Consider the following 132590-nt stretch of genomic DNA (forward strand, 5'->3'; position numbering starts at 1 on the left):
AACTAAGAGCTCCGCACATCATGTTGAGTTTTTTTGAGATTCAGTCAAGCATTCGTAATGACTTGCTGATATCTGTACAGGAAATGTCAACAAAGAGATCTATTGAAACTGATTGAACAGATGTTATACCAGCTGGTCTGTCAATCAAATCCATTCAGCTCATACAATTGCAACATTTAAAAGGCATCTGGATGTGTATACAAATAGAAAGCGTTTGGAGGGATATGGGCTAAATGCTGGCCAATGGGACTAGATTACTTAGGACATCTGGTTGGCATGGATGAATTAGATCGGAGGATCTGCTTCCGTGCTATACATCTCTATGACTCTATGACATTTTCTTGACCATCACTGACAACTGCAGCCAGTTTTATTTAACATTTTGGAGGGCAAAGGATTTGAAAGACTTCATCTCATGAAAGCTAAGCATATCTTATCTGCTCTTCATTTATATCTGTTCTGTCATTTTGTGACTCTCTCACTACAGCTTAATGCTTTTAAAACAGTCAAAATTGTATCCTTTGGAACTCAGCACTAATTTGTATGTCACCGTTTAGTTTGAGGGTTTCTGTTGGAAATGGGGGTGTGACTTCTCCATCCAACACCTGCCTGAATGGAGATCGATAGAGTCAGGCTAACTCTGTAAATAGCTCACCCCAGAGGTCATGCACTTCAGCCTGAAGTAGAGTTTGTTGAAGCAAAATGACTGGCATTAAGCATGTGGTATGCCCTATGATAAGATGAAGGGATGCAGCTACAGCAGATGGTGAGATTTTGGTATGAATGTAGATGGCTTGTTCAAAGTTATCAACTTGTGCCATGCCACTTCACCTGCACAATATTGGCTACATCACCTTAATCAAAGTAGAATACTAGACATTTGACAGCACATGAGAACATTCAGTTTATTGTGCCCGGTTAACTGCTACTACTCAGGGAGTGGGTAAAATGTGGAGAACACAGCAGACATTTAAAGCAAATAGTAGTATTGATGCTTTTAAGAGGAAGCTTACTCGATACTTGAGGGAGAAATGAATGGAAGGATTTGTTGAAATAAAGATGGAGGAGGCTCAGAGGGAGTATAAATCCCCACATAAAGCTGTTCCTGTGCTGTTACATTGCCTGAGTCACCATTCTGAGAAACTGATGCACATAATTCCCAAGTCCTTTAAATTGCTCCTTTTCCAAGTTTTATCCACTCCTGTTTGAAATTGATTCTACTTCCACCATTGTGTTGGGTAGCAACATGAGTAAACAATACCTTCTTAATGTCCTGGGCTGGTTTACAGAAAACCCTGTTTATGTGTTAATAACCTATGTAATCCTAATCTTTACCTTTGATCTCTTGGTGATAATCTTACATTTAGGCTCATTTACCATCAATTACTCAACAAGCAAAGCATTAAGTAGTTCAACGTGTGCTCTATATTTTTTTTTCTAAGATACCTTTTTTTTATTCATGGTTTCATTCCCTTCCCATGTTTTCATTCCTTACTTTTACATGATGGCAGCTTTGAGAAGGTCCCTTGCAAAGTGAAATTGATGGGGGCCTTTTCTTGCAGAATTGAGATGATGAAGATAATGTGAGAGACCAATAATGAAGTTTCACCAATCTCTGATGTATTCTGCTGTCATCTGCTACTATTCCAGGAGGAACCACACTTGGACACATGAGTAGAATTACTCCCTTGGCTTTCTGAGTAGCCAGTTACTAGGTTGTGCCAAATGCTGCACTGTAGCTGGCATACAACATCTGAACCCAAAAATGATTGCAGGAGGAAATTGGATAGGCACTTGCAAACCTAGGAGAATAAGGGCCAGCTGAGCTTTACAGAGACGGATTGGCCAAATGGGCTCCTTCTATGCCACTATGACTTTATGAGTCTACAGATTGGGATTATTCCAACAAAACTGAAGCTTATGGCCCACTGGGTTTTTCAGAATCATCTCAGGAGATAGCTGCCATGTCTGGAGGTCTGCAATGTGCACACGTATCAGTGAAGGAATAATTGAAATGCTTGCATTGTCTACCTTAAACATCCTCTTTCTGAATGTAAGAGATCATTTGGACAGGACTGTAGCTGATTTCCAAACTATCAAACAAGATAACCATGTATAGATTGTCAGGGAAGGCAGCAGCATAGCAGTAATATCACTAGTAATCCAGAACCCCAGGCTAACTGTAGCAGATGGTGAGATTTGAATTCAATTAACAATATTCTGGAATAATAGCTAATGGTGACCACTTTCAACAGTTGTCTTAATAACATACATTTGATTCACTAATATCCTTGAAGGAAGGAATTCTGTCATCCTTGTCTGGTCTAAATGTGACTCCACATTATTGTGGTTGAGTCTCAATTACCCGCAGGAAATTAGGGACGGGCAATCAATGTTGGTATAGCCTGTGACACCCACATGCCATGGATGCATTAAAAAAGTGAGCATTTATGCCCTTTATGTAAACTCCCTTATTAGAAAAGCTCTTCACTGAACAGATTCATCAGGTGCTACCTGGCTGAAGTGTTGTCATGTACTAGAGTGACCATAATTCATGCAGCTGTCATGCTGCCCTCATTGGACAACACACTTAGGTGCTTGCATTGATTGAAGGAGGAGAAGCATTTACTCAATGGACCTACACTGAAGTAGGGAGGAAGCTCATTGCAGCAAAACAGCATCTCAACCTGGGACCCTCATCATCTGACTGTGGTGTGAGACGCATCAGCTATAAGTGTCCAACTTCAAGAGGAACGTTTTCATTGTTGTTAGGTCGTACAGAACTTGGGTACAGCTGAGAAAGCTGTGTACTATCGAAGACTTTTTTGTCTAAAAACAATCAGGCCAATTCACAAGAAATACCCAAAGGGAGCTGCCATGGAAAATGAACCAATGATTAATGATTGACAGTTAACTGCAATGAGAAAGTGAGGACTGCAGATGCTGGAGATCAGAACTGAAAAATGTGTTGCTGGAAAAGCGCAGCAGATCAGGCAGCATCCAAGGAGCAGGAGAATCGACGTTTCGGCCATAAGCCCTTCTTCAGGAATGAGGAGGGTGTGCCAAGCAGGCTAAGATAAAAGGTAGGGAGGAGGGACTTGGGGGAGGGGCGTTGGGAATGTGATAGGTGGAAGGAGGTTAAGGTGAGGGTGATAGGCCGGAGAGGGGGTGGGGGCGGAGAGGTCAGGAAGAAGATTGCAGGTCAAGAAGGCAGTGCTGAGTCTGAGGGTTGGGACTGAAATAAGGTGGGGGGAGGGGAAATGAGGAAGCTGGAGAAATCTGCATTCATCCCTTGTGGTTGGAGGGTTCCTAGGCGGAAGATGACGCGCTCTTCCTCCAGGTGTCATGTTGCCATGGTCTGGCGATGGAGGAGGCCAAGGACCTGCATGTCTTTGGCGGATTGGGAGAGGGAGTTAAAGTGTTCAGCCACAGGGTGGTTGGGTTGGTTGGTGGGGGTGTCCCAGAGGTGTTCTCTGAAACGTTCGGCCTACTTGCGGAACGTTTCAGAGAACACCTCTGATCCCCAGCATCTGCAGTCCTCACTTTCTCCTACTCACACAGAATTCCCAGCCTGCAGCTACAGGATTTATATGGCTTATTCAGATGCATTTCTGGTGAATGGTAAACGCCAGGATGTTGATACACCCAATGAAGTATTTCAGAAGAGTTGTCACTCTTATGCCAATTTGCAACAGCAAGATTCCACAAATAATAAGAAATGTCTGGAGGGAGATAGACCAAGCACAGGCAGGTGGGTTCAGTTTAGTTTGGTATTATGGTCAACATGGACTGGTTGGACTGAAGGGTCTGTTTCTGTGTTGTATAGCTCTATGATAATGCCTAGATCATTTACTTTGTCTGATGTTGGTCGAATGTTAAATATTGGCAAGCCTAGGCTTTCTTTGTAATAATGCCAAGGGATCGTTTATGTTTGACTGAGAGAGCAAACAGCACTTCAGCTGAATTTCTCACCTGAAAGATGGCACATCTGACAGTGCAACACTCCCTCGGTACTGCACTGAAGTGCCAGGCTAGATTCTGCGCTCAAGCCACTGGAGTAGAGCATGAATGCACAATCCTCTGACTCAGCGTGCTACCAACTAAGCCACAACTGACACGTGAGCTATGGTTACACGCCTGTCGAACTGGCTTGTTAATGGAATGCAGAATCAGAATTCAGCGTTCTGCTTTATTGTACAATGATTACAGGAAGACTGGTTGCCATACAAACCTCTTCACACTTCAATGTCAAAAATAATCCAACATTGTACTGCAGCCAAATTACTAATTACCAATTATAAACCCTTTCAGTTTAATCAACTGAGTGATGAGTAAATATTTATTTAGTGTGTGCAGCCAGTCACTGATGATATAACACCAGTGAAGTAACATCACTTTTGGCATAATTATCAACTGTCAAGGACAGGAAGGCTCCTGTTTCTGCTCAGCTCACCTTTTTCTTAAGTTTAGGGGAGAGATGAATGTTTCATTGTGGTGATAACTTTCCTTTCGGGTGAGAAATGTCATTGCAGGAACTGGAATACCTTCAACTAACTGTGACGCAAGGCTGTGTACAGCTGGATAGTGATCTTCCAATTCCGCACATTAAAGACAAATATCATTTCTAAATTGAGGTGGAAGGTCAAGTTCCTTTTGATCAGCCCCACCAATGCACTGTGATACAGCCTCAGAACAGACATAACATTCTGCAGTCAACAGCTCCACCATTCATTCTAACATGGCTTCTGTGGAGAAGCACCTGACAGAGAAATGTATTTTTATTTCATTTTATTTTAATTTTCAGCAGTCGGGCATCACTGATAAATTCAACACCCATGAGTCATTTACAACAATAATGGATATTCACTTTGCACCTTTATTGGAGCAAACTGGATTAAGGAGCTTAACTGGAATGATACAAACGGATATTTGATTCTGCACCATTTAAGGAGAAACTGAAGCAGTAATAAAAAATTTGTGTCAAATTGGTAGGTTTTAAGCAGTGTAAAGGAGAATGCGAAGTGAATCATACATTAAACTAATTTGTATGATATTTTATATTTTCTGCCTCCCTCCCTTTTTAAATAAATTCCGTGTGGGCGGCACGGTGGCACAGTGGTTAGCAATTCCCACCTCATTTTTTTCAATGCAGTGGAACCTTTTCCATATCCATAGAATTTTGGAATATTATAACCAATGAATCCACTTTCTTTGCTGCCACTTCTTATAAGACACTAGGATGGAAGTTCGTAGGCACTGGCGACTTGGATGCCTTGACTACATAGGGATGTTAACACTCATATGAGTATTACTTGAAGGCATTTCTGGACCTGGAGACAAATTAGATCAGCAGGCATATGGTTGAATTGTATCATTCTGACTTTTTATGAAGAAGGCTGTGATGGTCCATTTGTTTAAAGGTTTGAATATCGTGCTTGGCCACTCCAGGTAACAGGTAAAAGCATACCATATTAGTATGGGACTAATGTCACATATGGGCCTATGTTGATAAGGATAGCAGGATACTGCCCTAGTTGTTTTAGCATTAAGGTTCAAATATGTGCATGCCTCAAATATCCAGAAGCAGGAATTCTTTATTCCACTGTCTGCAGGTCATTACAAATGTGAAGGGAAATTAAAGTTAAACGAGGAATTATTTACTGCATTTACATGAAGTAAAGCCTATAGTTTGAATTTTAGATTACTTACAATGTGGAAACAGGCCCTTCGGCCCAACAAGTCCACACCGACCCTCAGAAGAGCAACCCACCCAGACCCATTCCCCTACATTTACCCCTTCACCTAACACTACGGGCGATTTAGCGTGGCCAATTCACCTAACCTGCACATTTTTGGACTGTGGGAGGAAACTGCAGCACCTGGAGGAAACCCCACGCAGACACGGGGAGAATGTGCAAACTCCACACAGGCAGTTGCCTGAGGTGGGAATTGCTAACCACTGTGCCACCATGCCGCCCACACGGAATTGAGCTGAGGAATCCTTTGTCTCTCTGCTCCTTCTTCCCATGAAACCTCTTTCCACCAAAGACAGCTCTTTTTCCAGAGATAGTCCATTCAACAGTGCCAGCGGCCTGCCTTCCCCATCGCCACCTGATGCTGGAGTTTCTGTTGCATTAGGTTTTGTAACAATTCCACAGTGTCGAGGTCAGTTTTAGCAATACCAAAATTTGCAGAGCAGATATTTGTCCTGTCATTCTAAACTGGATTTGAAACCTAGGTCTAAATATATGCAGCACTATTCATGCCTTAATGAAGTACTTTGAAGTGTGGTCATTGTAATACGGCAAACGTAGCAAGAACCCAAAAATACCAATTAAATAAGTGACAAATAATCTAACTCAGAGGATGTTGATTGAGAGCTTAAAATTAAAGAAGCTCCCTTCTTTGAAATTGTGCTGAGGAATTCTTGCATTGAAATGAGAGAGCCCTATTTCAATAGATAGAGCCACAATGTGGGGTTAGAACTCCTTCAGTGCCACATTCGGGTGTCAGTCTAGCCATACTCTCTGATTTGTAGGGCAGCCAGCTAAATAACAGATGGCACATGGGCATTACTTCAATCCAACGTGAGCAAGTGTGAGATAATTCACAATAGCTGTTTTTGAAGCCGTTGAACCTTGCCATCTGGCAACTGGCCATTGTGTTTGCCTACAAATCAACAGCAAGTACACCTTTGGCCTGGCACCTATTCAAGAAGAAAATTGTTCAAAATTCTGAATGCAAAGCAGCAGGGGTGGTGCAGCGAGGATTGTGAAATACATCATTAGTTCACTCTCCACACAAGGAAGATAGGTGTTTTTGGGAGATGGATGGGGCGGGGAAGGTGGGCAAATACTGTATGATGAAAATTGACTCCCTCAATCCTGTGGCATAGGAGCTCAAGGAGTCACAATTCGGTGCTGTGATGTCTCTCTAAAATATTCTCTGTATCATAGTGCAGTATCCTTGCAAAAAAAACTTCCCTTTTTTTTTAGGTTTGCATGACTCTAAATGCAAATAAGCAGGCAACCATTGATCTCAGAAAAGCTATTGGTCTTTCTGCCTAAGGTTATCCCTGAATTTGCCTTAAAGGCACTTATCACCCTCATTAATGTCATAGATCGGAATAACTGCTATTTGATTATAAAAAGGTCGTGTTGGGAACACCTGAGAATGTGAAAGGAGCCCAGGGCATTCGTCCAGAAAAGAGACAATTCTGATTCACTCAAAACAACTCAGTTTGTCAAAATAACTGCCCATTAAGAACATGCAAATTGCTCCATTTTGCTGCAAAATTGAAGTATTTTTCCACAGTCCACAGTAGATATTGTCACTCAGTACAACCTGATCTTAATTAGCCCAGTTTTGCTAAAAATCCGAACTATGTCTTATTTTGCAATGACTAGAAAATGGTTAATAAGAAACTAAGCTTGTCTGCAGAGGAAAGCAACAATATATAAATAACAGATAATTTTATTGAATGATGTTGATTAAGTGTTAAATATTAATCTGACCAATGCACTGACTAAGGTGCAGTATAAATAATCTTTAAATATTTGTAAGACAGAGGTAGATAGATTCATGATAACCAAGCGAATGAAAGGTTATCAGGGATATGCAGGAATGGGGCAGTGGAGGTTAAAACCAGATCAGCCATGATCTTATTGAATGATGGAACATGCTCGAAGGGCTAAGTGGCTTACTCTTGTCTTGTTCATATAGGCTAAGATATAGAGTAACCTTTTCTCATTGTGCGAGGGGAAATTTTGTAGAAATATGGCATGACTACAAGGGAAGGTTAATATTTTGAATCCCATGCCAGCTGAATGTGACCACTTTCTGTCTTTGCCAAAAAACATTGGGTCAAGTTTAGCTTTCACCTGTTAACCTTATATGTTCCTGTCTTCTGGTTTGTTAAAGTATTTGTTGGAATATGCTCATTGCCTCCCTCTTGTGTTCCACAGCCAGCACAAAACTAAAAGTTAATAATGTCCTTCCACGACGCTATTCAGGCAATATGTCATGTATCTGCAACTTCCTTTGATACACATATGACAGTGCAGTAAACAATGCTTATTTGAATTTTAGTAAAGCCTTTGACAAGGTTCCGCACGGTGGACTAATTAGTAAATTTAGATCACATGGGATTCAGAATGAGCTCGCCAATTGGCTTAATGGCAAGAGACAGAGACTAACAGTGGAGGATTGCTTTACAGACTGGAGGCCTGTGGCCAGCAGTGCTCCAAAGGGATTGGTCCTGGGTCAGCTTTTGTCTTTAATTCATATAAATGATTTGCATGTGAATATAGAAGACATGGTTAGTAAGTTTGAGGACGACACCAAAATTGGTGGCATAGTAGATAGTGAAGAAGGTTTTCTTGATCAAATGGGTCAATGGGCTGAAAAATGGTCGATGGTATTCAACCTGGGTAAATGTGAGGTATTGCATTTTGGTAAAACAAACAAGGATAGGATCTTGGGTAGTGTTGTAGAACAGAGGGAACAATGGGTGGATTCTTTGAAATTTGCATCACATATAGACATGGTGGTTAAAAAGGCATTTGGCACACTTGCCTTCATTGCTCAGTCCTTTGAGTATAGGAGTAGGGGAGTCAGGTTGAGGTTGTACAGGATATTGGTGAGGCCTCTTGTGGAATACTCTGTCAAGTTCTGGTCGCCCAGTTATACAAATGTCATTATCAAGCTGGAGAAAATTCAGAAGAGAAGGTTTGAGTTATAAAGAAAGGCTGGATAGGCTGGGACTTTTTTCACTGGAGTGCAGGAGGTTGAGGGATGGCCTTTTAGAGATTTAGAGAGTTAACGGTAGTCATCTTTTCCCTAGGGTGGGGGAATTTCAAGATTTGGGGGCACATTTTTAAGGTCAGAGGAGAGAGATCTTAAAAAGTCATGACAGGCAAATTTTTACACAGGAGGTGGTTCGCATGTGGAATGAACTTCCTGAGGAAGTGGTGGATGTGGGTCCAATTACAACATTTAAAAGACATTTGAATAGATACATGAATAAAAAATGTTTGAAGGGATATTGGCCAGGAGCAGGCAGGTAGGAGTAGTTCAGTTTGGGATTATGTTCGGTATGGACTGGTTGGACCAAAGTGTCTGTTACCATGCTGTATGACTCTATAACATACATACAGACGGACAAGTTAGGAGCAAGAGTAGGGCCCTTGATCTTGCTCTGCCCTTCGATAAGATCATGGCAATGCTGCTAATGATGTAAATATAAATAACAAACCAGATAGTAATATAAGCTCATTTGCCATCCTCCTTGTTACCTTTTTCCCCAAGATCAACATGTCATTGCACATCCTTCCACCACTGAATGGCACTACCTGCCTGCCACTCTCAAATACTACTCCCTTTATTTAAACATGTCTAGGCCCTGAACTGAATACACTGTAAATTCCTCATGTTTTTATTTAATTGTCCTTGAGATTCCTAACTCCAATGCACCTCCAATGCACCATTTGCTGCCTCATATTTTTAATCACTTCAGTCCTTGCAGCAATAGTGATCCCATAAGGGTAGCACCCAGAAATGAACAATGAGGCAATGGCAGTGCATATTCAAGTCAGGATGTTTTATGCAATTTGGAGGGGAGGTTTGAAGGTGAAAGCCCCACAAAGTTGCTGCTCTGTCCTTCTTGATGGTAAAGGCAACAGGCCAGGCAAATGGGTACAGTCATAGTAATCCGAATGTGTGTACATCCTGCAAAAGTACACAGTGCAAAGTAAAGGCAGAGATCTGAGCAGATGATCTAGCCTAATAATCCCATGCAGTTAATGAGGGAGTTACTAAAGTCATACTGTTGGGAATGCAATCTTCCATCTGCCCTTTCAGATGGATGCAAAATATTCCACAACAGGAACAATACTGTCAGAGGCAGTCCAGAGAAGTTTCACTAAGTTGATCCCAGGCATGGAAGGATTCTCTTCTGAGGAGAGGTTGAGTAGGTTAGAGTAGGCCTATTAAAGGTTAGAAGAATGAGAGACTACATTGAAACATTTAAGATTCTTTGGAGGCTTGACAGTTGTTATGGACCAGACCAGAACCTCTCTAAAATATATTAAGAAGGTAGTCTAGACCTTAAGTTTTTCTTATTTTAAAGTTAAATGTGAGACTGTGTTCCAGATGTAATTCGATTGGCCAAACTACTCGATGTTAAGCAGAACACAATTTATTCAAACACTATAGTTAAAATGTAACAAAAGAAAGAGGAACTTGTAATAACTTGAATCTACTGGAAAACTTAACTGTAAGTACATTATTTTACTTCTATACAGTAACTGATCCAATATAGCAACATCCCATAAACACATCCTTGGCAAAAGACAAATTCAGAAAACAGATTGTCATACATGCTGTTTTCCAATTCAAGAGGAAAGAACATCAAAAGACAATTCTGAGAGAAACCTCAGATATAGTGTAGCAGCCAGTAGAGATTCACAGCCTTCCAACCCTGCTGAGACCTCAGCAACAACTGCCAAAAGCTAACTAAAAATCCGTGAGAGTTCCACCACACCCACTCAGGCTGCTTCTATTGTTCCAACTTTAAAAAACATACAAGGCCTCACAAGTTGTTCATCTCTCATTGACTGCTCGTCACCTTGTCAATTTTTCTCTAAAAGAAACCAAGACAAAACACACAGTATCATCACACAGTATAAATGCAAAGAGTTTGTTTTCCCTTGCTGGAGAGTCCAGGGCAAGAGGCCAACATCTCAAAGTAAGGAGTCACTCATTTAAAACAGAGATGAGAAAGATGTTTTTCTCTCAGAGGGTGGTGAATCTGTGGAATTCTTTACTGCAGAAAGATATCAAGGCTGGACCCATTAAATATATTCAAGACTGATATAGAAAGATTTATAATAACTGAGGGTTAACATAACTCTCAAGGGTTATGAGGCTAAGGCAGGAAACTGGAGTTGAGGATTAATGGATCAACCATGATCTCATGGAATGGCTGAGTTGACTCAATGAGCCAACTGGCCTACATCTGCTCCTACACCTTATGATATTGCAGTTTTATAACACATTCTGAAGAAATACAGGGCAGTTCTCCCTAATGTCCTAGCTGATTCAGCCAATGATATTCCTCCTCTGCTAAAACAGATAATTAGATTAGATTCCCTACAGCACAGAAACAGGCCCTTCAGACCAAGTTCACACCGACCCTCCGAAGAGTAACTCACCTCAACCCATTTTCCCTCTAATGCACTTAACACTATGGGCAATTGAGCATGACCAATTCACCTGACTTGCACATCTTTGGACTGTGGGAGGAAACTGGAGCACCCAGAGGAAACCCACGCAGACACAGGGAGAATGTGCAAACTCCACACAGACAGTCGCCCGAGGGTGGAATTGAACCCAGGTCACTGGCACTGTGAGGCAACAGTGCTAACCACTGAACCACCGTGCCGCCCCAATAATCTGCTCACAAACCTCATTGTTGAATGTGGGAGCTTGCTGTGTGCTAATTAGCTGCTGCATTTAAGACATTAAAAGAATGGTGATATTTAAAAATTTTACGAAGGCTGTGAAACATTTTGAGGTAATCAGAAAGTGCAACTCACCACCAGGAGTGGGTGAAGCAAACAATATAGACAGAGTTAAAAGGAAACTGGACAGCCGTAGGAGGGAGAATGGAATGAAGAGGTTATGGCAGGGCGATGAAACATGGGAAGGGGCCAGATATAAGAATAAGCACTTGCATGGACTGGTTGGGCTCAATGATCTATTTCTCTTCATAATGAACAAAGCTGGACTCAAGAAAGGAATTTTAAAAACCCCTGCTCGAGTTTTAGTTTTTGGGTATTGCTCAACAGATGAGGATTAACCCCTTGTGTTTGCTTCTTCCAGCATTGGGAGACCGTGCTTTTAGCAGTCTGGGCCCCAAGGCCTGTAAGTCCCTCCTAAAACTTCTCCATCTCTCCCTTCTCATTTAAGAATCTCTTTAGCTTTTGGTCATGTGACCTGATACCACCTTCTGTGGCTTGGTCCAGATTGGAGTTGGTGTTACCCATACCATTGCCAACATAAATTGGGTGCAATGTGGGCCAGTCTGTCTTGAAACGAAGCAAATTTGAGTACGCTCTAGATAAAGTTCAAATTGCAGCAAGCCTGAATCACTGATGAAGTTAAACAGCTTACTGTAAAGAAAGCTAATGCCTACATTTCTATAATGTCTCTGATTTCACAGAATTACAAGGGAGAACTGCCTGCTCCGCTTCAGGCCATAAAACATAACAGCAGAAATAGGCTATTTGGCTCATCAACTCCATTCTATCATTCCCAGCGCACGGTTGGTCTGATAATCCTCATTTCCACTTTCCTGACTTTCAATTCCCTGAATGATTAGGGTCAGTGACTGTGGGAAAAGGAAAGAAAAATATTTTGGATATCAAACTGAGATTTTAAAAAACTTTAATCTGGCCTGGAATTCATTTCCAGCTTAACAGGAGTGATATAATAAATACTTTTGATTCCTTTTTTGAGTCCAGCTTTGCTAATTTCTAAAGATTCTGCTTTCCCTCTGAATGGACAAAGCAAACAGGGGAACTTGATCCAAACATCCATACTCTGCTACTGCGTATAATGACCAGGTCCATTGGTCTGTCCATGAAGTATTTCTGGAGATAGAGACTATTAAAGACATGGTACTTAGGTATACCACGAAAGATTCACTTTTGGATTGTAACTGATTGCTTACGGGAATGAGTGAATCAGTGAATTAGTTAATTGCGTCTTTCCCCTATTGTTGCCTTTCCCATCCATTGTCTCTCTCTCTCTCTCCTGCCTCTCTACCTCCTCATTACTCTCGCTCCCCCACCTCCCTCTCTTCCCCACTCTCCCTCTCCTGTGTCTATTCCTCCTCTGCCACACCGGCCCCTCTCATTACCCATTTCCTGCCTCTAACCCACCTTGCCAATCTCTACCATCTGCCCTCCCCATCTCCTGTCACTCTCTCCCTCCTGCCTCTCCCCTCCCATCACTTTCCTTCCCCGTCACTCTCCCTCTCCCACCTTTACCCCTCCCCATCACTCTTCCTTCCTGCCTCTCCCCTCCCGCTTCTCCCCCTCCCCATCACTATCCCTCTGCTGCCCTCTCCACCGTCACGCTTCTTCCTCATTGCTCCCCCTCTCTCTCGTCACTCTCTCTCCCTCCCTGTCACTCTCACTTTCCGGCCTCTCTTCCTCCTCTGTCACTCTCTTTCCCTGTCACTCTCCCTCTCTGTCACTCTTCCTCCCCTGTCACTCCCTCTATCTCCCTCCCCATCACTCTTCCTCTCCCTCCCAGCCTCTGTCCCATCACTCTCTCTCTCTCCTTCCCCTGCCTCTCTCTATTCCCGGTCATTCTCTCTACCCTCCCACCTATCCTCTTCCCCATCACTCTCCCTCTCCTTCCCAGTCTCTCTTTGTTCTCTATCACTGTCCCTCCCCTGCCTCTTTTTGTCTCCTTCTCTCTCCCTCACCCATCACTCTCCCTCTTCCTCACCCATCACTCTCCCTCTCCCTCCCAGTCTCTCTCTGTTCTCTGTCACTGTCCCTTCCCACCTCTTTCTGTCCCCTTCGCTTTCCCTCACCCATCACTTCTCCCTCTCCCTCCCACCTCTCTGACCCCTGTCACTCTCCCTCCCCCGTCACTCTTCCCCCCTCCCCACCTCTCTGACCCGTCACTCTCCCTCCCCCGTCACTTTCCCCGCTCCCCACCTCTCTGACCCCTGTCACTCTCCCTCCCCTGTCACTCTTCCCCCCTCCCCACCTCTCTGACCCCTGTCACTCTCCCTCCCCCTGTCACTCTTCCCCCTCCCCACCTCTCTGACCCCTGTCACTCTCCCTCCCCGTCACTCTTCCCCCCCTCCCCACCTCTCTGACCCCTGTCACTCTCCCTCCCCCTGTCACTCTTCCCCCCTCCCCCCTCTCTGACCCCTGTGACTCTCCCTCCCCATCACTCTTCCCCCTCCCCACCTCTCTGACCCCTGTCACTCTCCCTCCCCCTGTCACTCTTCCCCCTCCCCACCTCTCTGACCCCTGTCACTTTCCCTCCCCTTGTCACTCTTCTCCCCTCCCCACCTCTCTGACCCCTGTCACTCTCCCTCCCCCTGTCACTCTTCCCCTCTCCCCACCTCTCTGACCCCTGTCACTTTCCCTCCCCCTGTCACTCTTCCCCCCCCACCTCTCTGACCCCTGTCACTCTCCCTCCCCCTGTCACTCTTCCCCCCTCCCCACCTCTCTGACCCCTGTCACTCTCCCTCCCCCTGTCACTCTTCCCCCCTCCCCACCTCTCTGACCCATGTCACTCTCCCTCCCCCTGTCACTCTTCCCCCCCTCCCCACCTCTCTGACCCCTGTCACTCTCCCTCCCCCATCACTCTTCCCCCCTCCCCACCTCTCTGACCCATGTCACTCTCCCTCCCCCTGTCACTCTTCCCCCTCCCCACCTCTCTGACCCCTGTCACTCTCCCTCCCCCTGTCACTCTTCCCCCCTCCCCACCTCTCTGACCCCTGTCAGTGTCCCTCTCCTGTTCTTTCCTCTGATGTGGATTAAGCGCTGAAACCCTCTCAGGACACTGAGCGAGAGTTGCTGAGTCTCGCAGCACCCCCTATCGCGGAGAGCCGGCCCGCTCGCTGCCCTGCCCAGAATCTGCTATAAATATTTGGCAGCTGCAAACTCAGGTCAGTCTGTGGGAACTGCTGCTTCTGATACAGTTGTCAACGAGCGAGAAGGAAGCCACAGCGCAAACCCGAACCCCCCAACGAAAGGGGGGGGGAGGTGAAATAAACGTGCTCGCAGCTTGGTGTCAATTCCTGACGGCAGACTTTTTTCACAACGATAACTCCCAGGTGGTTGGCTATGAGGACAGCGAGCTGCAAGACTTTGCGCTGTTACACCAAATAGGTAACTCTTCATATTTGTTCAGCTTTTAGCTACAGAAATGTAATTGTCTCCGGGGTACGGTAGGTGAATAATTATTTGGGAAGTTTTTGATTACATAAGAATGCCTGAGACAATAAATGTCCGTGCTGGTGTTGTCTAGTATCTACACTACTGTCAATAGGTTGTGTTAAAGTTGGATCTCGAACTATTTGAACAACGCCTGCGTTTGAAACAAAAAATTAAAACGATTCGCTCTCCATCTATTTCAGGCCGTGAGTTAACTTGCCAACGAATAGCAACTCACTGAGTTGTGTAATTGTGTTTTGCTTTGACTGGAGGTTGGGATAGAATCGGTTCCATTAAAAAAAAACTCTCAGAAAGGATATTTCAAAAGGCAGGGTCCAATGCAAACACTTGGGGTAAGGGTTGGGGGGTGGGTTGGGACCAATTCCTTATTAAGTCTAGAAAGGGGAATTTCTTAAAAAGGGCGAGGGTGTCAAACAAAATCATGGAATCCCTATAATGCAAAAAGTAGCGACTCGGCCCAGCGGATCGACACCGACCCTCCGAAAATCATCCCACCCAAACCCATAACCCCTCATGGATGTTTCATTGCCATGAGCAATCTGCACATCCCTGGACACTATCGGGCAAAGTAGTACTGTATGTCCAATACACACATCCCTGGACACTACAGGGCAAAATAGTACTGTATATCCAATACACCGAACATGCACATCCCTGGACACTATCGGGCAAAGTAGTACTGTATGTCCAATACACCGACATCCCTGGACACTACAGGGCAAAATAGTACTGTATATCCAATACACCTAACATACACATCCCTGGACACTATCGGGCAAAGTAGTACTGTATGTCCAATACACCGACATCCCTGGACACTACAGGGCAAAATAGTACTGTATATCCAATACACCGAACATGCACATCCCTGGACACTATCGCGCAAAGTAGTACTGTATATCCAATACACCTAATATGCACATCCCTGGACACTACAGGGCAAAATAGCATGTCCAGTACACCTCACATGCACGTCCCTGAACAGTACAGGACAATTCAGCATGGCTAATCTACCTAACCTGCACATCTTTGATGCAGGGACTTTGGCGAGAATGAGACTGGACTTTGTAAAGAACACAGTTTGGGCTGGCCGCGCTGTTGACAGTGTCTCTTTCTGCCTTTCTTCAGCCCCGGTGGACAGGCTGAAACTGACCGGGGGGTCCCCCGACGAAGTGGACACGATCCGAGCCGGCGGCAGTGGCGGGGAGTAAAGCCGGCGGGAAGGCGAAGAGCCCGGGGGAGCCGAGGGGAGACTGATCGATAAGTTGCGGGAGCCGGCTCCTGGAGAGATCCACCCACGTGTGGGGAGAAAGTCCAGATCCAACCCAGAGAGAGAGAGAGAGAAGGGGGGAGGAGGTGGTGGTAGTGGCGGGTTGTAAGGTAAAAGAGAGAGAAGAGGAATTTGCATCAAGCTTGCAGCCATGCAATAAAAGTGAGCGCGGAAATTGCACCGTCCGCAACAGAAATACCAACCAGATGGCTTGGCTCTGCAACCAGTGGGGCAACGCGTCTGTGAACGGCTCCGGGGTCGGCCCGGACAACGCCAGCTCTCCGTGCGACCCCCCGGCCCCTCCGCCGCCGCTGCTGGTGGTGAGGAACGCGCTGGTGGCGCGCGTGGAGGTGGCCGTTCTGTCCGTCATCCTGGTGCTGGCGCTGAGCGGCAACCTGGGCGTGCTGCTGGCGATCCGCTCCAGCCGCCGCAAGACCTCCTCGCGCATGTTCTACCTGGTCAAGCACCTGAGCATCGCCGACCTGGTGGTGGCCGTCTTCCAGGTGCTGCCCCAGCTCATCTGGGAGGTCACCTTCCGCTTCCAGGCGCCCGACTTCCTCTGCCGGGCGGTCAAGTACCTGCAGGTGGTCGGCATGTTCGCCTCCACCTACCTGCTCATCGTCATGTCCATTGACCGCTGCCTGACCATCTGCCAGCCGCTCAAGTCCCTGCAGCAGCGCTCCAACAGGCCCTACGTGGTCTGCTCCTGGGTGGTCAGCCTCCTCTTCAGCATCCCCCAAGTCTTCATCTTCTCCCTCAAGCAAGTGGTGCCAGGTGCCTATGACTGCTGGGGGGACTTCGCCCAGCCCTGGGGAGCCCGGGCGTATGTCACCTGGATCACCCTGGCCGTCTACGTGCTGCCCGTCATCGTGCTCGCCGTCTGCTACTCGCTCATCAGCCTCAAGATCTGGCGCAACGTCAAGTTGAAGACCCAGCGGGAAGCCCGCGCCTCCTCGTCCGCCGCCGGCAGCCTCATGCTGTCCCGGGTCAGCAGCGTCAAGATCATCTCCCGCGCCAAGATCCGCACCGTCAAGATGACCTTCGTCATCGTCCTGGCCTACATGGTCTGCTGGACGCCGTTCTTCGTCGTGCAGATGTGGAAGGTGTGGGACGAGCACGCCCCCGAAGAGAGTAAGTCTCTCCCTCCTCCTCCCCCCCTCCCCAACCCACGCGGGGCCAATCATCATGACCATCATCCAATTCAATCCCCCCACCCCCTTTCTCACTTTCATCATCCAGCTCAATCCCCCTGTTCCCACTTTCATCATCCAGCTCAATCCCCCCGTTCCCACTTTCATCATCCAGCTCATTCCCATCTGTTCCCACTTTCATCATCCAGCTCAATCCCCCCATTCCCACTTTCATCATCCAGCTCAATCCCCCGTTTCCACTTTAATCATCCAGCTCAATCCCCCCATTCCCACTTTCATCATCCAGTTTATTCCCACCTGTTCCCACTTTCATCATCCAGCTCAATCCCCCCATTCCCACTTTCATCATCCAGTTTATTCCCACCTGTTCGCACTTTCATCATCCAGCTCAATCCCCCCATTCCCACTTTCATCATCCAGCTTATTCCCACCTGTTCCCACTTTCATCATCCAGCTCAATCCCCCCATTCCCACTTTCATCATCCAGTTTATTCCCACCTGTTCCCATTTTCATCATCCAGCTCATTCCCACCTGTTCCCACTTTTATCATCCAGCTCAATCCCCCCGTTCCCACTTTCATCATCCAGCTCATTCCCACCTGTTCCCACTTTCATCACCCAGCTCAATCCCCCCCCCGTTCCCACTTTCATCATCCAGCTCATTCCCACCTGTTCCCACTTTCATCATCCAGCTCAATCCCCCCATTCCCACTTTCATCATCCAGCTCAATCCCCCCCGTTCCCACTTTCATCATCCAGCTCATTCCCACCTGTTCCCACTTTCATCATCCAGCTCAATCCCCCCCCCCCCGTTCCCACTTTCATCATCCAGCTCATTCCCACCGTTCCCACTTTCATCATCCAGCTCAATCCCCCCATTCCCACTTTCATCATCCAGCTCAATCCCCCGTTCCCACTTTCATCATCCAGCTGAATCTCCCCATTCCCACTTTCATCATCCAGTTTATTCCCACCTGTTCCCACTTTCATCATCCAGCTCAATCCCCCCGTTCCCACTTTAATCATCCAGCTCAATCTCCCCATTCCCACTTTCATCATCCAGTTTATTCCCACCTGTTCCCACTTTCATCATCCAGCTCAATCCCCCCCGTTCCCACTTTCATCATTCAATTCAATCCAGACCTCCCCATTCCCACTTTGACCCCATGCCCCATCTCCTTCTACCTCTTTAGCCTTTATATATATTTCCTTCTTGAATACTCCCAATGCTTTGACTTGTACAGCAGAGAATTCCACATGCTCACCACTCTCTGGGTGAAGACATTTCCCTTCATCACAGTTCTAAATGGTCTACCCGTATCCTTAAGCTGTGACCCCTGGCTCTGGGCTCCCCGGTTAACTGGAACATCCTTCTTGCATTTCCCCTGTCTAGTACTGTTTTTAAAATTTTATACATTGTTATAAGATACTTCCTCATTCTTCTAAATTCCGGTTAATACTGTGCTAACTGATCCAATGTTTCTTCATACGTCTGTGATGCCGTGCTAGGAATCAGTCTGTTACTTTTTTGTTGCATTCTTTCCATAGCTGTAACATCCTTTCTCAGATAAGGAAACTGAATATAATACTCTTGGCGTGGTCTCACCAAGGCCCTGTACAATTACAGGAAGACATCCCTGTTCCTGTACTTGAATCTTGCAGAGCGTTTCAGAGAACACCTCTGGGACACCCGGACCAACCAACCCAACCACCCTGTAGCTCAACATTTCAATTCCCCCTCCCACTCTACCAAGGATATGCAGGTCTTTGGACTCCTCCATCGTCAGACCACAGCGAAACGACGGTTGGAGGAAGAACGCCTCATCTTCCGGCTAGGAACCCTCCAACCACAAGGGATGAACTCGGATTTCACCAGTTTCCTCATTTCCCCTCCCCCCAGCCTGTCTCAGTCAAATCCATCAAATTCAGCACCGCCTTCCTAACCTGCAATCTTCTTCCCGACCTCTCCGCCCTCACCCCAGTCTGACCTATCACCCTCACCTTGACCTCTTTCCACCTATCACATTTCCGACGCCCCTCCCCCAAGTCCCTCCTCCCTAACTTTTATCTTAGCCTGCTGGACCAACTTTCCTCATTCCTGAAGAAGGGCTAATGCCCGAAACGTCGATTCTCCTGTTCCCTAGATGCTGCCTGACCTGCTGCGCTTTTCCAGCAACACATTTCCATCTCTGATCTCCAGCATCTGCAGACCTCACTTTCTCCTCCTGTACTTGAATCCTCTTGCAATGAAGGCCATTTGCTTTCTTTACCACCTGCATGCGTAATTTCAGTGATTGGTGGACCCAGGTCTCATTGCACCTCCCCTTTCCTAATCATTCAGGTAAAAATCTGCCTTCCTGTTTTTCCCACCAATTTGCATAATCTCACATTTATCAGCATTATACTTCATTAGCTATGCATTTTCCCATTCACTCGGTTTGTCCAAATCACACTGAAACATCTCTGCATCCGTCTTTCAGCTCACTGTCCCACCCAGCTTTGTGTCGTCTGTTAACTTGGAGATACAACACTTAGTTCATTCACTTAAATCATGAATATATGTTGTGAATTGCTATGGTCCAAGCACTGATCCCAGCTATTTAGCTGTTAACAGCTTCACTTTCACTTGGTTATTTAGTAGAATGGGTATCTGAAATTATGCTAAATTTCAGAGAGGTGAGCAGGTGTAGAAGGTGAATGAGGGAGTGGTGACTGGCAACATTAAATTAATTATTTTATATTGTTATACTAAATACTTATGTTGATCATCACAATTGCAAGTATTATTAGATTGACAGGTTTATAACAATTGTATTAAGTGTCACATTAATATTGTTCCATTAATTATTCTGACATATATGTATTAGTCATATTGACTGTTATTTGATTGTATTACTTTCAGAGCCTAATATTGATTAAGTAACTGTAAATTGGCATGGGAAGAAGCAGATGAAGAAGAACAATGTGTGGGACAGAAAAGAGTGGAATGGGGAAAACAGAGGGAATCATGCTATTAGCACGAGCCTGACCTGAGCAAAGCACGGACCAGTGAAAGGGCTATAACGTTGATTACTGGGACTTTAAACTAGTTAATGAGTTCATCCGGTTGGAGAGGGAGGGGGGAGGATTTCAGATGGAGTACAGTAGATATACATTATAATAGTTCCAAAACAGTTGAAGGAAACAGCATACCGAAATTTGGGCTTTAGGTACTACAAATAGAGAGAACATTAAAAGATATAAAGTTATTAATGAAGGAGACAGAAGTAAAATGAATGAAACTTAAGAATCAAGGGACAGGTTATGGTATGTGACCCAAATAAACATTCTTTATTCAATAATATAAAGCAAAGAATTGCAGAGCCGGGAGATCTGAAACAAACACAGATAATGCTGGATAAACTCAGCAGATCTGGCAGCATCTGTAGAGAGAGAAATAGTTAATGTTTCAGGCCAGGTGATCCTGCTTCAGAAGCATTCTTTATACACAAACAGAGAACAAATTGAATAAACTGCATTTGTTCATTTCAAGTTCAGTTTGGAGGGTATGACACTGTAGCCAATATTGAGTCACGGCTGCAAAATTGTCAAGTCTGGAAACAAAATTTACCCGTTTAAAGAGGCTACAAGAATGACAGGAAAATTCATAAAATGGAGGAGCTGTAGTTCTAGTGGTTAAGGAGAAAATGACTTCAATTTTATGAAAGAACATAACAAAAGGTAATCACACAATGTAGACTTTATGGATCAAATTTAAAATTAGAAAAAAACATTTAAGACTCTTGCTGGAGTGGGATAATAACCTGGTAATAACTGTGAAGTGGTAAATTGTACTAATGTAATGATTAGACAAGGAGGAAAGGCAATATAAGGTCATAGGATACAGGGACAGAAGCAGACCATTCAGCCTATCAGGTCTGCACTGCCAGTCAATGACATCATGGCTGATCTGATAATCCTCAACTCCACTTTCCTATCCTTTCCCCTCAGCGCTTGATTCCCTTACTGATTACAAATCTATCTGTCTTGTATATATTTAATGACCCAGCCTCAAAAACTCTCTGTGGGAAAGAATTAGACAGCTTCACTACCCTCTGAGAGAAAAGAATTCATCCTCATCTGTTTTAAATCTTGTGCTGAGATGATGCCCTCTGGTCCTAGACTCTCCCGCAAGGGAAAACAGCGTTTCTGCATCCGCCTTTTCAAATCGCCTAAGAATCACATATGTTTCAATAAGATCGACTCTCATTCTTCTAAATGTCAATGAGTACAAGCCCAACCTACTGTTATTTGGTTGTATTACTTTCATAGCCTAATATTGGTTAAGTAACCGTAAATTGCCATAGGAATAAGCGGATGAAGAAAAACAATAAGACAGTCCATAAAACAGTCCCTCCAGACCCGGGCGGTATGATTAGGTTCAGAGATGTAGGCGATTTGGTCATTGCATTGACTTTTTTAAAAAAGGTCTTCCCTATTGGGGGTTGGCTTCTGGACAGGGAACAGAATTCAGAAGGAAAATGTGGAAACTGGTATTTGAGCTAAACTATAGACCTACAATAAAACCCTTGTGAAACTCCGAAAATCTCTTGCTGCCTAATTGAACACATGGAGATCGGTCAATTATTTAGAGAGCAGTTCATTGCAAGTGCAGCTGTCCTTTTGAGTTGATTTTGGCCAAAGCTCCAAGCAAGCCTTTGTTCCTCTCTGCAGTGGCCATAACATGGGCATCTTGGATCTGCTCCTTCAGAAGACCCACCTGTGCCCATCGTTTCCCCAGTAGAGGGCATCTTGAAATAGGAATAATGGGTGATTTTAACTTTCAGGTAGTTGGGAATAAGTTGGATGATAATGAATTGTTTGAATGAGTATAGTGTGATAGTCTTCTGCTACAGTATGCCCTGGGACTGACATGGAGGCTGAACATATTTTGATTTCATAATAAATAATGACTAATAGGTCAGATTTAGACAATAGCCTGTGTGTGAGCAATGTGCTAATGTAATCACAATGTGATCAAGTTCAATATAATGTTTAAAAAGGAGGAAATGCCAATGACAGATACTAGATTTAGCTAAAGCTGACTACAAAGGCATTAGACAGAGATAGTAAAATGCACAAATCTGCTAATGGGTAAAATAACAAAAGGTCATTAGGAGGTGTTCAAAAGATGACTTACTGAGACACAAAATCAGTTTATACCTCTAAGGGACAAGAACCACCATGTGCCAAAAGAAAAGAAACGCAATGGATGACCAAGTGGATGTGATAAATGCAAACTTAATGAATAGAGCTTTTAAATGTTGAGAAGCTGGAAACAATTAAGATTGTAAGTGAGTTGCAGCCTTGGTATATAGGTCATTGAATTGTCATGAACAGGTACAGAAAATAGTCAAAAAGAGCACTGAAAGAGGAAGTATAAGTCATGTTTTCTACATAATCTTGATTAGGCCACACCAGGAGTACTTTCAACAGCATTGTGATCCACAATTTAGAAAGGATATTTTGATCCTGGTGGGAATGCAAACAGATTTAACAGAATGATACCTGAACTCCAATGGTTAGATTAGGAAGAGAGGTTACACAAATCAGTGTTACATTATTTGGAGATGCCGGTGTTGGACTGGGGTGTACAAAGGTAAAAATCACACAACACCAGGTTATAGTCCAACAGGTTTAATTGGAAGCACACTAGCTTTCGGAGCGACTATCACCTGATGAAGAGCGTCGCTCCGAAAGCTAGTGTGCTTCCAATTAAACCTGTTGGACTATAACCTGGTGTTGTGTGATTTTTAACAGTGTTACATTGCCTGACTTTTGGAAGGTTAAGGAGTGATTTGGTTGATGGCTCAAGATATTAAGGGGAAATGACAGAGCAGACAGAGAGGAATTATTTTCTCTGGCTGGGATGATCAAAGCTAGGGTTCTAGTCTACAAATTAGAGCCCGACATTTCAGGAATAAAATTACAAGTCACCTTTACCCTAAAGGGTGGTAGAAATTTGGAACTCTCTTCCACAAATCAAAACTGATGTTAACCAAGTTGTCAGTTTTAATTCTGGGATTGGTAGATATTTTTTAAGCAAAGGTATGAAGGAATATTTAGCAAAGATTGGGCTATCCCAGACTAACAATGATCTCAAGGTTACACACCAATAATGGCCTCATTGCCTGGTGAGACAGGCTGGAGAGACTAAATGCTCTCCTCCTGTTCCTCCATTTTAGATCATTATCAGTCCCTTTCATTATCAAAGTTAGTCATTGCTTGTGCACATAGTGTCACCTACTTTGTATTCTAACATATCTGTGGAGCCTAATTGTGGACCTGCATGACTTTCCTCAGTGTGGGCAAGATTGAATTGTCTAATTTTGTTTGGACTGCTTAATCTTTCCAAGGTCCCTTTTGTTCTTAGCTGCTGCTATTCTTTGATGCTTGAAGGGAATAATGTCACTACTTGAGATCACTCCCCAGGGAATTCTTTCTTGTGCATTTTTCTCCTAATGGTTGACATGTCCCATTCCCTGAGTTTCACCCTCAAGAGGTCTTTGAGTCTTAAACCTGACCACATCACAGATGCATTCCCGTCCACGTTCAAGTTGTGAACACACAAGTGCCTTAGCGATCTAGTCATCAGCCTGTCTTGACAGAAATCATGGCAGCCCAGCCCATTTAATCATGGGAGAGGCTACCCGTCAGATTCCCGACAGAGTGAAAATCTCGAGAATGAGGCCATGCTAAATTGCCCACAGGGTTGTGTAGGTTAGGTGCATTAGTCATGGGAAATGTAGAGTAATAAGGTAGGGGAATGGATCTGGGTGAGATACACTTCGGAGGGTCATTGTGGACTAGTTGGGCCAAATGGCCTGTTTCTACCCTGTATGAAAAAAAAGATTAGCAGTGGGAATTGCCAGTGGAAGAAACACACCTGTTTGCAGCGGAATATCAAATATGACTATAAGAAATAGGGACAGGAGTTGGCCATTCAGCCCTTCATGCCTGCTCCACCACTCAGGTAGGATCATAGCTGATCCCACACTCTTTGGGTTGACTTTCCCGTGTTTTCCCCATAACCCTTGATTCCCTACTGATCAAGATTCTGTCTCAACCTTAAATATACACGAGAACTCTGCAAACACAGCTTTCTGTGGTAAGGTGTTTCAAAGACTCTCAACTCTCTAAAAGAAGAATTTCCTCCTCACCTCAGTCTTAAATTGGTGCATCTTAATTCTAAGTTTATACCTTATATTCTCCCATGAGAGGAAATATCCTTTCAGCATTTACCCTGTCAAGTTATACAGTCATACAGCATATGAAACAACTCGTCCACGCTGACCATGTTCCCAAACTAAACTAGTCTCATTTGTCTGTGTTTGGTCCATATCACTCCAAACCTTTCCTACTCATGAACTTAGTGAAATATCTTTTAAATATTGCAACTATACCTGCATCCACCACTTCCCCTGGCAGTTCATTCCACATACAAGGAGAAAGTGAGGACTGCAGATGCTGAAGATCAGAGCTGAAAATGTGTTGCTGGAAAAGCGCAACAGGTCAGGCAGCATCCAAGGAGCAGGAGAAGGGCTCATGCCCGAAACGTTGATTCTCCTGCTCCTTGGATGCTGCCTGACCTGCTGCGCTTTTCCAGCAACACATTCCACACACAAACCAATCTCTGTGTAAAAAAAGGATGCCCCTCATGTCCTTTATAAAACTATCTTCTCCCTCCTTAAAAATATGCACCCACTTTTGAACTCCCCACCCTAGGGAAAAGACCCTTGACCTTCACCTTATCTATGCCCCTCATGATTTTATAAACCTCTGTAAGGTCACCCCTCAACCTCCTCTGCCCCAGGAGAAAAAGTCCCAGCCTATCCTTATAACTCAAACCCTCCATTCCCAGGAACAGCCTGGTAAATCTTCTCTGAACTCTCTCCTTTTAATAATACCCTCCATATAGCAAGGCAACCAGAACTCAACACAGTTCTCCTGAAGATACCTTACCAATGTCCTGTACAACCCAACCATGATGTCCCAACTCCGATACTCAAAGGTCTGAGCAATGAAGGTAAAGGTGCTAAACACCACCCTGTGTACCTCTGATGCTAATTTCACAGAATTAAGCACCCGAATCCCTCAGGTCTCTCTGTTCTACAACACTACAAAGTCACTATAGTGTAGCTTTTCAATATTTTCCATTACTGTTTTTTAGAAAATGTATTTTAAAGAAGAACAATTGTGATAGGAGATTCAGTGGTTAGAGGAACAGACAGGAGATTCTGTGGTCGCAATTGAGACTCCCAGATGGTTGTTGCCTCCTGGGTGCCAGGGTCTGAGATGTCTTGGTCAAGTCTACAGGATACTTAAGGGGGAGGGGGAGCAGCCAGAAGTTGTGGTACACATAACACAGCTAGGAAAAGAGATGAGGAACTGAAAAGTAAATATAGGGAGTTAGATTGGAAGCTAAAAGGTAGGACGAGCAGAATAGTAATCTCAGGATTGCTATGGTGCCACGGGCTAGTGAGGCTAGAAACAGAGAGTGAATGCAGCTGAACACATGGCTGTAGAGCTGGTGTAGGAGGGAGGGCTTCAGATATATGGATCATTGGGATACTTTCTGGTGAAGGTGGGAGCTGTACAAGGAGGATGGGTTGTACCTGAACTGGAGGGTTATCAATTTATCCTGGGTGGGAGGTTTGCTAGAGCTCTTCGGTTGCATTTAAACTAGTTTGGCAGGGGGAGGGAAACCGCAGATACAGATCAGAGGATGGGGTAGCTGGTGAACAGGCAGATACAGCTTGCAGAGAGTCTGTGAGGAAGGACAGACAGTTGATAGGGCAAAGTTACAGTCAGTGTGGTGGGTTGAAGTGTGTCTATTTTAACGCAAGAAGTATAAGGAATAAGGGTGATGAACTTAGAACATGGATCAGTACTTGGAGCTATGATGTTGTGGCTGTTATGGAGACTAGAATATCACAGGGGCAGGAATAGTTGTTGGATGTTCTGGGATTTAGATGCTTCAAAAGGAATAGGGAGGGAGGTAAAAGAGGTGGGGGAGTGGCATTGCTAATCAGGGATAGTATAACAACTGCAGAAAGGGAGGCCGTCAAGGAGGGTTTGTCTACAGAATCAGAATGGGTGGAAATCAGAAACAGGAAAGGAGCAGTCACTTTATTGAGAATTTTCTATAGACCCACCCCTCCAATAGCAACAGAGACATGGAAGAGCAGATTGGGAGGCAGATTTTGGATATGTGCAGAAGTAACAATCATGGGTGAATTCAACTTTCCTAATATTGATTGGAACCTCCTAAGTGCAAAACATTTGGATGGAGCAGATTTTGTCAGGTGTGTCTAGGATAGGTTCCTGACTCAACATGTAGATAGGGGATGGAAAGGTGTTGCTGGAAAAGCGCAGCAGGTCAGGCAGCATCTAGGGAACAGGAGAATCGACGTTTCGGGCATTAGCCCTTCTTCAGGAATGAGGAAAGTTGGTCCAGCAGGCTAAGATAAAAGATAGGGAGGAGGGACTTGGGAGAGGGGCGTCAGAAATGTGATAGGTGGAAAGAGGTCAAGGTGAGGGTGATAGGTCAGACTGAGGTGGGGGCGGAGAGGTCGGGAAGAAGATTGCAGGTTAGGAAGGCGGTGCTGAATTTGATGGATTTGACTGAGACAGGCTGGGGGGAGGGGAAATGAGGAAACTGGTGAAATCCGAGTTCATCCCTTGTGGTTGGAGGGTTCCTAGCCGGAAGATGAGGCGTTCTTCCTCCAACCGTCGTTTCGCTGTGGTTCAACCACAAGGGATGAACTCGGATTTCACCAGTTTCCTCATTTCCCCTCCCCCCAGCCTGTCTCAGTCAAATCCATCAAATTCAGCACCGCCTTCCTAACCTGCAATCTTCTTCCCGACCTCTCCGCCCCCACCCCAGTCTGACCTATCACCCTCACCTTGACCTCTTTCCACCTATCACATTTCCGACGCCCCTCTCCCAAGTCCCTCCTCCCTATCTTTTATCTTAGCCTGCTGGACCAACTTTCCTCATTCCTGAAGAAGGGCTAATGCCCGAAACGTCGATTCTCCTGTTCCCTAGATGCTGCCTGACCTGCTGCGTTTTTCCAGCAACACATTTCCATCTCTGATCTCCAGCATCTGCAGACCTCACTTTCTCCATGTAGATAGGGGAGGCCATATTGGATTTGGTGCTTGGCAATGAACCAGGTCAGGTGTCAGATCTCTCGGTGGGAGAACATTTCAGTGATAGTGAGCACACCTCCCTGAGCTTTATTTTAGGAGGGATAGGAGCAGACGGTATAGAAAAGTATTTAATTGGGGGAGGGGAATTACAATGCAATGAGGCAGGAACTGTGGAGCATATATTCTCAGGGAAATGCACGACAGAAATATGGAGCTTGTTTAGGGAGCATTTGCTGGATAGGTTTGTCCCACTGAGGTAAGGAAGGGATGCTAGGGTGAAGGAACCTTGGATGACAAGAGATGTGGAACATCTAGTCAAGAGGAAGAAGGAAGCTTACTTAAGGTTGAGGAAGCAAGGATCAGACAGGGCTTTAGAAGGTTACAAGGTAGCCAGAAAGGAACTGAACAATGGACTGAAGAGAGCTAGAAGGGGGCATGAAAAAGAATAAACCCAGAATTAAGAAAAACCCAGGATCAAGGCGTTCTACATTTATGTGAGGAACAAGAGGATGGCAAGAGTGAGGAGAGAGCTGATCAGGGATAGTGGAGGGAACTTGTGCTGGAGTCGTACGAGGTACTGGAGGTCCTTAATGAATACTTTGCTTCAGTATTCACTAGTGAGAGGGACCTTGTCATTTGTGAGGACAGTGTGAAACAGGCTGATATGCTCAAACAGGTTGATGTTAAGAAGGAGGATATATTGAAAATTTTGAAAAACATGAGGATAGATAAATCCCCTGGGCCAGTGGGTATACCTTAGGTTACTACGGGAAGTGAGGGAAGAGATTGGTGTGCCTTTGGCAATTATCTTTGCGTCTTCACTGTCCATTGGAGTAGTGCCAGATGATTGGAGGGTGGCAAGTGTAATTCCCTTGTTCAAGAAAAGGAATAAGGATAACCCTGGGAATTACAGACCAGTTAGTCTTATATCGGCGGTGGGGAAATTATTGGAGAGGATTCTGATAGACAGGATTTTTGATTATTTGGAAAAGCATAGCTTGATTAGAGATAGTCAGCATGGCTTTGTGAGGGGCAGGTCATGCCTCACAAACCTTATTGAATTCTTTGAGGATGTGACAAAACACATTGATGAAGGTACAGCAGTGGATGTGGTGTATATAGATTTTAGCAAGGTGCTTGATATGGTTCCCCATGGTAGGCTCATTCAGAAAGTAAGGAGGCAATGGGATACTGGGAAACCTGTCTGACTGGATACAAAATTGGTGAGCCCATAGAAGACAAAGGGTGGTAGTAGATGGAAAGTATTCAGCCTGGAGCTCGGTGACCAGTGGCATTCCACAAGGTTCTGTTCTGGGACCTCTGCTGTTTGTGATTTTTATAAATGACTTTGATGAGAAAATGAAAGGGTGGATTAGTAAATTTGCCAATGACACAAAGGTTGGTAGGTTTGTGGATAGTATGGAGGGCTGTTGTAGTTTGCAACAGGACATTGACAAGATGCAGAACTGGTAACCTAGAAAATTCTGAAGTGATTAATTATGGAAGATTGAATTTGAATACAGAATATAGGGTTAAAGACAGGATTCTTGGCAGTGTTGAGGAACAGAGGGATATTGGGGTCCACGTCCACAGATCCCTCAAAGTTCCACCCAAATTGATAGGGTTGTTAAGAAGGCATATGGTGTGTTGGTTTTCATTTACAGGAGGATTGAATTTAAGAGCCATGAGATTATGCTGCAGCTCTATAAAGCCCTGGTTAGACCACATTTGGAATATTGTGTTCAGTTTCGATCACCTCATTATAGGAAGTATGTGGAAGCTTTAGAGAGGGTGCAGAGGAGATTTACCAGGATGCTGCCTGGACTGGAGGACATGTCTTATGAAGAAAGGTTGAAGGAGCTAGGGCTTTTCTCATTGGAGCGAAGAAGGATGAGAGGTGACTTAATAGAGGTGTATAAGATGATGAGAGGCATAGATAGAGTGGATAGATAGACACAAGGAGGCGTAATTTGAAGGTGATTGGAGGAAGGTTTAGGGGAGATGTCAGAGGTATGTTCTTTACACAGAAAGTGATGGGTGCATGGAATGCACTGCCAATAGTGATAGTAGAGGCAGAGACGTTCGGGACATTTAAGCAACTCTTGAATAGGCACGTGGATGATAGTACAATGAAGGGTATGATCTTCATGTATGATCTTAGAGTAGGCTAAAAGGTTAACACAACATTGAGGACTGAAGGGCCTGTACTGTGCTTTACTGTTCTATGTTCTAATCCACTGAAACATTAACTTTGATTAACACAGATGCTGGAATATTGCTGATTATCTCCAGCACTTTTCTTTATTTTCCAAATTTCCAGCATCCACAGTATTTTCCTTTTGCATGAACATCAAGAATGTGATGCATCTTGATTTGTCCTGGAAAAGAAAATCTCAGAAATGTGAACAAGACAATTAATTTAAGGCTGACTCTCATTCACAGCCGAATATTTTCATTCAAGTAAACTGAAGGGATGCAAATGTTCTATTGGAAGATCACAAAATAAGGTTTTGATTGCTTGTCTTGCCTCCGGTTAAACCACTGTCAAAGGGTGAGTGTTTCCGTCTGTGTGGTTGAGGTACCTGCCAAATTTTAAAATAATTCTTGCATCATTTGTGCCCAACCTTTAAATGTCATAGTGGAACGTGGATATTGCAGAAAAATAGAGACCTGTTCCACAAGGTTAAATAGGTTGGGACTCTACTGAGTGGAATATAGAAGAATGAGAGGTGATCTCACTGAAACATAGAGGATTCTTAAGGAGTTTGACAGGGCAAATGCTGAGAAGATATTTCAGATCAAAGGGCATAGACTCAGAATTAAGGAATGCCAATTTAAGGCAGAGATGAGGAGATTTGCGCCAATCAGAGATTTGTGAGTTTTTTTTTTAATTTCTTGCCACAGAGACCTGTGGGGACAGAGTCCTTGGTTATATTCCTGCAGGAAGGAATGTGAAGAGACTCATTCAGACAAATGTGCAGTGACAAGCCAAAAGTAATATTCAGGGTAAAGAGAAGTTTGGGGAAAAGGGCATTGCTACAGAAGGCAAACATCGCATTAAAATTGGTTTCACAAACACAATGAGATGTAATTTGGCAAACCGTGGAAAACCATATATAAAACGTTTGCTCTGCGACAGGGAGCTGGTCATTGTGACAGACCCTGGAAACATATTCTTAATACTTTCATGTGGGATTGTTTTGAGTTAATTAAATAAGACTGCAATTGTTCCCAGTTTTGTGATCAACGTTCCTGCAATTGTCCCTCCAAGAATAAGACCCCACCAAGAATAACACCACAGGTTTTCCTGTCGAACTAAAAGGTAAAACAACTGAATGATAGTTTTGGTAAAACCCATTAGCAACACCATTGACTGTGAAGTAATAGTATCCGAAATGATTTGTGTATTCAACTATTCACAAGGGGAAATATGAGCTTTCTGCAACAAAACCAACCCAAGTGTCATTAAACACTTCACTATAATTGAGAGCTTAAGCAAGTAAATCTATAATGATAAATAATATTTATCCCAGAGTGTTGAGGCAGACAAAGGAGGGATTTGTGAAGTGTTAATAATCATTAAGAGACAGCTGTTGGACGTTAGCTGATGCCATTAGATCAGAAACAAAGCACTGTGGTGTTCTAAAGGAGTGATACAGGCTTTGAATATTTGTTGTAAGATTTATATCAGAGCTCCAGAGAAGTAAGTACTGGATGTGTTGACTCATGACTCAGTTTTAAATCACTGCAGTGTCTCATTCACATGGATAATGTGGATTCAGAATCTCAATGCACAGTGCCTCAGTGCTCAGCACTGCTGCCTCACAGCTTGATTCCATGCTTCCACCCGTGCTTGATTCCATCCTTGGGTGACTGTCTGTGTGGCGTTTGCACATTCTCCCTGTGTATATGTGGGTTCCCTCCGGGTGCTCCAGTTTCCTCCCACAGTCCAAAAATGTTGAGGTTAGGTGAATTGGCCAAGCTAAATTGCCCAGTATTCAGGAATGTATAGGTCAGGTGCATTAGTCAAGATGAATGCGACTGGGTGGTATACTCTTCAGAGATTCGGTGTGGACCTGTTAGGCCAAAGGGCCTGTTTCCACACTGTAAGGATTCTGTGACTTATGCAAATGATGCAAAACTCAGAAAGCTGGTGGAATCGGCAGATGCAAGTCAGAACCTATGCAGGTGGACAGAATGGTGGCAGATGAAATTTAAGGTGGACAAGGATAAACTGCTTTACATAAGAAAGGAAAGGCATTCAGCCTGTATGAATGGTGTTGAAAAACTAAGGATGATGCCTTAGAGAGATCTTGTATTCTTAGTTGACTTGACACTAAACATGTCCAAATAATGCTGAGCAGCAATTGATATGGATTAACAAGCTCAGAAAATGACTTCTCTGAGACTGGCAGCCATTTTGAAGGTGCTCTGGATATTGCTGATTCCAACAAATTCCTCTTCTGTACCCATGTTTTCAGGTGGGAATTCAGTGGGAAAGAGGAACGTCCGCAAGACTGGGAGCAAAAGTCTTTTCCTTGGGGTCGGGGAGTCCAGAACTAGAGGGCATAGGTTTAGGGTGAGAGGGGAAAGATATAAAAGAGACCTAAGGGGCAACTTTTTCACGCAGAGAGTGGTACGTGTATGGAATGAGCAGCCCGAGGATGTGATGGAGGCTGGTATAATTGCAACATGGAGGCCAAGTAACTGAGCCCGAGATAGTAAGGGGATTGCGTTACACTGAAAAGGCAAGGGAATGGAAACATCGGCCATGATCGAATATCAATGGGCTGAATGGCCTAATTCTGCCCCTAGCTCTTATGGTCTGATGATTGTTGTGAAATCTTCAAACAATACTCCTACTATTTTAATATCTCTCTGCTTAAAAACTACTCTGGGTAAGATGCTACAGTGGCTACAGTGGCTGGAACCATGCCCAGGGAACTGCATGGGTGACTAAATGGAGCCACTTCCATCCGATGCAGACAGTGCACACACATCTTGCAGCCAGCTGATTTTCACAATGGCTGCATTTGCTGTTTATTTGCTTCATGCATCAGCTGGGGTCCAAGCAAGTGAAAGCCAAGCCACTTACTAAAGCTGGTCCACACCACTGAGAGGGGGAGGTGAATTCTGGCTGAAGCTGATGCCACAAGGTGCAGGGTAAAGGGTAAAGAGTGATGAGAAAATATTCTTAATTGCACCACCTGAGGTTAGTGCAGGAGTTGGCCAGGAGGGGAGATAACCACTTTCCTCTGGGGTCAGGGGGCTCTTCAGACAAGCTCTAAGGGCATGGTTGGCCATTGTATAATGTAGTCCTTAACCCCTGGATGCAGTGCCAGAATGGTCAATGAATACACAGTCAAATCCCTTTACACAGTCAAATCCCACTCATTACTTCCCTGCTCTGCCCACGATCTTTATCGATCATTACTCACATCAATTCTTTTACCTCACCTCATGGTCATAGCACTGCGGCAGGTTCTCAGACCCATGTCCGACAGCTTGTACACACTGCAAGCTCTTCAATTGACAGCCACACCGCCCCACACATTGGCACCACACTCACTGATACACTTCCCTCTCCCTTGAATGACAGGGTGGTGCACAACCACAAGCAGCAGCAATGAACAGGCAGCAGTTCTGCATGCCCCTCACCTTCAATGAGGAGACAATGTTCATCATCATTGGAGCAGACATGACAGATACTGTGGCCAACAGCAAGGCAGCAGCAACATCAATGATGACAGCTCCCTCATAACTAATTCACCTTCTCACAACCTTCTTTCCTTTCACCCATGTTCTTTGCTGATTTACGAACTGCTGATAATGTACATCCCACTATTTCTGCCCTTTCCTTCAACACCACTCAAATCTTGGGCATTCCTCCTTTCTGATACCCAAGAGCTACCACCTGGCCAGGCACTGATTGGAAAAACAGGAATATGATGCCTGTGACCAGCAGTGTTCTACAGGGATCGGTGCTGGGTCCACTTTTGTTTCTCATTTATATCAGTGATTTAAATAGGAATATAGAAGACATGGTTAGTAAGTTTGCAGATGAGACCAAAATTGGTGGGATAGGGAACAGTGAAAAAGTTATCTAAGAATACAAAGAGATCTTGAACAGTTGGATCAATGGGCTGAGGAGTGACAGATGGAGTTAATTTGGATAAATGCAAGGTATTGCATTTTAATAAAACAAACAAAGGCAGGATTTATCCAATGAAATGTAGGGCCTTGGTTAGAGCTGTAGAACAGACAGACCTGGGGGTTCAAGTGCATAATTCTTTGAAGTTTGCATTAAATGTAGACAGGGTGATTAGAAAGGTGTTTAGCATGCTTGCCTTCATTGGTCAGACCCTTGCATCAGGAGTTGGGATGTCATGTTGAGATTGTACAGGGTTGTACAGTTGGTGAAGGCTACTCTGGAGTACTGTGTCCAATTTTGGTCACCTTGTTACAGGAAGGATATTATCAATTTAGAGAAGGTTCCGAAAAGATTTACGACAATATTGCTGGGAATGGAAGTTTTGTGTTGTAAGGAGAGGTTGGATATGGTGGGACCTTTTTCAAAGTTTCCACGCTGTATGATTCCTGGACTTTCTTCCGCAAGCCTCATTCACATGCTGACATTGGATAGCATAGAAGTGGATCTCCATGTTGTTAGAATCTCAGCTGATGTTAATACTGAACAAGTCAGATCCGAAATGATACCTTATGTATCAGATTCTAATCTTTATTTTGTGAGCTGTTATACCCAGAACAGCATTTTGCCTTCCAAAACTTAAAGCTGCCCTGTGCTCAGCCCCAGCTTTGGGCATCCCTGATAACTCATGTTATGTATTTCTAAATGGACTGCTATGACAATCGTTATGATAGACTCTAAAGTTTTCAATAACAGATATTAAGCCAACTAGCCTATTGCTATCTTTTTGTTTTGTCTCCTTCCCTTTTTAAATAAAGGTGTTGCATTGGAAGTTTATCAATTCTCTGGGACTCTTCCAGAAGCTAAGAATTCCTGGAAGTTTACTACCAGTGCATCCACTATCTCTCTAACTAATTCCTTCATATCCTATGATGTGACCCATTGGCCCAGGGACATATATCAATCTTCAGCTCCATTAGATTCCCTAACACCAATCTTGGTGCCCATAAGGAATTGGAGGCAATGAATGATTTCAAAAGAAAATTGAATGGGCATTTGAAGGAAAAAAAGATAATGGTGCAATTGGAATAGGGCAGGGGATAGAACTTAATTGGGTTCCTATATGAAGAACTGACAAGAACCTGGTAGGTCAAATGATCTTCTCCTGTGCCATAATAACTCAAGAGCCTACCCAGCAGTAGAAACAGCACCTCAGTGCAAGAATTGAATTGAATTGAATTTGTCGTCACGTGTACTGAGGCACAGTGAAAAGCTTTGTCTTGCGAGCAATACATGCAGATCACAGAGTTAAGTAGCATAGCTAATTAAATAATAGGTAAACAATAGGTAAACAACAGCACAAGCAAAAACAGGCAAATGAGATTGTGAATCCATTCAGTATTTTAACAACAGTAGAGTAGAAACTGTTGTGAAAGCTGCTGGTGTATGTGTGTTCAGGCTTCTGTACCTTCTCCCCGATGGTAGAGGTTGTAGAAAAACATTGCCAAGTTGGGATGGATCTTTGAGAATGCTGGCGGCTTTTCCTTGACAGCGGGCCTAGTAGATGAATTCTATAGATAGGACATTGGTCTTTGTGATTGACCGGGCCGAGTTCACCACTCTCTGTAACCGCCTCCAATCTTGAATGGTACAATTGCCATACCAGGGAGTGATTCATCCAGACAGAATGCTCTCAATGGCGCACCTATAAAAGATGAGCCCCATGTTTAGGTAACCAAACTGGTTTGGCAGGGGTTTCAAAAAGCTGCATAATCCAGATGATCCACATTATATACACAACAGTTCTTGTGAACAATTTCCCTGGAAAACAGCCATAACATACCGTTCTGAAATTCTACCATCAAATTATTTATCATTACAGCCTAATGCTAAAATGACTTTGTTTCATTTTCTTTAACTCCATAATGAAATAATATGTTGATGCACAGTTTGATTTCCTTCATTAATTGCATTGACATTTTCAGATTTTTTATTTTTGTTATATCTATGCACAGTGTGGAAAGAGCTGCCAGAGGAAGTGGTGGAGGCTGGTGAAATTACAACATTTAAAAGGCATATCCATGGGTACATGAATGGGAAGAGTTTAGAGGGATATGGGCCAAATGCTGGCAGGTGGTACTAGATTAGGTCAGGATATTTGGTTGGCATGAATGAGTTGGACTGAAAGGTCTGTTTCCATGCTGTACACCTTTATAACTCTAAATCCAAAATTTGTTTACTGTGTTCAAACGTATATTTGAAGTGTTAGCTGTTTGGCTGCATTTTCCTCTTTATGTTCATAATAACTTCTCCCGGTATTTTTATTGTTTTCAACCTGCAATGTTTCTGTTCCTATTTTGGCTGCCAGTGTTTGTTTCACTGTGTTCTGTCTTTTAGCTTCTCAGGTCATTCTCAGTCCACCTTTTTCAATCATAATTTCTTCTTCTTCACATTCTCTCCCCTTCCCCTCACCATTCCTCCCCCTTTGTACTCCCTCTGTCACACACTCACCTCTTCAGTTAATTTCATTCTCCCTTTCTCACTCCCTCTCTCTGCTTGTCTCTCTGTCCTTCTCTTCTGCCTTACCTTCTGTCTGTCATTCTCCCTCCTATCATCCTCTTTTACCCAACCGTTCCTCTCCTTTCTCTCCCATCCCCAGTGTCACTGACCATGACAAAAAACTCCATTGCAAATTCTTCTGGGCAGCACGCTAGCTTCGGGGTTAGCACTGCTGCCTCACGGTGCTAGGACCCAGGTTCAATTCCAGTCTTGGTCGACTGTCTGTGTGGAGTTTGCACATTCTCCCCATGTCTATATGGGTTTACTCCAGGTGCCCTGATTTCCTCCCACAATCCAAAGATTAGATTAGATTAGATTAGATTACAGTGTGGAAACAGGCCCTTCGGCCCAACAAGTCCACACCGACCCGCCGAAGCGAAACCCACCCATACCCCTACATTTACCCCTTACCTAACACTACGGGCAATTTAGCATGGCCAATTCACCTGACCCTTCACATCTTTTGGACTGTGGGAGGAAACCGGAGCACCCGGAGGAAACCCACGCAGACACGGGGAGAACGTGCAAACTCCACACAGTCAGTCGCCTGAGGCGGGAATTGAACCCGGGTCTCAGGCGCTGTGAGGCAGCAGTGCTAACCACTGTGCCACCGTGCCGCCCACTGTGCAGGTTAGGGTGAATTGGCCATGCTAAATTGCCCATAATGTTCAGGGATGTGTAGGTTAGGTGCAATAATTAGAAGGAAATGTAGAGTAATATGTAAATGTAGAGGATGAGTCTGGATGGGTTACTCATTGAAGGTTCGGTATGGACTTGTTGGGCCAAAGGCCTGTTTCCACACTGTAGAGATTCTATGAAAACACATCTATAAATCTCATCACCAATATTGCATACAAATGTCAACTTGAGTTCAACACCCCAAACGTTCCCCCCCTCCCCAACCCATCTTAGTCGTCTGTCCTCCATGTGCCCTTGACTGTTCAGAGCTCCTGGGCTTTGGTCCCTCACTGTTTGCAACATGGTTTGCAGAGCGATATTTATCATCGCTGAGTGACACTGCATTTGATCTAGCAGGGTTACTTTGAGCTATTCTGGTGCTACAATGGCTGGCCACGTGGTATGGGTGCCAGCAGTCTGGGCTATTTGGCTGAAAGGCAACAGCAAAGATAGAGGGCAAGAATGGCAGTGGTGGGAGAGTGGATGCCATATTCCTGAGAGAGGGCAACAGGTTTGCTGTTACAGTGCCACTGCCACTCCCAAAGGGCAGTTCCTCAGCAACCTTAATTATTGTAGGATGTGGCCTATGGTGGCTGGACTGGCATTTATTGCCTATCCTTCATTGCCCTTGAGAAGGTGATGGTGTGTTGCCTTCTTGAATCATGGCAGTCCGTTTAGTTCAGGTAGACTCACAGTGCCATCAGGGAGGGATTTCCATGATTTTGATCCAACAATAGTGAAGGGACAGTGGTGTATTTCCAAGTCACGATGGTGAGTTGCTTGGAGGGGAACTTGCAGTTGGTGGTGTTCCCATGGATCTGCTGCCCTTGTCCTTCTAGATGGTAATGGTCACGGGTGAGGAAGGTGCTGTTTAAGGATTTTTGATGACTTTCTGCAGAATATCTTGTAGATGGTACACACTGATGCTACTGAGTGGTGGAGGGAGTGGATGCTTGTGGATGCAGTGCCAATCAAGTGGGCTACTTTGTTCTGGCTTAAAGCTTCTTGAGTATTGTTAGAGCTGCACCCATCCAAGCAAGTGGGGGGTATTCCATCATTCTCCAGGTCTGCGCTTTGTTAATGTTGGAGGGGTTTAGTGGAGACAGGAGGTAAGTTACATGTTGTAGCATTCCTAGCCCTTGTCTGTGGTGTTTGAAGCAGCATCTTACATGGACAAGGGACTGCCTGACTAATAGAAGGCCTAAAGGCGCATGCTCAAATTCACACTCACTGTCTGTCTGCAGCATATCTTTATTTGTCAGGACAGAGCAAATTCTAGAATTTCATATATTTCTGTTTCAGTTTTAAATACTGGCCTTTTCCTTCCCTGATTAATAGCCAGATTATTAGGAATATCCAGGGTATTATTAGCACAGTGGAGTGGTTTATGTTGGTTTTTTTCTGAATAATATCCTGAATATTCCTGATAATCTGGCTGTTAATCAGGCTAAGGAGGAAATGAAAAGGTCAGTATTTAAACTGAAACAGAAATATATACAGCGAACGACTTTCAATCGCAACCGTACTCTCCCAATCTCTCAGTAATATCCGCTAGCGCAGCCATCATTGTGGATCATTTCCATTACTATCCGCCTCCTCGGATGCTGCCTGACCTGCTGTGCTTTTTCCAGCGCTACACTTTATCGACTCTGACTCTCCAGCATCTGCAGTCCTCACTTTCTCCTAATGACAGCCTTTACGTGAAGACTGAATTTTTAATTCTATTTCTCAGCAAAAGAAGGAAATAAAACTCTCAATTTCTCTTCTGGATTGTTGCAAGCTTACCCAATGCAGATTTGTCTGGCTAGGGGTTTTTTTGAAATTCCACCTCAGCACCAAATGTGATATCTTTGCAGGACGGGCAAAAACACTGGTGCAGTATGTGGACCGTCAACACTAAACTGAACCAGTTTATTCTGGTATATGCAAATGTACAACCAGCCACGAGGACATGTACAACATGTACAAAATACTCTCCTTTGTTAGCCAAGGCATGGATTATAACAGTTGGAAGGTTATTTTGGAGCTTAGTAAATCACTACTCTGGAGTGTAGCACTGGAAAAGCACAGCAGGTCAGGCAGCATCCGAGGAGCAGGAAAATCGACGTTTCAGGCATAAGCCCTTCATCAGGAATGAGACTTGTGGGCTGGGGTGGCTGAGAGATGAATGAGAGAGGGGTGGAGCTGTGGGAAGGTAGCTGAGAATGTGATAGGTAGATGAAGATGGGGGTGAAGCCCCCTTGGCCCACAAGCCTCATTCCTGGTGACGGGCTTATGCCCGAAACGTCAATTCTCTTGCTCCTCGGATGCTGCCTGACCTGCTGTGCTTTTCCAGCACCACACTCTCGACTCTGATCTCCAGCATCTGCAGTCCTCACTTTCTCCTGTGTAAATCACTAGTTAGACCATTTTTGGAGGACTGCATGCGACTGTGGTCACCACACTATAGAAAAGACATGATTTGCACTGGAGAGGGGTGCAAAGGATACCCAAGAAGATGTTGCTGAACCGAAGATTTTTAGCTTATAAACTAGTGCTGTTTTCTTTGGACTAGAATAAGGTGAGGAAAGAGCTAATTAAAACGTGTAAAATGTGAAGAACCTAAATAGAACATGTTTTCTTTGGTGGAGGCATCCATAGCCAAGGACGTATTTAAACTAAGAGGTAGGAAGTTTAGACGGGAATCGAGGGGAATTTGTTCACTCAGAGGATGATGGGGATCTGGAATTCATTGGAAAGTTAGTGAAAGCAGAAACACTCACCACAGTAAAAGATACTTGGAAATATTGTTGAAATGCCATAACCTACAACGTACAAACCAAAAGCCGGGAAATGAGATTAGGCTGGACAGATGCTGAGGACACAATGAGCTTAATGACCTCCTTCTGTGTTATAACTGTCTATGATTCAATGACCCTTAGTTTTAGTTCCAGGTTGGTTGAATGGGTGAGGTATTGACTGCAACCCATCCAAGATGCAGTAACTGTTCAAACTTGTCCTGAAAAACCATTGCCCTTATAAATGCTTGACCCCCACGGCAGGATTCAAAACAAGTTGCGTGTTTTACATGGTATAGTGTAGGCCAACTCTCCAGTGTGCACACCAGAGATTTCCAAGGGTCAGTCCCAGGTGACTGCTCAGGGATTAGTATTCTTCCACTGATTAGAAGCAAGGTATCGAAATAGGCCATTGTAATGTCAACAATTCCTTGCAACATTTAAGAAGCATCTGAATGAGTACTAAAATGCCAGGCATAGTAGGCTATAGACCAAGTGCCGGTATCTGGGATTAGTGTAGTTTGGTGTTTGTTGGTCGGAATAGACATGAAGAACTGAAGGTCCTGCTCCTATGCTGTATGACTCTCTGACTCTAATATCAGTACGACGCAATCAGGTTTTGCAGCTGCTAAGTTTAAGTACACAAATTAATTAAAGGTTACAGCCTTGCCAAAGCAAATTCTATGGTTGATATTTATAAAAGCCCCCTTCCATTGTACCACACCCAGTTCTCTCAGAACCACAGCATCGGTGCATTAGATGCAGAGTTGGCTCCCTCTATACTGATCCAACAAACAATGATGGGCAGGATGGAGGGAGAGAGAGAACTAAAGGAATGAGGGGAAAAAGGAGGTCAGAGGAGAGGTGGAGAGAAAGAGAAAACGATGGGCAAGGAAAGGGAGGGAGAGATGATGAGTGTGAGAGTGAGTGAGAATCAAATTAACTGAGGGGGAGGGAGGGAGGGAGGAAAGGTCCTTTCACTCCTTCAGAAGAGGGAGAAGGAGAAATGAACAAAAGAGGGGAGAAGGATGCGGGATTGAGAGAAAAGGAGTGAAAATGTTATGAAATGAAGGACAACAAAGCTCCAAAAGAACAGAGAAGAAATGAGATAGAGACTTTTTAACAGTCAGGATCTGTGCTGTATTGCCTCAGAGTGTGATGGATGTAACTTCAATTGTGACATCCAAAGGTAAATTCCATAAACATCTAGAAACACATTACTTGAAAGGCTGTGAGGAGATGGTGTGGGAGTGAGACAGGCAGAGATAGTCTGATCGGGAGCCAGCATAGACTCAGTGAGGTAAATGGCCTCCTTCTATGTTGTTACAACCCTATGGTTGAATAAAAGATTGTGAAACAAATATTGCCAGCAATATTTGATCGATAAATAGTCAGCCCTTGTGCAATAAAAGGACCAGAAAGAAATACGATTTAAAAATGAAAATGCAGCAAAACAGTTAACACTCTGCAATTCAACACAAAAATAGGCTTATGTGATTGTGTATAAATTAATAAAATATGCTTGTGGATAAATTAATTAAGAGAAGGAAGTTGTGTGAGAAACCATTTGTTTCTTGAGATAAAGAAAATGAAATGAAGTGTTACCAATGGTAGAGTGAAGTGGTGATTAATTCTGTGCTAAGCTCCCTTTTCAATATTTGTGTTGATGGTGCGTCCAGGGAAACCATTTAGCATAAGTCTACTGTAGATGGTGGAGAATATATGAAATGTGCAGCTTTTGAAAACCTGTTTGGTCAGATCAGAGTTGGGCTTACGTTGCACTGAAATGCTTTGTCCACTGCAGAGACCTGGATTCTTTGACACTGAAACTGACAACCTCAGCTCCGCCCTCAGTTTTACATCCAGGCAATTTCAATAATATCAGCACATTACCTTAAAACACTTCAGCCAATATGTTTGCTGTCCTGTAAAATGATTTCAACGTTCACCAGAAACGGTCAAGTCTTGAATTACTTGTTGGAAATTTATTGGAAACCAAACTTCATACACTCAGTTACCTTCCTTTTAATTGACTTTGGCAAATAGAGATAAGGAGAATCCAAAGGGTTTTTACAAATACATTAAGAACAAAAGCCTAACTAGGGAGAGAATAGGGTCCCTCAAAGATCAGCAAAGCTACCTTTGTGTGTAGCTGCAGGAGATGGGGGAGATACTAAATGAGTATTTTGCATTAGTGTTTACTGTGGAAAAGAACATGGAAATATAGAATGTAGGGAAATAAATGGTGACATCTTGAAAACTGTCCATATGACAGAGGAGAAAGTTCTGGATGTCTTGAAACACATAAAGGTGGATAAATCCACAGGACCTGGTCAGGTGTACCCTACAACCCTGTGGGAAGCTAGAGAAGTGATTGCTGGGCCTCTTGCAGAGATATTTGAATCACCCATAGTCACAAATGAGGTGCCGGAAGACTGGAGTTTGGCAAACGTGATGCCACTGTTTAAGAAGGGCGGTAAAGACAAGCCAGGGAACTATAGACTAGTGAGCCTGACCTCGGTGGTGGGCAAGTTGTTGAAGGGAATCTTGAGGGACAGGATGTACATGCATTTGGAAAGGCAACGATTAATTAGGAATAGTCAACATGGTTTTGTGCATGGGAAATCATGTCTCACAAACCTGATTGAGTTTTTTGAAGAAGTAACTAAGAGGATTGATGAGGGCAGAGCGGTTGATGTGATCTATATGGACTTCAGTAAGGCGTTTGACAAGGTTCTCCATGGGAGACTGGTTAGCAACATTAGATCTCATGGAATACAGGGAGAACTAGCCATTGGATACAGACCTGGCTCAAAGGTAGAAGACAGAATGTGGTGGTGGAGGGTTGTTTTTCAGACTGGAGGTCTGTGACCAGTGGAGTGCCACAAGGATCAGTGCTGGGTCCACTACTTTTCATCATTTATATAAATGATTTGGATATGAGCATAAGAGGTACGGTTAGTAAGTTTGCAGATGACACCAAAATTGGAGGTGTAGTGGACAGCGAAGAAGGTTACCCTAGATTTCGACAGGATCTCGATCAGATGGGCCATTGGGCTGAGAAGTGGCAGATGGAGTTTAATTCAGATAAATGCGAGATGCTACATTTTGGGAAAGCAAATCTTAGCAGGACTTATGCACTTAATGGTAAGGTCCTAGGGAGTGTTGCTGAACAAAGAGACCTTGGAGTGCAGGTTCATAGCTCCTTGAAAGTGGAGCCGCAGGTAGATAGGATAGTGAAGAAGGTGTTTAGTATGCTTTCCTTTATTGGTCAGAGTATTGAATACAGGAGTTGGGAGGTCATGTTGCGGCTGTACAGGACATTGGTAAGGCCACTGTTGGAATATTGCGTGCAATTCTGGTCTCCTTCCTATCAGAAAGATGTTGTGAAACTTGAATGGGTTCAGAAAAGATTTACAGGGATGCTGCCAGGGTTGGAGGATTTGAGCTACAGGGAGAGGTTGAAAGGCTAGAGCTGTTTTCCCTGGAGCGTCGGAGGCTGAGGGGTGACCTTCTAGAGGTTTATAAAATCATAAGGGGCATGGATAGGATAAATAGACAAAGTCTTTTCCCTGGGTGGGGGAGTCCAGAACGCGAGGGCATAGGTTTAGGGTGAGAGTGGAAAGCTATAAAAGAGGCAACTTTTTCCACACAGAGGGTGGTACATGTATGAAATGAGCTGCCAGAGGAAGTGTTGGAGGCTGGAACAATTGCAACATTCAAAAGGCATCTGGATGGGTATATGAATAGGAAGGGTTTGGAGAGAAATGGGCCGGGAGCTGGTTTGTTTCTGCGCTGTATATATCTGTGACTCTCTGTTATTTTCACTTTATTCAGCTATTTGACAGATTTAGAAGTTTAAAACAGATGTTTCATATACACAGAGAGTTTAAAGCTTCGACTATTGTGGTGCAGTGGTAGTGTCTTGACTCCTGGACTAGCAGACCCAGGCTCATGTCCCACCTGCTCTGGCGGTGTGTAATGCCATCCATGAACTGGTTGGTTAGGTAAAAGCTTTTTAAAATGTATAACTTTAACTGAAGGACTGTTGTGACCCATCCCTGAGCCAAGGTGATAGAAGATCAACTTCATGGGTGGCACGGTGGCACAATGGTTAGCACTGCTGCCTCACAGCACCAGAGACCTGGGTTCAATTCCCGCCTCAGGAGCTTGCACATTCTCCCTGTGTCTTCGCAGGTTTGCTCTGGTTTCCTCCCACAGCCCAAAAATGTGCAGGTTAGGTGAATTGGCCCTGCTAAATTGCCCGTAGTGTTAGGTGAAGGGGTAAATGTAGGGGAATGGGTCTGGGTTGCTTGCTCTTCGGAGTGTCAGTGTGGATTTGTTGGGCCGAAGAGCCTATTTCCACACTGTAAGTAATCTAATCTAAAAAGATTTATAACATTGAACAGAGCCCAGTGACCAGACAGAGTTTTCCACAAGTCAGTACTGATCTATCTCAAACTTAAAAAATATACTTGACATGACAAATTTAACAGAGGCTGCTTCTCATTGCAGTGCATTTGCTGTCTGAATCCTCTATAGGATACTTTTAGTTTCCTATTCAAGGCTTAGAGTTATTGTGGTACAGAAAGAAACCATTCATCCCATCGACTGCATACTAGCTCTCTGTAAAACCATGTATCATGTAGTATCCAATCCTCAAGCCTTCCTCCAGATGGATACAGCTGACTGCTCAGAGACTGGCACTGTTCTACTGGATGGATGGAGAGTCACCAGGGTTTAGTGCGCTTGCAGGCACTCATGCCCTGAGGGGCCTTGCACCATTTAGGCGTTCTGAGATCTGTCAACTAGCAGGCAAACTGACAAGTTCTGTGAGAATAGAGCTGCTTCAAGCCCCTTCCAGTTACTGTGGTATGTTGATGGGGAAGGATGTGTTTGTTTGGAAATGGGGGTTCCTCAAACAGCAGTTCACCATGCCCCATCCAAACCAGTTTAGACAGACCCAGCCTGAAACACAGTGTTCTTATGTGTTGCAGTTATTCCGTGTTCTCTTTATATGGATATAAGCCTTTGATACATTCATATCAGCTTGACACTAGAAAGCACTGCAGTGCAGTTGTGAGGGAATACTACACTGTCAGAGGTGCCATCTTTTCATTGTAGGCACTAAACATAAACTCTGTGTCCACCCCTCTCAGTTGCATGTGAAAGTTCCCCCTCGCACTAGTTCAAAGGAGACAAGGATGTGGGATGCATGTTGTATTCAATAATTAGCAGTCAGCCACTGTTGTTCAATCTGATAATCTGGTCCTTGTTGTTTGTGGGAGCTTCCTGTATGTAAATTAGCTGTTCTGTTCCCTATATTATAACTTGTAACTGCATTTCAATAAATATTTCATCGGTTGTTTAAAATTTCAGGACATGCCGGAGTCGTGAGAAATGCCATTGAAATGCAGGCACCTGATTCCCTTGTAGACATGTTTGTGAGCCTGGATCTCTTTGTATTTTTTTTTAAACTGCACTATTAATAGAAGTTGCACCCGCTTACCTGCTGGGAACGACCAGCAAAGAACAGCTTTCCAGTTCTCAGTAGGAAGTGGAAATTCAGCAGAGATCTTCAGTGAAACAAAGGCGGAAAGAGGAATAAGACGGTGCTGTTTTCTGGGTCTGCGGATTAGAAGAAGCAAAAATGGCCTTTAGTAGAGTGATATGCTCTTCCTGTCGGATGTGGAGTTTAGGGAGAGTTTACGGGTTACTGAGGATTATATCTGCAAGAAATGCCATTGTGAGAATCCTATCAGATAGAATGGATCGATTGGAGCAACAGTTAGAGGCAATGAGGAATTTACAAGAGCAAGGGGATGTGATGGATGACAGTTATAGGAAGGGGGAAAAGCCGCAGATACAGTCACATAGATGGGTTAACTCCAAGAAAGGTAGGAGAAATGGGAAGGTGATGCAGGAGTCTTCAGTGGCTGTCCCTATTTTAAACAAGTATGCTGTTTTGGAAAATGTAGGGGGTGATGGATGTTCTCAAAGGGAAGAGGGCCCTGCAGGAGGTCATTGTGCACATTGGAACCAATGACATAAGAAGGGAAAAGGATGAGATTTGGAAGGGAGGATTATAGAGAGTTAGGCAGGAATTTTAAAAAGGAGGTCCTCAAGAATAGTAATATCTGGATTACTCCCGGTGCTACAAGCTACTGAGTGTAGGATTAGGAGGATAGAGCAGATGAATGCATGGCTGAGGAGCTGGTGTATGGGAGAAGGATTCACATTTTTGGACGATTGGAATCTCTTTTAGAGTAGAAGTGACCTGCACAAGAGGACGGATTGCACCTGAATTGGAATGGGACTAATATACTGGCAGGGAGATTTGCTAGCGCTGCTTGGGAGGATTTAAACTAGTAAGGTGGGGGGGTGGGACCCAGGGAGATAGTGAGGAAAGAGATCAATCTGAGACTGGTACAGTTCAGAAAAGAAGCAAATCAAACAGTCAGGGCAGGCAGGGACAAAGCAGAGAACGAGGTAGGACCAATCAATTAAACTGCATTTATTTCAATGCAAGAGCCTAACAGGGAAGGCAGATGAACCCAGGGCATGGTTAGGAACATGGGACTGGGATATCATAGCAATTACAGAAACATGGCTCAGGGATGGACAGGACTGGCAGCTTAATGTTCCAGGATACAAATGCTACAGGAAGGATAGAAAGGGAGGCAAGAGAGGAGGGGGAGTGACATTTTTGATAAGGGATAGCATTACAGCTGTGCTGAGGGAGGATATTCCCGGAAATACATCCAGGGAAGTTATTTGGGTGGAACTGAGAAATAAGAAAGGGATGATCACCTTATTGGTTTTGTATTATAGACTCCCCAATAGTTAGAGGGAAATTGAGAAACAAATTTGTACGGGGATCTCAGTCATCAATAAGAATAATAGGGTGGTTATGGTAGGGGATTTTAACTTTTCAAACATAGACTGGGACTGCCATAGCGTTAAGGATTCAGATGGAGAGGAATTTGTTAAGTGTGTACAAGAAAACTTTCTGATTCAGTATGTGGATGTACCTAATAGAGATGGTGCAAAACTTGACCTAGTTTTGGGAAATAAGGCAGGCCAGGTGACTGAGGTGTCAGTGGGGGACCACTTTGGGGCCAGCGACCATAATTCTATTAGATTTAAAATAGTGATGGGAAAGGATAGACCAGATCTAAAAGTTGAAATTCTAAATTGGAGGAAGGCTAATTTTGACTGGATTAGGTAAGAACTTTCAAAAGCTGATTGGGGGTAAAGGGACGGCTGGAAAATGGGAAGACTTCAGAAATGAGACAATGAAAATCCAGAGAAAGTATATTCCTGTTAGGGTGAAAAGAAAGGCTGGTAGGTATAGGGAATGCTGGATGACTAAAGAAATTGAGGATTTGGTTAAGAAATAGAAGGAAGCGTATGTCAAGTATAGACAACTGAGATCAAATGAATCCCCAGAAGAGTATAAAGGCAGTAGGAGTATACTGAAGAGGAAAATCAGGAGGTAAAAAGAGGACATGAGACAGCTTTAGCAAATAGAGTTAAGGAGAATCCAAAGGGTTATTACAAACATATTAAGGACAAAAATGTAACTAAGGAGAGAATAGGGCCCCTCAAAGATCAGCAAGGCAGCCTTTGTGTGGAGACACAGGAGATGGGGGAGATACTAAATGAGTATTTTGCATCAGTATTTACAGTGGAAAAGGACATGGAAGATGTAGAATGTAGGGAAATAGATGGTGACATCTTGAAAAATGTCCATATTACAGAGAATGAAGTGCTTCATGTCTTGAAACGAATAAAAGTGGATTAATCCCCAGGAACTGATCAGGTGTACCTGAGAACTCTGTGGGAAGCTTGGGAAGTGATTGCTGGGCCTCTTGCTAAGATATTTGTATCATCGATAGTCACAGTTGAGGTGCCGCAGGACTGGAGGTCGGCAAACGTGGTGCCACTGTTTAAGAAAGGTGGTAAGGACAAGCCAGGGAACTGTAGATCAGTGAGCCTGATGTTGGTGGTGGGCAAGTTGTTGGAGGGAATCCTGAGGGACAGGATGTACATGTATTTGAAAAGGCAAGGACTGATTAGGGATAGTCAACATGGTTTTGTGCATGGGAAATCATGTCTCACAAACTTGATTGAGTTTTTTGAACAAGTAACAAAGATGATTGATGAGGGCAGAGCAGCAGACATGACCTATATGGGCTTCAGTAAAATGTTCGACAAGGTTCCCCATGGGAGACTTGTTAGCAACGTTAGATCTCATGGAATATAGGGAGAACTAGCCACTTGGATACAGAACTGGCTCAAAGGTAGAAGACAGAGGGTGGTGATGGAGGGTTGTTGTTCAGACTGGAGGCCTGTGACCAGTGGAGTGCCACAAGGATCAGTGCTGGGTCCACTACTTTTTGTCATTTATATAAATGATTTGGGTGTGAGCATAGGAGGTGTAATTAGTAAGTTCTGCTCCATGGCACCTTAAAGCTGGAGCTGCAATGCTGATCACAAACACTTACACATAAAGTAGGTTTATGGTAATGCAGGAATTACCTGCCTGGATCAGTAATCCACTGATCCCATGTTCATTGCTCCCTGGCCAAATACTTGCTTTGTCTGGTTGAGAAGTTGGTTTAAACTTTCAATTAAAAGTATGTAGGAGACAGTGGAGCTGTCAAGTGATGATGCAAGTCCGATTGGTTCATGAATACTCTTTAGGTATGATTACAAGTCCCACACGAAGAGAGCTGACCCCTTATCAGTCCTGTGAAGTGACACAGCCAGCCCTCACACCTCCTACATACTGCCAAATAATAAATACTGACCTAACCAGTGAGGACTACATTCTGAGAATGAGTGAGTGAGCGAGTGACTGAGTGTGTCTGTATGTGTATTGGACAATAAGATCATAAGACATAGGAACAGAAGTAGACCTTTCAGCCAATAGGATTTGCTCCACCTCTCAATGAAATCATGGCTCATCTGATAATCCTCAGTTTCACTTTTGTGCCTTTAGCCCATAACCCTTGATTCCCTTACTGATTACAAATCTCAGTCAACAAATAAAGTTAATGATCCAGCCTCAACAGTACTGAGCAGCAAAGAATTTCACGTAAATAATTTCTTCCTCATCTCTGCCTTAAATGCACAGTCCTTTTCACTGAGATGATGCCTTTTGGTCTGAGATTCTCCCATAAGGGGAAACAGCTTCTCCGCATTTATCCTGTCGAGCCTAAGAATCTCATATGTTTCAATAAGGTCACCTCTCATTCCTCTAAACTGCAGTGAGTACATGCCCAACTTACTCAACTTTCCCTTGTAAGACAGGCCCTCCAAACCCAGGACCTCCAAACCCAAGATCAGCTTAGTCTGGACTGCTTCCGCTGCTAGTATATCTCCTTCAGTATGGGGACTGCTCAAAGTATTCCAGCTGTCGTCCAACTAGTGCCTTGTATAGTTTTTCAAGACTTCCCAATTTTGATGACCCATTCCCTTTGCAATAAAGGGCAGCATTGACTTCCCTATTACCTGCCGAATCTGTATGCTGATTTTTCATCTTCTATGCAAGGACTCTGAAATGCCTCTGTTCTGTAGCTTCTTGCAGTCCTTCCCCATTTAAATAATATTCAGCCCCTCTGAATAGCTTCACATTTTTCCACATTTTTTTTACCATCTGCCAAGTTTTTGCCAACCAGGTTAACCTGCCTATATAGCTCTCCAGACCCTTCGCCATGCCTCATCCACACAATGACAGGCTGTGGGTGCCCTGGGAGAACTGGGGACAGAGTAACCAGGACTTGGAGAGGATATGTAGGTGGGACATCACTGAGGATGTGTAAACTGTGTGACCCTGGTGATTAAATGGCAACTGAGGTGAGCAAATGAGGTTGTATGTGCAAGGGAAAGCCAACCATGTGTTGTGAGGTTTGTGGCTGCAGTGCCATTATGTTGTTGGTGAGAGGTAACACCAGGCCACTCGTCTGGTGGACAGCAGTCTTGCGTGAGTGAAATGGATGCCAGTGATTGGTGAGTTGTTCAGGAAGGGCGTGTGGTAAGAAGGGAATAGAATGCAAAGAAAAGGGGGGAGGTAGTGGTTAATAGGGTGAGTTTGGTAAAATACGGGTAGAAAACTCATTTAGACTCGCAGAGATATGAAACCGACACTTCACCAAAAAAAATGCAAGATTAACCTTGTATGTTTTCATTCAGAAAAGATCTTCCAAGATGTTGCCAGGAATGAAAGGTTTGAGTTATAGGGAGAGGCTGGGACTTGTTTCCACTGGAGCGTAGGAGGTTGAGGGTTGACCTTGTAGAGGTTTATGAAATCGTGAGGATAATGGCAGGTATCTTTTCCCTAGGGCAGGAGAGTTCAATACTCAGGGGCATCTTTTTTAAAGTGAAAGGAGAAGATTTAAAAAAGACGCAAAGAGCATAATTTTTACGTAGGGAGTGGTTCATGAGTGGAAAGGGCCTCTAGAGGAAGTAGTGGATGCAGGTACAGGTACAACATTTAAAGGACATTTGCATAAATACAAGAACAGGAAATGCTTGAAGGGATAGGGGTGAAGCACAGGCAAGTGGGAATTTCCAAATTCTGAGTTCAGTACTGCAATGTCATCTTGGATTATATGCACAGGTATCTGGGGTGAGGCTGCAATTCATAATCCGTCCAGTTTCCTCCTCCTAACTGAGTCAAACAGGCGTCTCTAAGGATCTCAACCAGAAGGACTTGCTGGGTTTGATTCCAATGCCACTGAGAACCTAGGACAGCTTTGCAACCTCCTGTGCTCTGCTGCCCTCTGCAGGTAGCTCTCACATGTACACAGTGATCAGCAGAGACTCGACTTTGTGTCGCTCACACAAACTCTGTATTAAATGGAATGTGAGTTCCAACCTGTTTCATCCCAGGGTTCCGATTACATGCCATCAAATAACAGACTTTTCTCGCAAGTTTCGGACTCAAAATTGGATTTCACACAGTGTAACTCATAAATCAGACTGTGTGATAGCCACTAACACAGAACCTCATACCTGGCGTTATTTCTAGTAACAAAATTGCAATTAACTCTACATTTTTGTTTTGTAAACTTCTCTGTCCACTGAAGAGTATGAATACGGGACTGGTACCTCAAATAAATTCATTTAATGGTGCACCGTTTTCAAGAAAACTGTTTTTAAGGTAAATTAGAAAGAACACTGATTGAGGATGATCAGCCATGATCATAATGAATGGTGGTGCTGGCTCAAAGGGCAGATTGGCCTACTCCTGCACCTATTGTCTACTGTGTATTGTCAACAGGCAGGTGATGATTGGAAAAATCAGGTGTGAGGTGTGAAAGTCACGTGATAAACTAAACCACCACATGGCATGTGACTGTCTTGTGATACTGAGTAATTGTCATATGAGATGTAAAAGTTACATTTTGACATGCTTTGTCACCCTCACCATTGTTTCTCAATATTCAGAAAAATTAACAAAAAAAATTAACCCAGGAACATTACAGAGTAACTCAGAAACAGGGGATAGAGTGACTCAGGAACAGGGGATAGAGGGTGACCCAGGAACAGGGGATGGAGGGTGACCCAGGAACAGGGGATGGAGGGTGACCCAGGAACAGGACTTAGAGGGTGGCCCAGGAACAGGGGATAGAGGCTGACCCAGGAACTGGGGATAGAGGCTGACCCAGGAACTGGGGATAGAGGGTGACCCAGGAACTGGGGATAGAGGGTGACCCAGGAACTGGGGATAGTGGCTGACCCAGGAACTGGGGATAGAGGATGACCAAGATCTGAGGATAGAGGGTGACCCAAGATCTGGGGATAGAGGGTGACCCAGGATCTGGGGATAGAGGGTGACCCAGGATCTGGGGATGGAGGCTGGCCCAGGATCTGGGGATAGAGGGTGACCCAGGAACTGGGGATAGAGGGTGACCCAGGAACTGGGGATAGAGGGTGATCCAGGAACAGGCGATAGAGGGTGATCCAGGAACTGGGAATAGAGGGTGACCCAGGAACTGGGGATAGAGGGTGATCCAGGAACAGGCGATAGAGGGTGACCCAGGAACTGGGGATAGGGGGTGACCCAGGAACAGGCAATAGAGGGTGATCCAGGAACTGGGGATGGAGAATAGGAAGGTGCCTGAAAACCTTGTAGCCCCTAATCTGTAGCCCTGCTATTCTCCTGAATATGCTAGGTAAGACCTGCAAGGGGGAAAGTAAAACACAGGTGTTTGAGTCCAAAACATGAAACCACATTATTGCTTGGCCATGTTCATAAGAAAACTCCTATTTCTCCAATTTTCACTCACAGACAGAAAATTTAAATTGAAACTTACCTCTTTTGGAAGCCATGAGATACCCATGGAATCGGTAAAATTGCATAATATTGAGTGGCATTACAATGGATGTCCCCTATATTCTCCCTGAGGTGCAATCCTCAAAACTAAATGCTGATTTTTCTTCTTATGCGGAGTCATGTTGTCGATGGATACTACCTGACCCATTGTGATTTCCAGCATTTTTTTGTTTTCAGTCATGCTGAATTCCTAATTGGATCTGCTCAAGGTGAACAGGAGAATGTGAGTGATAAAGTGGAGGAAGTTTAATACCGGTTACCAGGTGGCAGTTCTTTTTCACACTTTGCCAAACTTAATGGAGATCAAAGGTGGGAGTGAAATAAGCACCTTAAACTCAACTGACATTTTAATCGTAGTCTTGACATTTGGTGACCACCAGAGGGGGCTTGATGGCCACTTTAGGATAAGAATGGGTTTCTACACATGGCTCTGTAGAAGCACAAAGCAGAATGTTTTGTTTCTGATAGCATCATAGTCACAGAGAGGTACTGCATGAAAACAGACCCTTTGGTCTAATGCCGACCAGGTATCCTAAATTAATCTAGTCCCATTTGTTAGCACTTGGCCCATATCTCTCCAAAACCCTTCCTATTCATATACCCATCGAGATACCTTTGAAATGTTGCAACTGTACCAGCCTCTACCACTTCCTCTGGCAGCTCATTCCATACACACACTACCCTCTGTGTGAAAAGGTTGCCCCTTAGGTCTCTTTTAAATCTTTCCCCTCTCACCTTAAACCTATGTCCTCTAGTTTTGGGCTCCCCCGCCCCAGGGAAAAGACTTTGGCTATTCACCCTATCCATGCCCCTCATGATTTTGTCAACCTCTATTAGGTCACCCCTCAGCCTCCAACGCTCCTGGAAGAAAGCTATTCAGCTTCTCCCTACAGCTCAAACCCTCCAACCCTGGCAACATGTTTGTAAATTTTTTCTGAACCCTTTCAAGTTTTACAACGTCTTTCCTAAAGCTGGGGGACCAAAATTGAACACGGTATTCCAAAAGTGGCCTGACCAATGTCCTGGACAGCTGCAATATGACCTCCCAGCTCCAATGTAGAATACTCTGACCATAAAGGAAAGCAGACTGAACACCTTCTTCACTATCCTATCTACCTGCAACTCCACTTTCAAGGAGCTATGAACCTCCATTCCAAGGTCTCTTAGTTCAGCTACACTGCCCAGGACCTTACTGTATTCCTGCTCTAATTTACCCTATCAAAATGCAGCACCTCAGATTTACCCAAATCCAATTCCATTTACCACTCCTGAGCTCATCTGATCTGTACTCTGAGGTAACCTTCTTGGCTGTCCACGACACCACCAATATTGATGTCATCTGTAAATTTACTAACTATACCTCCTATATTCACATCCAGATAGTAATGACAAAAGCAGTGGGCCCAGCACCTATCCTTGTGCACACCCAGGCCTCCAGAGTGAAAAGCAACCCTCCACCACTACCGTCTGTTCCCTTCGAGCCAGTTATGAATCCAAAAGGCTAGTACTCTCTGTATTCCATGTGATCTGAAGATAGGTTTGCAGACAGGAGGGCCACTTAATTAAGCAGGGTGACAGCCGACCCAAAGCCTTCTGTCTTTGAGCCTTCACAGAGTTAGGTTCTTGGCAGGAAGCTCATAGTCAACTTCGTGCCCTCGTACAGGTTGAGACTACTCACCACTGCTGCTGCTGGGCCTGTTGCAATCAAAGGCACTTCATACCTGATTGAGGGAATGGATGTTTGGCAGGAAGGGGGAAGGTTGCTTAGAATCCCTCCCCCTCCAACCCACCCCCCACCTGCCCCAGTGTTACCTGTTTGTGCCAGTGGCTGTCTCATTGATCCCGAGGTGAAAGTGAGGACTGCAGATGCTGGAGATTAGAGGCGAGAGTGTGGTGCTGGAAAAGCACAGCAGGTCAGACAGCATCCGAGGAGGAGGAGAGTCGGTGTTTCGGGCAAAAGCCCTTCGTCAGGAATGATCCTGATACTCTCACAGCTTCCCCTCTAGCTGAGGCCTATACCTCCCCCAGTTGGTTCATTGGACCTTCATGTGAAGAGGTAATGAAGGTTTCTCACTGTCTCTCAAGCTGGTAGCCCCAGACACCTTAATAGGATTCCACCCATCAGAACTCAGAACAAAGGTAGGCCATTCACCCCTTCAATCTGTTCCTTAGTTCAATTAGATTGTGGCTGATCTCTGACACAACTCCATCTACCTGCCTCCGTTCCATTATGTTCTTGTCTAACAAAAATATAATAACATTTTCAGCTGATTCCCCAGTCTCAAAAACATTTTGGGTGTTTTGGATTTCTATCATTTACAGTGCTTCCTGACACTATTCTAATTCTGCTGTTGTATTGTCTTATTCCAGACTATCTCACCAGAGAAAGTAGCTTTCATCCATTTTATTAAATTCATTTGTCTTCTTAAATGCCTCAATTTGGTCACTCCTGAATCTGACATCTTCTATTTCAGTTCTCTATGAAGAGCAGGGCAGACTCATAGTGCCACATTCCCCACCTGGGAATGGAAGGGAGGCAGATCCCAAATGCGCTACAGCTGGAACAGGGATCGAACCCTGTGCTTTTGGAACCAATATGATCTACATGGGTCATCCAATCCAGCCAACTACCAAGGAGTCTGAGTTTCTGTGGAACATTGAGGACATAGTCTGCAGCTATGGACAGGGATGTTAGAGGCTCCATCACTTGGTTGACTAGTCCCATCTTCTTTAGCCATCAAGTCCTGGAATGGGGCTTGAACCTACAGCTTCTGACTTCAAAACAGGGATACTACTCACTGCACCACAAGATCTCCTCTAACCTTTCATATTCAAGAGATCCCAAGCATCATCTATACATCCTGCCCTCAAATGTCAATTCTTTTAACCCCATTTTATATAATTCTGATTAATCAGCTTTGCATCCAGTTACAAGGTCAATATATTGATCTCGAAGTGCAGTGTGTTGACCTAAACATAGTTCTGTCGGTGGGGTCAAGTGTAGCTTTGCACAACTTCTGCCCTTTCTATTGCAGATACCCATTTTGGCCATTCACCTACTAAATCAGTTTCCCTTTGCAGGGTTCTGCTCCACTATTTACAGTGGTGTCCAGCTTGGTGTCATCAGCAAACTTAGATATGCAGCTCCATTCCTGTGTCCAAGTGGTTTATAAATACAGTGAACAGCTGAATCCCCAGCCAGGTCCCTGTGGGACACCACTAGTCACAACCTGTCAGTTTGAAAATCACAAATAGGGCCAGGAGTAGGCCATAAACCTCCTTGTGTCTTCTTTACTGCTTAAACAATTCATAGATGATCTTTGACCTCATTTTTATTTCCTCAGTTGATTTCCATATCTCTTTATTGTCCTGAAATGGATATATGTACTCATCTTTATCTTGACAAATATGCAATGATGGAGAATTCACAGCTCACTGGCACTAGGAATTCCAAAGGGAATTCACCACCTTCTGTAAATAAAAGTTACTTCTCATCACAGTCTTAAATGATTGACCCTGATCCTGCCAACTAGTTCTAGACTCTATGGGTAGGAGAAATAATCTCTTAATAAGATCATTACAAACAGGAACAGTAAGAGGCTATTGGACCTACCAAGCCTGCTCCTCCATTCAATAAGATCGTAGCTAATGTGATTGAATCCTTAACACCATTAACCACATTGACCTTGACTCCCCTGTCAATCAAGCGTCTGTGTAAACATCTGTCTAACTCAGCCCTGTATATCGTCAATGACCTACCCTCCACTGCTCTCTGGTGAAGAGAATTTCAAAAGCTGACATTAATCTGATAGAAGAAATTCCTCCCTATCTCCATTCTAAATAGGAAACCCCTTATCTTAAAGCAGTGCTACTGTTTCTGGATTCTCTTATGAGAGGAAACATCCTCTCAGCATCGACATTATCAAGCCCCTCAGAACTTTGTATTTCAATAAGATCATCTCTTATCTTTCTAAGTTTCAGCGAGGAAAGATTAGATTAGATTACTTACAGTGTGGAAACAGGTCCTTTGGTCCAGAAAGTCCACACCGACCCGCCCCACCCAGACCCATTCCCCTACACTACGGGCAATTTCGCGTGGCCAATTCACCTAACCTGCACATTTTTGGACTGTGGGAGGAAACCGGAGCACCCGGAGGAAACCCACGCAGACACGGAGAGAACGTGCAAACTCCACACAGTCAGTCACCTGAGGCAGGAAGTGAACCCGGATTTCTGGCACTGTGAGGCAGCAGTGCTAACCACTGTGCCACCGTGATGCCCAACTTCCAACTTTTACCACCTTTCCTCATAAGACACCATAGTCCCTTAGAACCATGCTCGTGAACCTTCTTTGAACTACATCCAATGCACATGGAGCCTTCCATAAATAGGGAGACCAGTCAGTGCATAATATTCCACGTGTGATCTTACCATTGCCTTGTACAGTTGTAGCAAGATTTTCCATTTTCATACTGCATCCTCCAATATTCTATTTGCCTTCCCAATTACTTACTGTACCTGGATGCTAACTTTTTAAGATTCAAGACCAAGAGCTCACAGATCCCTCTATAACACTGTCCTTTCAAATTACACAATATTCTTCACTATTCTTCCTGCCAAAATGGAAAACCTTAAACCTTCCCAAAACATAATTCTATAGAACATAGAACAGTACAGCACAGAACAGGCCCTTCAGCCCACGATGTTGTGCCGATCACTGATCCTCATGTATGCACCCTCAAATTTCTGTGACCATATGCATGTCCAGCAGTCTCTTAAATGTCCCCAATGACCTCGCTTCCACAACTGCTGCTGGCAACGCATTCCATGCTCTCACAACTCTCTGTGTAAAGAACCCGCCTCTGACATCCCCTCTATACTTTCCTCCAACCAGCTTAAAACTATGACCCCTCGTGTTAGTCATTTTTGCCCTGGGAAATAGTCTCTGGCTATCGACTCTATCTATGCCTCTCATTATCTTCTATACCTCAATTAGGTCCCCTCTCCTCCTCCTTTTCTCCAATGAAAAATGTCCGAGCTCAGTCAACCTCTTTTCATAAGATAGGCCCTCCAGTACAGGCAGCATCCTCTGAACCCTCTCCAAAGCATCCACATCTTTCCTATAATAGGGCGACCAGAACTGGACTATCTTTTGGATTTTTGTGTGCTCACTATCCGTATCCCTTTGCAAACATTTTGGCATCCTCCTTACAAACCGCATTCTGACCTATGTTTGTATCATCAGTAAAATTGCCTGCAATATATTCAGCCCCTTCATCCAAGTTACTAACATGGTTTGTAAATAATTGAGATCCCAGCACTAATTCAGGCTGCATGAGTTATAGTTTGCGACCTGAAAATGACCTACTTTTTTCCTACTGTCTATTTCTTGTTAGTAAGATAATCCTCTATTTGCACTATTACATAACATGTACAGCCTCTCAAAATTGTCAGGCTCAAGGCTGAAGCTGTGCCAGATGTGGATTTTGCTGGATTTTGGTTTGGACAATGGGACGTTCAAGCTAATCAAGGTCAGGTGGAATCAAAGATCACCCAAAACACAAGAATTAGGCGAAGTGTAAGTAGCAAAACCAATAATAAGCCCAGCACCATGTATTCACAACATAAATTGTCCAATTATTTTAATTGAGAAAATAAAGATGCATGGCGCATTCAACAACTGTCAATTTTTCAGACAACTCTGTTTTATACACCACCAGTTTTGAGAGAGTGTACATGTACATCAGCCTTAACTCCATGAGCTCTTACCTTGCGTAGTAATCTTTCATGTGGAATTTCATTGAATATCATACGGAAATCCAAATAGACTGTATCTACAAGCTTCCCTTTATCCACCTGCTTATCACATTCTGAATGAATCCGAATAAATCTGTCAAATGTTGCCTGGATTTTCCACGGGCCAGGTGGTCATTATTCCTGTGTGGTTGGGAGTTGCACACATGAACCTTGCAGAGTCCCCATCGTAGCAGATTCCAAAGGCATTACTTCAAAATTTGCATTGTGCAAATACTCATGGTGAGTCCAGTGTTGGAAAGAGACCAAATACTGGAGTAACACCCTCAGGTGGTAAATTAGGACAATTTAACAGCAGTAGCCTCCCAGACATAAGTAGGAGCTGTACTTGAATAGATTACACAATGGAATAAAGGGCACAAAACAATCTCAAACAGAACTAGAAGCAGAAGTGACCATGATAGTCAAGTCTTGGTGGCTATAAAACTATGATCTTGACAAATTAAAAAAGAGAGCAAAGCATAGGGAATTAAATTGGTGAAATATTGGAATTTATGTTGAGGTTTGGTATTTTTGGTGTGGGTGTTTATTTTTGCTGAAAATAGGTTGTGCTCCACTATTAGCGGATCCCGCAGTTCCCTTTAGTATCATGAAGGAATACTTCATGACAGGCTGTCTTTCTGTGCATGCAGATAATTCATAGAGTCTGACAGCATGGAAACAGGCCCTCTGGCCCACCTTGTCCATGCTGACTGGGCTTCCTAAACTGAACTAGTCCCATTTGCTAGCATTTGGCCCATATCCCTCTAAACCGTTCTTATCTATGTACCTGTCCAAATGTCTTTTAAATGTTGTTATTGGACCCACCTCCACCACTTCCTCCGGCAGCTCATTCCATACACGCACCAGCCCCTGTGTGAAAATGTTGCCTTTTAGGCCCCTTTTAAATCTTTCCCCTCTCACCTAAAGCCTATGCTGTCTAGTTTTGGTCTCCTTACCCTTGGAGAAAGACCTTGGCTATTCAGCTTCTCCATGCACCTCATGATTTTATAAACCTCTATAAGGTCACCCCTCAGCCTCTGACGCTCCAAGAAAAGAAACCCCCACTCTATTCAGCCTCTCCCTATAGCTCAAACCCTTTAGTCCCAGCAACATTCTTGTAAATTTTTTCTGTACCCTTTCTAGTTTAACAACATCCTTCCTATACCATGGCGACCAGAATTGTACACAATATTCTAAAAGTGGCCTAACCAACGTCTTGTACATCCCAACTCCTATGCACAGTGCTCTGACCTGTGAAGGCAACCGTGCCAAATGCCTTCTTTACCACCCTGTCTACCTGCAAAGGCACTTTCAAGAGGAACTTGATAAATGTATAATGGGTAAGATTCAGACAAAATTTAAATGTGGGTGTTTGGCTTGCGGGAGGTGTAAATGTGTTGCTTTTAGAAATGAAACAGAGCCAGTCTGGAATAATGTTTAATCAACAATCCAAATCCTCCCGATTTTCGCGGAAAGGTGGTGTTTTATATATAAATAAGAGAAAGAGAAATCATGAAACTTGATTGGTCAGTTGAGCTGGCTGCTTGTTAGTTTTGATGCATTGTAGTTAACTACTGTCTTAAAATGCCTTAAGGTCAGGAATGTATTAAGAGCAAATTAAGAGCCAACTGAGCCCACATGTTAACCTTAAGGGAATCCTGATCCCAAGACACAAACTAAAACTGTCATTGTTGGATTTCAAGGTATGTGTTTGTAATGTAATATTTATTAAATAAATGTAGAAGTGTGTGAAGATTTGCTTCATTTTTATTAACATAGTTAAATCTGGATAAACATGTGGTTAGGTATCTTAAAGAGTAGAAAACTAGACAGTTTAACAATAGTTCACATGCTGATCTTGAAGATTACTCCAGTCAATGGGACTGGAAATGGGAAATAAAGTCCTTACTTCAAGAAGCTAAGAAAATAAGAAGGTTTGTTAAAACTACATCAACTGTTGAAACACTGGTTCCATCTGAGTAGAGCAATGAAATTGGATTACATTTGTCAAATACTTTGAGTGAGATATTGCACAATTATCATAACTGAAAACAGTTTACTCATTGATTGATGTGTAAATATTCATTCATTCTGGATAAATGTACACTTTTTGAAAGGTTTCAGTGAGGGAATATTGGAAAATTGCATTGTTAGATTAAAACCAGTGCTGGAGAGAAGGAAAATCTCTAAAATTACAGTAAGTGGATGCAAGTCATCACATTTTTGAAAGCTTTACAAAAATAAATTCATGTACAAGAATCCTAGAGGACCTGTCACAAAGTAACACTTTGCATAATATGAATGTTTTTGACTTTAAGCTGTTTTGAAATTTTGATTGTGCATATTAACTTTTAAGTTTTGCTCGAAGAGGGAGATGGGAATCTGTTTTTGTATTTAATTGTATACAGGTCATAGTCATTAACTAAGAACTCTCTTGACCCTTCTCTCTGTTAATAAGAATGAGATAATGCAGAGCATAAAACCATCGGTGTAGGAGCATAATTAAGCCATTCAGCCCATTGAGTCTGCTCCACTATTCAATCATGGCTGATATATTTCTCAACCCCATTCTTCTACCTTATCCCCATAACCCTTGACCCCCTACTAATCAAGAACCTACCTATCTCTATTTTAAGTATACTCAATGAATTGGCCTCAACAGCCCTCCAGGGCAATGAGTTTCACAGATTCATCACCCTCTGGCTAAAGAAATTCCTCCTTCATCTCAGTTCTAAAGGGTCATCCCTTCACTCTGAGGCTGTACCCTCGCGTCCTAGTCTCTCCTAGTAATGGAATGATCTTCTCCACATTCTATCAATATCACTCGTTTCAGTATTCTGTAACTTTCAATCAGATTCTCCCTTATCTTTCTAAACTCCATCAAGTACAGATCCAGAGTTCTCAGCTGCTCCTCATATGACAAGCACACCATCCCTGGGATCATTCTTATAAATATCTTCTGGACCCCTCCAATGCCAACATATCTTTCTTTACATTAGAGGTTCCAGAACTGCTCACAATATTCCAAGTGTAGTCTGGTCAGACCCTTGTATGGGCTCAGCATGCATCTCTTGTATTCTGGCCTTTTAAAATGAATGATAATCTTGCATTTACCTTCCCCACCACCAACTGAGCCCACATGTTAACCTTAAGGGAATCCTGATCCCAAGACACAAACTAAAACCGTCATTGTTGGATTTCAAGGTGTGTGTTTGTAATGTAATACTTGTTAAATAAATGTAGAAGTGTGTGAAGATTTGCTTCACTTTTATCCTTCACCAGCTGGCTTTTTGGACTAAAACATGGTGTTTAAGATGAAAATGATGAGGGATAAGCTTGAACTGGAGATATTTCAGAGGAGATTCAAAAGGCTGATTCCTGCAGATGAAGGGTTTGCCGTCTGAGCAAAGGTTGTGCTGGTTAGGCCTATACTCATTGGAGATTAGAAGAATGAGAGGTGATTGTGTTGAAGGGGTTTGACAGAGGTCATGCCAAAGGGTGTCACCTCTTGTGGAGGAATTTGGAGTGGAGACACATGGTTTCAAAATGATTTCTCACATTTATGATTATAGTGAGGAGGAATTTCTTCTCTCAGAAGTCATTAATCTCTGGAATTTGCTACCCAGGGAGCAGTGAAGGCTGGCTTAGTATATTCAAGATTTTGACCTCCAAGGGAGCCAAGAGGTAGGGTGGGAAACCATGGTAAGTGAAGTTAAGGCCATGATCACAACAGCCATGAAAGCAGGCTTGAGTCGTCAACTGGCTAACTCCTGTTCCTTGTGTTCTTCTGATTCTGTACAAACAGGGTGATGGTCAGTGTTAACGGCCCTCTTTTCCTATTTCTAATCTCACCACAGATTGGCTATTTGTCATCGCCATGCTGCTGGCAAGTCTCAACAGCTGCTGTAACCCTTGGATCTACATGTTCTTCACTGGCCGGCTGTTCCACGACCTGGTCCAGCGACTGCTCTGCTGCTGCTCCCCGAAGCTCAGCAAACCCGAGCAGCCCAGCAACGAGCTGACCTGCAGCAAGAAAAGCAACTCCTCCACCCTCGCCATCAGCCTCAAGAGCTCGAGCAGTCAGAAGAGCCTTTCACTTCATCAGCAGCATGAGCAGTAAAGCAAGTCCTGGGCAACTCTTTCTTTGTGTGTATGTGAGGGCCAGACTGCCGAGGCCTTTCTCTATGTTTCCCTGGCCTTTATCCATGATGTAAAATGATGTGCTAATTATGAGCGATAAGTTCTAATTCCTCTCCAGTGGATTTTGATGCACTGATAAAAGCTTGTCCTTATAGTGGCTGGGTCCTGTGGGTTATGCTCCACCAGGAAAAGGCAGCTAGCGGAGATTAAATAACAAGAGGAATGCAGTGGTACAATGGTTCCTGTTCCTGACTGGTATTCATTGACGCCTGGTGTCCATTGGGCATTTACACAGCTACCCTGCTGACAAAACAGGGTTGGAGAAGGCCTAGCCGGGAGAGTGGAGTAGATAACTTTAAACAGCCTGTTCAGGAATACTGTGACACACCTCTGAAGCGGGTAGGACATGATCCCAGGCCTTCTAGTGGGACATTACCATTGGGCCACAAGAACCCTTCTCAGGGGAATGGATGCTTGGGTTAGCACCCTCAGTTGTTGGGGATGCAGGTGGATGGTGTGACCAGGAAACAAACCAGCACCTTTTTGATGTCCTGTGATTGCCAGCACTAGCCTGACTAAGGTTGTGACAATGATTTAAGCAGGTCCCCCTCTGCATCTTTGTGCCTTCTCACCACCTCCACACCAGCAATTTGAAACAACCATTGGTCTGTACAAGTAGGTTTTTTTTTCCAGGGTGCCACTACATACTTGTTGTCAGTTTGTGTTTCTGTTGTGTACTAGAATGCTTATTCTGTATTTATTTTGATTCATTCATTATTTTGTTGGTGTTGAGGCACTTTTTTTCTGGGCATTTACTCATGTCATGTTACTAGTTCGTAAGAAGTGTGGGAGTTGGTGGGGAGGGAAACAATGTACCCTTTTGGACATTTTCCCTGATCCATGAGCTGTAACTTCAGCTCATCGATACTTGTTGAATTATTTTCCAGATAGCTGGATATATGGGATGATGCAATATTTTCATTGAGTGACCTTGAAGTCAGGTATCTCCAAACATTTGGTCCCTTCGGATTAGAGGCTATTGATAAGGCAATGCGTGGAGGGAACGTGAGTGATTAAGTTTCATTATCCTCTGCCTGAAAAATGGAAGGTTGTTCAGTTTATCCCTGTAGCTTTATTTCTGTAACACTGGTGATCTTATTTGTTGAAGGTCACTATTCAGATTGGCTATAATTTAATGAAATGGTACAGTAAGGTTAAGGAATGTTATGGCCTAATTCAGATACATCGGTAACATTGATAGTCATTCAAAGGAATAAAGATGGAAAGTATGTTCCACTCAAAAAGATTGTAGATCCCAGAATGACTCACAATTCCCAAAAGCGCTGGACCAAATTATCACTCTCTATGGATCGCTTCATATTCATCTTCAGTGCTGAACAGGATTATCAATTAGGTCTTTGAGGTGTCATCTACATTGGGATGTTAGAGACTAACCTAAGGATTTTCTCAAACTTTCTCCTGCAATCAGCCATTGTAATTGGTGGAATGGTCAGATTATCAAGAGGCAAGCCACTTGGAACTGAGATGAGGAGGAATTGCTTCGTTCTTGTGAATGGTGAATCTTTGGGATTCTGTACCCCAGACAGCTGTGGAAACTCGATCATTGGGGACATCCAAGACAGAACTTCCTACATTTCTAGTTACTAATTACATTAAAGGGTATGGCGATAGTGCAGGGAAGTAGCATTGAGATAGCTGATCAGCATGATCTAGAATGACAGAGCAGATTAAAGAGGCAGAAAGGCCTACTTCTATCTCCCTTGTTCCTGTAGTCCAAACATAGAGAATTTTCCATGGGCCCTGTGAGTATCCAATTTCGAGAATCTAAAGCGCACAGTAGGGATGGGATAAAGTGCAACAATCATAAGAGTCTGGGATATTTGCGAGGGGTTGTGGCTCTTCCTATCTTGGATAAGGTAATTTGGATATATAAGGGATAGAGGAAGAAGTTACTGAGGTGAAAGACAAAATTATAAAATGCCATTGTGTTCTGAGATGATATTGTCATGAGATTTCTATTCATTATTAAACATACCCTGTTCCACATACACTTGTGCTTGGAGGATTTTTTTGGAAGATCTGGTGACCCTTTTATCCAAAAGTATATCCATAACATGTTTTGTTTCAGCTTTATTACAAACCTTGTGGCCATCACACCATATCTCTTCCAGCAGGTTCACATTCTCACTGAACCAAAAATGCCACAGGGACCTCCTTGTGCCCATTCTCATCCTTATGCAGCAGCTTTCTGACCAGCCCACCAAGAACAAAAATTGCTGCTTGCATCATGCAAAAGCCATGGACTTGGAAGGGGCAGCGATTCCCAATGACACGAATCTCTGCATTCCTGCAGTGTTCAAAGGTCTCAGTGTAATAGTGCCCTTGGTGACACCAGCCATTCCGACCAACTCAAGGGGAACATGCACTCACTTATTGCTAAATTTGTCTTTCTTTCACTTATTTTCTTTCTCCTAGATTTAACATGAGGAGCTGGGACACAGGAATTGAGTGTGTCAGCTGCTCATGATCAACAAAAGACTCATGGGACTGATGTTCCTCCCCTCTCATTGAGGCTGAGCCTCCTGCTAGGGATCCTGACTGTCTCTGAAGCCACCCGTCCCCCAGGCTTCCTTTGTGGAGGGTACCAACCAACAAGCCTTTTTAAGGGTCCCTGAAGACCAGTTAATAGAGGCTGACTGAGATTTCCTGGTTGGCCTCCAGAGGTAATGGGGAACCATTCAGTGCTGGTGACAGATAGGAATTGGGGCAGAGAAGTGGTGTGGGTCCCAGGCATATCTAGAAGCCCTCCCAGTGTACCTGTAACTAACCACATCATGCCCCCTTTACTTGCCACACTGACTGCTACATTGCAGAAAACAACCCTGATCTCACATGCTACCATCTTTCACACTGGAAGCCCTCTCATTGGGACTCTGTGCAGCTTCTCAAATTTAAATGCCTGGTCGTAAATTCTGGGAAGGAGAATAAGTGACCGTCTCTCACTTGGACTGAGCCTGGCAATATGGTTCAGATGGCACAGGGGAAATATTGCTGTAATTGGGAATTGGATGATTATTTGGAGAAAAAAATGGTGTGCAAGGATATGAGGAAAAAGCAGCAAATTAGCACTAAGTAATGATGCTCATTAAATGTGCTAGTGCAGGCATGATGGGCTGAATAGCCTCTTTTTATGCTGTAACACTTCAGTGATTCTCTAAATTGTCAATAGTACTTCTGTAAAGTGTAGACATTGACAAGTCATTGATAGGTTTTTTTATTTAGTGGGTTAGCTGCCAATTCCAGTGTAGCTAGCATGCACTCTAATGAAGGAGAAGATTCCCTTACATTGCTGAAAATGAGGACTGCGTAGTCGCGAGTCTTTCTTGTCAGGTATCTTCAGTGAGAGCTGGCAGACCCTGGATTTGCACACAACAAGTGGTGGCCAACACAATAGGAAAGCCCAGATCCTGGTGGACTGACAGAGATTGTCACATTCAAGAGATCTTTCAAAAGGTTGTATCCTGTGGAGTATCAGTGGTCAAGGAGAATATTGTTTCTTCTCCCTCTAGTGTCACAGCGTTGTTGTTCCTCTTTTTGTTGTTCTTTTTGTTGCTGAACTGAAGTCCAAAATGCAGCTGCATCGACAGCTTGTCTGCTGCTATGAAGACCAACAGCTGAGAAATGCAGCTAAAAGGCAAAAGCTCCAAAGCAACTTACAAAGTCTGGGAAATCATCCCCAAAGCAGTGAAAGCACACGCTTTGAACAAGTTCAGTCAATGAAATCCTTTCACTGTGCTGTTGATCTTACAACTGCATAAACGTAAGATCATGCACGATGTCTGACCGTCTGTTCAAACTGCTTCTGTTGATATAGTTGCCACAGGTTAGTGTTATGAATGCTGGGCTGAGTTCCAATAATGAAAACTGGGTTTAGTTTAGCAGGCATCTGATAACACAGATTGAAGGTTAGTTTGCTTGATGGCTTTATGACATTATAATAAGTTTATTATTTTGCATTTCCTTCTTTGATTTATTTCCCAATACCTTTTTGTTGATTTGGATAATGTCAAACGTTGTTACCTTTATAATTGACACTTCAAATATCTATGTTTAATTGGCACTTTTAGAAGGTTATTAGATGAGCAATTGCTTTGAAAAGGAGATTTCAAAGTCATATTGCTTATTATGTCATTTCGGGACCATTACAGAAATTTGCAAGACTTGCCAAAGGCTCAATGATTCCATAAATGTATATAGTGGATAATGGAAGAATAGATATGGAGATTGTAGAGGTAACATGAAAAATATGTGGGAATAATGGAAGGGGTAGAGAAGGAGCATGGGTACAGGGGGAATGAGATACAGAGGAGATATGAGGGTGCATGGGGAGGTAGAGTTGATATGAGGAGACATTGGCAAGAATCTTTAAACTTATTTGTCCGATGGTTCCCAACTCCTCTGCAGGTTTCCCTCGAAATTTACAAGCTTAGTCAGCTTGTACTGTTCACCATGATATTGCTCAGTGTGAAGCACTTTAGCTAGGAAGAGAGACTGGATAAGCCTGGGTTAGTTTCTTTGGAGCAGAGAAGATTGAGAAGCAACCTAAACAGAGATGGATAAGATTATAATGAGCATGGATAGGAAGCAGACGTTCTCCTTAGGCGAAGGCTCAATAAAAAACGGGGCACAATTTTAAGGTGAAAGGCAGGAGGTACAGAGGGAATTTGAGGAAAATGTTTTTCACAGAAGAGCTGGTGGGAGTTTGGAATGCACTGCAGGGTAGTTGGAATTTGTAACCTTACTACCTTTAAAAAGTACTTAGATGAGCACTTGAAATGTCATAACATGCAAGGCCGTGAGCCCAGTGCTGGAAGGTGGGATTACTGTAGATTTACTGTAGTTTTGGTGGTACAGAGTCATAGAGTCATGAATGTCTGCAGCATGGAAACAAGCCCTTCAGCTCAACTTGTCCATGCTGCTCAGTTTTCACAATTAAACTAGTCCCACTTGCCTGCGTTAGGCCCACATCCCTCCATACTTATCCCATCCATGCACCTGTCTAAATGTTTCTTACATGGGCCTCTTCTGTACCTGTATGACTCTTTGAATATTGTGTTGGAGATGAAGGATGAATTGCCCCTAGGCCAGACATCTCAAGTGCTGTGTGCGGAGTCATGCCTCAAACATTTTCCCCTGAGAGTAGCAGAGATGGAAGGTGGTTTTTGAAATTCAAGCCCCACCCACAATATTTTACCTTGTCCTGACTTTATTCCCACCTTGTGTGGGAATCAAAAGTCCAGTGCAAAGGTAGGGAGGTTATGCTGAATCTCTATAAATCTCTGGCTAGACCCCAACTACAGTATTCCATCCAGTTCTGATCAACACTTTAAGAAGGATGTTGGAGTCCTTGAGAGTAGACAGGAGAATTGCTGGCATGATTCCAGGAATAGGGGATTTCACTTACAAGATAAGGTTAGAGAATTTGGGAGCTGTTTGGGAGAAAAGTAAATAGAGAGGAAATTTGCTCGAGGAATATGATGTTACAACATGCTTGGATAAAGTAGACACAGAAGCCCTGTTTTCATTGGCTAAGTGTCATGGTCAGGGGAGACAGATTGAAGACTTTGGATAGGAGATGCATGGGAAAATGTTGGAAATAAGTGAGTTATGCTGTGAGTGGTAATGACCTGGAATCCAAAAGCTTGGTGGAAGTGAAAGCAATTAATAATTCTTAAAGGAATTGGATGTGTCCTTTGTTTAATTCTTTCACAGGCCAGTATTTATTGCCCATCCGCAATTGTCCAGAGGGCAGTTAAGAGTTACGCATATTTCTAGACTGTCACATATACGCCAGACCAGGTAAGGACAGCAGATTTCCTTCCCTGTAGGGCATTCATGATCCAGACAATCAACAATGGGTATCATTAGATTCATAATTCCAGATCTTTTTTGAACTCAAAGTCCACCATCTCGTATGGTGCACTTTGAATCCGAGTGCCTCCCCCGGGTGAGATAACATGGCAGGGCTATAGGGATCAAGTGGAGGATTAAGATTGACTGAATTGCTTTGCAGTCAGCCAGCCTGGCCAAATGGCCCCCTTCTGTCCCATTTGTGGTGTATAAATTACCTAATACCTTTCTATTTCCTACCGTAGCTGTCTGTCCAACCTGTAACTTGAAGTTTTCTAATCATCACCTCTCAGTGTCCATCTTCTTATTGTTAGTTTAAACCCAATAGCACTAACAAATAATCCTGAAAGGATCACCAGTAGGGGTGCAAACTGCCTGACCTGTATATATCTTCCCCATTACCAATCCCAATATCCCAGGAATCTGAAGTCCTTATTCCTACATGTTCCTCAGTTCTTGCCCTGTTTATATATTTACTGTGTTGTGCTGGGAATCTTTGAAATCCTTATTGCTGGATTCTTTCTTAGCATTCTAACCTCTGCCTAAAGGACCTCATACCTCAGTGACCATAGCTGCTATCTGCTCACATGCATACACATGCATGCACACACAGACACACAACACACACAGACACACAACACACACAAACACGCAGACACACACGCAGACACACATGCACACACAGACACACAACACACACAGACACACAACACAGACACAGCACGCACAGACACACACACAAACACAAAGTGCTGTATATCCAATTAGTGGCATCTTTGGCCCTGCCCTTAGGGAACAACATACTATCCTGGATTCATGCCTGCAGCAACAGAAATATCCATCTATTCCCCCTGCTATTGAATCTCTGACTGCAATTGCCTTTCGAATCTTCCTCCTGCCCCTGATATAGCCAGGTCTGCTGCCAAGGACTGAGCAATGGCAGCACAAACCAGAGGAACTAGCCAACAAGAGTATCTGCAGTCACACCCAGTGTACAGATTCCAGTGCTACACCACAATGTGCGTGGGTGAGATGATGAGATGGCAGCCGTAACTTGTGGGATTTGAAGACCAGTTGTTCAGTGAGTGATTTGAGTCCTTCATACCATCTCCTGTCAGCGCTGCTTCTTGATGTCTTAAGTGCTGCATGTCTAGCAGATTCCTGCACATTCTTGGCTGAAATTCTGCTTTGTGTCCTGCTTCAGACTGCCGTTGTATTGCAGAAATGAATCCATTCGGCCCATCTTAAATGCACCAGCCCTTCTTCAAATTCTAATTTTCCAATAAAAGCTGCTTGGTCTCCACCTCAAACTTGCCCTGTGACAAAGAGTTTGATGGCTGCAATCATCTATTGTTTTTCAGTATGGAGTCCACATTACAGAAGAGATGCTACAAGTGTGCCCTGTCCACAAAAGTTGGAGCCGTACTTAATATACAGCAAGATGGTAACAGTTGTTAATTTCAGCCCTAAGCCATTTCTGCTGAGGTTAGAGTTCCTCGGGGTAGTGTCCTAGGCCTAAGCATCTTCAGGTGCCTCATCTACCACGTTCCCTTCATTATCAGGTCAGAAGTGGGCAGGTTGTTGGAGGGAATCCTGAGGGACAGGATTTGGAAAGGCAAGGACTGATTAGGAATAGTCAGCATGGCTTTGTGCGTGGGAAATCATGTCTCACGAACTTGATTGAGTTTTTTTGAAAAAGTAACAAAGAGGATGATGAGGGCAGAGCAGTAGATGTGATCTGTATGGATTTCAGTAAGGCGTCACGACAAGGTTCCCCATGGGCGACTGATTAGCAAGGTTAGGTCTCACAGAACACAGGGAGAACTAGCCATTTGGATACAGAACTGGCTCAAAGGTAGAAGACAGAGGGTGGTGGTGGAGGGTTGTTTTTCAGACTGGAAGCCTGTCACCAGTGGAGTGCCACAAGGATCAGTGCTGGGTCCACTACTTTTTGGCATTTATATAAATGATTTGGATATGAACATAGGAGGTATAGTTATAAGTTTCCATATGACACCAAAATTGGAGGTGGAGTGGACAGTGAAGAAGGTTACCTCAGATTACAACGGGATCTTGAACAGATGGGCCAATGGGCTGAGTAGTGGCAGATGGAGTTTAATTTAGATAAATGCGAGGTGCTGCATTTTGGGAAAGCAAATCTTAGCAGGACTTATACAGTTAATGGTAAGGTCCGAGGGAGTGTTGCTGAACAAAGAGACCTTGGAGTGCAGGTTCATAGCTCCTTGAAAGTGGAGTCGCAGGTAGATAGGATAGTGAAGAAGGCGTTTGGTATGCTTTCCTTTATTGGTCAGAGTATTGAGTACAGGAGTTGGGAGGTCATGTTGCGGCTGTACAGGACATTGGTTAGGCCACTGTTGGAATATTGCATGCAATTCTGGTCTCCTTCCTATCGGAAGGATGTTGTGAAACTTGAAAGGGTTCAGAAAAGATTTACAAGGATGTTGGCAGGGTTGGAGGATTTGAGCTATAGGGAGAGGCTGAACAGGCTGGGGCTGTTTTCCCTGAACCGTTGGAGGCTGAGGGGTGACTTTACAGAGGTTTATAAAATCATAAAAGACATGAATCGGGTAAATAGACATGGTCTTTTCCCTGGGGTGGGGGAGTACAGAACTCGAGGGCATATGTTTAGGGTGAGAGGGGAAAGAAATAAAAGGGACCTAAGGGGAAACCTTTTCAGGCATAGGGTAGTATGTGTATGGAGGGAGCTATAAGAGGAAGTGGTGGAAGCTGGTACAATTACAACATTTAAAAGGCATCTGGATGATATATGAATAGGAAGGGTTTGGAGGGATATGGACCAAGTGCTGGCAAATGGGACCAGATTAGGTTGGGATATCTGGTTGACCTGTACTACTTGGACTGAAGGGTCTGTTTCCGTGCTGTACATCTCTATGACTCTAAGTGGGGGATATTCGTGAATGATCGCATAATGTTTAGCACTATTCGCAACTCCCCAGATACTGAAGTAGTCCATGTTCACATGTAGCAAGCACTGAACAAAGTTCAGGCACAGGTTGATAAATAGCACAAAGCACCTGCACTACTTGTTTTAAGCAATGACAATCTCCACCACAAGCCCAATTGCCATCGCTTGACATTCAATAGCTTTAAGAGAAAGTGAGGACTGCAGATCATGGAGATCAGAGTTGAAAAGTGTGGCGTTGGAAAAGCACAGCAGGTCAGGCAGCATCCAAGGAGCAAGAGAATCAATGTTTTGGGAATGTATTCCTGATTAAGGTTTTATGTCCGAAAGGTCGATTTTTCTGCTCCTCGGATGCTACCTTATCTGCTGTGCTTTTCCAGCACCACACTTTTTGATTCAATAACTTTACTGAATCCTTCACCATCGACAGAGCCACTATGGATCAAAACCTGACATAGACTAGCAGTATAAGTTCTGTATCCACAAGAACAGGTCAGAGGCTGGCATTTTGCAGTCTCCTGACTCCTTAATGTCTGCTCATTGGCCCAAGTTACAAGTGTAATGGGATACTCTTCATTCGCATGCAAACTTCAATTATATTGAAGACATTCTCCAGGATAAAGCAGCCCACTTCAATGGCACCCGCACTCACCATCTTAAACATTCACTCCATTCACCACTGATGCACAGTGGCAGCAGTGTGTACTGTCTACAAAAAACACTGAAGTAAATCACCGAGACTCTTTCAAAATGAACTTCCAAGCCTGACAACCTCAACCACCTAGATGGACCAGGGCAGCAGATGCTTGGGAATATCACATGCAAACAAATAGGTGATATACCAGTACACTTGTGCAACCTGCAAAGCCAGGGGTCACCACCACTGCACAGGGCATGTCTGGAGGAGAAGACAGTGATAAAAATACTACTGAACACAGAGGAGGCATCTCACTCCCACTTAACGAAGTCTGTGGTATGCAACCTTCTGGGGTCTTGGCAGTTGGCTGAGTGCCCCGATGATCAACAGCAAATGTGTTCACTGGCACTGTGCCCACATCCTGATCTCAGAGTTGAGAGAGTTACCGAGGAGAGGGCTTGTACTTCCTGAAAAGGAATCCTTTCAAGATGAAGTCCTGTGGGGAGCCCTGTCAAAAGCTTCATTGCTAAAGGTCACCTAGCTAATGTCTATGCTGCAGTTGCTACAGTTTCAGAAGGAGATGGAAGAAGCAGCATTACCTTTGAAAATGTAATACACTCACCTAACAACCACACGAAGGATGCTAATAATCAGTGAAACAGGAAAGACAAATGTCTGATCAATGACAGGACTGCCGTAGGACATGAAAAACTCCACTATTGCTCATAAACTGTAAGGCAAGTATAGATTCCTGATACCCAAATGACTGGTATCCTCCTGGGCAGATATACAGAAGAGCTCAGCCCCTGCAGCTGTTTCTGCCATTTAATTGCATTACAGCTAACATCAACGTTATTGCCATTTATCTGCCTTTGATTCCCAGTGCTCAATGCCTAAACCTCGCCTGATGTCCACCAACCTGATGCAAATTGCACCAATTTGCAGGTGGCCCCAGATATTTTTTCCTGTCCTTTCCCCAAAAGGCACTGTCAGGTTCTAAAATGGTTAGCTGCTTTCACCAATCCCGCCCAATTCTATTATAGTCATACAGTCATGCTGCATGGAATTAGACCCTTCAGTCCAACTCGTCCATGCTGACCAGGTTTCCCAAACTAAACTAGTCCCACTTGTCTGCATTTGGCCCATATCCCTGTATATCTTTCCTATTCATGCAGCTGTCCAAATGTTTTTTAAATGTTGAAACTGTCTGCATCTACCACTTCCGCTGCCAGCTCAATCCACATACGAACCACCTTCTGTGTGAAAAAGTTGCCTTTTTAATTATTTTTCCTGTTACCGTAAAAATATACACCTTGGTTTTGAACTCCCCCATCCTGGGAAAAAGCCTTTTGCTTTTCATGTTATCTATGCCCCTCATGATTTTGAAAAGCTCTCAAAGGCAAGCCCTCAACCTTCTATACTCCAGGGACACTAGTCTCAGCTTATCCAGCCTTTCTTTATAACTCAAACCCTCCAATCCCAGCAACATCCTTGTAAATCTTTTCTGAACTATCTCCAATTTAATACCATCCTATAGCAGAGTAATCAGAACTGTACATATTAGGGCCGAAGAATAGACAATGTCTACGTGCACGTCAGTAAAGCCTTTTACAAGGGTGGTGGTCGGGGATTGTTTTCTGGACTAGAGAACTGTGACCAGTGGTGTTCTGTCAGGATTGGTGCTGAGTCCACTGTTTGTCATTTATATAAATGATTTAAATGAGAATTTAGGAGGTGCGGTTAGTAAGTTTGCAGATGACACCAAAGTTGGTGCTGTAGTGGACAGTGAAGAAGCCTATCTCAGAGTACAAAGGGATCTTGATCAGATGGGCCAAAAGCTGAGAAGTGGCGGATGGAATTTAATGTAGATAAATGCACGATATTGGATTTTGGTAAAACTAACAAAGGCAGGACTTACACAGACTAATCAGTCATGAAGGGCATCCACAGTCCCATATTGAACTCAGCTGACATTCATCTTTTCATCAGACTATTGGACAGGAATCAGTTACACAGGTTGTGGTGCATCGATTTGTCTCCTCACATATGCCTCTCTCAGAACATGAACTCCAAGACTGTCTTGCTACTCCACCATACCACAGGAATAGTCAGCTAATCTCCCACAGGGTGGCCACACTGGAACAGGAGTAGCCATTGGTTTATGTTTTCCCATCCAAATAGAGCATGGTTGATGTGCATCTCAAACTCTGTTCAGCTGCCTTGGTTCCATAACCTTACCTACAAAGGTGCATCAATATCTGTTTGACTCCTCATCTCAAGAGCTTTTCGGCAGTGAGTTCTAGATTTCCACTACCTTTTTTTATGAAGAAATTCTTCCAGGCGTTATCCTAATTGGCCGAGCTTTCCTTTTAAGCTCATTTCCTTTCTCTGGGCTCCCTTCATCAGATAAAGTAGATTGTCTTGTTCTGAACTATCAAGTAGGTGGTCTCATTATGCAATAAGGTAGCATTTCTGTCTCTGGGCCAGAAGCCCTGGGTTGAAGTCCCAGTCAGAATTTGACGGCCAAGGGAGATGGGTCAAACAGGTTGTGGGCCAAATACTAATTTGCCAATGGCAGGAAATAATTGGAGAGATTCCAGGTCAGTCCCGTGGTGGAAAGAAAATTGGAGCCTCACTGTCACTATCCATGGCTCTAAGTACAACAATCATGTAAAAGGGCATGTTGCGACAGCCCAGGCTTCTGAGTTAGCACAGCATTGTCACGTGATCAAATCCTTTAATCATATTAAGCACCTCGATGAGGTCACTCCTTAATGTTCTATATTCAAGAGAATCTAAGCCAAATCTACACAAACCTGTCCCCACGATTAAAGACCTTTATATCTGGTATCATTTGGAGGACAGGCCAGTAACAACGTAGGACAGAGTTTGCTCTGAATATCGCAAACATAGAACATTGACTGGTATGGATTTCTTTTGGGTTGGAATTATTTTTGACATGTTGGTGAATTTTTACAAACACCAGGCACTTGGCTGACTAAGGCAACTTCCAATTAACAACAAATTGCTTTTAGTCTTTTCATCAAACTGTTCAGATGTGTTATGACACACATCTAGAGTAGAACCCAGAGCTTGAATCAACCCTAAGGTAGGTACAATACCACTGTGCCACAACAGCCCTTTTAAAAGTGATTTTATGTCATTCTCCTAATGTAGAACAAATGTCCAAAGGCACTTCAAAGAGACAATGGTTAAGGTTGAGAAAAGGAAGGATATCTTGGGTGGGGGTGACCGAAGGTTCTATTGCAGATGTGAATTTTAAAGGTGCTGAGGGGGATGGAAAGTCAAAGAGGTTTAACAAAGGCAAAAATGTTTGGTGAACTGACAGAAGACACAGGGTTGGGATAAGGGGGTCATTTTCAAGATGGAAACCTGGAACTAGTGGAATACCACTGGGATCAGTGCAGGGGCCACAATTATTTATCGTATATATTAATGACTTGGATGTAGAAGGTGAATGTTCTACAGCTAAGTTTTCAGATGAAACAAAAATAAATGTGAATGCAAGTGGTGAGTGTGACACAAAGAATCTACAAAGGGATATGGATAGGTTAAGTGAATGGCAAAAACTTGCCAGATGGAATATAATATGGGAAAATGTGAGGTTATGCACTTTGGCAGGAAGTCTAGAAGAGCTAAATAATATAAATGGGGAAAGGCTGCAGAAAGCTACAACACTAAGAGATATGGGAGTCCTCATGCAAAAGCCTAGCATACAAGTACAGTAGGAAATGGGGATGATAAATGGAATATTTGCCTTTACTTCAAAGGAAATAGAGGATTGCTATAGGGAGACTGTGTGACAGCCGTATAAGACACTAGTCAGAGCACAGCTGGAATATAGTGAACAGGTTTGGTCTCCTTATTTAAGGAAAGCTACACTGGCATTGGAGGCATTCCAGGGATGGTCCACTAAGCTGACCCTGGGTATAGAGAGATTGTGATGATGAGAATTAGGAGAGGTTGAGCAGGTTGGGCCTGTGCTCATTGGCAGTCAGAAAAATAGCAGAGACTTTATTGAAACATAGAAGATCCTTCCAGGATTTGACCCTGTAGAGGCAGAAAGGTTGTTTCCCTTTGTGGGCCAATCTATATCCAGAGGACATCATCTCAGAGTGAGGGGAACACCCATTTATGGCAGAGATGAGGAGGAATTCTTTCTCTTGGAGGGGAGCGAATCTGCGGGATTCTTTACCACAGAGAGCTGGGACATGAAGTATATTCAAAATTAAGATGGACAGATTTTTCATGAGTAATGGAATCAAAGAAAGTGAAGTTGAGGATTATCAAGTCAGCCACGATCAAATTGAAATGTCAGACCCCTCTTCCCATTAAAAACAAGGCTGCAAAGCAGCTGTAATATCCTGGGGGTGGTCTCGGTGAGAATGGGACCTCTGCTCCTCAGCAGCGCCACACCTCAGTAATGGCCACCGCCAGGACTGCAACAAAGTGCATGGTTGAAGAAGACATGGGTCTTAGAGCGAGGCAACACGAAGGTGTTGGAAATTGGTGGGGGTTGGAGGGGAGGGGGAGAGTCACAGAGGTGGGGCTTTGGAGGAGAGGCGATAAGGACAGTGGATAGGTATTATCCTGGCTGGGGGTAAGGTGGAGCCCCCAATCACAGAGGACACTCTCCCCAAACAATGATCCTCCACTTTCTTTGAAACAGTGCAATTTAAAAAAAACACTCAATCCTGCCCATGTGCTCGTGCCCACTGCATTGTGGTGTGGGCAACAATTGATTCACTCATTTGACTTGGTAACAAATCTATTCACCATTTCTCATTGATGTAAAATTGGTGAGTGGACTGTCGATTTCATGTTATGGGGGCATCTGTTGGAGGGAGTGGAAGGAAAGGGGGTGATGTTGCCAACTCTCGTATCTTACTTGTTAGTGGAGAACTGGAGATGGCACAGATATTGTTCCCAGTGGTGGATGGGTCAGGGAAGAGGAGGAGATGACAGGAGATCTGGCAGAGGTGGAAGTAGGCAGTTGGTGTGATTGAGTGGGACGTTCACTCAGGATTGAGCCTGGTTCAGTCTCTGTGAGGGGGCTGGAGCGACCCTAAGGGAGCCTTGGTAATGAACTTGAAGCAGAGATACTTAAACACCCTCATCATGATGATGAGCTGATCTTTGTTGGAAGTAGACACAGCAGACAAGAATGACTCAGACAATATTGCGTGGAACAGTAATATCTGTCTCTGAATTCTTAGATGTTTTTAGAACTTCACAATGATCAAAAGTGAGGAACATTGGTGAGGTAAAACAACCATTTCAAAAGAAGAAGTGAATTACAATTTTAAAAGTTCTGAATGAAATATGGCAATTTAGTGGCTAAGCCTTCTACAAGGGTACAGGGGTTGATAGAAGACATAGTGAGAAATTAAATGTCCTTTTGTAAAGTGACGCGAATGTTACTGAATAATTTGCCCAGGGCTTCATAAAAGGGGTCACAGAAGGTGTGAATGCAGAGAGAGTAGAGCATACTGAAGCACTGCATTTCAATCACAAAACTCTTGATGCAAGGCACAATGGTCCAGATGTGGCAGAAGGAGAGGCAGGCAAAGTAGAGACCCCAGCACACAGACAGGGGGACTCCACAGAGAGCAGAGAGTATCCGATAGCACCAGTATTTTGACACAGTGAAGGTTGTGACGCTGACTTTCCACACACCGTCTAAGCTGTGAATTCCTTCGGGCTCCGCAATCACATCTTCAAAATCTATCTGCGGACACAATAAAAATCACATTTTCAGACTCCAAGTGTTAAACTCTGAGCCTCCGTTCAACCTGTTTACTCCAAGTTTAGTTTTAAAGCAGTGGACACATTTTTGGTCAGATGAGCGCACACCTTTGGTTTGTTTAAGTACTTGAATGCATTTTGATGGCAATGAGGATCAAGCATGTTGATTGAGGGAATTGGAGTAATTTTCTTATTTTGTTACCAGTTAAGGCCAACTTTCCTGGGAAATAATGACCTGCTGATTAAATTATATTTCAAATTTTAAAGCATTTTAAATGTTAGAAGAGATGGATAGTTCTGTTTGTTTTGCAGAGCCAACTACTACTAGGTAATGTCTGGGTCAAGTGCTGTGATCAATTCTTTTTACACTGGTTTAAGGTTCTGTTTGGTTAAGAGTCACAGAGGATTAGCCACTGGTGAGTCTTAATAAGAAGAGGCACTTGTCTTAACAAAGTGTAGTTTATTGCACTGGAGCAGTGGGTGGAAGTTGCATTGTCTAGTATGACAGATCCAGATCTGACCCCATCATGATAGTTAATAGTAGAATAATTAATGTAGTAAGCACAACTAATGACAACAGCCAGACCCCACTGTTGGCATTGGATTTAGTAGAAAAGAAACTTTACTTTGGTTAAACTCTCATTGACTGTAGCCATTGGGTGGATTTCCACGCTTGCACTTTATTGAACTGTGTTAAGTTTGCCCATTTTCTGGTGGACCTATTTGGTTGGGTATGGTAACTTTGCTTGAGCAGCTATCAAATAGTTTGGTCACCAGGGAAGCGATGCCCCTTTTGCTAATTTCCTCAAGTTGCCTCTGAACTTGGTTTATGAAGGGTTCCAGAATCTTCCTGGGTTTGCAAAAGTACAATGAATTTGATTTCTTCCTTAACATAATGCTTCGTTCTGTATTGAATTAAATACAATCATAGAATCCCCACAGTGCAAATAGAGGCCATTCAGCCCATTGCATTGGTGCAGAAGAGCATACCATCCAGATCCAGCCCTCTCCACCCTGTCCCTCTAGTCCTGCATTTCCCATAGCTAATCCACCTAGCCTGCACATCCCTGGACACTGTGAAGCATCGCCAAACCACCTAACCTGCGCATCTTTGCAATGTGGGAGAAAAACAGAGCATTCTGAGGAAACCCACGCAGACAAGAGGAGAATGTGAAAACTCTACACAGTCACCCAAGGCTGGAATGGAACCTGGGTCCATGGCGGTGTAAGGCAGCAGTGCTAACCACTGTCCCACTGTGCTACCCCAAATTTGCCTAAAATTTAGGGTATACCACCTCAAAGGAACTTTGACTCCTCAGTTCTTCTTTTTTCTTGACCGTTTGATTATAATTGAAGGCAAAACACATCTTCCTGCTCAAGATTGAGGTTTCCTGATAATGAATATGTATTCTATCTGAAATCCCTTTATGTTGTAAAGTTAATATTGGTGCATATGTTTAATGTTGACTGTTATGCCATCTGTACCACGTAGCTTCATTTCTGTAGATTTCAATTCCTGTTTCTTCAACCATGGTTTTTGATATTCATCCTGTCAAACTCCAGATTTCCCCTAAGGAGGCCTCAGTAATCTTTTCTAATGTTATAGCTTCATAGGGATCTCCAGCACAGAAAAAGACCTTTTGGCCACTGCATCCACCTCGGTCAAAAACAACTGCCGAATTATTCTAATCCCGTTTTCCAACACTTGGCCCATAGCCGTGTATGCCTTGTCTTGCAAGTGTATGTCTAAATACTTCTTAAATGTTCTGAGAGTTTAGTGGTGATTGCTGTACTGAATTGAGTTATTTGCATATCGAGTCACCACCATTTTTGCTTCTCTGAAAGTGTGCCCTACCTCTGCCCTAGAGGTGACCTATCATTTTACAGATGCTTTAGTCTTTTGTCATAACTGACCATTGCTTCTGCTGTGGGGACTGTTTGTGCCACAGTGTTGACATTGACTATTAGTATCTGCTGTTTGATCTACTATGTGTGTTGCCTTGCCACATGCATCCTCAGAGCGTTTGTACAGGTTCTGTTGGTTTCCTGGGAAAGGTTGTTATTTTCCCATTAGCATTTGTGTGTGAGTCTTCCTGGCTTTTGCATCCAGCACAACCTGAATAGCTTTCTGCGGAGTCAAATCTTTTTGGACCATCGTATATCTTACAAAGACTCATCAATAATTTCAACAACAACTGTTGAATTAACACTTATAAATTCTGACTTCAAACAGCCAGTTTTCCATCAGTCTGTAGATGTCATCAATGAAATTCTTTGGATTTTGAACTCTCATTTGTTCTGATTAAAGTAGTTACCAAAATCTTGAAGAAGCTCTTCAAAAGCATCTGTGCCTTCATTTATGTGGTGCCATGTACCATCTACATCTATCTGAGGGTGCTGACAGGCCTTAGCTTAACAATTCATCCCAAGGACAGCATCTGTGACAGTACAGCACTCCTTCAGTATGTCACAGGAGTATCAGCATAGATTATAAACTCTAGTCTCTCAGAGTATGGTTTGAAACCACAATGCTCTCACTTAGCTATGAGAGTGCAAATACTGAGCCACAGCTATCAACTTGAAGTACCAATTAGTTGCTTCAGAAGATACATTTAATTTGAAATTCTAGCAGGCCCTAGTTTCTAATATCGGCTTCACTGAGTCATAGAGTTGTACAGCAAGGAAATAGACCCTAGAGTCCAATTCATCCAAGCCAGCCAGACTCCTTAAATTAATCTAGTCCCATTTGCCAGAATTTGGTCCTTATCCCTCTAAACTATTCAGTTCAAATTAACCCTGTTGTGTTTCTCTGGGATTCTTAAACCATGGCACATGTTTCTTGCTCATCTTCTCTTTCAATGAACTCCTTGTCATCTCCCAGTGATTTAAGCCCTGATACAGACTTGCTGGCTTCTTCAAAGACTCTCCCTATTCTTTTGTATACAGTATCCCAAACGCAATACGATGTTTCATTCTTCTCCCTACTAGTTCCCCTCCAATAGGTATTCTTCTGTATTGCTGAACTAGCAAGAATGTTTATTTAAAGGGACTAAATTTGCACATTCTCCCTGTGTCTGTGTGGGTTTCCTCCGGGTGCTCTGGTTTCCTCCTACATTCCAAAGATGTGCAGGTTAGGTGGACTGGTCAAGCTAAATTATCCATACTGTCCAGGGATGTGCAGGCTAGAAGGGTTAGCCATGGGAAATGCAGGGGGTGGATGTCTTCGGAGCGTCGGTGTTGACTCGATGAGCCAAATGGCTTGCTTCCGGGTGGTAGGAAGTCTGTGAAATTAAACATAATGTTGGTGCAGTGGAGCTGAAACCCTGATGGAATGATAAAAGTGCCAGCTCACGTCCGCAACTCCCCTTCCACCATCAATCCCCACCCCTCCGAGCAAGGCAATCCACTTTCAAAACTAAAAACAAAGTCTGCGACAAAAGCCATGTCTGATCTTTTTCAAAATTAGAAGCTTTACCAAAGGGTGCACAGAGGATCAATTCCAGAGGTAAGCAAATTCCAGAGACTTGTACCAATCTCAGAAAGATCTTGAACAGAGCTGTATAATTTGACCATTTATGCCTATAGTATGAATCAGGGATGACTACTTCCTTTGCCTGAAGGTGGAAGGAATTTAATTGTTATATGTACACAAACTCAGCAGCTTCACGATCACTTTTCCTGACAGTGATTCATTTCCAGAATATAAAGTGAATGAGACTGTGTTGTAAGCAAGTGGTTTATAGTGTTGCATGTTGCTAGGCGACCCAAACATCAGTGAAAGTGCTGAGCTCTGGCTCCAAAAACAGTAGGTTCACTGGGGTCACGCTGCGGCTCAGTGGCTCAGTCGATTCCACTTGCTCAGAACCTGTGTAATGCCATTGGGCACTGCAATGTGTGTGACTGAAACATTCCACCAGCTCATGAGAAAGCCCAATCCCTTGGCTGACAGTGAACTGTGCACCTGCATGCTTTTGCCCTCACCCACCTCGCTGCACCCTCATCCCAACCCACTTGACAGGAAATGACAAGCCGCCGGTGGATTACAGACTGGGGTCGAAGTGTATTTTTGTCCTTCCTGACGTCAGATGTTGCTGGGATATGATGTGCTCACTATGTTACAGGGTCAGCAGCTGATGAAAGTTTAAAGAGACTAATCCAATAAAATGAGAGTTCAAAACCTTCTTCCCTCAACACCACCTGATGGATGACAATCTAAATGCTGTTTTTTGCAAGCATCTGGCAATTAAAGACTATAAAAGTGGCCAAAAGCTGTTAAATTCTTGCAAACAAAAAAACAACAGGTCCTGAAGAGGAGGAAACCCATGCCCTTTAACCTTGTTTGGTCAATAGCCCTCGGGGCGAGGGGGAGGCATGGTGATTAGTACCACTGCCTCACAGTGTCAGGGACCCGGGTTTGATTCCAGCCTCGGGCGACTGTCTGTGTATTGTTTGATTCCAGCCTCGGGCGACTGTCTGTGTAGTGTTTGATTCCAGCCTCGGGCAACTGCCTGTGTAGTGTTTGATTCCAGCCTCGGGCGACTGTCTGTGTAGTGTTTGATTCCAGCCTCGGGCAACTGCCTGTGTAGTGTTTGATTCAAGCCTCGGGTGACTGTCTGTATAGTGTTTGATTCCAGCCTCGGGCGACTGTCTGTGTAGTGTTTGATTCCAGCCTCGGGCAACTATCTGTGTAGTGTTTGATTCCAGCCTCGGGCGACTGTCTGTGTAGTGTTTGATTCCAGCCTCGGGCGACTGTCTGTGTAGTGTTTGATTCCAGTCTCGGGCGACTGTCTGTGTAGTGTTTGATTCCAGCCTCGGGCGACTGTCTGTGTAGTGTTTGATTCCAGCCTCGGGCGACTGTCTGTGTAGTGTTTGATTCCAGCCTCGGGCGACTGTCTGTGTAGTGTTTGATTCCAGCCTCGGGCGACTGTCTGTGTAGTGTTTGCATGTTCTCCCTGTGTCTGCTTGGGTTTACTTCAGGCGCTTCAGTTTCCTCTGACAGTCCAAAGTGCAGGTTAGGTGGACTGGCCATGCTAAATTGCCCATAGTGTCCAGGGATATGCAGGCTAAGTGGGTTAGCCGTAGGAAATGCAGGGTTACAGGGATGGGATGTGGCTGGGTGGGATACTCTTCAGAGAGTCGGTGTGGACTCAATCAGCCAAATGGCCCGCTTCCACACTGCAGGGATTCCATGATATGTGAATCCAGTCCCACACCAATGTGTTTGAGTCCAGTCTGCCTCTGATATAGTCTAAGTAAGAAACTTTGTTGCACCATCATCTGCTCAGGGCGGCTCAGGATGGGGAATAGATGTTGGCCTTACCAATGACGCTCACGTACAGGAAAGGAAATTTTTGAAAATCAGATTTCTACACTGCCCCCTTATCTCTCCCAAATGATGACAGAATCGTCGAATTAGAGAATTATACAACCAGAGGCCTTTTTATCTTATTGTGAACGTGCTGGCTCTTCAATTCAGCTGTCATTTAGCCCCAGTCTCCCCCTTTTAGTCCTACATCTTGTCCCTTTTCAGGTAGATTTTAATCTGAAGATTAAATCAATGTCCAACACCTTTTCAAACAGTGCATTCCAGATCACAACAACATGGCAGACAGATGGTGGTTTAGAAGTATCAATGCCAAAAAAAAACATGAAACAATATCAAAAATTGGTTGAAAGCTCCCACTTCGTTGTTTAAATTTTAGAATTATCTTTGCTGGCCCATTGCCAATCACAAATGACCATAATTTCGGGAAGGGTTCAAATCAGCATTAACCAGGCCAGAATTCTTGGAATATCACTTCCTTGTATTGTGTAGACATTGTCGTCAAACCAGAATAGCAGAGTGTCATGCCTGCCCAGCAGAAATTGAGAATTTGCTTAAAGTGGTGCAAATGGCTCCTCATTGATCTCACACATACCAACAGAAGTGGGCATCAATCTCCTAAAGTGAGCGAGAGAATAGGCTAACACATTGCAGCATGTACTGAATACTGCATTCAATTCTGGTCTCCCTGCTTTAGAAAAGATGTTGTGAAACTTGAAAGGGTTCAGAGAAGATGTACAAGGATGTTGCCAGGGTGGAAGGTTTGAGCTATAGAGAGAGGCTGAACAGGCTGGAGCTATTTTCCCTGGAGCGTTGCAGGCTGAGGGATGACCTTGTAGAAGTTTATAATCTAATGAGGGGCATGCACAGGGTGAATAGTCAAGATCTTTTCCCCAGGGTAGGGCCATCCAAAACTAGAAGTGCAAGGGGAAAGATTTAAAAAGAACCTAAGGAGCAACGTTTTCATGTGGAGGGTGGTGTATGAATGGAATGAACTGCCAGAGTAAGTGGTGAAAGCTGGTTCAATTTGAAAGGCATTTGGATGGGTACATGATTAGGAAGGGTTTAGAGGGATATGGTCCAACTACCAGCAAATGGGACTAGATTGGGTTGGGATATCAAGTCAGCATGGATGGGTTGGACTGAATGGTCTGTTTCCATGCTGTACATCTCTATGACTTCGGAAAGACATGGTTTGACTAGGAATAGTCAACATGAATTTGTGCATGGGAGACCATGCCTCACAAATTTGTCAGAGTTCTTTGATGAAGTGACCAGGAATGTTGACGAAGGCAGGGCAGTAGATGTAGTCTATATGGATTTCAGTAAGGTCTTTGATAAAGTTCCACATGGTAGGCTGCTCAGGAAGGTTAATTCGCATGGAATCTAGGGGGAGCTGGCAAACTGGATATACAATTGAGAAAATGCTAGAAAATCTCAGCAAGTCTGGCAGCATCTGTAAGGAGAGAAAAGAGCTGACGCTTTGAGTCTAACTGACCCTTTGTCAAAGCCCTTTTCTCAGGCAGGATCCTGACATTGTTACAGAGACAGGGAGGTATTTCAGGTCTGGAAGGGATTACACGGATCAGGACAGCTCAATGGACTGAAGCATTTTTCACAGATAAGGAAAGGTTGTAGGAGCTGGAGACGTTTACCCAGATACGAGAGGTTAAAGGCAAAAAAAAAGAAACAGCAATTTGCTTTTATCCAGTGGATACACAATAGGCTTGATGGCAGGAAGCAGAGTCTAATAGTGGAAGGATGCTTGTCGGACTGGAGGCCTGTGACCAGTGGAGTGGCTCATGGGTCAGTGCTGGACCCATTGCTGTTTGTTATCTATATCAATGATTTGGATGAAACTGTACAATGCATGAAGAAAGGTTGCAGATGACACTAAAACAGGCAGTATTGTGGACAGTGAGGAAAATTATCAGAAAATACAGCTGGGGAAGTCGGTCAAGAAATGGCAAATGCAGTTTATTATAGGTGTGAGGTCTTGCATTTTGGAAAGTCAAATCAAGGTAAGAGTTTCATGGTGAATGGTAGCACCTTAAAGAATGTCGTGGAATGGAGGAACCTTGGAGTTCAGGTGCATGGTTCTCTGTAAGTAGAGTCACAGGTTGACAGGGCAGTCAAGAAGGATTTTGGCACACTGGCCTTCATCCGTCAGGGCACTGAATACAGAAGTTGGGAAATTATATTGCAATTGTGCAGGACATTGGTGAGGCCGCTCTTGGGGTATTGTGTTCAGTTTTGGTCACCTTGCTATTGGAAGGATGTTATTAAACTGGAAAGAGTACAGAAGAAATTCCCAAGGATGTCGCCAGGACTCAACGGTCTGAGCTACAGGGAGAAGTTGGACAAGCTAGGACATTTTTCTTTAGAACATAGGAGACAGAGGCCCACTTTCTTATACAAATGTATAAGATCATGACGTGGATAGGGTGAATGCACTCAGTCTTTTTTCCCAAGGTTGGGGAATTGAGGACTAGAGGTCATCAGTTTAAGGTTAGAGGGAAAGAATAAAAGGGAACCTGAGGGACAAATGTTTTACACAGAGGGGTGGTACGCATATGGAATGAGTTGCCAGTGGAAGTGGTTGCGGTAGGTACATTAACAACATTTAAAAGGCATTTGGACAAATACATGGATGGGAAATGTTTAGAAGGATATGGGGCCAAGTGCAGGGAAATGGGGTTAGCGTGGATGGGCATTTTGGTCAGCATGGAGCAGTTTGGGCCAAAGGGCCTGTCTCTGTGCTGTAGGACTCTATGACTCTATAACTCAAAATATAATCTTAAACTGAGCCCTTAATGGACCTATCAAAAGGTCAATCCTCACATACCCTTCCCCTCGTTCATGCCTTTTGAAGAAGTTAACTATAACTCCTGAACCTCACTGCATCAGTCTGTTAAAAAGATAGTTTGGCCAACTAATCTGAAAATTCCCGAACCTTTCTGATCTCAGAAGCAGACTCAGACCTTGGAAGGACTTGGATGAATCCTGGGTATACCAGGGCAATAGGTTTGGGGCCCTCTTGTGCACAGTAGTGATGTCCCTACCTCAGGACTGAGAGGCTAGGGAGTTGGAATCCCGTCTGTCCTAGAGGTGTATAATTACACCTCTGAAAAGGTTGGTTTGGAAAAATAGGTTAAATTTTAAATAAAGATTGCCTGCAGTTAACAACACTGTCTGCAAGACCCTCAACCGAGAAACCAGACTGTGGGCTGAAGTTCTGATGAAGAGTCACTGAACTCAAAACATTTCTCTCTGCACAGATGCTGTTAAGTTTCTCTGCCAGTTTCTGTTTTTGTTTGTTTCAGATTCCAACCTTCACGTTCCAACCTCTTCAAACCCCACCAGTTTGAATGTATGAGTAAGCAAAATTTCAGTCTTTGTTGCAGGTCACTTAAAGAAAATGGACTTGACAGAAAGAGATTAGGTGGAAATACAACACATGCTTCTTTCAAGAGGGAAGCGGTATAAGATAAACTAAAAACACCTCTGCTTATTGGCAGGAAAGATACAAAATAAAATAATTTAAGCCACCTCTTCTTCTTGTGTGTAACATGGTAATGTCACTGGACTCATAGTTCAGAGACCCAGACCAATGCTAGATTGGACCAATGATTTCAAATAGCACTGTGGAATTTGGCAGATGTTAGGTTCAATTAATAAGTCGAGAGCAAAAGTTAGTTTCAATTGTGGTCTCAACTATCATCATTTATTGTTAAAAAAAATCTAGTTCATCAATGTCCTTTAGAGAAGGAAATCTGCCATCCTTACCTGACACAATTTACATGTGTTTGCCAATCCACCTTTTTCTGAAATGTCTTAGAAGGCCATTCATTTAAGGGACAATTAGAATCAATAACAAATACTATCAGCAACATCTACAGCCCATGAAAGAATAAAGAAAACATAACCAGGCATGTGAGATGGATAGCACTCCAAGGATAATAAATGGATCTTGCCGTCATCCGTTACCAATAATGGCTTCTGGAAAGGGACACTTTGTAGGAACCCTGACAAGACTCTATAGCACAGTGGCTCAGTGGTCAGTACTGCTGCCTCACAGCACCAGGGATCCAGGTTCGGTTTCAGCCTGTAGTGTCCAGGGATGTGCACGCTAAGTAGGTTAGCCACAGGAAATGCAGGGTTACAGGGATTGGGTAGGGACGTTGTTTTTGAGTGGGATGCTCTTCGGAAGGTCAGTGTGGACTTGATGGGCCAAATGGCCTACTTCCACACAGTAGGGATTGTGTGATTCATGCCTCAGCCAGTGAAAGCACACTATGGACCCACAGCTAACATGCTTCTGTACCAAACCATGTGGTGCCTTTGTCCAGTGAACTTACTGGTTGGATTAGAACTCTGAACATTGAGGGTGCTTGTGTTGTTCTTTCCAGCCCAGGGAGAGAGCAGAATGTGAGCAAAGATCAAGTACCAAAGTAATAAAATTTTAACACCAAGTAGGTTTGGGTAAGCAGGGTAGGATGGAATTGGAGGAGAGGTTGGGGAGAAGTGGGGTCGAGCACCAAGTGCTCTTACTAATTCAGACCGGTGTCACGAAGTACGTTAACTCTGAGCATTCAAGGGAACACTGTCGTTCTAATGGCTCATGGAATGAGCAGAAAGTGGCAGCCAGTAGAAAGGAGTAAAGGTTTAGATGGTAAAGACATTGCTGGCTAACAACAGAGGAACACATGCAAGGACAAAATATGCCACTGGAAGAGAGTTTCAGGAAACCTGTGGAGTAGGTTAGCAGAGTGCAGGATACAGAGGTCACAGCATTCCTCATGGGATTCGGTAGAGGAAATTTTGCATTTCCTGTCCTAAGAAAGGAGGGATTTTCCACTTATCCTGCAGGGCTTTTTCTGTTCACAGGTCAGCTGCAGACCTGTTTCAGGCTGTAAAGAGGATTATGGGAACATGAGTAGGCCATTCAGCCCATCAAGCCTGCTTTGCCATTCAAGGGGAACATGGGTAATGTGTATCTCAGCTTTGTTTACCTATCTAGGTTGTGTAACAACTAAGACCCATACCTAATAAAAATCTGAAGGAATGTTGAGGCAGATTCCTTACTTAGGGCTCAGGTAAAACAAAATCAGGGTCCCATGGATACATTAGAACTCGGACTTACATAATCTCACGAGGCCACTAGCTGCTTTATGTGGGTACCTCATCCAAATTAAAACAAACAACATCATGAAAGGGTTGACTACTAGCTAACAATCAAGCCCACAGTTCTTAAAATGTTTGAAAGCCATGTGCAATATGTTGTAATCAAAATGGTGAAAGGTATAATTGCAGACACAGAGGGTAAACCCACTAGAAATACTCCATAGATCAGATGGCATTAGCAGAGAAACAACAAGTCATGTCCATCAAACATTTCAGAGATCATACGTTTTCCTCAGGACTCATGTTTCACCTATTGTCCCCAACCAGAATGGATGTTCAGTCGTATTTCACTGGTCTTTGGCTCCATCATGACTATTCAGTGTTAGCTTATTGGATTGTATACTCAGATCAGTTACATGAGTGGTCATTTCTAAATAGTTGATGAATACAATTGGCAAAACACAAAGAAATTTTCAGGCTCTCTACAATTTGTTGAGTAATCATTGGCTTGACAACATTCCATTCTCCACAATACCGTAAGAGATAGGAGCAGAACTAGACCATCTGGCCCATTGAATCTGCTCCACCATTCAATCATGGATGCTATGTCTTGTCTTCTCCCAATAACTCTTGATGCTTTTACCAAGGAAGAACCTATCTATCTCTGTCTTAAATACACTCAATAACTTCGTTCCACAGCTTTCTACAGCAATGAGTTCCACAGATTAACCACTCTCTGGCTGAAGAAATTCATCCTCATTCAGTTCTAAAGGGTCGTCCCTTCACTCTGAGGCTGTGATCTCAGGTCCTGGTCTCTCCTACTAGTGGATACATCTTCTCCCACGTCCACTCTATCCAGGCCTCTCAGTATTTTGTAAGTGTCAAACAGATCTCTCCTTCTAACTCCATCGAGTACAGAACCAGAGTCCTCAAATGCAATCCTTCATCCCTAGGATTGTGCTTGTAAACCTCCTCTCGATTTCCTCCAAGGCTAGCAAGTCCTTCCTTAGATATGGGGCCCAAAATAATTCACAATATTTCAAAAGCACTCTGCCAAGACCCTTATACAGCCTCAGCAATACATTTTTGCTCTTGTTTTCTAGCCCTCTTAAAATGAATGCGAACATGATACTTGCTTCCTAACTGCCAACCGAACCAGCATGTTACCCTTTAGAAAATCCTGAACTGGGACTCCCAAGTCGCTTTGTGCTTCAGCTTCCCAAAAGCCTTTCCTTATTTAAAATGTAGTCTACAACTTCCTTCTTGCCAAAGTGCATAACCTCATACTTTCCCACATTACATTCTGTCTGCCACAATTATGCCCTCTCTCCTAGCCCATCCAAGTCCTTCTGCAGCATCCTCAATTCCTCAACACTACCAGTCTCTCCATGTGTCTTAGTGAGATCTGCAAATATAGTAACAATGCCCTCAGTTCCTTCATCCAGATTGTTAATGCAGCCTCTAACTCATCCTTACGATGATCAATTTCTTGAATCAAGAATGTAGCTGAGACTTTAGCTTATTGCTGACTCCACTCCAAGTCATCATCATTCTTGAGCTGCTTACAATCTCAAATCCTTCTTCTTGGTGCGATTATAAAGTATTTGTTTGGTCAGCCTGTTTGGACACATTATTAAACACCTCCAGGCGGGTAGGAATTAAACATTGACCGTCTAGCTTAAAGGTAGGCACACTACCACTGGGCTACAGACTTCTGTTGTGTGGTTATACAGTGTATTCTGTACACTGATATGCATAAGTGGGACTGGGACACTAAGGCTAGACTAGGAGCCAGACAGTTGTGGATTCAGGCTCCCATCTAGAGTTTAAAAAACAGGTAGAGATATCAGTGGTGAAACATGGACACTGGAGGAAAACCTGCATTCTGGGATCATCCTGCTGAAAAATGTCAAACTGAGACCCCTATGTTCCTCCAGGTAAATATGAAAAGATCCCACAGCTCTAAGGCAAGCAAGTTAAAGGGCGCTCTCCCTGGTGCCTAATACCACAGCACTGGAACAGATAATCCACGTGTCATCAATGCATTGTCATTGTATGCAAATTGATTCTGAATTTTCCCATTGATTCTGAATTTTACAACTTCAACAAAGAACGGACTCAAATGGATGGAAAGGCTTGGAGACATCCTGTGTTTGTGACAATTAGTAGGCACAAATGCAGGAAAGAAAACTGATTGTTATTTTGTGACTTTTTAAAAAAAAAATGCCCTGCAACTATTTCAGAAAAAGAAGCTCCATTCAGTCTACAGCTCACAGCAACTCGTACAGGTAGGATGTTCAAAGACGTTTTGATTTAACAACTGTGTGACCACTATCAAAGCCGTCTACAGTCAGTACAATGCAATGCAGAGCCCGTACATTCATAACACAGCACACAGCCGGATAAATATAGAGCGGTTGTCAACACTTCAGGCTCGGGGATATTTAAAGCAGACACACATTTCACCTTACCTCCCAAAATAAATAAATTGGAGTGGATTGGATATTAAAAGGGGTTAATCAATTGGGCAGCGTGGATTTCTTTTTTAAAAAAGTATTTTTGGAAAGGATTTAAACTAAACTTCAGCTATTTTTTAAGTGAGCAAATCAAGGGACTTTATTGGACTTTGTGCATTCTAAGGATAGTTGTGTTGCCAAAGTCAAGGGCTGGTTGCACTATATGCACGTTACAAGATAAAGAGAGAAGGGAAATGTATTACCTTAACCACATCCTCGTTGATTTGTTTGGGATCCCGGTTGACCAGATCGATTTCTTTAGTGATTCCGTTCTTGAACTTGGGGGAAGAATCAGTCCCAGTCTCAGTCATGGCCTGCAGGGGAAGGGGTGGGGGGAATTAAAAAAAAAGCTTACAACTCAAATGGCTTGAGCGTTCTGCTGCAATCTGCCAAAGTGAACGGGAAATGTCTTGGATTTGTGGGTGGGGCAGGTGAGAGAGGAGTCTGTGTGACAGAAGTGGACGGGCTTTCTCAACTCTTATAGCTCCACCCTGGATGTCAGGCTGACATTAGAGCAGCCTCCCCCCCCCTCCCCCCCCCCCCCCCCCCCACTGCTCTGAGCTCTGAGAGAGGACAGTGACAATCCGCTACTTGCTCGCTGTTACCACCAGCCATGGGCATTCCTTCCCGAGTCCGAGTGTCTATTGCACAGGGAGAGGGATATCACCGACCCCTCACACTATATTATAGCACATTCCCCGCCGCTGCTTTGATAATAACACTGGAGTCCCAAAACAGAACTGCACCCGCGATTTTTATTTCCATTATTCCCGAAAAAGAAACGAGGATATAGCCAGCAAACTACCTCGATTAATTAAATTCGGACGGGGAAATTCTCGGAGACCGATTGCTGGTAATCGATACAGGGTATTTGGTATTCGATATTGGTATCTGAGATTGGGTTTAGCGTTAGGACGGGAGAAGGGGTATTTGTATTGGGTAGAGGGTGTGGGATACGATGCAGTGTTTTGGGTAATGGATGTGGGGTTGTGGGCTTGGGTACAGTGGGATTGGATATTGGATTAGACATGCTGGGATTGGACAAGTGTTTGGTATTGGATGTAGGATGTTGGGATTGGATGTAGGGTGTTGGGTATTGGATGTAAGGTGTTGGGTATTGAATGTAGGGTGTTGGGTATTGGATGTAGGGTGTTGGGTATTGGATATAGGGTGTTGGGTATTGGATATAGGGTGTTGGGATTGGATTAGGGTGTTGGGTATTGGATATAGGGTGTTGGGATTGGATTAGGGTGTTGGGATTGGATTAGGGTGTTGGGTATTGGATATAGGGTGTTGAGATTGGATGTAGGGTGTTGGTTATTGGATATAGGATGCAAGAGTAAGCAGTTCAGCCCATCAAGTCTGCTCCACCATTCAGGTCATGGCTTATCATTTGCCTAAACGCCAGAATTCTATGCTATCCACATATCCTTAGATGTCATTGTTCATCTGAAATCTATCAAGCTCTGGGTTGAACTACCTTAATGACTGAGCTTCCACAGCCCTCTCCAAAGATTCACCAGCTCTGATTGAAGAAGTTCCTCATCACCTCAGTCATAAATGTTGTGCATTTTATTCTGAGACTGTGTCTCCTGGATCTAGACCCCACAGCAGGGGGAAACATCTTTTCTGCATTCACTCTATCTATCCCTTTAAGAACATTAAAAGTGTCTATGAGATCTCCTCTCATTCTTCTAAACTTCGGAGAATACAGGGCCAATCCCACCATCCCAGGAATCAGTCTGGTGAACATTTGCTGCACTCCCTCTATGGCAAGTACAGGCGCTGCCTCGGTTGCAAAGAGGTCCCATTCTGGAGACCATTTGCAAATTGACTTGTTTCAGACCATGATGCAGGACAATGTAAACAATGCAGGACAGCTGTTCGTAAATCAGGGAAATATTTGCATGTTAGGACTTTAACATTAAATCCCTGTATGGGATTGTGTTCCTCAGTATAAGCATTCCTAAATCGGACATTCGTAAATGGGGGAGACCTGCAAGGGTACCAGAACCACAAAACTCCAGGTCCAGTCTCATTAGTGTTCCAAATAGTTGGAGCAAAACGTCCTTAATCCTGTACTCAAATGCTCTTGTGTTAAAGGCGAACACACCATTTCCCTTCCAGGCTGCTTGCTGTACTTGCATGTTTGCTTTCAGTGACTTTTGATCAAGGGCACCTAGATTGATAGTTATCCAATATCCATAACTATTGGATATCAATAGTTTTGGAACTGTGAATCATTTATGAAATATACTGGGCCTTTGTTCCTCCTGCCAATATGGATAACCTCACACTTCTTCACATTGTAAGTGTCAGACAGTGGGCCACTCACTCAGCCTGACAAAATGCATGTGAAGTTTCTTTACATCTTCCTCACAACTCACATTCCTGTCAGGTTTTGGATCACCTGCAAACCTAGAAATATTACAATTGATTCCCACATCCAAATGTGACGAAGCTGCTCCATTAACAAGATTATCCAGCCCTTGGCTTTTTTTTTCAGAGAGGTTGTAAACGACACACACTCCGAAAAATCTGGAGGTTGGAGGGATTTAGGACCAATTTGATAATAGCTAACAGATACTATCTTAGCAGGAGGCTTTCAAGTTAAAAAAAAAACACTTGTACATTGAAAGGGGTGTGGCCAGCTTTCCCGGCTGATCTTTTCTCTGGTTTGTTTTTTTTCAGTAGTGTGGTAAAGCTGCTGAACCCAGAAGCAGGTCCAGCCTGGTACTCTCTCTCTGACTTCTATCCTGGAAGAATTTGGGTTTGATTGTGCCAAAGGGTGTTTATGGGGATTGTTGCGTGTATTTAGAACAGCACCATTAAGTTGGAATAGTCCATTGGGTTTTCGGATAGGTTAAGTTATTCGGTATTCTGTTTTCTGTTCTTCATGCTTCATTCAGCAATCTTGTAAATAAATTCTGTTTTGTTTAAAACTAAGTGGTTCGAGCAGCTGATTCTCTCCTGGAATATCCACTTCACTCCTGCTGAAAACAACTAGCAAAGTTAGGGTTGGGCTACCTTTTTGAAATGTTTTGAGGGGGGCATGGCCTGGTCCGTAACACAAATCATTAATATAGATTGTGAGCAGCTGGGGTTCAAGCAGTAATCCTTGTAGAGCCCCACTGGTCACAACCTGCCAATCCAAGGACAAACCATTTATTTCTACTCACTGCGTTCAATTCTGATCTCCTTACTATGGGAAAGATTTGTGAAACTTGAAAGGGTTCAGAAAAGATTGACAAGGATGTTCCAGGATTGGAGGATTTGTGTTATGGGGGTGGCTGAATAGGCTAGGGTTATTTTCCCTGGAGCGTCGGAAGCTGAGGGATGACTTTATAGAGGTTTAAGAAATCATGAGGGGCATGGATAGGGTGTACACACAAGGTCTTTTCCCTGGGGTGGGGGAGTCCAGAACTAGAAGGCATAGGTTCAATGTGAGAGGGGAAAGGGATGTAAGAGGCAACGTTTTCATGCAGAGGATGGTGCATGTATGGAATGAGCTGCCGGAGGATGTGGTGTAGACTGGTGTGGTTACAACATTTAAGCGATATCTGATGGGTATATGAATAGGAAGGTTTTAGAGGAATATGGGCAAATGAGACGAGATTAATTTAGGATATCTGGTTGGCATGGACAAGTTGGACCAAAGAGTCTGTTTCCATGCTGTACATTTGTATGACTCTACGACTCTGCTTTCAACCTGTTAATCAATCGTCAAACCATCATGTACCTAGCACATCGGGAAATGGTTGTGGCTTTTGGAGGTCAGTCATCTCAGATCCAGGAGTTCCTCAGGGTAGTGTCCTCGGCCCATCTTCAGCTGCTTCATCAATGACCTTCCACCCATCATAAGGTCACAAGTGGGGATATTCACTGATGATTGCACATCGTTCAGCACCATTCGCAACTCCTCAGATACTGAAGCATTCTGTGTCCAAATGCATCAATGTCCAGGCTTGGGCTGAAAAGTGGCAAGTTACATTCACACCTTACAGATATCAGACAATGACCATCTCCAATAAAACACAATCTCACAAACACTCCTTGCCATTCAAAGGCATTACCATCAATGAATTGAAATAACTCCACAGGGGCCAGTATCCTGTCACCAAATCACCCTTTATTTATAGTGGAAAGCTCTTGACACTTATCCATCTCCCTCAGATGTCTGAAACTCTCCTTTTTATCTGTCAGCCAGGGGTCCCTGATTGGACCAGATTAATGGAGATTCAATAATTAGAGGAATAGACAGGAGATTCTGTGGTCGCAAACGAGAGTCCCAGATGATATGTTGCCTCCTGGGTGCCAGGGTCAGAGATGTCTTGGATCAAGTCTACAAGATTCTTAGGGGGGAGGGTGAGCAGCCAGAAGTCATGGTACACATCAGTACCAATGACATTGCTAGGAAAAGGGATAAGGATCTGAAAAGTGAATATAGGGCATTAGGTTGGAAGCTAAAAGGCAGGATGAGCAGAGTAGTAATCTCAGGATTGCTGCTGCTGCCACAGACTATTGAGGATAGTAACAGAGAGTGAGGGCAACTGAACATGTGGCTGCAGACATAGTGTAGGAGGGAGGGCTTCGGATATATGGATGATTGGGATACTTTCTGGGGAAGATGAGACCTGGACAAGGAGGATGGGTTGCACCTGAACTGGTGGGGCATCAATATCCTGGGCAGGAGACTTGCTAGAGCTCTTCGAAGGTTCAAACTAGTTTAGCAGGGGGATGGGAATGTGAGATATGGATCAGAGGATGGGGTAGCTGATGAACAGGCAGATACAGCTTGCAGAGAGTCTGTGAGGAAGGATGGACAGTTGATAGGGCCAAGTTGCAGTCAGTGTGGTGGGTTGAGGTGTGTGTATTTTAACGCAAGACGTGTTAGGAATAAGGGTGATGAACTTAGAGCATGGATCAGTACTTGGAACTACGATGTTGTGGCCATTATGGAGACTTGGATGTCACAGGGGCAGGAATGTTTGTTGGATGTTCCCAGTATTTAGATAGAGTCATAGAGATGTACAGCATGGAAACAGATGGTCCAACCCGTCCATGCCGACCAGATATCCCAACCCAATCTAGTCCCACCTGCCAGCACCCAGTCCATATCCCTCTAAACCCTTCCTATTCATATACCCATCCAAATGCCTCTTAAATGTTGCAATTGTACCAGCCTCCACCACTTTCTCTGGCAGTTCATTCCATACACATACCACCCTCTGTGTGAAAAAGTTACCCCTTAGGTATCTTTCATATCTTTCCCCTCTCACCCGAAAGCTATGCCCTCTCGTTCTGGACGCCCCGATCCCAAGGGAAAAGACTTTGCCTATTTACCCTATCCATGCCCCTCATAATTTTGTAAACCTCGGGTCACCCCTCAGCCTCCGACGCTCCAGGGAAAACAGCCCTCTCACGGAATACAGGGAGAACTAGCCATTTGGATACAGAACTGACTCAAAGGTAGAAGACAGAGGGTGGTGGAAAGAGGGTTGTTTTTCAGACTGGAGGCCTGTGACCAGTGGAGTGCCACAAGGATCGGTGCTGGGTCCTCTACTTTTTATCATTTATATAAATGATTTCGATGCGAGCATAAGAGGTACAGTTAGTAAGTTTGCAGATGACACCAAAATTGGAGGTGGAGTGGACAGCGAAGATGGTTACCTCAGACTACAACAGGATCTTGACCAGATGGGCTAATGGGCTGAGAAGTGGCAGATGGAGTTTAATTCAGATAAATGCGAGGTGCTGCATTTTGGGAAAGCAAATCTCTTAGCAGGACTTATACACTTAATGGTAAGGTCCTAGGGAGTGTTGCTGAACAAAGAGACCTTGGAGTGCAGGTTTATAGCTCCTTGAAAGTGGAGTCGCAAGTAGATAGGATAGTGAAGAAGGCATTTGGTATGCTTTCCTTTATTGGTCAGAGTATTGAGTACAGGAGTTGGGAGGTCATGTTGCGGCTGTACAGGACATTGGTTAGGCCACTGTTGGAATATTGCGTGCAATTATGGTCTTCTTCCTATCGGAAAGATGTTGTGAAACTTGAAAGGGTTCAGAAAAGATTTACAAGGATGTTGCCAGGGTTGGAGGATGTTTCAAAAGGAATAGGGAGGGAGGTAAAAGAGGTAGGGGAGTGGCACCGCTAAACAGAGTTAAAAATCACATAACACCAGGTTATAGTCCAACAGGTTTATTTGAGAACATTACCTTTCCGAGCGCCACTCCTTCATCAGGTAGCTACCTGATAAAGGAGCAGCGCTCCAAAAGCTAGTGTTCCCAAATTAACTCTTTGGACTATAACCTGATGTTGTGTGATTTTTAACTTTGTCCACCCCAGTCCAACACCGGTCCCACATCATTGCTAATCAAGGAATGTTATCACAGCTGCCGAAAGGGAGGTCATCAAGAAGGGTTTGTCTACAGAGTCAGTATGGATGGATGTTAGAAACAGGAAAAGAGCAGTCACTTCATTGGGAGTTTTCTATAGCTCCCTTCCCCCCCAACCAATAGCAACAGAATGGGGGGGAGGGGGAGGGAGCAGATTGGGTGACAGATTTTGGAAAGGTGCAGAAGTAACAGGGTTGTTGTCATGAGTGACTTCAACTTCCCTAATATTGATTGGAATCTCCTTCGTGCAAATAGTTTGGATGGAGCAGCCTTTGTCAGGTGTGTCCAGGAAGGATTCCTGATTCAAAATGTAGATAGACCGACTAAAGGGAGGCCATTTGGAATTGGTGCTTGGCAACGAAATCAGGTGTCAGATATCTCAGTGGGACAGCATTTCGATGATAGTCATTACAACTCCCTGTCATTTACTATAGTCGTGGAGAGGGATAGGAGCAGAGGTATGGGAAAGTATTTAATTGGGGGAGGTGGAATTACAAAACAATTAGGCAGGAACTGTGGAGCATAAATTGGGAACAGATATTCTCAGGGAAATGCATGACAGAAATGTGGAGGTTGTTTCGGGAGTACTTGCTGTGAGTGCTGATAGGTTTGCCCCACTGAGGCAAAGAAAGGATGGTAGGGTGAAGGAACCTTGGTGACAAGGGATGTGGAACATCTAGTCAAGAGGAAGAAGAAAAGTTACTTAAGGTTGAGGAAGCAAGGATCAGACAGGGCTCTAGAGGGTAACACGGTAGCCAGGAAGGAACTGAAGAATGGACTTAGGAGAGGTAGAAGGGGGCATGTAAAAGCTTTGGTCTTTGTGATTTTTATAAATGACTTGAATGAGGAAGTGGAAAGGTGGGTTAGTAAGTTTGCCAATGACACAAAGGTTGGTGGAGCTGTGGGTAGGAGTGTTGGATGGCTGTTGTAGGTTACAATGGGACATTGACAGGATGCATAGCTGGGCTGAGAAGTGGCAGATGGAGTTCAACCTGGAAAAGTGTGAAGTGATTTATTTTGGAAGGTTGAATTTGAATGCAGATTACAGGGTTAAAGGCTTGGCAGTGTGGAGGGACAGAGGGATCTTGGGGTCCATGTCCGTAGATCCCTCAAAGTTGCTACCCAAGTTAATAGTGTTGTTAAGAAGGTGTAAGGGGTGTTGGCTTTCATCAGCAGGCAGATTGAGTTTAAGAGCCACAAGGTTATGCTGCAGCTCTTTAAAGCCTGGTTACACTTGAAATATTGTGTTGAGTTCTGGTCACCTCATTATAGGAAGGATGTAGAAGCTTTAGAGAGGGTGCAGAGGAGATTTACCAGGAAGCTGCCTGGACTGGAAGGTATGTCTATGAAGAAAGGTTGAGGGAGCTAGGGCTTTTCTCATTGGAGCAAAGAAGGATGAGAGGTGACTTGATAGAGCTGTACAAGATGGTGAGATGCATAGACGGAGACTTTTTCCCAGGGCGGAAATGGCTGTCATGAAGGGTCATAATTTGAAGGTGATTGGAGGAAGGGTTAGGGGAGATGTCAGAGGTAGGTCCTTCACACAGTGTGTGGAATGCACTGCCAGCTGTGATTACAGAGTCAGATACATTAGGAACATTTAAGCGACTCTTGATAGGCACATGGATGATAGTAAAATGTAGGCTATGCAGGTTAGTTTGATCTTAGAGTAGGATAAAAGGTCATCACAACATCGAGGGTCGAAGGGCCTGTACTGTGCCGTACTGTTCTATGTTCTTAATAGCCCCAGTGAAGGAACTCATGTTCTATAAGGTCCACCAGGCTGACTTCAGTACAATCACTAGATCCCTCCTCTCTGAGTCTGAGGACATTGGCTGGTTCTTTTTTTCCCAGCTCCTCTTGGGGTGTTTTAGCACGCTCCTCCAACTCTGCCTCGGATAAGGACAGCATGTAATGCACAGTAGTTTGTGTCTTGCACCCAGTAAGTCTCGGAAGAAATAATTCTCTTCTTCAGGAGGCAAAGGCATCAAGGTGGCGACATCTGCCGTGTCCTTCTCAGATTCCAAGGTCTCTTCAACGCTTGTCAGAGAGGGAGAAAACATGGGTTCCACCAAGCTTTCCAACTTTTCCAGGGCACTGGGCACATCTTGTCCCTGCCTGGTTTACCAATTTGCAGCTTTCATATGATCTGTTGCATCTACCTGGACTTTATACTTCACTGGATCTGACCTTGTGTTGACCATACCCTTGCCCATGCAAGGACATGCCTATGGGTCTTATCCTGAAGTAAACTGTCTCTCTTCCTCAGCAAGATTTTGTGTCAGGCATCAGTGTTTCTGACGCCATTTCATCCTCCGCAGATCCAGGAAGATCAGATTTAACCTGGTTCGGAGCCTTCTCCCCATTAGCAACTTTGCTGGAGTTTCCCTGTAGTTGTATGAGAGATGATCCTACAATCAAATAGGAACTGGGATGGTTTGGTATCGAGTGAAGCTGTATGGTGTTTCTTTAAGCCTGCCTTCAAAGTGTGGACAGCTCTTTCTGCCAGACTACTGGATGATGGATGGTATGGGGCTGTCCTTTTATGTCGAATGCCATTCGACTTTAGGAAACACTCAAATTCCCTGCTGAAAAATGATGGTCTGTTATCTCTGACCAACACGTCTGGGAGTCCGTTCATTGCAATAGATTCATGCAGTTTTTCTATTATCATCCTGGTGTTTAATGAATGAATTCTTTGCATGTCTGACCACTTTGAGTGGACGTCCATAATGACTAAGAGCATTGAAAGAGCCTGCATAGTCGTCTTGCAACTGACTCCAGTGTTTACCCGGCCATTCCCACAAAATTGCAGTAAGTTTGGTCCTTGTTCGTACTCTGGGCACTGCCACACCAATGCAGCTATGTCTGCTTCCTGACCTCAAGACATGACATCTCACCAACATCTTCATCTTGGAAATACTTGATGAGCCACTGAGTATCTGGCGACGACCTATGCTCAGGATAGCCACTGTTGCTCTCCATAGTAATATGCCATCCTCTACAGCAATCTGGTCTATGATATTGAGCCAATTTAGGTAAATCTTTCACCCCATCAAGCTTTGGCCCAAGCCTTTTACTACTATCAGTGGCAACTGAACAAGCTGGTTCTCATAAGAGATCAGAACCAAAGTTGTACCCTTAATCTATAAAGGGTCCCCTGTAGAAGTTCTCAGTCGAGCTGAGGTCTTGCGCAAACTTAAGGGTTGGAGTCCAGAGTGAATTTTGACAAAGACTGGTTCTGCAACCATTCCGAAATGGCTGTGCCAGTATCGACCTCCACTGGAACTGGGTGACCATTTAACCAGATGTTTATTTTGATTGATTCCAATTTGGAAGTTGCTAAGCAAACTAGATATAGGTGGACCTTCCAGGGTATGCACTGTCCTGGATACCAACCTATGAATTCTCTTACTCACATTAGGTAATGCAGGGCTCTTTTGCTGTCTTGAGTCTGTATACTAGCAGCAACTACAATGGCTTGCCGGCCCAGATGTTGAAGAAAGTTTTAATCATTTGGCCAAGGCTTTGCATTGTTTTGGGGCTTTGTGTGGACTGACCTCATTCAGGATATGTCCTGAGTGAGGCTATGAATTACCTTCACTCAAGTGGTGTTCCCCAAGTTCAGTCAGACTGGTGAGGGTGTACACTTCCATTGGAATACCGTGCCAGTCATATTCTCCACTTGCCACATATTCCAACAATAAAGCCAGTTGTAGTGTTGTTCGAAGTCTACTTAGGCTTCAGCTAGTAGGCACTTTTGCATGATCACATCATTAATCCCACACAATAAACGGTCTCTCAGTATCTCATGAAGGTTTCAACCAAAGTCACATGCCTCTGCCAATCATCTTAACCAATCAAAAATCCTGAAATGAATTCCCTGGTTCTTGAATTGCCAATTAAAAACCTCAGTGTCTCAGAATTACAGGAGGCTAAGGATCCCATAATATTTCTTAACTAAATCCATCAACTCTTGAAAGATTTTAGTATTGAGTGTCTCGGGGAAAGTTAAGACCTGATAACTGAGAAAAATACTGCACGTCCACAAGTTGTCAGGAGAATTACTTGTTGCTTTTCATCTGCCCACCCAGAAAAGATAATGCATTCTCTCCACAAACCAGGTCCAGTCTTTGACGGCAGGATCAAATAAGTCAAGCTTCCCAAATATTGGCATGATGCCCAGACATGCTTATCCCAACTCAGCAACTGTTGGAACAATTTTCTTCAGAAGCATGCTTTGCTCTCATCACCACTGAAATAACTCCACAGAGGCTGTGAGCTTACAAGAAGTCACCCTTTATTTAGATGTAGAAACTCCTTGACACTGATCCAGCCCTCAGAGCCAGCTCAGAGTGAACAGGCTGTCTGACACTACTGTTTGGTTTTTTTTAACCCCCACACTACCACCTAAGTGCGGTGGTGCTTATTTTTCTCCCCAGCACCATGGTGTGTGTGCGCAGGTGTGAGACACAGTGAAAGACAGAAAGTGCACGAATCTTTATTCAAATTCCACCACCAGGAAGAAAGGAAAACACCCGGGTGGCCAGTGACAAACACTGCCCTTCACATCAAAGGGCAGTGCTGTGTGATCAAAACAGTGAAGGGGAGACGCTCCTATTTTTTTTCAAAAAAAATCCCCTGTTTATTTTTTTTGCCTTTTTCTTTTTTTTTCCTTTTTAGTGTTTATTATTTAACCCCCACACTATCACCTAAGTGCGGTAGTGCTTATTTTTTCCCCCAGCACCCATGGTGTGTGTGTGCAGGTGCGAGACACAGTGAAAGACACAAAGTGCACGAATCTTTATTCAATTTCCACCACCAGGAAGAAAGGAAAACACCCGGGTGGCCAGTGACAAACACTGCCCTTCACATCAAAGGGCAGTGCTGTATGATCAAAACAGTGAAGGGGAGACACTCCTGTTTATTTTTTTTTAATTTTTTTTATTTTAGTTACACAAAACTCAAAACTAGGGCATGAGAAAATAAACAGGTGGTGGTTTCTATCCAATAACAGCAAATACACTTCTGTTTATTTTTTTTTTCTTTTTTATAATTTAACCCCCACACTACCACCTAAGTGTGGTAGTGCTTATTTTTTCCCCAGCACCCATGGTGTGTGTGTGTGTGCAGGTGTGAGACACAGTGAAAGACACAAAGTGCACGAATCTTTATTCAATTTCCACCACCAGGAAGAAAGGAAAACACCCGGGTGGCCAGTGACAAACACTGCCCTTCACATCAAAGGGCAGTGCTGTGTGATCAAAACAGTGAAGGGGAGACACTCCTGTTTATATCTGTCAGCCAGGGCTCCCTGATTGGACCAGGTTAACAATCCCAGTCAGGAAAGTCATATTATATGAGGTCCACCTGGCTGGCCTTGTTACAATCGCTACAGAACACCCAACTATCAACCGTTACCATTAACCCAACACTCAACCAGACTCACCATATACAGTGGCTACAACAGCAGGTCAGATGCTAGGAGTACAGAGTGAGCAGCTCACCTCCTCACTCCCTGTCCACTAACCATAAGGCACAAGTCAGGAGTGTGATGGAATACTCCCCACTTGCCCAGACAGGTGCAGCTCCAACAACACTCAAGAAGCTTGATAACATCCAGGACAAAGCAGCCCCTTTGATTGGCACCACATTCACAAACATCCATTCTCTCCACCACCAATGCTCAGTCGCAGCAGTGTGTACGATCTACAAGATGCATTGCAGAAATTCACCAAATGTTCTTAGACGGCGCCTTCCAAACCCACATCCACTTCATCTAGAAGGACAAGGGCAGTAGATACATAGGAACACTACATCATACAAGATCCCCCCAAGCACTTCACCCAGCTTGGAAATGTATCATTGTTCTTTCACTGTTGCTTGTCAAAATCCTGGAATTCCCTCCCTAATGGCATCGTGGATTGACCCACAGAATATGTACTGCAGTGGTTCAAGAAGGCAGCTCACCACCACCTTCTCAAGGGCAACTAGGGGCGGGCAATAAATGATGGCCACCCAGCAACGCCCATTTCCCATAAGTGAATAAAACAATCCTTGCTCGTATATTACCCCCAGTTGCTGCAATAGCTGGGCTTTACCTATAATTTTAATCCATGCACTTTAATTTTGTTTCCTAAACTCCTTTGTCAAAAGTCTTTGAAAAATCCCAATCCACCACATTTTCCTTATCGACTCTGGTTGTAATATCCTCGAAAAATCTCTCATAAAATTTGTTAAATACGGTTTCCCCACTAATCTATAATGACCCAGCCTTATCAGAAAATTATTTTTTTTCAATATCCTGTAATTACATCTTTTACAATAGATTCTTATATTTTCTCTACTATTGATGTCAGGCTATCAGGTCTGTAGTTCCCTTTTCTTTCTCTCTAACAGTGCTGTCCAGTCTGCATGTATTGTTACAAAACTAACAGAATGTTGGAAGATGATTACCAATAGATCCACTGCCTCCATCGTCATCGCTTAGGATGAAGATTGGTGAGTCTTGGGGAGGTGCCAGCTTTCAGTTCCATTGATTTCTCCAAGACTACTTTCTTACTAATACTGATTATTTCAGTTCCACTCTCTCACTGTACCTTGTATTGTAATTATTTCAGGGATCCAGGGACACTTATGTCTTCCTCTAGAAAGACTTGTACTTATTTAGCATCTTTGCCATTTCTCCATTTTCTATTATAAATTGTCCCGTGTCTGCCTGTAGTTGACCTATATTTGGCTTTGCTGTTCTTTTATTGTAAATGCTTTGCAATCAGATTTTATATTTCTTATAACTTTACATTCATGTTCTATTTGCTCTTTCTTTCATCAATTTCATGGTCCCCCTTAGTATTAGACTGTCAGTTTCCACATTTCCCTCCAGGAATGATTCTATGTGCAGAAGCCAACTCCCACGCTGGAGTGGAAAGCAACTCCGTTTCATCGATACAAGTAAGCACCACCAATAAATTAAGGAAAAACCCAATTTGGCAATTGACAGTCATAGGTCAGATGAAATGTATTACAGGGGGGTCAAGTGATGCATTTCCTCAGACTAATGGCACAAGAGAGAGATAAAGAAATAAAGAGTGCAACTCTAAACAACAGAGAGAGCTGGGGGTAATCCCTGAACATGGCAGCACAGGCTGAGAAAGCAGTTAATAAGGAATATGGGTTCCTGGGGCTTATGAACAGAGGTGTCAAGTACAAAGGCAAGGAGGCTGTGGTTAACCTGGTTAAAACACAAGTTTGATCTCATCTGGAATATTGTGTCCAATTCTGGGCATTGCAATTTAGGAAGGAGGTGAAAGCTGGTGAGGAGAGTGCAGGAAATATTTACCAGGAGAAAGTGAGGACTGCAGATGCTGGAGATCAGAGCCGAGAGTATGGTGCTGGAAAAGCACAGCAAGTCAGGCAGCATCTGAGAAGCAGGAGAATCAACGTTTCAGGCATAAGTCCTTCATCAGGAATGAGGCTTGTGGGTCAAGGGGGGGCTGAGAGATAAATGGAAAGGGGTGTCAGGAGCGATTGGAATAGGTTATGTGGATTGAATTAGCAAAGCTGAGGCCTTTCTTCTTACAGGAGGGCAGGTTGAGAGGAGATTTGATAGACTGCCCCTAACTCTGAGCCAGGAGGGTCAGGTTCAAGTCCCACCTGCTCCAGAGGTGTGTAATAACATCGTTGAATAGATTGATGAGAAAATACCTTCTGCGCAGAGTGGATGGAGGGAAACTGTTCCTATGGTTGAGAACCTTGGCGGATTGGGGGGATGGTGGCATTGGTTTAAGGTCAATGACAGAAGAAGGAATGGTGACTCACTTCGGCAGCGGGGTGGGGGGGGGCTGTAGTATTTGACCTGACAGTCAATCGTGGCTATTAAAAGGGAATTTGATAATCATCTGAAAGGAAAGAAGTTGCTGGGTTACGAGGAAAGGGTTGCAAGTACAAGCAGAACAGGCTGACTGGCCTGCTTCGCTGCTCTAACCATTGTAGGTGCACGTCACAGTGGTCCCTGAAGAAGCTACAGGGGCAAGGGCTTCTCTCTCTCTCTCTCTCTCTCTCTCAGCAAACAGCTCATCCTCTCTACTGCTCCAAACCCCTCTGTTGCGGCAGCTCCATGACAATAACCTCCCACAAACCGTACCCGGAGGTCATTCAGTAACATCTAGTAGCTCCCTGACACCTGGCAGCACTGCTGCCAACACTTTACCAGCACTACAGAACTCCTGCAATAACGCAGTCCTCCCCAAGACACTGCACAAGCCAGCTGATAATAACATGCAGCTAAACTGCAGGTCAGAGGTCAATTTGACCAGGTCTGCAGTGGTTCCTTCTGCGTCCAACTTTAAAGTAAGGGCGTTTACTGGATCATGAAGGAAGGTTGTTATTCACCAAATCCAACGCCCCAATATCATCCTGTCGAGGAATCTAGAAACAGTTTAAAGATGTGGTGACCCCCAACGGAGGTGTGCAGCAATGTCTTCTCTCAGTGGGTCATTCATTTTGAAATTCTCTCCTGCAGAGAGCAGTGGGTTGCTGTTATGGAATATGTTCAAGGCTGAGTTAGACCAGTTTTTGAAAAATCAAACGGAAAGTGGGGGTCTGCCGGGGGCTCACTGACTTTCGAATTAGCCACAGTCCTAACGAATGGCTGAGCAGCCTCAAGTGGTCAAAAGGCCTACTCCTGTCTGGTCCCAGTGCCCACGTGCTATCAGACTGAGCAATATGCTAATAGGCAGGAATGCAGCAGACATAGTCCAGAGTATTGTCGTCAGTTGTCACTTTAACCAGCCCTCTCGCAACGACAAACCCATCAGCGGCATAGAGCTGGATTCCAGAGCCTAGACCTTGGTCACCATTTATCTACTGAGTGAAACATCCCTGGACCCATCTGTTTTCCCTCAATGCGCTCACACCAAACACTCACCGGCAATTTCTTCTCCATCGTGGCTGTTTTAAGGGTCCCGGAGATATTCGTTCCCACCTTAATTCCGGACGGGTGGGGTAGAGAGGTAGTTTTACGGCCTGCCTGCACCCTGTTTGGATCCCGGTGGGTGAGGCAGGGTGTCGTTTGGATCTACGCATCTGAATGAATTTAACTCGGTAAACTCTGGTGCTGGTCTCCTCCTCTCTAGGCCGCCAGCTTGTTTCAGTACACACTGTAGGTTTGTCAGCGCACTGAAGCTCATGCCCAGCAACATTGTTTCCCAATCACATGGTACAAGCAGCCTGCCATTTCTTAAAGGCAGCAAGCCTCTTAAAGGCAAGTTAGAAACGAGGTTTACCAAAATATGAAAACCCCGCAACACGAGCAATGGGCTGCACGTTGGGATGGAAAGAGAGGTTTGCATTTATATAAGCGATTTTAACAATAGCTCAAATTCCTCGCACCAATTTGAGAGAGAGAGAAGATAGAATCAAAGGTAATGTATTACAGTTGAATAAAAGCAACTACAGAGGCGTGAGGGAGAAGCTGGGGAGAATTGACTAGGAGAGGAGCCTAGCAGGAAAGACAGTGGAACAGCAATGGCAGGAGGTTCTGGGAGTAATTCAAGAGCCACAGCAGAGATTCATCCCGAGGGAAAAGCAGCATGGTACAGGGAGGATGAGGCAACCATGGCTGACTAGCAAAAGTCAGGGAAAGCATAAAAGCAAAAGAGGAAGCATTTAATGTGGTGAAGGGCAGTGGGAAACCAGAGGATTGGGAAGTTTACAAAGACCAACAGAGAGCAACAAAAAAAGAAATAAGGAGGGAGAAAATTAAATATGAGGGTGAGCTATCCAGTAATATACAGGAAGACTGCAAGAGTTTCTTTCAATATATAAAGAGCAAAAGAGAGACAAAAGTGGACATTGGGCCACTGGAAAATGAATATGGAGAGATTGTAGTGGGGAACAAAGATATGGCTGAGGAACTGAATAATTACTTTGTGTCTGTCTTCACAGTGGAAGACACAAATAATATCCCAAAAGTTCAAGAGAGTGAGGGGGCAGAGTTGAGTATGGTGGCCATCAGCAAGGAGAAGGTGCAAGAAAAACTGAATAGCCTGCAGATGGATCAGATGGACTACACCCCAGAGTTCGAAGGGAGATAGTTGAAGAGATAACGGAGGCATTAGTGGTGATTTTTCAGGAATTGCTAGAATCAAGGAGGGTCCCAGAGGACTGGAAAATAACAACACCCCTGTTTAAAAAGGGAGTAAGGCAAAAGATGGAAAATTACAGACTGATTAGCCTAACCTCGGTTGTGGGTAAGATCTGGAATCCATTTTGGAGGATGAGATTTCTGAATACTTGGAAGTGTATGGCAAAATAGGGCAAAGTCAGCATGGTTTCATTAAGGGGAGGTCATGCCTGACAAATCTGCTAGGATTCTTTGAGGAGGTAACAAGCAGGTTAGACCAAGGAGAGCCAATGGATATTATCTACCTGGACTTCAAGAAGGCCTTTGACAAGGTGCCGCACAGGAACCTACTGAGTAAGATAAGGGCCCATGGTGTCAGAGGCAAGGTGCTAGCATAGATAGAAATTTGGCTGTCTGGCAGAAAGCAGAAAGTGGGGATAAAAAGGTCCTTCTCAGGATGAGAGCCGGTGACAAGTGGTGTTCTGCAAAGCTCAGTTTTGGGACCACAACTTTTCACTTTATACTAGATGAAGGAACTGAGGGCATTCTGGCTAAAGTTGCTGATGATACAAAGATAGATAGATGGACAGGTAACATTGAGGAGGCAGAGAGGCTGCAGAAGGGTTTGGGCAGGTTAGGAGAGTGGACAAAGAAGTGGCAGATGGAGTACAACATGGCAAAGTGTGAGGTCATGCACTTTGGTAGGAAGAATAGAGGCAAGGACTATTTTCTAAATGGGGAGAAATTCAGAAGCCTGAAGTGCAAAGAGACTTGGGAGTTCTAGTCCAGGATTCTCTCAAGGTAAACTTGCAGGTTGTGTCAGTAGTTAGGAAGGCAAATGCAATGATCACATTTATTTTGAACATAAAAGCAGGGATGTATTTCTGAATCACTATAAGGCTCTTGTTAGACCACATTTTCAGTATTGTGCACAGTTTTGGGCCCCATACCTCATTGGCCCTGGAGCATGTTCAGAGGAGGTTCACAAGAATGGTCTGAGGAATGAAAAGCTTAACTTATGAGGAATGTTTACGCACTCTGGGTTTATACTTGATGGAGTTTAGAAGGATGAGGGGGGATCTAATTGAAACGTACAGAATACTAAATGGCCTGGACAGAGTGGATGTTGGGAAGATGTTTCCATTGGTAGGAGAGACTAGGACCTGAGGACAAGGCCTTAGAGTAAAGGGAAGACATTTTAGAACAGAGATAAGGAGAAACATCTTCAGTCATAGAGTGGTGAATCTATGGAATTCATTGCCACTGAAGTCTATAGAGGCCAGGTCATTGAGTATATTTAAAACTGAGATAGATACGTTCTGTAGGATCAAGGGTTACAGGGAGAAAGCAGGAGAATAGGGTTGAGGAACATCTCAGTCATGATTGAATGGCAGAGCAGACCTGATGGGCAGAATGGCCTAATTTCCGCTCCTGTGTTTTATGGTCTTATGGTGAGTCATTGAGCATGAGTGGGGAACAGCCTGAGCTGGGGTAAGGCAAGCTTCCCTTGTCACCTCACTGCTCCAGGGGAGTCAGCGAGAAACCCTGACAGGTATTCTATATGGAGGAGATCATTAATGGGCGAACTGCACCCATTGCTGCCAAGGAGCATGGAAGGGTCTAACTCGAGATGGCATTCGCAGAGAGCTTGCCTTCTCTGCAGCCCCTGCTCCCCATTGAGCTATGGACCCCGAGGCAATGCCACAGCTGGCCTTGAAGTGGGCAAGCTCTGTGAGGATGTGGCAAGTACACCCAAACCATCTCCAAATAAACAAACACTCACAGATTCTTGGTGGTGTAGGACTCTGTGTATCGTTCACAAAGCTGCAGTCTGGGTGCCTTCCCCTTCAAATGGCTGCAGCTCCCACCTGACCGTCTCCCTCTCCTTTTTAAACAGAGTGGAAGGCGCGGGCAGGTTTTGTCCAATGAGAGTATCCTGGCCTGGATTTCACACGGCATCACACTGCTCACCGCAGCAGTAGAAAGGCCAGCTCACAGCTCACCCAACTAAAACACTGCCAGCAGTATTCAACTGGGTGGCAGCAGCCTTGGATTTCTTAGAGAAGTTGGGTGGGGGATGTAGTGGGTGGGGGGGGAAGTGGAGGGAGGGGGTGTGGGGCGGTGGGGGGGAGGTATCATTGCCCTACCAGCCCATGACAATGTGGGATGGGACGGGAGTCTTATTCTCCCCCCTCCAAACTATACGGACAAAATGGGGTTGGGGAATTTCATTACCCACCCCCAAAGGTGATTTCAATCGGCTCCATTACCCTGTGATCCAATAGTCAATATCAGCTGGATATCAGCACTGTGTACTATCAGGACAGTGCTTTTTTCACACAATTGGTTGTGTGCAGGATTCAGATGCAGCTCCTCAGGACTGTATAAATGACAAGCAGCACACTCCCACCACAGAGCTAACCGTCACAGGTAACCACAAAGGGTAACCACCACAGGTAACCACGAAGGGTAACCACCAGAGGTAACCACCATGGGGAACCTCCACAGGTAACCATGAAGGGTAACCACCAGAGGTAACCACCATGGGGAACCTCCACAGGTAACCACGAAGGGTAACCACCAGAGGTAACCACCATGGGGAACCTCCACAGGTAACCACTAAGGGTAACCACCACAGGTAACCATCATGGGTAACCACCACAGGTAACCACCATGGGTAACCTCCGCAGGTAACCACCATGGGTAACCTCCGCAGGTAACCACCAAGGGTAACCACCACAGGTAACCACCATGGGTAACCTCCGCAGGTAACCACCAAGGGTAACCACCACAGGTAACCATCATGAGTAACCACCACAGGTAACCACCATGGGTAACCTCCACAGGTAACCAGCATGGGTAACCACCACAGGTAACCACCATGGGTAACTTCCACAGGTAACCACCACTTTGGAACCTACACAGGTAACCACTAAGTGTAACCACCACAGGTAACCACCATGGGGAACCTCCACAGGTAACCACCATGGGTAACCTCCGCAGGTAACCATCATGGGAAACCACCACAGGTAACCACCATCGGTAACCTCCACAGGTAACCTCCACAGGTAATCACAATGGGTAACCACCATGGATAACCTCCACAGGTAACCACTGCAGATAACCTCCACCGGTAAATACCATGGGTAACCACCACAGGTAACCACCATGGGTAACCTACACAGGTAACCACAAAGAGTAACCTCCACAGGCAACCACCATGGGGAACCTCCGCAGGTAACCACCATGCGTAACTCCCACAGGTAACCACCATGAGTAACTTCCACAGGTAACCATTGCAGGTAATCACTACAGATAATAACACAGATAACCATCACAGGTAAACACCATGGGTAGCCACTAAAGGTAATCACCACATGTAATCACTAGAGGTAACCTCCACAGGGTAACCACCATGGAGAACCACCACATGGGTAGCCACTATGGATAACAGAGATAATCACCGCATATAACCACCATATGTAGAGATAGTGAGGACTGCAAATGCTGGAGCGTCAGAGTTGATAAAGTGTGGTGCTGGAAAAAGCACAGCAGGCCAGGTAGCACCCAAGGAGCAGGAGAGTCAATGTTTCGGGCATCAGTCCCGCTGAAGGGCTTATGCCCGAAATATTGACTCACCTGGTCTTCAGATGCTACCTGACTTGCTGTACTATTTCCAGCGGCACACTTTATCACCACCGCAGGTAACAACACATGTAACCACCACAGCTAATCACTACTGGTGATTTTTTGAGATGACCAAACAGGTGGATGAGAGTAAAGCGGTTGATGTGGTGTATATGGATTTCAGTAAGGCATTTAGAGTCATAGAGTCATAGAGATGTACAGCATGGAAACAGACCCTTCGGTCCAACCCGTCCATGCCAACCAGATAACCCAACCCAATCTAGTCCCACCTGCCAGCACCCAGTCCATATCCCTCCAAACTCTTCCTATTCATCTACCCATCTGGATGCCTTTTAAATGTTGTAATTGTACCAGCCTCCACCACTTCCTCTGGCAGCTCATTCCATACACGTACCACCCTCTGTATCAAAAAGTTGCCCCTTAGGTCTCTTTTATATCTTTCCCCTCTCACCCTAAACCTATGCCCTCCAGTTCTGGACTCCCTGACCCCAGGGAAAAGACTTTGCCTATTTATCCTATATAAACAGGAGTGTTTTTCCCCCTCCAACTCAATTTTGATTTAATCCCTGCCCTCCCCTTCACTGTTTGATCACGCAGCATTGCCCTTTGATGTGAAGGGCACTGCTTGTCACTGGCCACTTGGGTGTTTCTTTGCTTCCTGGTGGTGGAAACTGAATAAAGATTTGTACACCTTGTGTCTCTCACTGTGTCTCACACCTGCACACACACAACATGGGTGCTGGGGACAGTATAAGCACTACCGCTGTTAGACGGTAGTGTGGGGGTTGCAAACAAAAATTTAAAAATAAATAAATAAGCAGGAGTGTCAGGGATTCTGTTCACACTGAGTGCTGGGAAAAAAAATAAACAGGAGTGTCTGCCCATTTGCCACCGGGCAGTGGGGATCCCCAGTGGAGGACTCTCCACACAGGCGTCCTTCCCCTTTCTCTCAGGGATCTGGGGTGGAGGGTGCTGCACACAGCGGTCCCTTCAACCGCAGATTGGGGTGGTTCACGGACTCCCAACCCAACTGCTTGTTCTGTGGTGCTGTGGAGTCCATGGACCATGTATATATTGGGTGTGGACGTTTGCACTCCATTTTTGATTTTCTTAAAAACCTTCTTCTCTGTCTTTAGTTGCACTTCAGTCCCACACTCCTGATCTTCAGGCACCCGGTACAGAGGGGCGGAGGGTAGGTCTGAGGACCTCCTCGTGGGTCTGCTCCTGGGCCTGGCCAAACTGGCCTTAAACAGGTCCAGGCAGCGGGCCGTGGAGGGGATCATTAGGGCCAACTGCCTGGACCTCTTCCGTGGTTACGTTAGAGCCCGGGTGTCTCTGGAGAGGAAGCATGCTGTGTCTACCAACGCATTTGAGCTGTTTAGGGAGAGGTGGGCGCCACAGGGAGTGGAGTCTATTATTTCCCCCTCCAACTCTATTTTGATTTAATCCCCGCCCTCCTCTTCACTGTTTGATTGCGCAGCATTGCCCCTTTGATGTGTAGGGTATTGCTTGTCACTGGCCCCTCGGGTGCTTCCTTTCTTCCGGGTGGTAGAAATTGAATAAAGATTTATGCACTTGTTTGTTCTTCACTGTGTCCTATACCTGCACTCACATGATATGGGTGCTGGAGAAAAATAAGCACTACTGCTGTTAAGCAGTGATGTGGGAAGAAAAAAGAAAAATAAAATAAACAGGTCAGAGGTTCGGTTCACTCTGAGAGCTGGCTCTGTGCTGGCTGGGTCAACGTGATGTAATGTACATGTGTAAATAAACTTGGTGATTGGATACTGGCCTTCATGGAGTTACTTCAAAAGTGTTCCTGTTTCAAAGTTGTTTCTCGTTACATTCTTTGTCACTCGGTACTCTTACCAGGGGGTTATCTTGTTTATACCTTCTTGGCATTCTCATCTTCTTGTTGATGGAGAAAGAAGTTTCTTTAAGGGTGTTTATTGAAACTAGTCTTTGTATCCAAGGCTAATTGCGTTCAGAAATATAATTCCCCAATATGTAATATATTTAAAGTTCTATTCTTGTATGAATATGTATCCACGCTAATATGTAATTATAATTGTTTAAAAAGCCACATCTCAGGTCGGTCACATTTTCCCTATTTAATATAAAAATTGGAAATCTCACATCAGATGGTTTTCACCTGAACTGCCTTATCAGAGTCTTACTGTTTGCATTCTAGTCCCATCTTACTAGGCCTCAGGCATTTTGTTGTCTGGCTGTGAAGGCCATGATTTGAGTGAAATGAAATGTTGCATGAGCTAAAACTTCCTTTGATTGTCTGTTAAAAAGAAAACCCCTAATAGCCATTTTAGTGCTGCAGCCTCACAGTACCAGGGACCCAGGTTTGATTCCAGCCTCGGGCAACTGTGTAAAATTTGCACATTCTCCCCGTGTCTGCATAGGTTTCCTCCAGATGCTCCAATGTCCTCCCACAGTCCAAAGATCTGCAGGTTAGGAACCCCACCCCTCTAACTACACCCTCCCCCAGTCCTTACCTTCCACTCCACTAATCTCCAGATACAGCACATTATCCTCCATTATTTCCACAACCTATGGACAGACCCCACCACCAAGAATATATTTCCCTCCCCATCCCTATATGCATTCCACATAAACCATTCCCTCCGCAACTCCCTCAGTAGGTCAACACACCCACCAATCCACCCTCCATACCCAGCACCTTCCACTGCCATCACAAGAGTTGTAAAGCCTTTGCCCACACCTCCCCCCTCGCCTCCAACCTAGGGCCCAAATGATCCTTCCACATCCGGCAGAGATTTTCTGGCACATCCACCTACCTCATCTACTGTGCCCCTTGCTCTCAATGTGGTCTCCCTCAATCGGGGACACAGGGGGGATGCCAACTTACGGAGCGTTTCAGGGAACATCTCTGGGATACATGCACCAAACAACCCCACCGCTTCAATTCCCCCAATGACATGCAAATCCTGGGCAGTCTCAACCACCAAATCAAAACGACCCGCCAACTGGGGGAAGAATACCTCATCTTCCACTTTGGAACCCTTCAACCACATGGAATCAACATCAATTTCACCAGTTTCCTTATCTGCCCTCTCCCCCACCTCATCCCAGATCCAACCACCCAACTCGGCACTGCCTTCTTGACCTGTCCTACCTGTCCATCTTCCTTCCCACCTATCCACTCCATCCTCTCCACCGACCAATCATAATTACCCCTCCACCTGCTCCCACCTATCACCATCCCCCTCCCCCACCCCCACCCCTACCCCCCCCCCCATTTATCTCTCAGCCCCCTTCACCTTCCACATTCCTGATTGTGGTGTAAAATTATGTCCCAATACATGTGTGAATCATAATGTAACACATGTATTGGGCCAAGCAGTGGAATGTGGTGTAAAATTATGTCCCAATACATGTGTGAATCATAATGTAACACATGTATTGGGCCAAGCAGTGGAATGTGGTGAAACGGTTAAAAATTATGTCCCAATACATGTGTGAATCTAACCGGAATGGAGGTGTTGCTTAGTCCCGTGTGAATCTTATTACACACCTCCCCGTGTGAATCTTCTTATCTGTATGTAACCAGAATGGAATGTGTTTTTTAGCCTTGCTCTGCTGTTCACATGAATGTTTATATCTGGAAAAGAGTATATCAGCTGGAAAAGTCTCCAGTTCGGAGAGTCTGCTCCGGGGTTACGTTTAACCGCCGAGCGTGGGTTGTTGGCAACCGCTCTACGAGAACTGACGGCTCCCAGTTCCGGTAACATGTAGAGTGAGTATAAGCCAGACCCGTTGTAAGTATGAGACCTGGTTGTGGCGACGCTGCGGGGAATAAAATGCTCATATTCTAGCAGACTCGCCTCTTGGTCGTTTGTTCTGTGTCAGACTACTCTCCTACGAACCTGACCTTGAGAATTTTTTAAAACATTTGGCGCTGCGAGCAGGGTCAATCGCAATTGAGGAGAGATTTTGGTACAGAACAATGTTTTGGAAAAAGACTAAGAAACCAGAAGAACAAACTGTGGAGGTCCCAACCGTCCCGGGATGGCATGGATGTGGGCATGTACGTGGCAGTTTGTTTGAGAAATGGTGGGGGGCGACCGGAGGAACCCCAGGGTCGCTGCTGTCCACCCTTGAGAGGATCCCAGTCCTGCCGAAGAACCCCTTGCCTGGGGTACAGCGGAGGATGTGGGCATGTCCAAAAAGCTGAAGCGGAGTTAACAGAATTGAATGGGATTGAACTGAACTGAACTGAGTGGAACTGAAGTGAATCAAATTGAACGGAACAAAATGGAACTGAGCTAAATTGAATTGAAATGGACGGAACTGAATTGAACACAATTGAATTGAACTGAACAGACCTGAACTGAGCTGAATTGAACTACACTGAATTGACTGAACTGAAATTAACTGAAACGAATTGAACTGAATTAAGCATAATGTAACACATGTATTGGGCCAAGCAGTGGAATGTGGTGTAAAATTATGTCCCAATACATGTGTGAATCATAATGTAACACATGTATTGGGCCAAGCAGTGGAATGTGGTGAAACGGTTAAAAATTATGTCCCAATACATGTGTGAATCTAACCGGAATGGAGGTGTTGCTTAGTCCCGTGTGAATCTTATTACACACCTCCCCGTGTGAATCTTCTTATCTGTATGTAACCAGAATGGAATGTGTTTTTTAGCCTTGCTCTGCTGTTCACATGAATGTTTATATCTGGAAAAGAGTATATCAGCTGGAAAAGTCTCCAGTTCGGAGAGTCTGCTCCGGGGTTACGTTTAACCGCCGAGCGTGGGTTGTTGGCAACCGCTCTACGAGAACTGACGGCTCCCAGTTTCGGTAACATGTAGAGTGAGTATAAGCCAGACCCGTTGTAAGTATGAGACCTGGTTGTGGCGACGCTGCGGGGAATAAAATGCTCATATTCTAGCAGACTCGCCTCTTGGTCGTTTGTTCTGTGTCAGACTACTCTCCTATGAACCTGACCTTGAGAATTTTTTAAAACACTGATGAAGGGCTTATGCCCAAAACATCAATTCTCCTGCTCCTCAGATGCTGCCTGACTTGCTGTGCTTTTCCAGCACCACCCTTTACAACTCTGATTTCTCCAGCATCTGCAATCCTCACTTTCTCCTGCATGCTAAACTGCCCATAATGTCCAAGGAAGTGCAGGTTAGGTAAATTAGCCATGGGAAATGCAGGGATAGGGTACGGAGGTGGGTCTGGGTTGGATGATCTTCGGAGGGTCGTTGTGGACTCAGTGGGTCAGAAGACCTGTTTCCAGGCAGTAGGGATTCTATGATTTGAAGGTAACCTCCACAGATAAAAACACAGGTAACCTTCACAGATAACAAAAGGTAGCAAAAAAAAAATTGCTGGAAAATCTCAGCAGGCCTGGCAGCATCTGTGGAGAGAAATCAGTCAAAGTTTCATTCCAGTGACCCTCTCTCAGAACTCACGGTAACTGGGAAAAAGTTAATATTAATGGAGGAGATGGGGCGGGGGTCAGGGTGGAGGAGTAAACGATAGGTGGAGGTAGAAACCAAAGAAGGAGAAAAGCAGTTGAAGAAAGGAGTGGTTAAAGATCTATTAGGGGAATGAATAGCTGTAAATGGAGGCTATTGGTAGCTGCCAATAGGTTGTGTGTGGTAGCAGACCATGTGATAACAAGGTCTGGTGTGTGGGGATTGGAGTAAGACCATGGGAGAAAATTCTCAAGCGCTAAAATTGTACAACTCAATATTACATCCAGAAGGCTGCAGAGTTCTTCTAGCTTGCACTGAGTTTCTCTGGAGCACTGCAGCCAGCTGAGACAGAGGGGCTGGCCAGGGAATAAGGTGGCATGTTGAAGTCGAAACATGTGACGCTGGAAAAGCACAGCAGGTCAGGCAGCATCCGAGGAGCAGGAGAGTCGATGTTTCAGACATAAGCCTTTCATCAGGAATGTTGGGGAGTGGGATTGAGGTGAGAGACAAATAGGAGGGTGGGGGGTGGGGCTGGGGGGACGGTAGCTGGGAAGGCGATAGGTGGATACAGCTGAGGGGTGGTAGTGATAGGTTGGGTGGAGCGGATAGGTGGGAAGGAAGATGGGCAGATGGGACAGGTCAAGAGGGGGTGGTGAAAGGCAGGCAAATGGAAGCTCAGGGTCTTTTTTGCAGACAGAGTGTAGGTTCCTGCAAAGTGGTCACGCATTCTGCACTTCGTTTACCCAGTGTTGAAGCGGTCACATTGTGAGCTGTGAATGCACAGATCAGATTGAGTGAAGTGCAGGTAAATTGTTGATACACCTGGAGGCTGTGTATGGGCCCTTGGTTACTGAGGAGGGAGGAAGTAACTGGGCCGGTGTTACACCTACTGCAGTTTCAGGGGAAGGTGCCGTGGGGCTGTTGGGGGTGTTGAGAGTGAAGGAAGAGTGGACCAGGGTGTCCCGGAGGGAACGGTCCCTGCGGAAAGCTGACAAGAGAGGGGAGGGGAATATGTGTTGAGTGGTGGGATCCTGCTGGAGGTGGCGGAAATGACGGCTAATGATGCTCTGGATGTGGATGCTGGTGAGGTGGTAATTGAGAACAAGGGAGACCCTATCACTGTTGCGGAGAGGAAGGGAGGGAGTGAGGTCTGAACTGCGGGAGATAGGTCAGATCTGGCTGAGGGCCCAGGTGGACATTTCGGAGGCGCCCTTGTCGATGTTGGCATCATTGGAACAGATGGGACAAAGACAGAAACGGAGATGGAGAAACTGGGAAAATGGAATAGAGTCTTTACAAGAAGTACGCTGTGAGGATGCATGGTCAAGGTAATTGTGGGAGTCAGTGGGTTCATAACGGATATCAGAGGTCAGCCAATCCTCAGAAATGGAAACAGAGATGTCAAGGAAAGGCAAGGAGGAATCAGAGAGCAGAAGGTTACGCAGGTAACAATACAGGTAACCACCATAGGTAACAACACAGATAATTATCACAGGTAACCACTACTGGTTACTACCACAGGTAACAATACAGGTAGGTTCCACAGGTAACAAGAGTAGTAACCGCCACAGTAATAACACAGGCAATCCATGGTAACCACCACTGGTTACAACCATAAGTAACAACACATGTAACGTCCACAAGTAACAGCACAGATAATTGCCGCAGGTAACCACCATAGGTAAAAATACGGGTGACCGCCAATAGTAACTGCCAAAGATAATGACACAACATGCTGTAAAGTACATAAGACATAGAACATAGGAATGGAAGTAAGGCCATTCGGCTCATCGAGTCCACTCTACCATTCAGCCATGGCTGATAGGCATTTCAACGCCACTTACCCGTACTCTCCTCGTATCGCTTAATTCCTGATTAGATTAAGAATTTATCAATCTCTGCCTTGAAGACATTTAATGTCCCAGCCTCCACTGCACTCCATGGCAATGAATTCCACAGGCCCACCAATCTCTGGCTGAAGAAATGACTCCTCATTTCCGTTTTAAATTGATCCCGTTTCAAATCGACAGGGGACGAAACGTCTGCAACACAAATTCCCAGCTCGGAGATCAGAACCACACCAACGAGCCCCCGAGCTACAAATCTTCTCACAAACTTTGATCCCCTCTAATTCTAAGGCTTTGCCACCAAGTCATAGTATCCCCACCGGACGGAAACAAATTCCCATCATCCACCCTTTCTAAGCCATACATTATCTTGTAAGTTTCCATTACATCTCCCCTCAACCTTCCAAACTCTAATGAATACAATCCCAGGATCCTCAACCATTTATTGTATGTTAGGCCTACCATTCCAGGGATCATCTGTGTGAATCTCCGCTGGACACGGTCCAGTGCCAGTATGTCCTTCCTGAGGTGTGGGGCCCAAAATTGGACACAGTATTCTAAATGGGGCCCAATCAGAGCTTTAGAAAGTCTTGGTAGCACATCGTTGCTTTTACATTCCAACCCTCTTGAGATAAATGACAAGTACAGAGGTAAGTCTGCTGCAGTGAGGTGAAACCAAGTTTCACATCCATCCACTTGTTTTAAATGCAGCTACAGACCTGTGAAAGCTAATGAGAGAGCAATGTACTAGGGAACCTAAAATCTTAAAATGAACTGAAGGCTAAATCAGATCTGAAGTGCCATTCATTTCAAAGGAGCCAGTGAATACCATACTGAAACAGACTGGAAACGAAATGTGCTCAGCTTGCTATAGTAATTGGAGAATGGGTGGGGAGTATGCTCGGTATGTCTTATTCATTCAACTTAAATAGATTAGAGGGTGGGGCACTAACATAGCTGAAGAAGTTAAATTATCAAGCTGTGAAAAGTAGTCCCTTCTGTACCACCCCTACAACCATTTGAGCATCTAATTAAAATCACCAGATGAGAATGTCCCAAGATGCTACCAGAATAAAGAAATAAACTAGTCAATTATTATTGAGGCACAGTGGGAGCCCAAGAGGATCTCTGTTTAATTTAGAGTAGTTGTCTGAATTATTCCTCGCCAGTGTAGACCTCTATAATAAAGTTTCTTTCCCAAAGAATCCTCAGCCATTTTGATGGAAGTTCCTCACAGCCTCTCTCCCCAGACACTACCTGACCAGCTGAGTATTTCTGGCATGCTTTTTTTTCTCATTTTTTTCTCAAGGCTTTTCTCAGATAGAGTCATAAAGTGATAGAGATGTACAGCATGGAAACGGATCCTTCAGTCCAACCCGTCCATGCCGACCAGATATCCCAACCCAATCTAGTCACACCTGCCAGCACCCTGCCCATATCCCTCCAAACCCTTCCTATTCATATACCCATCCAAATGCCTCTTAAATGTTGCAATTGTACCAGCCTCCACCACTTCCTCTGGCAGCTCATTCCATACCTGTACCACCCTCTGCGTGAAAACATTGCCCCTTATGTCTCTTTTATATCTTTCCCCTCTCATCCTAAACCTATGTCCTCTAAGTTCTGGACACCCCAACTCAGGGAAAAGACTTTGTCTATTTATCCTATCCATGCCCCTCATGATTTTATAAACCTCTATAAGATCACCCCTCAGCCTCCGACGCTCCAGGGAAAACAGCACCAGCCTGTTCAGCCTCTCCCTCTACCACAAATCCTCCAACCCTTGTAAACCTTTTCTGAACCCTTTCAAGTTTCACAACATCTTTCTGATAGGAAGGAGACCAGAATTGCACGCAATATTACAAAAGTAGCCTAACCAATGTCCTGTACAGCCGCAACATGACCTCCCAACTTCTGTACTCAATACTCTGACCAATAAAGGAAAGCATACCAAACGCCACCTTCACTATCCTATCTACCTGCAACTCCACTTTCAAGAAGCTATGAACCTGCTCCTCAAAGTCTCTTTGGAACAACACTCCCTTGGACTTTACCATTAAGTGTATAAGTCCTGCTAAGGTTTGCTTTCCCAAAATGCAGCACCTCGCATTTTATCTGAATTAAACTCCATCTGCCACTTCTCAGTCCATTGGCCCATCTGGTCCAGATCCTGTTGTAATCTGAGGTAACCCTCTTCGCTGTCCACTACACCTCCAATTTTGGTATCATCTGCAAACTTACTAACTGTATCTCTTATGCTCACATTCAAATCATTTATATAAATGACGGAAAGTAGTTGACCCAGCACCGATCCTTGTGGCACTCCACTGGTCACAGGCCTCCTGTCCGAAAAGCAACCCTCCATCACCACCCTCTGTCTTCTACCTTTGAGCCATGCCGATACTAAGGATCAACCTCATGGCTCCTCACAGCACAGCCCACAAGGTTTGAGTCTCACATCATAGAAACCAGAGGTGAACTCAGCGTTCAAGCTGGGCAAGGACGAGAGTAAGTATGGCCACAACATCAGGAGCACAATTTTGTAGATGCTGGAAACCTGAACCACAGAGAGAAAATTCTGGAAGCTCTAGGAATGGAAGCTCTCGTAAGATGGATAGGTAAGGTTTAGAAGGATATGGGGTTAAGTGCAGGGAAGTGGGGTTAGCATTGATGAACATTTTGGTCAGCACGGACCAGTTTGGGCCAAAGGGCCTGTCTCGTGCTGTGGGTGCCTATGACTCTCGGCAAGTCTGGCCACATTTGCAGAGAGGAGAACAGAGGCCAGCATTTCCTGGGCCTTTTGAGAATAGGTTCAGAAACAGAAAATGGGGGTGGCGCAGTTGTGGAATATCAAGATGAAAGCAGTCAAACGGACACTTCAAGAAAGCACAACATCGTCTCTACTTCCTCAGGAGGTTAAGGAAATTCCGCATGTCCACAACCGCTCTTACCAATTTTTATAGATGCATAATAGAAAGCATCCTGTCTGAATGCATCACGGTATGGCTTGGCAAATGTTCTTTTCAAGACAATAAGAGACTACAGAGAGTTGTGAACGCAGCTCAGTCCATCACGCAAACGAGCCTTCCATTCATTGACTCCATCTACACTTCTCTCTGCCTCGGAACCCCTCCCACCCCAGTTACACTCTCTTCCACCCTCTTCTGTTGTGCAGAAGATATAAAAGTTTGAATACACATGCTAACAGATTCAAGAACAGCTTCTTCCCTACCGTTATTAGACTTGCTGAGTGGACTTCTCGAATGTTAATTCTGATCTCTATCTCTTTGCACTTACTCTGTAGCTGTATTCTGCACTCTGTTCTGCTACCATGGTGCACTTTGTGTGGTACAATCTGCCTGTGTAGCATGCAAAACAACACTTTTCACTGTATCCTAGGACATGTGATGAAATAAAAACAATCAATCAATCAATCAAAATGCAATGGGCAAAGAACAAAGCCAATGATTTGGCTAATTGAGATGAGTTCTGCGTGGCTTGCTTTGAATGTTTTTGAACAGGGCACAGGAGCCAGTGGGCTTGCAGGAGGGAGCCAGAAAAACCATGTGAGAGCTTCTGAGGGCCAATGTGGATGACCAGGGTGGGCACTGGCAATCGAAAGCAGGACGCTAGGAAAGGATGCGACAATGTGGGCAGTGATCGTCAGGATTCCTGAAGAAGGGCTTATGCCCGAAACGTCGATTCTCCTGTTCCTTGGATGCTGCCTGACCTGCTGCGCTTTTCCAGCAACACATTTTCAGCAGTGATCATCAGGACCCTATCATGATGGTGCCATAGGAGCACAAGGGATAGGCCATGAGAAAAGGGTGTGTGGAGCTTAGAAATGAGGCCTCCAGGTTTGGAGCTCATCCACCCAGGCTTCAGGAAGCTTGATTACGGAGAAGGAGAGAGGTTCAGGTGTCAGCACCGATGGCTAGCTGGAGACCCTGCCTCAGTATGAGGTCTGACAGAACAAGCACAGAGAGCCAGAGGACCAACCCCCTTCAGTCAGAAGAAACTACCACCCCAACTGTCCGAGGATCAACTACACACAAACATCCAAATGTCTGTGTCTCCACATGCTGACCTCTCCAAGGAGGCCCTCACTGTTCTGTGTGCTAAGATGGAAGACAGGCTGAGCCTCATGGGAGCTGGTGGTCAAACAATGCCAGTGGCACTGAAGGTCACACAATGCCAGTGGCACTGAAGCTGACAAAAAGTCAGTAACAATGAAGGTCACTGTAGCACTGATTTTCCACACACCCAAGAGTTGTGAGGCTTCAATTTGGCATTCCACAAACCCAAGTGTAGTTGGATACTCTTCTTAGAAATTTCTTATGTTTACTGGATGTCGCACTTCATTACAGATGTGAATACTTTGGAAAATGGTTCCAAGGATGAGAAATATCCACATTGCAGATGGCACTAAAATAGGTGTAGCATTGACAGTGAGGAAAGTTATCAGAAATTGCAGCTGGACCTTGATCAGCTGGAGAAGTGGGCCAAGAAATGGCAAATAGAGTTCAATATAGATAAGTGTGAGGTCTTGCATTTTGGAAAGTCAAATCAAGGTAGGAGTTTCTTGGTGAATGGTGGGGCCTTGAGGAGTGTAGTGGAACAGAGGCACCTTGGAGTTCAGGTGCACGGTTCTCTGAAAGTGGAGTCACAGGTGAAGGAAGCTTTTGGCATACTGGCCTTCATCAGTCAGGGAGTTCAATCATTGAGTATAGAAGTTGGGAAGTTATGTTGCAGTTGTACAGGATGTTGGTGAGGCTGCATTTGGAGTATGTGTTCAATTTTGGTCACCTTGAAAGATGTTATTAAACTGGAAAGAGTGCAGAAAAAATTTGCAAGGGTGATCCCAGGACTCAAGGTCCAGAATACAAATGCTACAGGAAGGATAGAAAGGGAGGCAAGAGAGGAGGCGGGGGGAGTGGCATTTTTGATAAGGGATAGCATTACAGTTGTGCTGAGGGAGGATATTCCCAGAAATACATCCAGGGAAGTTATTTGGGTGGAACTGAGAAATAAGAAAGGGATGATCACCTTATTGGGATTGTATTATAGACCCCCCAATAGTCAGAGGGAAATTAAGAAACAAACTTGTGAGGAGATCTCAGCTATCTGTAAGAATAATAGGGTAGTTATGATAGGGGATTTTAACTTTCCAAACATCGTCTGGGACTGCCATAGTGTTAAAGGTTTAGATGGAGAGGAATTTCTTAAGTGTGTATAAGACAATTTTCTGATTCAGTATGTGGATGTACCTACTAGAGAAGGTGCAAAACTTGACCTACTCTTGGGAAATAAGGCAGGGCAGGTAACTGAGGTGTCAGTGGGGGAGCACTTTGGGGCCAGCGACCATAATTCTATTCGTTTTAAAATAGTGATGGAAAAGGATAAACCAGATCTAAAAGTTGAAGTTCTAAATTGGAGAAAGGCTAATTTTGACGGTATTAGGCAAGAACTTTCGAAAGCTGATTGAGGCAGATGTTCGCAGGTAAAGGGACAGCTGTAAAATGGGAAGCCTTCAGAAATGAGATAACAAGAATCCAGAGAAAGTATATTCCTGTCAGGGTGAAAGGGAAGGTTGGTAGGTATAGGGAATGCTGGATGACAAAAGAAATTGAGGGTTTGGTTAAGAAAAAGAAGGAAGCATATGTCAGGTATAGACAGGATAGATCGAGTGAAGAGTATAAAGGAAGTAGGAGTATACTTAAGAGGGAAATCAGGAGGGCAAAACGGGGACATGAGATAGTGTTGGCAAATAGAATTAAGGAGAATCCAAAGAGCTTTTACAAATATATTAAGGACAAAAAGGTAACTAGGGAGAGAATAGGGCCCCTCAAAGATCAGCAAGGCGGCCTTTGCGTGGAGCCACAGAAAATGGGGGAGATACTAAATGAATATTTTGCATCAGTATTTACTGTGGAAAAGGATATGGAAGATATAGACTGTAGGGAAATAGATGGTGACATCTTGCAAAATGTCCAGATTACAGAGGAGGAAGTGCTGGATGTCTTGAAATGGTTAAAAGTGGATAAATCCCCAGGACCTGATCAGGTGTACCCGAGAACTCTGTGGGAAGCTAGAGGAGTGATTGCTGGGCTTCTTGCTGAGATATTTGTATCATCGATAGTCACGGGTGAGGTGCCGGAAGACTGGAGGTTGGCAAATGTGGTGCCACTGTTTAAGAAGGGCGGTAAAGACAAGCCAGGGAACTATAGACCAGTGAGCCTGACCTCGGTGGAGGGCAAGTTGTTGGAGGGAATCCTGAGGGACAGGATGTACATGTATTTGGAAAGGTAAGGACTGATTCAGGATAGTCAACATGGCTTTGTGCTTGGGAAATCATGTCTCACAAACTTGATGGAGTTTTTTAAAGAAGTAATAAAGAGGATTGATGAGGGCAGAGCAGTAGATGTGATCTATATGGACTTCAGTAAGGCGTTCGACAAGGTTCCCCATGGGAGACTGATTAGCAAGGTTAGAGCTCATGGAATACAGGGAGAACTAGCCATTTGGATACAAAACTGGCTCAAAGGTAGAAGACAGAGGGTGGTGGTGGAGGGTTGTTTTTCAGACTGGAGGCCTGTGACCAGTGGAGTGCCACAAGGATCGGTGCTGGGCCCTCTACTTTTTGTCATTTACATAAATGATTTGGATGTGAGCATAAGAGGTACAGTTAGTAAGTTTGCAAATGACACCAAAATTGGAGGTGTAGTGGACAGCGAAGAGGGTTACTTCAGATTACAACAGGATCTGGACCAGATGGGCCAATGGGCTGAGAAGTGGCAGATGGAGTTTAATTCAGATAAATGCGAGGTGCTGCATTTTGGGAAAGCAAATCTTAGCATGACTTATACACTTAATGGTAAGGTCCAAGGGAGTGTTGCTGAACAAAGAGACCTTGGAGTGCAGGCTCATAGCTCCTTGAAAGTGGAGTCGCAGGTAGATAGGATAGTGAAGAAGGTGTTTGGTATGCTTTCCTTTATTGGTCAGAGTATTGAGTACAGGAGTTGGGAGGTCATGTTGCAGCTGTACAGGACATTGGTTAGGCCACTGTTGGAATATTCTGTGCAATTCTGGTCTCCTTCCTATCAGAAAGATGTTGTGAAACTTGAAAGGGTATCAGAACAGATTTACAAGGATTTTGCCAGAGTTGGAGGATCTGAGCTCCAGGGAGAGGCTGAACAGGCTGGGGCTGTTTTCCCTGGAGCGTCGGAGGCTGAGGGGCGACCTTGTAGAGGTTTACAAAATTATGAGGGGCATGGATAGGATAAATAGACAAAGTCTTTTCCCTGGGGTCAGGGAGTCCAGAACTAGACGGCATAGGTTTAGGGTGAGAGGAGAAAGATATAAAAGAGACCTAAGGGGCAACTCTTTCACGCAGAGGGTGGCACGTGTATGGAACGAGCTGCCAGAGGATGTGGTAGAGGCTGGTACAATTGCAACATTTAAGAGACATTTGGATGGATATATGAATAGGAAGGGTTTGGAGGGATATGGGCCGGGTGCTGGCAGATGGGACTAGATTGGGTTGGGATATCTGGTCGGCGTGGACCGGTTGGACCAAAGGATCTGTTTCCATGCTGTACATCTCTATGACTCTATGACCTATAGGGAGAGGTTGGACAAGGTAGAATATAAAAGACTGAGGGGGATCTTATAGAAATGTATAAGACCATGAAAGGCAAGGATAGGGTGAATGCAGTCAGTCGTTTTCCCAGGGTTGGGGCATCGAGGACTAGAGGGCATCAGTTTAAGGTTAGAGGGGAAAGAATAAAAGGGAACCTGAGGGACAACGTTTTTACACACAGGGTGGTACGCTTATGGAATGAGTTTTCAACGGAAGTGGTTGAGGCGGGTACATTAACAACATTTAAAAGGCATTTGGACAAATACGTGGATAGGAAACCTTTAGAAGGATATGGGCCAGGTGCAGGAAATGGGGTTAGCATTGACGGATATTTTGGTCAACATGGAGCAGTTTGGGTCAAAGGGCCTGTCTCTGTGCTGCAGGACTCTATGACTCTATGGCTGTATTGGAGAGGTTGGGATTCTTTCATTTGGAGGAGAGGCAATGATGAGTGTGGTTGAAGTTTGTGTGATCATGAGAAGTTTGGAAAAAGTAGTCAGGGAGAAACTGCGCCTAGTTGTGAGGGGATCAAGGTCAGGTTTGCAGTGCTTTGCAAAAGAAGTCAATATGACAGTTGAAAAAAACATTTCCACGCAGTGACTGCCTTGAGCCTGGAATGCATTGCCTGGGAATGAGTTTGAGGCAGGTACAGTCAAGGATTTCAAGAGAGCATTGGATGATTATTTAAACAGAGACAGTGTGGGAGTTATGGGGAAGGGAAGAATGGCACTAAATCATGATGCTCCATCAGAGGCCTGGCGCAGACGTGTTGGGCCGAATGGCCTTCTTCCACACCATAACCATTTTGTGATTCTGTGACTGCTGTCTTGTTGTTTCCTCTTTATTAGTAGCTGAATTGGAGTCCAACTCATGGCTTGGTGTGATCTTGACTGCCATCCCGTGGCTGATTGCCAGAGGACCACACACTGAGGGGCACCAGAAGTGGGTACAGAAGCCTCCGTTGTCACTTCTGTTGGAGGCCCTGGCATCACTGGCAGAGGCCTCACTGGCAGAGGGTTGAGGAGCTGCTGCCCACACTGGAAGTGCCCTGGAAGGTGCCTCCAGATCATAGAATCCCTCCAATAGAGAATAGACAATAGACAATAGGTGCAGGAGTAGGCCATTCAGCCCTTTGAGCCAGCACCACCATTCAACATGATCATGGCTGATCATTCCTAATCAGTATCCTGTTCCTGCCTTATCTCCATAACCCTTGATTCCACTATCTTTGAGAGCTCTATCCAAATCTTTCTTAAATGAATCCAGAGACTGGGCTTCCACTGCCTTCTGGGGCAGAGCATTCCACACAGCCACCACTCTCTGGGTGAAGAAGTTTCTCCTCATCTCTGTCCTAAATGGTCTACCCCGTATTCTTAAGCTGTGTCCTCTGGTTCGGCACTCACCCATCAGCGGAAACATGTTTCCTGCTGCTAGAGTGTCCAATCCTTTCATAATCTTATATGTCTCAATCAGATCCCCTCTCAGTCTTCTAAACTCAAGGATATACAAGCCCAGTCGCTTCAGTCTTTCAGTGTAAGGTAATCCCGCCATTCCAGGACTTGACCTCGTGAACCTACGCTGCACTCCCTCAATAGCCAGAATGTCTTTCCTCAAATTTGGAGACCAAAACTGCACGCAGTACTCCAGGTGTGGTCTCACCAGGGCCCTGCACAGCTGCAGAAGCACCTCTTTGCTTCTATACTCAATCCCTCTTGTTATGAAGGCCAGCATGCTATTAGCCTTCTTCACTACCTGCTGTACCTGCATGCTTGCCTTCATTGACTGGTGTACAGGAACACCCAGATCTCTCTGTACTGCCCCTTTACCTAAATTTATTCCATTGAGGTAGTAATCTGCCTTCCATTTCTTGCCACCAAAGTGGATAACCATACATTTATCCACATTAAACTGCATCTGCCATGCATCTGCCCACTCACCTAACTTGTCCAGGTCATCCTGTAATCTCCTAACATCCTCATCGTATTTCACCCTGCCACCCAGCTTTGTATCATCAGCAAATTTGCTAATGTTATTGCTGATACCATCTTCTATATCATTAACATATATTGTAAAAAGCTGGGGTCCCAGCACAGATCCCTGCGGTACCCCACTGGTCACTGCCTGCCATTCCGAAATGGAGCCGTTTATCACTACCCTTTGTTTCCTATCAGCCAACCAATTTTCAATCCAATGTAGTGTGGAAGCTGGCCACTTGGCCCATCATGTTCACACCTAGCATCCAAACGGCATCCCACCCACACTCAACCCCTTACCCAATTCCTGTAACCTTGCATTCCCCATGGCTAACCCACCTAGTCTGAGACACTATGGGTAATTTAGCATGGCCAATCCACCTTATCTGCTCATCTTTGGACTATGAATGGGAAAGCTACCACTCTTCCTCCCTCACAGGTCAACTGCATACAGGTCAGCCCTGTTGACCTGAGAAGGATGGGTTCCTGGCAGAGACACCAGATGCTTTGTCCCCCTCTTGGCTTGCCACTGCTGCGTGGTCAAGATTCTGCCGTACATCTCCTATCTCCACTGAGTGTCCATTGGGTCATCCTATGCACAAAGGTCAGCAATTTCTCGACACAGTTGATTTATCTGAGACACGGCGGCACTCAAGACCTGGAGGAACTGTTCCACTTTCTGCATATGGCTGCTTGTCAAGTTGGAGACCCTCTTGATATTCCCCTTGGCTCTCACCACGGCTGTAGCACACACTTTGTTGAAGCCAACTCCAAAGGCACATAAATAGCGTGGGCCTCAGCATGGGCCTAGCCTCCCACTGTCCGCTCCCCCCACCACCACCCCCATCCTCCCGTAAACATCAGTGCCATCTCCCTCAAAGTCAAGGGCAGCTACTTGGGCAAGTCTGTGGTGTTCTTACCAAGTTGTGGACCCAAACCTAAAGACCAACATTAACCACAGAGGGCACAGGGGGCCAAAGGCTTCCTTCTGCATAAATCTGTGAGATATTCCATAAATCTGTGAGAGTTTCTTGTGGGTGGTGTGAGGGAATATTGCGACATTGCTCCCTCTGAGAATCCCTGTTTCTCTATAGAGTTGGATGGCCTGACCCTTCATGAGAGATCAGATTGTCTGATGGCTTCCCATTGTGACCTTCCAGTTGCCCCCTAGTGTGGTGTTCTGTGTCTCTGGTGGTGGTCCAGACACTCCGGTGAGCTTTGCGCTGACTTGCTCTGGGTCAGCAATCCTGTCTCGAGCTCTATGGTGGAGCAACTTCCATACTGTCCATCCAGTTGCTCCTCCAGAGAGCTCAGGATGGACAGGATTGGCATTCCTTCACTGGTCTTGGCCCATTCCTTGATTTCATGGCTGTCTCCTGCTGCCAGCACAAAGCTGTTAGTCACTCCATGAACACAAGCACTCAGCTATACTGGAAGGAGTCCAATTTTCTAGGGTGAGTGCCTGTGTAGCTTTTCTTGAAAAGACTTTGCTGGAGTCAGCATTAGTAGAGGACAGTAAAGAATTTCTCTCTCTCTCTCTCACACACACACACACTCTGCCTCTTTCTCTCTCTCTCACACACACACACCCTCTCCCTCTCCTTCTGCCTCTCTCTCTCTCTCTCTCTCTCTCTCTCCTTGATAAAGTGAGTTGTGTGGTTCACAGACAAGAATGTACACGTTAAACCTCAAAGCTTAGCTCACAATTTCTATCAGTGAAGTGGTTATCCCATTCACTTTTACAAATGAATGGGCTCTTGTTCGAAACCAGGCAGGAAATTTCTTTAGGGCTCTTTTAGCACTGTGGTAGTGTCCCTACCCTCAGGGCTAGGAGGTCTGAGTTCAAGTCCCTCCTGCACCAGAGGTGCACTACAACCTCTCTAAACAGGTTAATGAAAAATACCTCAAAGCTTAACATTAAAAAAATTAATTAGAGAAGGGAGAGAGCATATATGGAGTTAGTTTTCATTACTTTCCATAAGTAAAAAGCACAGGAATATTTAGGGCTGTGAAATTCTGTAGAGTTCACCTTCCCTATCGGTACAAGAGCATTCAAGAAGAATCTCTGCCAAATGCCTTTCTGCTACTGATTTGCTCAAAAGAAATGATTTTTTTTTGTCAAAAGTGGCCTGTGGATTATGTATTGTTGAGGGTACCTGCTCATGTGGAATTCTGATATAAGTGCAGCTAACACAGAGTCCAGGTACAAAATCTCATCTGAAGCATGAAGGACAAAATATGAACAGAAAACTGTTCATCCAAAAGAGCTGTTGTGTGCCAATAGTCTGCAAGAAGTACTTTTCTGATAAAAGAGCATTTTAACACTCTGGAGTATTGCTAATTCACTCGCTTAATGTTGAGTCAAATTTTATCTTAACAAATCTCTGCTTTTGTTTATATAGGGGAGCCTTGATTATCCGAATGTCAGTTATCCGAATATCGGATTATCCGAAGGGTATCTCAAGGCCCCCATAGAAACATTGCGTCAAAGAGCTGTTTTAACCCTGATTGGGTCTTTTGTTTACAGGTACAGTGGTTATAAATGAACTCGCTCACTGAAATATTGCCGAGAACAGTCCTGGACAGTCCAGGCACCGTCTCTAAATGACTGCCTCCCACCCTCTCTCTCTCTCCGCCCTCCCCCCCACCCCCACTTTCCCTGGAGTTCTACGCAGGGGTGAACCCTAAACGCCACACTTCCCCAGATACCCTCTCTCTAACATTGTCCTGTAGAGGGCAGAGGTAGAAACAGTCAAAAGGGTGTGTGTGTGTGTGTGTGTGAACGCACGCGATTTGGAGATTTATCCCACAAAGGCAGCAGCGATCTTATTGTTGGTGTACAGTCCGTCTGCCTCAGAGGGTGTGGGGGTTGTGGGGAGCGGACGGAGGGTTGACGGGGGTCGGACGGTGGGTGGGGGTGGAGGGGTGAGCGGGGTTGTGGGCAGGCAGGGGGCGGATGGGAGGGAGGGGTCTCGCGCGCAGTGTGCTTTTGCCTAGTCTCCTGAACGGGGAGCAGACCTCACAGAAATCTCCGAGCCCCAAGGAAATCAATTAACTGAATAATCAATTATCCGAATAATCAATTTACTGAATAATCAATTATCCAAACGAAATAGTGCCCACCCATCTCGTTCGGATAATCGAGGTTTCTCTGTAAATTTATCTGTAAACAAACCTGAATAAATAGTTTAATCTGCATTTTTAAGGTAATATTTTTCTGCATTCTCACAAGTAGGTGAACAAGGCTGAATTGCCATATATTCTGCAGTAGGTAACTTGCTGCAAGTTGTTGGATTCAGGTTATCACAACCTTTGCACAGCAGCAAATGATACATTAAATTTATGTTTAGTCTATTGCATTTGCTGCTCACCATATGCATTCCTCCACATTGGGGAGATTGGATACAGACCGTGCGACCATTCTGTAGAAAACCTTAATTCAGCTGCCAGGTGTAGCCACAGCTTTGACTTCCCTGTCATTTTAGTACTCCCCTCCATTCTCTCTGTTGTCAAATCTCTCTGTTGTCAATCATCTACACTGTTCACTGAATCTCAATGCAAGCTTGACAACCATCAACGCCTCTTTCAATTTCACGATCTGCAGATTTTTTTTCTTGTTCACTCATGAGATTTGGGTCATTTATTGACCATTCCTAGTTTAGATTAGATTAGATTAGATTACATTACAGTGTGGAAACAGGCCCTTCGGCCCAACAAGTCCACACCGACCCGCCGAAGCGCAACCCACCCATACCCCTACATTTACCCCATACCTAAGACTACGGGCAATTTAGCATGGCCAATTCACCTGACCTGCACATCTTTGGATTGTGGGAGGAAACCGGAGCACCCGGAGGAAACCCACGCAGACACGGAGAGAACGTGCAAACTCCACACAGTCAGTCGCCTGAGGCGGGAATTGAACCCGGGTCTCTGGCGCTGCGAGGCAGCAGTGCTAACCACTGTGCCACCGTGCCGCCCACAAGTTGCTCTTGATAAGGTAGTGGTGAGCTGCCTTCTTGAAACGCTACAATCCATATGTTATAGGTAGACCCACAATGCAATTAGGGAGGGAATTCCAGGATTTTGTCCCAGCTATAGAGAAGGAACGCCAATATATTTCCAAATCAGGATGATGAATGGCTTGGAGGGGAACCGGCTGGTGCTGATGCTCCCATGTATCTTCTGGCCTTGTCCTTCTAGATAGAAGTGATCATGGGTTTAAAAGGTGCTGTCTATGGATCTTGGGTGAATTTCTACTGTGCATTTAAAAGGCATCTGGATGGGTATATGAATAGGAAGGGTTTAGAGGGATATGGGTCAAATACTGGCAAGTAGGACTAGATTAGGTTGGGATATCTGGTCAGCATGGACAAGTTGGACCAAAGAGTCTGTTTCCGTGCTGTACATCTCTATGACTCTTAAGTAACTCACCTCCTGACTCCCAAAGCTTGCCCACCATCTACAAGACACAAGTGCTTTAATTGCTTAGATCCTTGAGTATAGGAGTTGGGATGTCAAGTTGAGGTTGTACAGGATGTTGGTGAGGCCTCTTCTGGAGGACTGTGTCGATTCTGGTCACCATATTATGGGAAGGATATTATTAAGCTAGAGGTGGTTCAGAAGAGATTCACCAGGTTGTCGCTGGGAATGGAGGGTTTGAGTTATGGGGAGAGGCTGGGTAGGCTGGTTTTTCACTGGAGCATAGGAGGTTGAGGGGTGATGTCATAGAGGTTTATAAAGTCACAAGGGGCATAGATAAGGTGAATGGCACATGCCTTTTCCCTAGGGTGGGGGATTTCAAGACTAGCAAGATATTTTTAGGAGAAAGGAAAGAGATTTAAAGAAGACATGAGGGGCAACTTTCTTATACAGGGAGTGATTTGTGTGTGGAATGAACTTCCAGAGGAAATGATGGATGCGTTGTACAATTGCAACATTTAAAAGACTTTTGGATAAGTACTTGAACAGAAACGGTTTGAATGGGTATGGGCCACGTGCAGGCAGATGAAACTAGTTTAGTTTGGGAAAATGGATTGTATCCATGGTTTGGACCAAAGTGTCTGTTTCTGTGCTGTATGACTGTAGGTGATCTTATAAGTGAACAATTAAAAGCTTCGAAGGAAAACAAAACATGGTTCAGGGTAAAAAGCAAGAACCACTATTTATTAAAAACAATTGAACTAAAGATTCATACAGCGTGGATGGATGCCCATTCC

At 44.4% G+C, this 132590-nt stretch overlaps 2 protein-coding genes across 2 annotated transcripts; one reads left to right on the forward strand and one right to left on the reverse strand.

Annotated features, from left to right (window-relative positions):
- Window positions 1–14687: 14687 nt before the first annotated feature.
- On the forward strand, window positions 14688–64104 carry oxtra (oxytocin receptor a). The gene is made up of 3 exons (XM_043708542.2): window positions 14688–14918; window positions 16113–17385; window positions 61755–64104. The coding sequence occupies exons 2-3, from the start codon at window positions 16461–16463 to the stop codon at window positions 62015–62017; spliced, it is 1188 nt and encodes a 395-aa protein (XP_043564477.1). The 5' UTR covers window positions 14688–14918; window positions 16113–16460; the 3' UTR covers window positions 62018–64104.
- A 12645-nt stretch (window positions 64105–76749) lies between these two features.
- cav3 (caveolin 3) lies at window positions 76750–90718 on the reverse strand. The gene is made up of 2 exons (XM_043708541.2): window positions 90482–90718; window positions 76750–77298 (listed from the first exon to the last, which is right to left on the reverse strand). The coding sequence occupies exons 1-2, from the start codon at window positions 90587–90589 to the stop codon at window positions 76957–76959; spliced, it is 450 nt and encodes a 149-aa protein (XP_043564476.2). The 5' UTR covers window positions 90590–90718; the 3' UTR covers window positions 76750–76956.
- Window positions 90719–132590: the final 41872 nt, after the last annotated feature.

Source organism: Chiloscyllium plagiosum, unplaced genomic scaffold (assembly GCF_037043375.1).
Source record: "Chiloscyllium plagiosum isolate Xiang-an unplaced genomic scaffold, Cpla_swu_hap1 HiC_scaffold_14, whole genome shotgun sequence".
Taxonomy (NCBI): domain Eukaryota; kingdom Metazoa; phylum Chordata; class Chondrichthyes; order Orectolobiformes; family Hemiscylliidae; genus Chiloscyllium; species Chiloscyllium plagiosum.

Bases quoted from the DNA above. Each gene is read 5' to 3' on its own strand.
- cav3 (XM_043708541.2), bottom strand. From the start codon at position 90,589: ATGACTGAGACTGGGACTGATTCTTCCCCCAAGTTCAAGAACGGAATC. The intron at 77,299-90,481 runs GTAATACATTTC...TTGTGTCCGCAG, and splicing joins TCAACGAGGATGTGGTTAAG to ATAGATTTTGAAGATGTGAT.
- oxtra (XM_043708542.2), top strand. From the start codon at position 16,461: ATGGCTTGGCTCTGCAACCAGTGGGGCAACGCGTCTGTGAACGGCTCC. The intron at 17,386-61,754 runs GTAAGTCTCTCC...ATCTCACCACAG, and splicing joins CGAGCACGCCCCCGAAGAGA to ATTGGCTATTTGTCATCGCC.